The sequence below is a fragment of the Ambystoma mexicanum genome, chromosome 10, assembly GCF_040938575.1.
Source record: "Ambystoma mexicanum isolate Mex_15411 chromosome 10, UKY_AmexF1_1, whole genome shotgun sequence".
Classification (NCBI taxonomy): Eukaryota; Metazoa; Chordata; class Amphibia; order Caudata; family Ambystomatidae; genus Ambystoma; species Ambystoma mexicanum.
In genome coordinates this window covers 1,322,641,637-1,322,785,815 of record NC_090932.1, presented here as the reverse complement: position 1 = coordinate 1,322,785,815, position 144,179 = coordinate 1,322,641,637, and the positions used below count along the sequence as shown (strand labels likewise).

Genomic DNA, 144,179 nt, shown 5'->3' with positions numbered 1-144,179 from the left:
AACAAGAGATAATGTGATCACTTTTTCTTTTGACAATTCACCCCCCCCCCCTTTATGCAATATAAGGAAATGGAAGGAGAGCACACAGTCTTCAAGAATACCAACAAAAATGCAATACAAAGTTCCAATTCCCCCCCAGCAAGCTGAGAGCACCAGGGAGGATGTTTAAACACAGGCCCAAAATACTTTAATGTGGTGGCAATGAAGTGAAAAATATGCTAAAAATGCTTTTAATTCCCTCTAGAGGTTCAGGGTGAGTGAGAGATACTTTAAATCAGTTCAGGCCAGCCCTATCAATGATTCAGGGATGGTTATCAGGTTGAAAACGGAATTCCATAATGGAAGCAAAAGACAAATATTTTTACACGTGGCTTCTATCACTAACGGTTCAAGAGATACGGACGATTTTGTGAAGGTATATTCTCAAAATAAAAGTCAAGCTCAGAATGACAGATGACAGTTTTGCAGCTTTGAAATGACAGAATGAACACACGATTCCTATGATGCAGTTCTCAAAAGGTTAAAATAGTTTGAATTAGATTATTTTAAATTAGGAGATTGGTTCTGCACAGTTCTGGTGAGATACTCACACTATAAATTTAAACGGAATGGCCGCGTCACGGATCTGGTCAATAGGTTTAGCTGCGGTTCTCTCTGCTCGGCGGGTCAATCAGGCACCGGTTCTGCTCACAGCGGTCGGGGTCTGGTCTGCGGTTCTGGATACAGCGGTCTGGTCTGGCACTCGGCACTGCACGGATCTCTGGTTCTGCTGGTCTGGATGAAATGGATTCTGGATATAGCACTGCTTTCTGGGTCTGGCACAGGGTTCTAGATACACAGGACTCTTAGCAGCAAACCGCACAGCCAGGCGGTTGCGGTTGAATAGTTTGCAAAAGATTTTGAGGCCTGCTGAAGAGTTCAGCTCTTTGGAGTTTTTGTTCTGGAGTTAGCCTGTATCTCTGGAGTTCTGGATTCTGGAGTTCTCCGTCAGAGTGCTGCGCAGGAATTCAGTTGAAGGTTGGAAAATGAATGTCCCTGTCTGGCTTCCAGTGGCTCTTTTTATGTCTTTAGAAAATGGGTGTGTGTGGGCATAGCTAAGCCTGCCCCTCGAAACTTATCATTGGCCAAGTTTTCCTCTCTCCCTTGATTGGGGGAAGGAAATGGAGTGTAATCGTGATGAGGTAGTTTATGGGTCAGAGGATCCACCCCTGGTCAATTTGCACACAAATCTATTCTTGATCCAAATACATATTTATCTACTTACAATTTTTCTAATATTATATGTCCAGTTAACATATTTTCTGTAGCACCAAACCATCCGATCCCTGTCTTTGTAAGATGTCGTGTCCACTTATGACAGAATTCTGCCCTTTTCATCAAGAACACAACCTCTAAACATTTCCAGAATTTACACAAACATGCACAAGGAATATGGGCATCAGATGATAAAGTGTCAGATTTTTAACATACAGACATTTGGAGTAATACCTTATTTTCCACTACTACCCCCAAGAACATACCACAGATTCCTAACACCTCTTAAAATGTGCACAGAAAAATCACAAGAATAATGATATTAATTATATAATTTTGACAAGTCCGTACCATGAATTATGCATCTTTTTAAAATTATGCTCTGGCCCAGAGGGGTGTGGTTCCCCAAAGCACATGGTGGAATTTCTGGTTTGTCCACTTCCTCCTACTCAAGTTGCTCACAGAGGCACTGCCCCTCCCCGTTTCTCTCAAGAGGAATCCATTTACGACCCCCCTAATTTAACATTTGCCTGAGCCAAGGAAGGCTCATTGTTCTGTGTCCCTCCAGTCCTAGGTGCTCCTCCCCTGATTCAATCAGGGAGGTGTCATCTCCTTTTTGGTGGGGGCAGCAGAATGCAGCCAGGCCTGGGAAGAGTGGCTGAGCAAGTTTCAACTCCTGTCGGGGGTAGTTGCCGGGCAGAATTCAATCTCTTTAAGCCAGGCTTCAGCTAAATGTCACTTTTGTTCCCAGTTTTTCTTCATCCAAATAAACTTACAATTTTTACACATGCAGCTAGAATGCTGATTCTAAGTTCAAAACTAGGACATTTAACAGTTGCAAACTATGTGACACTCAACAGTAGGTCACTCATTTATTTTAAACATTTAGATGTTAGTGTCTTTCAGTCCAATTTAACTTAGGCTGCTGACATCCACAGCTCAGCCAGTTTCATTATGAACATTATTTTAGGCTCTTTCTTTTCCCAGATTTTGTATGCACACAAGACTACATTCTTCAAATGTCTGCTGGTGTTCAGTGAGATTTTTGAATATCTTGCAATGTTTAAAATAGGCATTTTGAGCTTGCATTCAGAGAAACAAAGGTGATTTCAAAGCGCTTTTTGAGCCAACCGGCACTGCTGTTTTTCCTTTGGCACACATTTCACCCATGGCACTCCTGGCCCATCACGCTCGCACTGGTGGGTGGCAGGTCAAGGGAACATTTTGGTGTGTGCCAAAACTGCGCGGTTTTCCTGGATTCTGGCGCAGTGTGGGCTTTTTCGGCCATCTTGGATTTCCGAAGCCCACAGCACCAAATGTTGCAGCATAATAGTCCAAACGTGGGTCAGGACACCCAACAAGCGTTGAGCCTGTCCTGACTGGGGTGGCGTTGCGTCAACTTGGCATCCGGGATAACGTGCAGGGTTCTCGTGAGGATGCTGCACGTTATTTCAGATGCCTCGTTGACCGCATCGACTGGCTAGGAGGGATCACCGGTGCTGGGTTCCTCCGTATGCTGGGCCTTATGCCGACCCCCTCCTCAACTGAACCCCCTATGCGCCAGTCATCCTCTGTGCCATCTTCCAGCCCAAGTATCACCTGGGCACCCTGTGCAGCTGCCTCTGACCCAGCGGCCAGGCTGGTGGAGGACACATCCCTGCCACAGTCAGGAGTGGGAGGTCCAGCAGGGGTGGCCACCCCAACAACTGGACCCCAGCATGAGGAGGATGTGCAGACATCAACAGGCAGGGCACATGCACGGCAACAGCAGGCTCAAGGTGGGAGCGATGATGGCTCGGGACATCAACATCAGAGGGGCAGGCATCGGCCGGAGGGCAGGAGGACCCTGGATTGGGAGTATCTTCCATGTGGCAGCGGTTGGGCCAGCAAATAGATGTGGAGAGGTGGCGGGTGGAAGAGGCACGGCTCACTATGGTCAGGGCGGAGACCTCCATGCGCAGGGCGCTGAGGCGGGCTGAGTGCCTCGAGGAAATTCGCAGGGAGTTGGAGGTGGACATGGCATTATCCCTGCGAGACCTCGGGGCCAGGGAACAGGTCCGCCTCCAGGACGTTGAACAGGAGTTTGATGATGCCCTGGCCCGGGAAATCAACAAGTGAGCCGTAGGACTTGCCTGCCGCCATTGTATATAGTTCATTAGTGTTAGGTTTCCTTTCTATTTTTCTTTCATTTGGGGCGCATGGTCTATGCCCCACCTTTTTGTATATAGTTATTTATTAGGTAGGGTTTTTTGTAGGTTTCCTTTGGATTGTTGGGCTCATGGACCCTGGATTTTTACATTGTATATAGTTCAGGACTGGATTTGACTTCATTTATGTTTTTTTTCCCATGGAGCAATGGTTTTCTTTTTTTTTTCTTTGGATTTGGTTTGATGGACGAACACTTTGGAGCCATTTTCATTTGGATTTATTTAGATTCAGCATTCATATATTTTTAATTCATTTTGGACATCCAGCCTTTTGTTTATTATTTTTTTTCTTGTGTGATTTTCTTTCATTCCGTTGATTTTGTATTTAATAAATTTTGATTTCATACTTCATTTGTGTGGTATTCTCTCATTGGTTTCGTGCATGTCACGATGTGGGTTTTCTCATTCACTTGCTCCCATTGTGTGTGTCTGACGGACATGTATTGATGTGCATACTTGTCATTTGGGATCTATCATGACATGGGAATTTCATGTGGAGTGGATGGAATACTTGGTCGGGTGTTTGGACTGGGGTGGCGTGGGGTGGTATTTGGGTGGCCATAAGGGCCATGAGTGTGGATCGTGATGACGTGTTGGGGGACATGAGTCAGGGCCTGCTGGCAGGTGCCCGTCACTGCTGGCTGGGTGAGTGGCGGGGGACATGAGTCGGGGCCTGCTGGCAGGTGTCCGTCACTGGGGGTGGGTGGGGATGCAGGGGGACATGAGTCGGGGCCTGCTGGCAGGAGCCGTCACTGCTGGGTGGGTGGGGGTGCAGGGTGACATGAGTCGGGGCCTGCTGGCAGGTACCCATCAGTGGTGGGTGGGTGAGTGGGTGGGGGGACATGAGTCGGGGCCTGCTGGCAGGTGCCCGTCACTGCTGGGTGGGTGGGGGTGCAGGGGGACATGAGTCGGGGCCTGCTGGCAGGTGCCCATCACTGCTGGGTGGGTAGGGGTGCAGGGGGAAATGAGTCGGGGCCTGCTGGCAGGTGCCCGTCACTGCTGGGTGGGTGGGGGTGCAGGGGGACATGAGTCGGGGCCTGCTGGCAGGTGCCCCTCACTGCTGGGTGGGTGGGGGTGCAGGGGGATATGAGTCGGGGCCTGCTGGCAGGTGCCCGTCACTGCTGGGTGGGTGGGGGTGCAGGGGAACATGAGTCGGGGCCTGCTGGCAGGTGCCCGTCACTGGGGGTGGGTGGGGGTGACGGGGGACATGAGTCGGGGCCTGCTGCCAGGTGCCCGTCAACGGTGGGTGGGTGAGTGGGTGGGGGGACAAGTGTGCTCACAAGTGCATGGTGCCAAGTGGGTTGCCATCAGGGCATGGTGAGGGTTGTAGTGTAGTCCCCTGTGGTGTGGGCTGCCTGCAGGGCATGGGTAGGGGGAAACCGCACACCCGAGAGGGCCCACAATGCCAAATCGAGTGTGAAACTCCCTGTGTGCCCCCAAATACACGTACCCCACTCGCACAGGGCCTAACCCGTGTGAAACTCCCCGCGTACCCCCCAAATACATGTACTCCGCTTGCAAAGGGCCTATCGCATGTAAAACTCCCTGCATACCCCCCAAATACATGTACCCCGCTGGCACAGGGCCTATCGCATGTGAAACTCCCCGTGTACCCCCCAAATACACGTACCCCTCTTGCACAGGGCCTATCGCGTGTGAAACTCCCTGTGTACCCCCCAAATACACGTATCCTGCTCGCTCGCACAGGGCCTATTGCGTGTGAAACTCCCAGCGTACCCCCCAAATACACGTACCCCGCTCGCACAGGGCCTATTGCGTGTGAAACTACCTGCGTACCCGCCCAAAAACACACATCCCACTCGCACAGGGCCTATCGCGTGTGAAACTCCCTGCGCACCCCCGAAATTCACGCAGGGTGCCCATCCACCTCCACATGCCCCACAGGCAGCCCATCCACCCTGGCCATGCCCCACAGGCAGCCCACACCACAGGGGGGACATTTCTACGCAATTTACCTGGCGCGAGCGGGGTACGTGTATTCTGAGGGGTGTGCGTTGAGTTTCACACGCGTTTTTGGTAGCACGAGAGGGGGTATTCTTAGGGGTGTGTGGGGAGTTTTACATGCATTTTCGCTAGCGTGAGAGGGGTACGTGTATTCTGAGGGGTGCGTGGGCTGTTTTACATGCGTTTTTTCACTAGCGTGAGAGGGGTACGTGTATTCTGAGGGGTGCGCTTGCTGTTTTACACGTGACCTGTATTCTGGGGCATGCACGGGGCGTTTTACATGCGTTTTTTCTGGCGCGAGCGGGGTACGTGTATTCCGAGGGGTTCTCAGGGAGTTTTACACACGTTTTCGCTGGAGGAGCGGGGTACGTGTATTCTGGGGCATGCGCGGGGAGTTTTACACAAGTTTTCATGGTTGGGGGGCTGTATGCTGGTCCACTGGCCTTTGCGCCAGGTACTGGATTTGTGTGATTTCTTTGGCACACAGGGCAGGGTTGGGGGCGTAACTGGCGCTGCTGCAGGGTCGCTGCGCCACTCTGCGCCACGGCTGGTTATGGATGTTAAAATCCATGAATACGCTGTGCACTGAAATGGGTTTTGGCGCACGCGGCTGGTGCAGACTGCCGCATGCGCACACACACACACACACTGAATTACCCCCATTGTATTTGGGGACAGGGAGTGAGCAGGCATTAACCAGGCAGGCATGAAGAGATGGGGGTGAAAGAACAGCATCACGATTATTCAGTAGTGACCTGCATCTGGGGGGCCGGCAATTTTCGGTGGAGGACTGGGTCAAAATGGGGGCACTGACGTCTCTGGCTGAGGCAGACAAGGTTGACCAGAGTGTAAATTTAGGGCAGACATGTAGAATATCCTTAGACCTGAGAGAGCTCTTAAAGGAGATTTCAAGAGCCAAAGGTATTTAGGAGCCCTCATTCTTCAGAGCTGCTTCAGCTGGAGTGGGAAGATTAGGAACATCATGCAAGTCTGAAGTAACAGAATTGAGGTAAATGACAACTAAAGTGGTATCAAGCAAGCTTAATGACAAGGGAGGAGTATTTGTCCCTGAGTTACTGCCCGTAGACATGTTAGCATAATCAAGCTCCCTGGGTGCTATTGAGAGAGCCATATGTGGGGAAGAGGCAACAGCCCTCAGGGGCAGATATTTGGTGATAGTTTTGGCATTCCTTGAGTGCAGTGTCATATGCTAAAAAAAAGGTTGAATCCCTACATTATTACGCAGCTGCATCAACAAAGAATGAATGTCCGTCATGAAAATAAAGAAGAGTAAACAATACGAAAAGACCTATATGGTAGTAACTAGGTCACAAGGGGTGAATAAACACTATCAAGTAGACAGGAAGTAAAATAGCACCTCACAGCATGAACCACCACAAACCAACTACAACGCACCAGCGCTGACTTGCCTGGGGTATCTTTAAGGGCACAGAAGGGGCTGCTGGGAGATGCAGTCCAAGGTGCAATACAAAATTTAAGGCGGTTGCAAACATTATTTAAAAGCCTTCACTGCAACATATCAAGTAAAACACTTTGTATTAGGTACATACAAATCAAATAAGACAATTTCAGTAATGCCACTCTAAAGATTTCTAATAAATTCTAAGTGTTCAAATCAACAAGCACGCTATGCTGGTATGCCTAGAATCAAATAAAATGCAGAGTTATTTTATAACAGTTATTTTTCTATCAGCACGCACACAGCCAGCAACAAACCTTGTCAATGAACGGGCAGTGGGCCGTATGTAGAGCGGTAGTCCTGGTGCCAGCACAGATGCGCAGGCTGGGAGATTCTGTACTATATGCGTTTGTATCTCGCACCATCCTTTTGCTTCAATGCCGACTATTTTGTCCACGTCTGCCTGTAACTCTACGGGAAGGCCTCTGTATAACAAATGATAAAATATTGGTATACTCTTATCCCAAGCTTCTGCTGTCTCTTCTTGCCACATCTCCTGAATTAAATGAATGTACAATGCAAGGTCTTCATCTTGTCTCATTGTGTGGGCCATGACTGATCCTATGTCAGGTTTATCTGGGTATGCTCTTCTCAAGGTATCCTAGACACAAGCTCAGCGATTATTAAATGGAGTCCCATCATGTGCGTCACTCTCCAATCGAACCACTGGGTATCCTGCTTTCTCCCTAATTGTATTTGTTCACTCTCCAAATATAGCAGCGAGAAAGCTCTTCATGTCTCCTATGGCTAACGTGACTTCTGCTGTCTGTTTTTCTAATGCATAAATCCACTTTCCTGCTCCTGTTGTGAGTGTAGGCAATGTCTTCATTAGATTATGTGTATCCATGTGCGGCTAAGGCATATAATGTAACCTCCCTACTGCTTTCTTTATTGAGGGAAATTACGTCCTGTTCTTTCCTTTATTAACTGCTTTCACTCTGTTCTTCCTCTTCACTACTGCCATTTGTCCTGGGTGAGGGCTAGGCCTCCCCCCCCATAGTATTCTGTCCCTCAGCTCTTCCTCCATCTCCCAGTCTTCCTAGTCCTCCTCCTGTTCCTCTTCACCCTCCAAAGCTTCTGAATCATAATCAAAGATTTGCTGATTTTGTTCTCTGCATAAGATACCCTCTCCATTCCTTCTTCCTGCTTGATCCCCTTCTTCTGTCTCTATTTCTACATTCATAATCACTGCGCTATCCATTGTTAACAGAGTTTCCCCCACTGTCAATGTTATTTTCTACAGTGCCCCATGATGCCTTAGGTTCGGAATCTTCTTTGGGCTTATACCGGGGATTTGTATAACCTGCGGCAGGCTATACGGGACATGTCTAGATTGTGGGTGGGGCTGTCGGCGCCTAGGCATTGAAGCCTGTGCCGCACTGGTACTTTCTCTTGGAAAGGGCGGGGATGTGGCCAAAACAGTTGCCTTATTCCCTTTTTCATTTCTGCACTCTGATTCCCCCTCTATTTCATCATAAAATGTCCATAGCTCTAGTATACTCTGGGCCTCATTACAAGTGAGGCGTCAAGGGGTTAACGCACTGGTAAAGATGACGGCTCCGTTAACCCCATACCGCCTCAATACGAGGTCCCCTCGCAGGAGGGAACCAGCATGCTAACAACAGGCCCATCATTAACGGGCCCGTTGTTAGCATGCTCCCCATTCCCATTGAGCCCTATGGGGGCTCAATGGGAATGGGGATGTCCGGGTCCGGGTTCCCTGAATGGGGAAATACTGGGCCCTCCAAGGTCGGAATGGCCTGGTATTTCCCCATTCAGAGACCACGGCCCCGGACACGAGTTTGGAGGCAGCCAAACTCGTAATGAGGCCCTCTGTCTCTTCTTCAATGTGTTATCTTTATATGTTGACAACAAATGCGTAAACATATGCTTAATGATCCCCCTATTATGTGTACCTTCTGCAGGAAATGCAGTAAACATCTTCCCATCTGTCCCCGTCACCCATTCATTGTGATATTTAAGAATGTTGTCCTTATACGTCGGGAGCTCCTTACACATATACTCAACCGGCGTACACATTTTGAACAAGAAAAATTCACAAGGACGTAATGGGCAACAACAAATCATAACAACAAAACAAAAACTGTTGCCAACAAAACCCTCCAGAGGCTGCCCCCTATAGCGGACCCCCTATTCACCACAAACAACACAGAGGAAACAAAAAAATACCACTCTGCATCTCCACACAACTCCCAATAAGTCCCCCTCTGTAGGGGAGGCATGGTGACACAAGAGTTACAAGTTTCAAAACCTTTATTAAATTCTTGGGATTTGGAAAAACTCCTACTTTGCCCTATAGCTGTGATGGGAGTAGTCTCTACCATCATATAATAAAGAAAATACAGTCATAGTCAGTCTTTGTCAAATCAAATTGGCCTATACTAAGAAAACCTAATGCCTGCCCTAGCTCTTATACAAAGAGTGTCTAAAGGGAAATGTGTATGCAAAGGAAAGTCAGTGTTATAACATAAAGGATCAAGGTGGCTGAGTCAGCTCTCCTCCCCACGTTGGACAGCACAGAGTAAGGCATCCCCCGTAAACAAGATGACACACTCTGGCTCAGGTTATCAAAAAAAGGCAGTTCAAACCATGGGTCGAGGCCCGCTTGACCTTCCACATTAAAGTCACTTATTCCAGTTTTCTAAATGTTTCACAGTTCATATAGGTTCACGTAGGTCTCCCTCTGTTGGGCTTGGACCTTTCAAAGCATCAACAGACCTTTCAACAAAAAGTACCTGATTAATTCACAGCACTTTCAGGGGTTCCCTTCCCCAAGCTTCATTCACATTAATTAGGGGTTTCCTTCCCCTAGCTTAGTTCATGTTCCGGTCTGCCTCTGGACCTTTCAATGATGTTGAAGACTTTCGAATGTGCAAGGCTTTTACCATAGACCTCCGCAGGACTAGTTTCACTTTCACTTTGGCTCTCCATTATGTTATTTGCCCCAGTGTCTCTTGGTCTTGGTAGTTCCATACAACAATCAGAAACGTTCAAAGAAATCTTCCTCTTAAAGCAATCACATTTTAACTGTCCCTTTCGTCAGGGTTAGTCTTAACCAATGCGCATTTCAGAGTGTGTTCACTTTGCCGCTTTATAACAAGACATCAAACATTTTGCAGAGACTTTCAAGTGGGTTATTTCTTTTCTCCGACCACTCCGCTACTCTGTATCACTGGCTTCACAGTTATCGGTAACTTAAAAGTTCATGTCAACATGCGCGCAACCTTCAATTGTGAGATTCATTGTTGCGACTTCAATCTTTTCCAGACACAAACCAGCCTTTCATGTCTTTTGCTAACTCACTGGTTGTGTGCATTCCTTTCTTGTCTCTGCTGCTTTGATTCACGAGTCAAGGTTGATACCACAGGGTTGGCCTCATTTCCCCAACTCTGTCGTTAACCCGGAAAGTCGCTGTTGTCCGTGAAACACAATGCAGGTTTCTTCTTGTGTGGGATTTGGCTCTCTCCACGTATCCTGCACGGATTCCCAGAAGCAACAACCTCAGGGTTTCCCAACCCTTTGCTCTGGTCCCTCGATCGGTCATCCAGCTCAGGTGGGTTTGCCTTCACCCCGCAAGATCGGCTCCTTGTCGTGTCTCACCTTGCTCAGAGTGTGTCTCTATGTTCTGTCTTTTATCTGTGCTAATGGGTATCAGATATATGTGATTGAGGTAAATTTCCTGACTTTACCTGACCTGATTAACGGGACATGTCCAATGAGATATCTAAGTGTTAGCCTCTTTACTCTCAGTCGTCCTCTTCCTCAGCCCAGTGTTTATGTGGAAAGGGAAGGAGTTGGAACGTTGGAGAATCCTACAAAATAGGATGGGGTATGGGCATGGGAAAGAGGGGGATACCGCGTCTCACCATCAGTTGCCTCGCCCTTACTCCCCAAAGATCCCTCACCCAGATGGTCCTCCCGCACTAGTCCACCCCAAGGGTCTGGATCCAAAGGCGATGGCCGTGCCCTGGCCACCTGAGAGAGAGATCCCCGGGGACCAGCAAGTGAGACACCCTTTTCTCACACCTCCCACAATGCATTCTTCTCCTCAAATTCTCCTTCCACTCTTCACATGCCAAGCTAGTCTTGCTTTAAATCTACAAATCCAAAATATCCACTTTGTGTACATTGGTTTATTTTTCATCCTCTCGCCCCCTTACTTCAGGACAGAGGGATACAGTCCTCTCCACTTTGGGACTTCCCACTTCTTTTTGTAAGCAGTGCTGCTCTCCCTCCTCTCTCAAGGGATGCTTCACTTCAATACCTCTTTTTTCACTACTACTTCTATTACTACTACTACTACTACTGTGATATCACCGCCCCCTTCTGCGGGAGATATCTTCTCGGTTTCTACTCAGAATTAAAAGAAAAAAGAATATGCACCACCTGGTTCACTAACACATACTCCTCACTCATTCCAATACTCACTTTCCCATTTGTTGTTCTTGCATCAGGTGCACTCTTGTTGTGTACATTCTTCCGAGGACCACCAATGCCATCTCTCCCCTTCAAAACACCTGCACACCTGGGGGCAGCACCACGCCACTAGCGATCAGGCAAGCCTTCAGATAACCACAGCACTTGCAGGCCTTCTCGTGGTTTCTGCTTTCTGCATGCAGTCGCTGCGTGTCCAGGAAAATGCAGCAGAGGAGCTCCTAGCCTCTCAGATTGCCCTGGAATCACATTGCGGGTCACCAAAATATACAGTAGGCCCAAAAACACTATCAGCCAAAAAGCAATCCATTCAGCCAATAAAAGTGCATGGGTAAAAACAAGAAAACGTGTGTTACATGCAGCCTCAGCAAGGAACTATTCAAAAATCATTCATCAATTCATCATTAAATGGCAGCTTTTATAGGAATGAGTGGCATCATGTTCTGTGACTATGTTTCAAGATACATGCAAATTCACATTCAATAATTGGACAGTGGCTGCTGTCCCATATAGAAGTATATACAATATCTAGCCCTATTGGCCTATCCTATTCATCGTGACCATTCTAATTACCTCCTCTTGACACTGACCTACTAATCGGGTTATCCAGCTTCTCCATTCCTAGTTGGGTTTATTCCCCCTTCACTGACCAATCATTTTGTGAGGTGGAAACAGTGTGGCAACAAAAAAGAATACTTCATCACTTTCTCATGAGACCCAAATGTTGGCACCATGTGACCATTCTATGCCTTGTGACTGTACAAATGACAGTAAATTGTGCGACTTCTCTTCGGAAACATGTTTCCCCTTTTAGTACATTTCCTTCCTTTCCCATGATGTGACTGTATGACTTCATGAGTCTTATTTCTTGGCCCTTTGCTCTCAGACCATGTCCAAATCTGGAATGGGCATTATGTGTGGGTGAGTGTGGGTTGGTTTTGATTCTAGTGAATAAATTTCTTTTAGATAGGTATCAAAACATTTAATACCCACCATTCCCATGCCTCCTACCATATTTTCTACCTTCATCAAGCATCAACTTGATTCTGTAGTCATGAATCCTTGCTTCTAATATTCTTAATCAAAGTACCTGTGCTTGGTGCTACAATCTTAAGTGGGCATTTTCCGCCAGGGGGCAGTGTGTGTCTCCTGCCTGATCAACTTCAACTGGTGCACATCTCAGCACCCTACCACATTATCACCAAACTGTGGCCTTCATCTTGCTAGTTTTAAGTAATGTGTAAGAACATCACTCGTTACATGTTTTACTCATTTAAGGCTAAGGAACCTGCTGCACTCTCTGCCTCTAGCCAATCCCTGTGCACCTTTTTGCATCTTCCCTCAAGCGGTCTGATCTTGTCTCTTGCAGCATTTGAGATAAGCAGGAATTAAGCATATCTTAACACTGGAGATGTGAATGTTTCTCTGCAGCCTAGTTTTCTATCTACTGTAAAAGACTGCTTATAAAAATGCATTTAATTTTAGAATGGCTCAAACTCTGGTTGCTCCATGTTAGCTTGCCAATATGAATCTCTATAAGTTCCCCATTATTTTTCTGACTGTTGTCTATTATACTTCTATGAACAACCTTTCAACTATAGGAAGTGCCATGTGTCTCCTTCCTTTACTTATTAGTCTATCCTATTTATACTGCACTACTTCATACTAGTCACATTCTACATTACCCTAGGCACTTTGCAGTCTCAATATGTTAAATGCTTTTGTATTTCTTCATTGGCTGCCCTCAGAACTATCTATCCCTTTGTCAGCTTCACATAAGGCCTATATGTCCTGCATAATAGCAAGGTGGCTGGACTTCTGTATGGACCATGCCCCATGCTATAGAGATTTCCTTAACATGTACATTCTCTCACTTTTGAGGCATTGGATCTGCATCCCAACAAGAGGATGATGGGCAACATATACAAACTTATTTGGCTGTCACTACTAATAGAGAAGGTTTCAAATGACACTGTGGATTCCCTGGCCCTGACAAACAGTGAACAGGTAGACTTGCATACTATGGCTCGATAGAACTACATGGCCTTAGATACCATAGTAGCATCCCATGCAGTAACTTGTCCCTTAATTGATTTTGAGTATTGCACATACATTCCTGATCATTCTAAGAACATATTGAACATCATCGCTCACATCCATAACTCAGCTGCTGCCCTCCACAGAGAAAAGACAGACACAGTTTGGTCCTTATGGGATTGTTTAACCTAGTCATTAGGGTCATTGGGAACCAAACAATATCCCAAAAATATGATGGATGGAAAGTTTTGAGTTAATCTTAACCACTGACAGTGCTCTTGACATCCTTCCATACCACTGTTATTGACTTGTCTGTGCCATTGCAGAAGTGGTCAAGCTGTATGCAAATCAGTCTGGTTATACCACCAACAGAAGCAGTGCAACACACATTGCCGGAACACATCCTTTCTGCACAGAAATACAAGCAACACTGAGACATGTTATAATCCTATTGAGCCTTGTTAATGGCATGCAGCTTAATTCCCTAAGGCGCAGCGAGCCGGGGGCCCATGTCTAGGCATACTCTCTCTAACAGAGGGAGACAAACTATAACCTAAAACAGAGCTATGGAAAGAACAAATGACAGAAGGACCAGCAACAATAGGTGCCTATATTTAAGAGGAGCAGAGCCGTTGTCATCAGTGCCTGCAGGCGGTATACATGAGCACCAATAAAGAGGATGAACATTTTAAAATGGCAAATCTATCTTTGGATTTATTCTTTCATCTTCAGTTGGTGGAATGCAGAGTGTCTGATCGGGATGCTGATAAGATGCCTAATGAGAATCCCAAAACAGTACAAACCAAGGATGGAAGATATTAACGAGCTGCAAGAAACAAATGAGACTGCCATTTAACAGCAACAACATAATCATTAATCAAATTCAAGGTGAGAGTAAGAAGTACATGATGAATACACAATATTAAGTCTCCAGAACGCTTATACTGTCTGTAGCCCAACAATATATTGCAAGGCAAATTAAATAATAAATGAAGGTTTGCTAGATAGCATAGTAAATGCCAACCTGCGTGGGAAAGAAGTAGATTCCGCAACCATATTTGACCAATCATGACTTGAATGTTGTGAAACAACAGAGATTCAAAATAGCCAATGAGCAACACACTTTAGCTTCACAAAACCAACAATGAATCAAAAACGTAGACAATGTCTAAAGAGGACACAAATATGGCCACTCCCCAAGAAAATGTTCCAGATGAAAATGTGCGTCTAACAAGTAAATTGAATCAAGACAGTGAATGGCCTTGGACAGGCACACCAACAAAAAGGGCATCTGGACCAACAAGTCTCAAACTATCAACAAGAAACATAAAGAAGACCTAGATATAGAGCAGGTTTGCGAGCAAGAGAATTAATCCCTTCAAGGGGAATTGCAAAATAAAACTGATGTACTGGTTTTTAACAGTTGAATGCTGTCATCTAAGCAGGTCAGTTTATATGACTAGAGAGAACAGCCAATCCACTGTAAACAATCGATGATTGCTGAAATGGATAAGAATGACAAACTGTAAGAAGAGTTGAGGGGTATCCAAGTGCCCGCACAACCACAGAGTCCTCAACCATCAGATACAGGTGACTTTGAAAGAGGGAACTAACTTTTGCTATCTTAAATCTCCTCCAATGTGCCCAGATAATCCCTGATCCATGCTACTGCACTCCATCTTAAATGCCTGGCTTCCTACAACGCCAAGAGGGTGCAAAGTATATAGCTTCCTCTCCCTTCACATATTCGAATTGAGGGGTAGAGGTTCAGTTTCTGTGAGATGTAGAGGAATACCATGGCCTACCAGTGAACGTGGCCCAAGCAACATGTCAGGAGTGGGAAAACCTTCCAAAATTACAGGGTGTGAATGAGAGATATCAAGATGAGATGATGGATCTAGAACTCCAGAAAATCAAGCATCAAATAGATCATTTAGCTCACGTGGCAGTGCCGCAAAGCCAGGGGACACAGCCTAGGAAGGTCATTCTTAAAGTTGTGTGCAGGAAAAACCTTCCAGCTTACCAGGAAGGCAGAATAATGAAAATGTTCAAGAGTATGAAGGTGAACACTCATACTATCCAACCCCTCCACCCCCACCCCAAAAAGGGAATCCTCTAAAACAATTGGTAAGAGCCCTGTAGGAAAGAAGAAATATAGGAACATTTTCCTGTCCAAATAGAAGGCCTTCCCAAAGCCAACACAAATGGGGGAACTACGGTGATGGTAGGGAAGTGATTTGAAGTAGTTTTTCTGACTCTGAAAGAGTCCAAAGACAAAACAAGGGCAGATCTCAGCAAAAATGCATACTAGATCTCTTTAAACAAATAAAACCTATCAAAGGTATTATGACTCCATATCATAAACATGCCAAATATACGGTGTAGCATCAACTAGAACAGTATGACCAGATGATTGCCTCGTTCTGAATAGGGAGCAATCAAAATAACACGTAATATGTGAAATGGATTTTCTGTCCGAATTTTCCAGCTTCTTTGCGGGGCTGGAGGTCCCTGATATTGCAATATCATCACAGGTGGCCCACATATAGAGCAGTCATTTTAAAATATCTTTCAAATTACAGAAATTCACAGAGGCCCACAAGGCTGCATACAATAGGATTTGTGCAGAGGGTCAGTCTCCTAGAGACTATGCCCAGGAGCATTTGCTCAGATGTTATGCAGATCAATACCAACAGGCAATATTTAAACACCACATTTCTCTATTTCCTCCCAAAATATACAGTGACTCTGACCGCGATTTTGATCTTGACTCAGGCTACAAGGATCTATGGGGTACATACCAGAACAGCTCCCAAAAACGAAGACAAGAACCTCAAACAGACACCAGCACCAGCCAACATTAGGAGGTGAATGGCACTTCTTCCTTGGATCTGGAGACATGGGGGCAAAGATGTCTCCCCCACCTGCTAAAGAGAATGGCAGAAAGAAAACCTCTACTCAGAACCTACCCAGACCCAACAGAGCAGTCTTCGAAACTGGCCTTAAAAATAACAACCAACTCAGACTGGAGCATATGTTATCCCTCGATACCTAGGTCCAAGGCCTATTGTGGGTTAAGGGTACACCCATTCCCCCCAACTCAGGGAGATAAACAAAATCAAGAAGCCTGTTCCCAAAGGAATTCTAACGTTTTTCACATGGGAAAGAAAGCCAACACCTCTTCTTGATTAAAATTACCAGAAGAATTTCCTAGATCCCAGTACCAGGGTGGGAGGAAACCCATGAATGAATTCTACACACATAATGTTTGGAATTACCCAATACCCTTTCCTATAGTGGATAGCCACCATCTAGGTAGGAACAACTGACTGAGAGTATTGGACAAATGATGAGGACCCAAAAGGCACCTCATAATTCTAGTGTTCCACACAACATCATCGGGTGGACCAACCACTCCCACCGGGCTATGAGAGGAGGGACTAGGTTCCAACTAAATTGACATGGGGAAGTGGAAAGTGGGGATAGGGAGAAAAGGATGTGCAGGCCCTAGAGGAATCTATCCCTGCGTTATATTTTAAAAGAACAGGAGAAACCAATAGCAACAACTCATTGACTCTTGAAACAACACAAAATGACAACATAAAATTGTGATTTTCAAAGAGAAAAATATTGTGATAGTCATTGGTGTGAGAGGAGAGCTCATTCAAGACAACACTAGGGGTTTTCACTTTCAAAGATGAATTGGATAAAAGACAACATATGAGTTCCCGACAAGACTGAAACAGAGTTTCAAAAGACACAAGATGGGACAGGACAAAACTAAAATGAAAGCTAGTATGATTTCAGGAAGAACAGATGTGCCTTCCTTTTCCGAAGACTCTAAGAACTACTCTCCAAAAGGAGAAAGTAGGAAGGAATTGAGGGAGATGGAGTATACACCTACTCCATATTTAATTACAAAGTGGGTTTTTAAACCAAAATGTTCCCTTACCAACCCACATGAACTTGATCTTGGGGATGAAAATGCCTACCTGTTGGCAAGTCAAGGCCATGCCCATGAAATCTCTGACATTAAAAGAATACATTCCAAAGTATCTTGTAATTCACACTTTCTGTGGCAGCTCAAAGTTAAGGGAGACCGATTTTAGGGACACAAGCAACCTTGATATCAAGAGACATTGTTGACAATGAAACCAAAGAAAGGATGAGAATCATAACATTCCTCACCAACCTCTGCTTGGAGAATGTCATAATTGTAATGGAAAGGAAATGGCATTAGATGGCATCATGGCTTCAGAGGGCATGGCATGTCTACTGAGGAACAATTTCCTCCAGAAGTTACATGCTATGATTGATTGTGTGAACCAAGTCATTTGGATTGAAATAAACCACCCATTCAAGTAAAATGAAAGAGACACTTATGTTAGCTTAGCTGTGTCGGAGGCGGCCTCTATGGGAAGTGCTATTGCTAGAGGTGCGGCTTGACATGTCGAACGTTGGAGGCTTGACGCTCTGCTGGGTCCTTTCTTCGAATCTGGCTTCCGTCCCCCGCCGTGGCTCAGCTTGCTGTTCCCCGCCATGTCCGACCGTTTGGCGCACTAGCGGAGAGGCAGCAGCTGTAAACGCTGTAAGCGCTGAGCGGAGCAGGGATATTTACATCATAGTCGGAAAGCGGGGGAGAAGAAGAAAGAAGAAAGAACGGCCCTGGCCGTTTGAAGCGGCGCAGACAGAACATCAGGTGAGAGCCGCGCAGGGAAAGTTTGGAAAGCCTGGAGGCTGGGCCGGCTTACCGTGCGGCATCGAGTCCTAGAAGCCTGCGGGTACTCGAATACTGTACGGTACAGTGCGGCGGTGGCCCCCGGCGGCTCCCTGCAGTGCCAGGCTCTCACGGGCTACCTAGTTTTGGTATAAAACTAGGTGTAGCCCTGGATGACTAGCCCCTTTAATAAAGGAGTCTATTACAAAGGGGTAGCACCGTTAGTTCCCCTGCAAGAATAAGGAGGAAGTGCACGTATTTAGCCCCCTCCTAGAAGAATCTCCCCACTTTGATAGGTGGAGGGGGGTAGGGATTGGAAGAGGGGGTGAGTCCCCTAAAGGTGGTCCAGAGAAGAGGGGGATAAATTCACCCTCCCCGGGCTTGCTCACCTTTCGAAGCAAATTGGACGGGTGATAGAAGGAGAACTTGTAATCTGACCCGGAGACTGTGGGCTGCGGCCTTTCATCCGGGTCGCGGAGCCCCCTGGAGTACCAGCAGAGAAGATCAGAAGCAAGGTGGAAAAGCTATCTTGTCTACTTGCACGGAACAAGGGGAATTAACACCCGAAGCCAACATCAGTCATCCTTATTCTTTCAGCTGGGTGTGATTCATACTCGCTAGACTTAGAAAGGAAGCGAGATATAACGCAAGTATGTAGCGGGGCAGAAGAGCCTCTCATTCAATGTATAATCTATGTAAAAATAAGTGTTTACCTATTAAGGATCCGAGAGAGTGCCTAAAGCAAGGGGGCACAAATAAAAAGAACACTAAACAGGCTGGACCGGTGACGCAAGGGACCATAACAGAGTTTTTCCCGGTGAACCCACCCCCTACCATCAATTCCACGGTAATTGAGGAAACGGTGGCACAGGTACATGTGGGCGGCAGTTCTCTAAACACCTCTAACCTCGACGATATAGACAATAATTCTCTACTAGATCTATGTTTGTCTATACAGAGAGGGATGCGAGCTCAAAGCACATCGAGGCATATTAGTGGCATAATGTCCCTTGAAGAAAATAATATGAATAGTGCCACGGAGGAATTTAATGTCATGGGAAGGAGTGAACGAATGTCTGCCTCTCCTAATTTAATTTTGACGTCGATGGAGGACGATCCAGAAAAAGTGATAGAAGACAACAGCGAATTGCATCCCAGTTCAACTAAGATAATTGAGCTACAATCGTCAGTAGCAGCTCTGCAATTTGCCCTCAAGATACTCCTACAAATGACAGGACGTATCTTGGCCAACACTAATACCATCACTATGGCACTAGAACCTAAAGATCTACTGCGAGAAGAAGCAGAAACCAATCTATCAGCTGCATTAATTACAGCAGAAGAGATCAAAGAACAGGAAGCAGGGTTGGAAGAAAATGAGGAGATACAGGCACCCAATAGTAATAGCATCATTGCAATATCTCCCGAGGAGGTGGAAGAACAAGAGCGAGAGTGTAACATCTGGTCCCCCCTTACTCGTAAACAACGCAGAATGGCAAAGAAAGCCCTGAAGAATAAGCCAGCCGTGTCAGCCACCCAACCCCTGATATCTGAACCCAAACCAGCACCCGAGACACGGTCAAAAAAGGGGAGGAAAAGAATGGCGAGAGCAGCACAACGGGCGAAGATGGCAAAGGGTTCACTGTCAGACTGGCTGATTCCGGAAGAAAAGACAATGGAAACGGAGGAGAAGGAAGCACCTGAGCTACTTGATGAGACGGATCTGGAAACCAGTACCCAGATACAGCCGAACGACGGACCCGGGAGACAGGCGGTAGAGGAATTGGGAGAACCGCCCTCTCCGGACCTGGGGAAAGTAGTAACTAATACATCTTCGAATCGTATTTGTTTCATTAAGAACTTATATCCCAACAGAAAAAATCCATGGGTGGCACGCTCGGAGTTGTTTGCAAGATTATATCATGTTCCTCAGTTGCGTGTCTTGAAATCCGAGGACTTCTTTTTTGTAGAACCACTTGGATGTCCCAACCCTAATGTCTCAGCTGTACACTGTGTCTTTACGACTACGGCACAGTTACTCAGAAAATATAAAGAAGAATTGATAGCGGTTGACATTGATATTGACGTAGACCCATTGGAGAAGGGCACATTACCAGATCCAGAAGCTTGTGCTTCAAAGGTGGCGATAGATATTGCCCCTCAAATTAGGGAAGGAGAAAATTCCACTCTGGCTGAAATACAGCAAGCTCTAAAGTCACTTCTAGAGCATATTCCGCAATTGCTAAAGAACCATTGATGTATGTCACTACTTTCTTGGAACTGTAGAGGCTTTTCTCACTTTCTCAGAGCTGAGGGTTCTGCGGAGCTACTATCACAACACAGTTGCATTTTGTGATGCCGGAAATGCATCTGAGGGACAGGGCCTCTGAATCCTTGTCCTTTTTCTGTTTTTACCGTGTGTTCTGTCATGTTTTCTGCCCAGGAGTCCATGAGGGACTCCTGGCAGTGCAGCTCTCTTTTGGTTTGGTGAACAGACCCATGGGATACCCTTATGGCACCCATGGGTAGGGGTACAACCCTGTGCCCCTAGTGTATGTTTTTGGGCACCTGTGGGTGGCCCACAGAGCAGGGTATGGGCTGGTGGCAGCTCCATGCTGAATTTGACAGGTGCTCTGGGTGTCCTCCATTTTGGGATACCCAGGCCCTGCCATTGGAATCAGTTGATTCCTGATAGGAAACAAGATGGCCCCTGTGGCCTCTTGCTTTCTATTGCCTGTTATCTTGTTTTTCCCAAAGTCCTGGGAAGCCCTGACTCTGTCCCTTCCCCCTGACTGGCTGTTGGGTGGAAGTTCCATATATGGTGTTGTTGTGAAGGCCCAGCTAGACTGACTGGAGCCTTCCCAGTGACTGTATGTTATGGGTACCTCCTGTGGGTGGGACCTGGGTGAATGGAGTGTGTGACCAATATACACTCCTTGTTGTGGTTGTCTGGTTTCTGGCATGAGAGACAAAGACTGAGACAGCCCTGCCCGAAACTGGCCTGAATGCAGTGGGTAGTGTTGAATGGCTGGGTACTTGTCCCAATCCACATTCCTTGTTGTGAGTGTCTGAAAGGGAGGAGTGTGGCCTGAATGCACTGTGTGCCTGATTGGCTGACTGACTGCATGAATGCCCTTCTGTGTGATTGGCTGCTGTGTGTGTGCCAGCAGTGTGGATGAGAGACAGAATAGTATATCTGGGGACCTCTCACCACTGGAAATTGTTCAGAAGCATTCAGAAGCTGAGTCTCCACTCAAGAGTAACTGGATTTGCTGATCCTCGACGTCCAACTGGAAGAAGAAGACTTGCTGTGGCATTTGCTTCGACAGAAACTGAAGGTTGTCGACATCGTCGAGGACTGACCCGAGAGAGGACCTGGCTAGGCGCCCTCTTCCCGTGCTCCGAGGGACCATCGAGCACCGCTGAATCTTCGCCGAAGCGCCCTGGAAGTCAGACCCTCGAAAGGCTGCCGACCCGAGACGGGACCGCCGAGGAGATCGAAGTGAAGCACCCGGACCTCGACGCTGTCGAAGTCCATTGCCGTCGACCAGGGTTCGCAGGTCTGTGTAACCGCTGGAGGCCCGTCGAAGTTGTGTTGCCCAGCCGTGGGAACCACTTGACGCCGTGCCGCCGACGACCGGAGCCGTCCGCTCCTTGCCTAAGAACATTTGACTCGAAGGACTCCCTCGTCCGCACCGTCGACCGCTTTTGCCCTGCCGGAGAAAGTCGAGGACGACCAACGCGCCGAGGAGAATCCGCCGGTGGGTTTCCCGCCACCTCACGATCCCAAAGACTCGAGCGACTCGACGCCCTTGCTGGGCTCCCGTCTCTACAATCTTTGCGGTCCAGAACTATTGTCATCGAGGTGCCCCGCACACCTCCGCCTTGCAGGACGCCGACGCCCCGACGCCGACGAGCACCGCTCGGACGAAGCTGCCGCCTCTTCGACATCGTTCTACCTCGTTTGTCGACGGACGTTCGACGCCCCGTGTCTCCCGCTTGAAAGGGAAGGCATTCAAGAAGGGCCGTCGATTCCCCGTCGCCGAACCCCGAGGTCTTCGACGTTTCTCGACGCCTCTCGACGATCCGTGACTCCTGCTTAAAAGGGGGTCATTCAAGAAGGATCTGTCGACGCCTCTTCGAAGAACTCGACTCCACCAGGTACATTGGGGGGGTAAAAACATTGTAGGAGAGAATAAGACTGTTGAACAATATATGGACTGGGCTTGTGTCATATCCCTTTATTTTACAGGTTGCCCAGGTGGGGGGATCTCCACACAGAACTGTGTCCAGTAGCTAGGGCCAGTATTCTGCCTATTGTTTCAACCATCTTTTATCTCTCCTCTCTCTATTGCTGGTTTCCTTCTTATTGATCTGTGTGCCATTTTTACAGTATTGTGAATGCACTTTAATGAGGTCTAATATTAGTGGTACCACTTTAGAATTGTAGATATTTATCATTATTGGTTTTCCTGAGCACAAAGTGCGTTGTTGTGATAAGTGTACATAACCCTTGAATATTAATTATATAAAGACTGTGTTTTCAGTAATACAGTGTGTGGACATTCCTTTGTGGGGGGCTTGGGGATACACTGTACTTAAGAACCAGCCTGCATCACCTCCTGAGAAGCTAGGCCTTGATTGCTCGTCCATCGCTACCGTATTAGAGAATCTTGGCTGGGGTCCTCTGTGCCTCTCCTCTACCATATAGAGAGCGGAAGTACAGACCCCCCCACCGGTCTTCACAAGCTGGTGGCAGCGGTGGGATGCTTATGGTTTTAAGACTCAGTGTATAACCGTGCCACTTACAAAATATCCGCACTTTTGTTAGATTAAGGTTCGGGTGTGTTCCAAATAACTGCATTACAGGCAATGGAGCCCATTGCAAATGGTAAATTGACTCGGATGAGCTTAGAGGCTCTCCAGAGTGCTTGTGAAGCCAGGGAGTTGGACTTTGTGGATAAGTCTAGGGCTGAGCTGATAGCTGCCCTGGTGGACTACCAGACTGATGGTGAAACCCTTGATGAAGGGGGGGATGCAACCAGTGAGGACTCTGCCCCTGGGGTTGTCGCTGAATCTGTTTCTGGGAATGCCACCATTCCTGCTGCCTCTGTTCCAAACCCCAGCAATTCCATGGAACTTGAGTTATTAAGGATGAAATTGGCCTTTGAATATCGCAAGTTGGAAATAGAAGCTGAGCTTAAGAAAGAGGAGCTGGCACAGCAAGTGGAACTCAAGAATAGGGATCTTGCGCTCAAAGACAAGGACACTGAATGTCAGAGAATCCAGCTAGAGAGAGCTAGAGTGGAGACTTCAGCTAGACCAATTGAGAGTGGCAGGTCCCCAGCCACCAAGTTTATGAAAGATTTGGTTGGTGTGTTTGTGGAGGGTTCAGATATCCTCCAATGGATTGAAGCGTTTGAAATGGCTTGTGCAATTCATGATGTAGATAAAAGAGATTGGGCTAAGTGTTTGTTAAGCAGAGTGCCTCAAACTGGATATGACTGTATTCTGAAGCTGAGTGTGGAGGAAAGGGGTCAGTATGAGTGTATGAAGTCTGCTTTGATTGCCAAGTTTGGCAAGACACCTACCCAATACCTTAAAAGGTTCAGGGATTTTAAGAAAAGAGAGAATGTGTCTTGGGTTGACTGGGTGAGTACTGCGCACATGAACATGATGGGGTGGATTGACGGTTACAAGGTGAAAACCTTTGTTGAGTTGTCCCACCTCTTGTTTTTTGAGCATTTTTCTGAAGCCTGTTCACCAGAGCTGCGTCAGTATGTGGCTGACCAGAACATTTTGGACCCCTTTAAGCTGGCTAGGCTGGCTGACAAGTGGGTCTCCCACCGGGTGTCCCCTAAGGACTCCAGTGGGAAGGACAAGGACAAAGAAAAGGGGACCTCTCAGAAAGCTGAGGAGTCCCAAAAGCAATCACAGTCGAGTAAACCAAAACCTTCCTCTCCTAAGACCCAAAAATCTGGTGGGGATAAGTCCTCTGTGGGTGGGAATAAGAGTAGTGGTCCACCTGCTGCAAAGCAGGTTCCCAGTGGTTCCAGTACCGTACCCCGCACTCCTGGCACTTGTTGGGATTGTGGGGCTCTGGATCACAAAAGGGGTGACCCCAAGTGTAAAGGTAAGGCACTTGGAGTACAGGCTGTCAGCCTGACCTACCCTTACCCCGTGGCTGAGGTGGAGGCCACTGTCCTCCCCTCCTCTACAGGAATCACATTTGGTGCTTCGGTAGAGATTTCCTTAGTGTCCCTTGGGGCCTGGGACCAGTACGCAGAAGTACTGGCAACTATCCCGCAGAACACCCGTAGGTTTTTGAGAAGTGTCCTCTTGAATGGCCAGCCTTCTACTGGTTTGAGAGACACTGGGGCAAGCATGACAGTGGTGGACAGGACCCTGCTCAAGCCAGAGGACTATGTAGGTGCTCCTCTGAGAACCACCAGGTTAGCTGGTGGGCCTCCCAAATTATCGCCTGTAGCCCTAGTCACACTCATGATTGGAGACAAGACAGCAAAGCTTCCTGTCCTGGTTCAGGACAATGTCCCTGCTAACATTCTGTTAGGAAATGATCTAGTAGAGTTGGGGTTGATCTCGGATGGTCTTCCCATGACTGCTGCTGCAGTCACTAGGTCACAGGTGACACCGGGTCTGGCTGTGAGTCAGGTACCCGAGCCAAAGGCGAGGCCTAAGGCAAGAAGAAGGAAGACCAAGAAGGCCACCTCTGTGGAGGGAACACCTTCTCTTCCTGCTGTTCCGACAGCACCCATTGGGATCCATGCTCCGGACGGGCTGGGTCCAGCGGAAAACCCAAACTCAACTCCTGTGGGAGAAGAGACAGAAGACTCTCCTGTGGGAGAGGTTCTCAACCCGGAGGATCATCCCGACCTTCAATGCTTGTTAGCTGAAGGGGGACCCTCCCGGGCAGACTTCTGTAAGGGACAGAGAGAGTGCCACTCTCTCGAGGGCCTGAGGAAACAGGCCCTGTCCCAGGCACAAGGTGAAGTGCCTAGGACATTCAAGATTTATTGGGAGGGTGAGCTCCTTGTTAGTGAGCCCACTAAGCCCGAACCTGGTGCCCGCAAGAGGTTGGTGGTACCCCAGGTTTACAGGCCCTTCCTACTGCAGTTGGCGCATGAGGTGCCCTTGGCTGGTCATCTTGGGACCAAGAAGACTAAGCAGAGGCTCTCTGCCCATTTCTACTGGCCACGGATGGGAGTAGAGGTGGAGTCCCACTGCAGGACCTGCCCAACTTGTCAGTTGTCTGGCAAGACTGGAGGCAGGGTCATTGCCCCACTGCAGCCATTACCAGTGGTTGGCACACCATTTGAGAGGGTGGGCATCGACATCGTCGGTCCCCTTGACCCTCCCACTTCAGGTGGACATCGGTTCATCCTGGTCTTGGTAGATCATGCCACCAGGTACCCTGAGGCAATACCCCTTCGGACTGTTACTGCCAAGGTGGTTGCCAGGGCTCTCCTGGGCATTTTCACCCGTGTTGGATTCCCCAAGGAGGTTGTCTCTGACCGAGGATCCAACTTCATGTCTAGTTACATGAAAACCATGTGGAAAGAGTGCGGGGTAACCTACAAGTTCTCCACCTCTTACCACCCCCAGACCAATGGTCTGGTTGAGAGATTTAACAAAACTCTCAAGGGCATGCTAGGTGCTTTGGAAGAGCCCCTAAGGAGGAAATGGGATCTCCTCCTGCCATGCCTGCTGTTTGCTTACAGAGAGGTACCTCAAGAGGGTGTTGGTTTCAGCCCCTTTGAGTTACTCTTTGGACATCCCGTGAGGGGGCCCCTCGCCTTGATCCGAGAAGGCTTGGAAGCCACCCCTCCAGGTCCCGCCAAGCAAGTGGGGGACTATGTGTTAGGCCTCAGGCGGAGGATGACACAAATGATGGGTCAGGCAACAGCAAATCTCAAGGCCAGCCAGGAATTGAATAAGTACTGGCATGACCTGAAAGCTTCGCAAGTGGATTGGACTCCGGGACAGGAAATCCTTGTGATGGAGCCTACCAAGCCTAGAGCTTTGGCAGACAAGTGGACTGGACCCTTCAGGATCATCTCCAAGATGGGCGAAGTCAATTATCTGGTGGACATGGGAGCCTCTGGGGTAGCCCCCCAGGTATTCCATGTCAACAGGCTCAAGCCTTTCCACAGGCGAGCAGAGGTCTCATGTCTCTTGCTAGCTTCAGGGCAAGAAGAGGATGAGAGTGAGCCCCTTCCTGATTTGCTGCATAGCAACCCTCAGGATGGCTCAGTGGAGGGAGTACAACTCTCTCCCGATTTGACAACAGAGCAGCAGAGGGCCTGCCGGGCTTTGCTCCAGCAGTATGCCCCTCTGTTTTCACTGACACCGGGCCTTACACCGTGGTGTAAGCACGAAATTGACACTGGTGACAGTGTGCCTGTCAAAAGCAGGAGCTATCGTATGTCAGATACCGTCAAACACCACATCCAGGCTGAGGTCGCCAAGATGTTGGATCTGGGTGTTATTGAACCCTCCACCAGTCCCTGGTCCAGTCCAGTGGTCCTTGTCCCCAAGGCAAGTTCCCCGGCGGGTACCAAGGATTGGAGTTTCTGTGTGGACTACCGAGGAGTCAATGCCGTCACCAAAACTGACGCGCACCCATTGCCCAGGGCTGATGAGCTCGTGGACACTATAGGTGCTGCCAAATTTGTGAGCACCTTTGACCTTACCTCAGGCTATTGGCAAATAGCTCTGACGGACCATGCCAAGGAAAAGACGGCATTCTCCACACCTGAGGGACTCTACCAGTTTAGGGTCATGCCCTTTGGGTTGAAGAATGCCCCTGCCACCTTCCAGAGATTGGTCAACCATGCGCTCAGTGGGCTGGAAGCCTTTTGTGTGGCTTACTTAGACGACATTGCCGTCTACAGTTCCACCTGGGAAGAGCATTTGACACATCTGGATAAGGTGTTGCAGGCCTTGAAAAGGGCTAACCTCACTATCAAGGCCACCAAGTGCCAGATAGCTCAGGGGAAAGTTACCTATCTTGGTCATGAGGTAGGAGGGGGTCAAATCCAACCTCTCTCCAGTAAAGTACAGGACGTACAGAACTGGGAGACTCCCACTACTCAAACCCAGGTGAGAGCCTTTTTGGGCCTCACTGGGTACTATCGCAATTTCATGGCAGACTATGGAACCATAGCTGCACCCCTGGCAGCTCTAACTTCACCCAAACAGCCTAGGAAGGTTAATTGGACTGAAGACTGTCAGAGGGCCTTTGATGGCTTGAAAGAAAGTCTGTGTAGGGCACCTGTGTTGAGTGCGCCTGACTACAGCCGACCCTTTATCGTCCAGACGGATGCCTGCGACACCGGAATTGGAGCTGTCTTGTCCCAGTTAGATGACAAAGGGAGAGAACATCCTATCATATTCATCAGTAGACAACTCAAGGGTAGAGAACTTAGGTGGGCTACTGTTGAAAAGGAATGTTTTAGTATAGTTTGGAGCCTTAGGCGTTTTAGGCCCTACCTTACGGGGTCCACCTTCAAGGTCCAAACAGATCATAAGCCCCTGAAGTGGCTTATGCAGATGAAGGGTGAGAATCCGAAATTGCTCAGGTGGTCGATTAGCCTACAAGGGCTAGACTTCACCATAGAGCACAGACCAGGGAAGAGTCACGATAATGCAGATGGCCTTTCCAGAAGGTATGTTGACCGTCTGGATGAGGGTGTCTATCCCGTGGGAGATTAGGCACCCTCCACCTCAGTCTGGGGGGGGCGACTGTGATGCCGGAAATGCATCTGAGGGACAGGGCCTCTGAATCCTTGTCCTTTTTCTGTTTTTACCGTGTGTTCTGTCATGTTTTCTGCCCAGGAGTCCATGAGGGACTCCTGGCAGTGCAGCTCTCTTTTGGTTTGGTGAACAGACCCATGGGATACCCTTATGGCACCCATGGGTAGGGGTACAACCCTGTGCCCCTAGTGTATGTTTTTGGGCACCTGTGGGTGGCCCACAGAGCAGGGTATGGGCTGGTGGCAGCTCCATGCTGAATTTGACAGGTGCTCTGGGTGTCCTCCATTTTGGGATACCCAGGCCCTGCCATTGGAATCAGTTGATTCCTGATAGGAAACAAGATGGCCCCTGTGGCCTCTTGCTTTCTATTGCCTGTTATCTTGTTTTTCCCAAAGTCCTGGGAAGCCCTGACTCTGTCCCTTCCCCCTGACTGGCTGTTGGGTGGAAGTTCCATATATGGTGTTGTTGTGAAGGCCCAGCTAGACTGACTGGAGCCTTCCCAGTGACTGTATGTTATGGGTACCTCCTGTGGGTGGGACCTGGGTGAATGGAGTGTGTGACCAATATACACTCCTTGTTGTGGTTGTCTGGTTTCTGGCATGAGAGACAAAGACTGAGACAGCCCTGCCCGAAACTGGCCTGAATGCAGTGGGTAGTGTTGAATGGCTGGGTACTTGTCCCAATCCACATTCCTTGTTGTGAGTGTCTGAAAGGGAGGAGTGTGGCCTGAATGCACTGTGTGCCTGATTGGCTGACTGACTGCATGAATGCCCTTCTGTGTGATTGGCTGCTGTGTGTGTGCCAGCAGTGTGGATGAGAGACAGAATAGTATATCTGGGGACCTCTCACCACTGGAAATTGTTCAGAAGCATTCAGAAGCTGAGTCTCCACTCAAGAGTAACTGGATTTGCTGATCCTCGACGTCCAACTGGAAGAAGAAGACTTGCTGTGGCATTTGCTTCGACAGAAACTGAAGGTTGTCGACATCGTCGAGGACTGACCCGAGAGAGGACCTGGCTAGGCGCCCTCTTCCCGTGCTCCGAGGGACCATCGAGCACCGCTGAATCTTCGCCGAAGCGCCCTGGAAGTCAGACCCTCGAAAGGCTGCCGACCCGAGACGGGACCGCCGAGGAGATCGAAGTGAAGCACCCGGACCTCGACGCTGTCGAAGTCCATTGCCGTCGACCAGGGTTCGCAGGTCTGTGTAACCGCTGGAGGCCCGTCGAAGTTGTGTTGCCCAGCCGTGGGAACCACTTGACGCCGTGCCGCCGACGACCGGAGCCGTCCGCTCCTTGCCTAAGAACATTTGACTCGAAGGACTCCCTCGTCCGCACCGTCGACCGCTTTTGCCCTGCCGGAGAAAGTCGAGGACGACCAACGCGCCGAGGAGAATCCGCCGGTGGGTTTCCCGCCACCTCACGATCCCAAAGACTCGAGCGACTCGACGCCCTTGCTGGGCTCCCGTCTCTACAATCTTTGCGGTCCAGAACTATTGTCATCGAGGTGCCCCGCACACCTCCGCCTTGCAGGACGCCGACGCCCCGACGCCGACGAGCACCGCTCGGACGAAGCTGCCGCCTCTTCGACATCGTTCTACCTCGTTTGTCGACGGACGTTCGACGCCCCGTGTCTCCCGCTTGAAAGGGAAGGCATTCAAGAAGGGCCGTCGATTCCCCGTCGCCGAACCCCGAGGTCTTCGACGTTTCTCGACGCCTCTCGACGATCCGTGACTCCTGCTTAAAAGGGGGTCATTCAAGAAGGATCTGTCGACGCCTCTTCGAAGAACTCGACTCCACCAGGTACATTGGGGGGGTAAAAACATTGTAGGAGAGAATAAGACTGTTGAACAATATATGGACTGGGCTTGTGTCATATCCCTTTATTTTACAGGTTGCCCAGGTGGGGGGATCTCCACACAGAACTGTGTCCAGTAGCTAGGGCCAGTATTCTGCCTATTGTTTCAACCATCTTTTATCTCTCCTCTCTCTATTGCTGGTTTCCTTCTTATTGATCTGTGTGCCATTTTTACAGTATTGTGAATGCACTTTAATGAGGTCTAATATTAGTGGTACCACTTTAGAATTGTAGATATTTATCATTATTGGTTTTCCTGAGCACAAAGTGCGTTGTTGTGATAAGTGTACATAACCCTTGAATATTAATTATATAAAGACTGTGTTTTCAGTAATACAGTGTGTGGACATTCCTTTGTGGGGGGCTTGGGGATACACTGTACTTAAGAACCAGCCTGCATCACCTCCTGAGAAGCTAGGCCTTGATTGCTCGTCCATCGCTACCGTATTAGAGAATCTTGGCTGGGGTCCTCTGTGCCTCTCCTCTACCATATAGAGAGCGGAAGTACAGACCCCCCCACCGGTCTTCACACATTTGCCTCCAAGAGACATGGTCTATTGACCCACTACTATCGGACGGTTTTGTTATATACCAAGCAGCTGCTAAACGAGGCAGCAAAGGTCGCCCTTATGGTGGATTGTTAACTGGGGTAGTGAATTCGATTGTATCTTGTAAGGTACAGTCTAAAGCGGAGGAACAACTCCTGGCAGTAGAAGTTGATCTATATGATGAAAGAGGTCTGGGAAGGTTATTATTTATTAATCTTTATAGCCCCCCAGGAGACTTGGCCCGTGATTCATTACAGGAAGCTACACAGGACTTGTTGTCCTCCTGGTGGTTGAAACAGGAAATCTCACCGTGGCCGTGATGGGCGACTTTAATTGCCACATGACTGATGAAACTTGTATATCTGCCAATCCTGATTTGAGCTCAAGATGTGTTATGGACCATAAAAAGAGGGCTATTGATGGGCTGGGCTGGTTGCAATTGTTTGGTGCTTGGGATATGGCATTGATTAATGGTCGAGCTTTGGGAGACAGGCCGGGGAAGCACACGTGGTCTAACGGAGTATCTTTTAGTACCTTAGATTACATATTTATGTGCCCGGAGTTACAGACAAGAGTAGCTGATATGACCGTGAGGCAGAACGAATGGAGTGTTGGTATCTACTAATGTTGGTAATATCCAAACTAATCTTACAGGATCCAGAATTGTGTGGTCGGAGAGAAGTATAAACTTAGCTATTGAAGCACTTAAACCCACTACTGCCTTAGATTACCACGAGTTTGAACGCATGACAGTAAATGAGATCGAGGAGTGGATATATAGATTCTCCGATCAGCATGCTACGGCCAAAAAAGGCTCTATGTTGAAAATTGGGGGAAGCTCACTCCCTTTCAATAGGGAAATTAGAGATGCAAAGAGAGATTTAAGATGGGCCACCCGTGAGCTGAAACAGATGAATCTTACTGGAGACCTGTACTGCGAGAAAGTAAAAAAGATTAAAAAACAATATAGAGTAGTTATTAAAAACATTAAGAACACTGAGAAAAATGCTAGGTACCAGAAGTTAATACAGACAATATGTACTAGAAATTCTCGCAGTATATGGTCACTACTTAACGAGAATAGAGAGAAGACAAAAGGACACTTAATCAACCCAATAAGTAAAGAGGTGTGGGAAAAATTCCTGTTAGTTCGGAATGCAGGAGGTAAAGAAACCATGAATAGATTCCAGGGGCAGGTTCCTGCCCAGGCACCTTTTGACGTTTCAGTTGAGGCAGTATTGAAGAAAATCGCGGCGCTTAAGTCCTCCAGTGCCCCCGGTCCTAACGGGTTAGCCAATATAGTGATCAAGAGTTACCCTTTATTCTGGGCTGAGCTGTTTTCATTACTCTTTAGTAAAATCCTAGAGCAGGGATTTATTCCCCGCTCATGGCAAACTACTATCCTGATTCCTGTTTTCAAAAAAGGTAATCGTATGGATTCGAATAATTATAGGCTGCTATCCATGTTGGACATCTCGGGCAAATTGTTTGCCTCCCTGCTACTTAGTGAGCTACAGAAGTGGGTTGATAGTTCCAACATACTTAGCAGATTTCAATGTGGATTTAGGCGGGATTTCTCCACTGCACACAACCTCTTGGTTATGGATATTCTCCGTACTCGGGCACTTAGTAAGGGCCAACCTCCATTATATGCGCTCTGTATTGATTTTAAGGCCGCTTTTGACTCCATCCCTCGAGCAAGGCCATGGACTAAGTTACAGAAATTGGGATGCCCAATTGGACTGCTATATTATTTAAAATTACTCCACCATAATACCACGGCGTGTCTTAGACGAAATAAGGAAGGCGATCTAACGCAAAATGTGATTCAAAATGGTGGGGTAAAACAGGGATGCGTTACAGCACCCCTGATTTATAATTTATATGTATACGACATTCCAATAGTCCTAGCCGAGGTTGATAACGTCCTCCTAAAGTGGGGGGAGTCTCATGCACAGTATTAGCATATGCGGACGATCTGGTGATATTCGATAACATCATAGGCGGCCTAAAACGCTCCGCAACTTCCCTATGGGACTATGCCAGTAAAAATGGCTTGACCATCAATCTGGACAAAACCAAAGTACTAAGATTCATGAGAAGAAGAGTAGCGCGCCTGAATCTGATGGTACATGGCAGCTTAAACCCTTATGCTCCAACCTAGCGTTATCTGGGTGTAGACATTGAGCCCCTAGGCGATTATCTCCTTTGCAAACAAGGGCGAACTTTACAAGTTATCTCCCTTATAGTATCGTTCACAAATAAGCAGGGTGGTTTTACCTTGTGGGGGACGCGTCAGCTCTATATTCAAGTATTCGCACCTATAATAATAATAATAATAATAATAATAATAATTTGGCACTTATATAGCGCTACAAACGTTCAGGTATCTGAGCGCTGCTTATTATTACCCACGGTGTGTGGTGCTCATTTATCGACCTCGGAAGGATGAAAGGCTGAGTTTGGCCCCGCCGGGATTCGAACCAGCGTTAGCAAGCTCTGCACGGATGTCAAAGCGAGCGCTCTACTCGCTGTGCCACTTGACCTATGATCACCTACGGCCTTGAGTCCCTGCATACTATGGAATTGGGGTGGTTACAAATACTGGAGGGTAAGTTCTGGAGACGGATCTTGGGGTTACCGCCGGGGGTCCCAATGGCCCTGATAAGACTCGAACTGGGTCTCCTCTCTCTCAAAACTATGGTATTGAAGAAAAGGGTGGGCTTTTACCTCAAGATGACTGGCGACTCTGCCAATCCCCTGCTTGCTGTGATCCAACAGGAGGTGCTCAAAAAATCTTCGACCTCACCCTTCCACAAAGATATGGTCAAACTCCTAGCAGACATTGGATGGACACACAGAGAGAAGCATGTAACAAAGGAAACCTTATATGCGTTAGGTAAAAAAATAGAGCTATGGGATTGGCTCGAGAATTTTGCGCATATAAGCACTCTCAAGACATATCAGTTTGTTAAATATCGACTGTATAATTTTATGAAGCCTCAAGCTTATTTATCACTGTTCCCCTATAGAAGACTTAGACTTTTCATCATCTTGTTCAGATTAGAACAATTACCCACTCTACATAGGAGAGGGGCCTGGGAGAAAACCCCGAGGTATGAGCGCATATGCCGTCTTTGCAAATCCCCAGATTGTTTAGAGACAGCCAGACATCTTCTCATCGAATGCCAGGCATTGAGAGCTACAATTATACGCCATCTGGGGGATTTTGTACACGATCTGGAAACAATACGTGAAAAGTCTTTTTGGCTTCACTGTACCAACAGTAACAATATGCATCTCTTAATTGCACTTTACAACATCTGGCAACAAGTTGAACTTGATCTAAAGGATGGACTGGAAGCACCTCAAGATTGAGGAGCACAAGTAGCTCGAGTTATATGTGCAGAAGTTTTTAGCTAATAGCGAGTTATGATTTTATTTTTATATATGTGTATATTGTGTGAATTGATTATAATGTGTTTATGATTTGTAAAAGTTATATGTGTAAAGATTGAATTTATTTTCAATTTCTTCAAAATGTATTTTATTTTTTATTTTCATTCTATATCACATTAAAGAAATTAATTAAATTAAATTATGTTAGTGCAATTTGTCACCTCATTAAATGACTTTCCAAACAAGTTGAATTTCAGTTTCAAAACTACCAGGTCCCAGACATCATCATCATCTCAGTAGAGTAACAAAACAATGAGGAACACCAACTCATGCATTAAAAAACAACCTTCCACACAGCAACAAATGGTTCTATGTAATGCAAGGAAACACTCAGGTGTTTTATATTCAATGGACTACCTAAAGAGGGATGAGGAAGCCTACCTCTGCGTCCCCCTCCTATGAAAAACATGACACTGGAGAAGGCCAGGAAACACTGCAATCACCCATTCCATTTTGGACCAATTCCCAGTGGACCAATGATTGACAAGTATTTTGAGAGATAACCCCTCAGCCAGCCCTACAGACCAGGGGTGGTACAAATATACCCTACAGTGGGCGAGGAGCCCAAGGCTGCAACTAAAGACACCCCAATTGACATTCTTGAATAAAGCGCCAAGAAGCCATGTTGCTGACATCATTAGAGACACCATGATTTAGCAGCGTTAGACATGAAGCACACGTGCCATCCGCACTCTGGGACATAAACACACACTCAAATACATGAAGAACACGAGAGTACAGTTCTGTAGTTGGAGGACAAATATACATACTGTCATTGCTTTGTTTTTAACATTAGCCAGATGCAGCAAAGCTGAAACCACAAGAAGCAAGGGATCATGAGCAAAACTAGCAGATGCTTACATACGAATAACCCTATGGAACTGTGGGAGCACCTATGGGACCTGACAGAGCCAAGTGTGACTAACCTATGGAGAATGTAGTATAGCACGAACATGGTAGAAACTGCATTATAATGGTTTAGTAAAAGAACAGCAGGCCACAGGCCTCTCAGCAAGACCCGAGCTGAGCTGAATTCAGGCTGGACAATGAGCAAAATGTGTGAGACAGGACCTGCTGCCAAAGCTACAAGATACGGATGACATTCCATTCCCTGAATGACAAGACACCAGCTGCAGTAAATACGAATACTTCCTCATAATTCAGAGCTGCAAAGCTCAAAATCATGGTCTCAAAACATGTGACTCAGCCGATGCTGATAATGGACAGTGACCAGCGCTGGGAAAGGGAGCCGATCTCAGGCTACCAGACAGAAGACTGCAACAAAGATGCTATAATGGGAGACAAGTGTTGCACTGAGCAAAAACAGAACTCTCATAGACCATGGTGGTACACACAAGTTACAATGCAGGCACATATTCCTGTGTATTACCTTGAAAAGGTACACCGAGAGTTGAAAATCTTCGCAGATCCCAGGCCTGGGGACGTCAGCTCTAGCCAACCACAGTTCAATTACCTAGGGGTGGGTAGCAATGGGCCAGAACCAAAGATGCTATAATGGGAGACAAGTGTTGCACTGAGCAAAAACAGAACTCTCATAGACCATGGTGGTACACACAAGTTACAATGCAGGCACATATTCCTGTGTATTACCTTGAAAAGGTACACCGAGAGTTGAAAATCTTCGCAGATCCCAGGCCTGGGGACGTCAGCTCTAGCCAACCACAGTTCAATATCCTAGGGGTGGGTAGCAATGGGCCAGAACCAATGGTAAGACCCCCACGCTGCAACATGGTTATAGATAGCGACTTGGGAGGGACCAGGCCAGCCACCTGACATGTGAGAGCCATTAGAATAACTCATATATGTCACCATATAGGTTATTAGGCTCCTGACAGCCAATCCCACACGTTGATATGTTTTTGGAGAGTGGCCCAAGTAATGACGGAACAGTGACGTAATTTTGCATTAAAACTAGCCTGCGAGCCAGGAGGAGTTGAGTTGAGCATGGATTCTTCCTATTCCTGTGCTGATCCCTGTTAGTTTTGTTTCTCATAAACCGCAGTTTGAACTTGCCGCTGACTGAGTACTCCGTTTATCTTGTGGAAGGGGCCTTGAGAGAGTCCGCAAACTCAAAGTGGCCCTCTAGCATGCCTGGGAGATTGTCCCAACAAGTTGGTAGCAGAGGCATGGTTGGCCGCGCCAGCCCGGCACCAGGTCGTCTTCTTCACCGCTGAACCTGAGAGGCTGCAGGACCCTCGCATATTTCAAGAAGATGGGAAAATGCATGCCATGTACAGGTTGTCAAGAGCCCCTTTTGAATCATCCTGTCCGAAGTTAGTGCGTTGTCCAGGCAGACCAAGACGGGGAGGCAAGCGCCTTGATGGGGAACCAGCAGCCGTGCAGCGCTAGCAAACCACAGAGAGTAAGTATTGACCCAGTCTAACAGCATCTGTGGGTCTGAGGGAGGGTATTGAGTATTGTGGAGTATTGTTGAATATCATCGAGTATTGTCAAGTATTGTTTAGTAGTCTTATAGTGACTACAGGAGCGCAGGTAGACGTCCTTTTTCTATATGTAGGGCACATTCGGTCTTAAAGGTAAAATGTTCTGGTGAATAACCTAGACTATTGACTTGAGGGCTTGGATGACAAAAGATATGTAAATAGTGGTATTCCTGTGGGTTGGGCGTTTTAGGGTCATAGATCACGGTATCCCCGTGAGGGCTAGCATGGGAGCTGGCCTAGATTGCGGAAGGTGAGTCGACTGGTTAAGTCTCCTGGAGTGAGGTGTTTCACACGCTAAGCAACGCAGCAGGTGCAGTTCGATTACAAGAGAATATTGGTATACTCTGCCTGGAGTGCAGGAAGACAGCTGTTGGGTATGTGTGGTTTGGGAGTAACAGGCTATTACAGAGTGCGCGCAATATTTGATTTTCCTATGATATTCTGGTAGCTAGGTGACGTCACCCTTCGGTTTGCACATAGGACAATAGGACACGGAGACCATAAAATGGTGAGGATCAAGTATTGGAAACTTGGGATTGGCAGAAGAGGTGAACAAGCAGCGGTGCGTGAAAGACACATTTGCAAGATTGTGGGTGTGCCTGAGGAGGCAGTAGTTGTGAAGGAGGAGCGGTACGCGGAGCATGCCTGATAAGTTGTGGAGCCTGAGAGGCTTGTAGAAACTGGAAGGTATTATCATTGCATTGTGCTTTTCTCCCTAAACAGCGGACTATCGAAACCCTCGACTTGGGGACAGGTAAAGGTATTAAAATGTAACAAGGCAAATGCGGGGGGTGGGGGGATATTCCCCTTCAGCACTTGTGTAAAACACTTACACCCTATAGGGAAAGGATTTGTAAATATAGCATAGAATGGTCTAAAAGTAAAGTGGGAAAATTAACTAAATCATGACCACCTTGTAGAGGTTTCTCCAAAGACGTGCAGTAATCACTATTGACACACATATACAGTACCTACAAGGGGAAGACATTGACAAAACACATGGCCATATTTGAGTTGTGGCGCATTTTCCAGGAGGGCGAGCAGGATGCAACAAGTCATCAGTGGATGCTAAATCAGCAGGAGGTGAAGGACCAAGGGACCCATCCATTCGCGCCTTCCCCTGCCCCTCCGAGCATACCATCCGATAAACACGGAATGTATCCAATGAGGGAACTCAGGGCAGCAGAGGGATATTCAAATCTGACTTATAAGCCATATAGCATGTATGGAACCAACATATAGAAAGGATGAGAAGCTGAAAGGCACAGTGCAGCCAGCCAGTGATCCAGAGGTGAGCAGTGAGGTTCAGCAGGGCGTGAAGGAGGGGTCTGAGGTCATAACAACAAATGAATGGATAGTGGATGAGTGGATAGCAGCACAGGTGCTCCTGAAACTTCAAGGGAAGACAAATGGAGAGGCAGAAGGGGTGACTGAGGTGATAGAAAGCCTAAAGAGGAACAGCGACACGACAGATTGGTCAGAGATAATGGACGAGGAAGACAGGAGGGAGAAGGACAGGGAAGTGTGATTAGTGCGCAAAGACAGGGAGGGAAGGAGAGAAGAGAAGTTGGAAAGGGAGGATAGAGAACAACAAAGGGAGAAAGTGAAGGAACACCTGGAAAGGGAACTGGGAAAGGGAACTGGAAGAGAGGATTAAGAGGGATCTCAAGGAGCGGAAGAGGGCAGAAAGAGAGATGAGGGAGAAGAGAGAACGGGAGCTGGAAAAGGCAGAAAGACAGAGAGAGATAGCGGAGTAATAAAAACGCAAGTTAGCAGAAAGGGAACAGAGGGGGTTACAGTTGGACAGACTGGCAAGGGAACGAGTGTGCAGGCAGGAGGATGAGCGAGCAATAACAGTGGTGAAGACACAAATAGCCATGGATAGGGGAGGAATAGATTTGAGGAACCGAGATGGCAGAACCAGACAGCACAAACTCTCATGGCAGGGGTGCAACTGCGGGATGAGGAGCCGGCCTAGGGGGCTGGGCAGGAGGTAGCAAGTGTGACCTCAGCATGAAGCCCAACACAGACTTGACATAGAGGAGACTGAGTTTTGCAGATGATTTCTGTAACAACATGGACACAGGATTGGAAAACAAGGACAAATACAGTGGGGAAGAGAGGGGGAGCAGTATCAATCCCAGTCAGCAGGGACGGGGCAGGACAGACAAACGGGTGTCATGGGTGTTCAGGACGCATACACAGGGAGAGGGAGGAGGTGGCTCGGAGGAGCAGGTACAGCAGGTGGATGACTGTTGCAACACGCACAGCACCTATATTAAGGGATCTCCCAGGCCGAAGGAGAGAAGAGACAGCCATAGCTTATTCAAAGGGAGGATTGACTAGGGTTTATGATGACAGCAGGAGAGTGCCCAGATTGGAACCAGTAGGTGTATGCGCAGGCATTGAGAGCAAGAGGGGGGATCGACAAATTAGACTGACTAGAAGGACACAAGGAGGAGGCAGCCTTTACACAGATGCCCTTATTGGAGAGAAGAGGGGTGAGACCTCAGTATGTGTCATGGAAGCACACAGAGAAGGAGAATGTGAGGTGCAGACTACCATTGTTGAGTGCAGGAGTGGGAAGTGGATTTGTGAGATGGAGAAATGACAGCTGGCCATAGGCTAGCAGTAGCGGACATAAAGGAACTTCAAGTATCGATATTGGGAGACGCAGCCAATGACATATGGAAGAGGGCGGGGTTCCCGGGGGTGACGACACAGAACACAGCACACGACAGATCACCATTTGCAAATTGCAGGGCAGCAGTATGGAAAGCATTGAGAACACAATACCCAGACACATCAGACATAGGAGCGATTATGTCATGCAAAATGAGGGGAAATGAAGATCCTGTGCTGTACATTCAGGAGATTCAAGAGCTTTGGCGCCTCGAAACTCGAGAGCCTTGGGACAAAACAGTCACAATATTCTACCACATATTAGTGCATGGACAACCAGAGCAAGTTCAGAAGAGTTTGAGGAAATTGGTAGGGATGGAAGCGAAAGGATGGCCAGAGATACAGCTCACGATAGTGCATCATTGTAGACTATGGCAGGAGAAGGTTAAGCAAAAAGCAGAAGACAGCAAGGCAGTTGAAGCGAAACTAGTGAAGAGAAAGCTATCGAAGTATGCAATCGAAGTGGCGGTTTTAACCAGCCCCACCTCACAGGCGCAGCCACAGTATCAGCAGCCACAACAGTTTGCACTGCCCATGGGAGGATGGTTTATATGGCGGGGTGGACCCCAACAGGGGTGCCGACGAAGGGTGGACCTTTAGACTGACATTGCCATTGCATGGATTTCAGGCATCATAGGGAAAGTGTGGCAGATCCCAAACGAGTACCTGTTCAGGCCAGAAACCCCATTGGATGAGCCAGAAGGAACAATAGTGCCCATAGAAATCGAAGCAGTGGTGACATTAGAGGATTGGATTGTAGTGCACGGGATGGATGCCACAGGGCGTGCATGGAGAATAATTGCAGTTGCGGAGGGGTGCAGGCTGACCACAGTGACAGATGATGAACTATTCAATGAAGAGATACAGTAACTGAAGATGGTGTTCAAAATGAGTGTGACCTATTGGTTACAGAGAAGTGCCACAGAGAATGGCAATGGCGCTGTATGCGCCACCCTCATTCTGGAAGGAGGACATGGCCAAAGTACCCAGTAGTTTATGGACCACAAGTCCTTATGACATTGGGAGCATAAAGAGCATAGGGGGAGTGAAAATCACATTGAAGCCAGAAGTGATTTTGCGAAGAGTAAAACAGTACCCCCTAACAAAGGAAGCAGATGAAGGCATTTATGAGACAATCATAGCTCCGATTGAGAGAGGCATTCTGGTACAATCCCCATGGGGCAATCCCCATGTAACACAGCAGGGTACCCCTTGCACAAGGAAAATGGGGGTCATGGCATTTCATTCAGGATTTAAGACCTCTTGACCATATTGTCAAAGTATCCTCTAGTTGAAAACCCAGCAACAGTTTTGTGTAGTATTCCAGTGGAATGTGCCTGTTTCAAGGTCATTGATTTGTAGAATGCATTCTTCTCAGTGCCACTACACCCAGACTCACAAGACTTGACCAGCTTTATGTATAGAAATAAGAAGTGGAAGCACACTTGTTTACCACAGGGATACTGGGAGTCACCCTCTATCTTTAACAGAGTGGTACAGATGGGTCTAAGTAACATACAGACGGAAAGCGCAGTTATACAGTATGCAGACAACATTTTGATTGCAGTGAGACAGAAGATCAGTGCAGGAGGGACTCAGTGCAGATGCTGATGGTGTTAGCTGACAAAGGGTACAAGGTGTACAAGGCCAAGTTACAGTACTATCAGAAGGAGGTGCTATACATTGGACAGACCATATCCAAGGACAGCCGATATATTACCCCACAGAGAGCAGAAACATACACAAAATACCCCAGCCAAGCACAGTGAATGAGATGCAACAGTTCTTTGGGTTTATGCAATTATTGCAGAGCATAGGTCTTTGACTACACCAAATACACGATGCCACTATTGTGCACCCTGAAAGAGGTGCAGAGGGGAACAAAGACACTGACATGGACAACAGAGATGACTGAGGCCTTTGAGGAACTGAAGGAAGCAATAAGCACTGCCCCAGTGTTAGGGATCTGACTACAAAAAGGAATTGTTCCTATTCTCGCACACTGACGGTGTCGTGATGAAGGTAGTACTGACACAAAAGACAAGCATGGGGCCTAAGCCGATAGCTTACTACAGTGGACAACTTGACCCAGTGATGAGAGGACATTATCCATGCGAACAAGCTTTGGCCGATGCGGCCTTCGTAGTGGAGAAATCAGCAGCAGTGACAATAGGGTGCACCACCACTCTTTACCTGGAACACCCCATCTTTGCGATACTGCTGAAGCCAAAGAGCACACTGACCACAAAGTGAGCATCTGGGTACGAGGTGATACTATTGAATATAGGCTTGAAGACAGTAAGATGCAAAACTGTAAACCCAGCAACATTTTGGAAGATGTTCTTCAGGCATGAGACCATGTGCATGACTGCACAAAGAACATAGAGATATTCAGTGAGACACGCAAGGTAGAGGAGGATGAACTTGAGTGGGGAAACGTACTCTACATTGACGGTTCTTCGACATTTGATCACATCGATGAGTCAAAAATACAGAGACTTCAGTGGTAAGAATGAAGGAGGACGGGACAAGTGAGGTGGTTTCAAGTGCACGGCTACCATCCCATTACTCAGCACAAGCAGCAGAACTAGTGGCTCTCATATTAGCACTGGAGTGCAGCATAGAGAAGGAGGTGATGATCTTTTCTGACTCCGCCTACGTGACATTTTTTATTTATTTTGTATTTATTTATACCGCGCCAGAGCCCGCAGGCATCGGGGTGCCACACATACACGCAAAACTTTAGACACACCGGCTAAAGGACAACACACAATATCAGAATTTCAGGCAAGATTTACATTTGATTCATGGGGTTTATCTAAACAAGTAGGTCTTTAGTTTCTTTTGGAAAACGCTGTATGAGGATTCTAATCTTATTTGTGGTGGGAGATTATTCCATATGGTCGCAACCTTAGTGTGCAAGGCTTTGCCTAGATCATTGGTTTTCCTGGATCTGGTAGTTACGAGATTGCCCTGAGCTTCAGATCTGAGGGCTCGGGCCGGCACATAAGCAACCAATTTGATCTTGCGGTATGCTGGGGCTTTCTCATGGACGCACCTATGAGCTAGAGTCAGGGCCTTCAACTGAATTCTGTCCTCGATAGTTAGCCAGTGTAGATTTCTCCTGTCTTCCCTAATGTGTTCAAGTTTTCCTTTTTTCTTTGAAAATTCGCACAGCCCTGTTTTGTATTTTTTGGCATTTTGCAATGGGCCCTTTGTTTGCTCCTAGTAATAGTGCATTACCATAATACATCCTGGACATTATGGTGGCTCTTGTGACTGTGGCCCAGTTTTCCTCGCTTAAATAGGGACGAATTATATGCAAGAGTCTCAGGTAGTATGAGCAGTTCTTGTTCAGTTGCATGACCTGAGCCTCTGCGCTCAATGATGCTTCCATATGCATCCCCAGGGTTTTGACTTTATTTACAACCTTTATTTGGGACTCATTAATGTGGAAAAAGTCATATTGATGGTTCAGTTTAGCCCTAGCTGAGTTGGTCCTGAAGATCATTAATTAAGCCATCAACAGTACACTCAGGACAGGCACAGTGCCTCAGGAGAGGGTTCAGGAGAGCAGACAGGACCCCAGTGCAGCATGCGCTATTATTGGACAGATTGATTGACGTGATTGCTTATCCTCATGACCCAAAGTACTATGAAGGGAGGAAGGTTTGGTGCAACCCCGAAGGAGTGTGCTGTTTGTTACATGCACTGGTCGTTCGACGACCAAACAAACTATTATGGACACCTTGGAGGAATAACGAAGATATGACAGCCCAGCAAAACAGGACTGTCATATAAGGTTGTGGTCGACAGGTCGACAAGAGGGGGGACTGAAGAGGGTCGGGGAAGCCTACCACCTCCTCCCCTCCTATGAAATACATGACACGGAAGAAGGCCAGGAAACACTGCAATCACACATTCTATTTCGGACGTATTCCCAGTGGACCAATAATTGACAAGTATGTTCGAGAGATACCCCTTCAGCCAGCCCTAGAGACCAGGTGCCATACAAATTTACCCTAAAGTGGATGGGGAGCCACAGGCTGCAACTAAAGACACCTCAATTGCTGACGTCGTTAGAGACACCACGACTTAGCAGCGATAGACATGAAGCACAAGTGCCATCCACACTCCGGGACATAAACACACACTTGAATAAATGAAGAACACGAGCGTAACGTTCTATAGTTAGAGGACAGACACATATACATACTGTCATTGCTTTATTATTTATGCCATTACTCAGATGCAGCAATGCAGAAACCGCAAGAAGCAAGATCCTGAGCAAAGCTTACATACGAATAACCCTATGGAACAGTAGAAGCACCTATGGGACCTGACAGACCCAAGTGTGATTAGCCTATGGAGAATGTGGTATAGCATGAACATGGTAGAACCCGCATTATAATGGTTTAGGAAAAGTACAGCAGGCCACAGGCCTGTCAGCAAGAGCCGAGCTGAGCTGAATTCAGGCTGGACAAGGAGCAAAACGTGTGAGACAGGACCCACTGCCAAGGTCACAAGATATGGATGATATTCAAATTCCATGGACAAGACACCAGCTGCAGTAAATATAAATAATTCCTTATAATTCCGAGCTGCACAGCTCAAAATAATGGTCTTGGAACACGAGACCCAGCCAACGCAGACAATGGACAGAGACCATCGCTGGGAAAGGGAGCCAATCTCTGGCTACCAGACAGAAGACTCCAATAAAGATGCTTCAATGTGAGACAAGGGTTGCACCGAGCAAAAAGAGCACTCTCATAGACTAAGGTGGTACACACAAGTTACAATGCAGACACATAGTCCTTCTTATTACCTTGAAAAGGTACACCGAGAGCGGAGAATCTTTTCAGATCCCAGGCCTAGGGACGTCAGCTCTAGCCAAGCACAGTTCAGTATCCTAGGGGTCGGTAGCAATGGGCCAGAACCAATGGTAATACCCACACACTGCAACATTGTTATAGATAATGACTTGGGCATGGACCAGGCCAGCCCCCTGACATGTGAGAGCCAGTAGAATAACACATACATGTGACATATAGGTTATTAGGCTCCTGATGGCCAATCCCACAAGTTTATTGGTTTTTGGAGAGTGGCCCAAGTAGTGACGGAGCAGTGACATAATTTTGCATCAAAACTGGCCAGCGAGCCAGGAGGAGTAAAGTTGCGCATGGATTCTTTCTATTCCTGTGCTGATGCCTGTTGGTTTGGTTTGTAATAAACCTCAGTTTGAACTTGCCGTTGACTGAGTCCTCCGTTTATCCTGTGGCAGGTGTTGGGCCTTCCGAGAGTCCACAAACTCCTATTGGCCCTCTGGCATACCTGGGAGTTTGTCCCAACATACCAAGGAAAGCTAAGGGGTAATTCTGAAAACTCAATTAGTAGTCTAGCCACCCTCCAACAAAAAGGATAATACACATTATTCCCCATATAAATGAAGAGAAGGATAATATATTCATCTGGTTCTACCTAACAAATGAAAAGCAATGTGAGCAAAACTTTGTTACAATGACTGTAAAAAGAACAGACCATTCCTGTTTTAATTTGACAACTAAATGGGAAATTGGTCTAGAAATGTAAAACTCAAACATGTACTCCCTAATAGATATGTGTTACAAATGTAAATTGCCATAGGGAGGAATACATATTATGAATTAAATACTACAAAAAAGAATAAAATCAAGGCCGGGCCAGTGCATTGGCCATTTCATCCTGTTAGCGCCGGCCAGTTGCCATGACCAACGCAAGACTGCTCTCAAACTCCCCTTTCTCTCTTACAGTACCAATGTTTTGGGATTAGGTGGCGCTAGCGCACCACCAAATATGCCAAAACCAAAAAGATGGGTGATAAGGTCTAGCTCTATAATGTCCAGGGAAATCAATCCAAGGAGAAGAGGTTTTTGCCTTCTTGGAGAGGATCTTTTGAAAAAATATTGACATATCTCCTGTCACATACACAATTCAAATCCCAAATGGTCTGCCTAGTAATATTACAAGGTTGTGGGTTGGTTTGAGGGGTTAGTTGCGCACCAGGTGTCCATTAGTTAAAGTAGTTAAAGGCTGATCCTCACTGTCGCGTTGCGTATAGGCAAAGAGAGCTCCACCCGCCTATTATGTGCAATATAGCTACTTATGGCACAACACAATTTGCGCCATTTGAAACTGAGTTTATTTGTAAGTAATAAGCAGTGTCTGTTAGCGACACGTGCTTTGGCCCATGGCTTTCTTCACAGTCGGACATAAACTAAAAGGTAAATTATGATAGCCCTTTTCTAAAAGTTATTGTAGAATCCAATCAATGGGTGTAATCCCTGTACCTCGTTCTTGGAGTTTCATTCTCCTCGCGTTCCTCTCCGTTCATTCACTCTTGGAGAGTGAACGAATGGACATTACTTATTATTAACAAATAAACTCAGTCTCAACTAGCGCAAATTGTGTTGTGGCATAAGTATCTATAGTAATATTACAAGCCATCACTGTCACTGAGCAGCCTGCAGCAGTAGTATTGTAATGGAGTTTACTGAATAGTGATACAAAACAAGTATGTCAAAGGGGAATTTTTACATAAAATACACCATAGTCATTAATGTACAAAAGTCACCATTAACATCATATTTATTGTTATTTAATTGCTCAGTAAAACATATACAGATATATACAATGTGCATGAATACAGAAGACTGCACTTTACATATTTGAAAAAAAGAAAAAATAACACTCAATTTTATGAGTTCTTGTCACAGTCTTCCAACCAAGCATTTAAGAAAAAAATTAACAAGAATAAAAAAATTAAGAAAAAGATTAAAATGTTGCCCAACACACAGCAGACTGAGCTGTCCATATTTTACATGTGCAATAACAATTCTAGAAGACTTTGCTTTGCAGTATTGATTACCAGTGTTGTTGTTGTGTATTTTTTCAAAAGCACATATCAAGATTTCTTTTTTCTGCAACCTGTTTTAAATCTAAAAGGTGTTTGTTTATTTGCTGGGTTCTGCCTAACTGTGGCAGTCTCACTGTATATTTACCATAACAGAGAACATATGTAGTTTATCAAGGTGTAGGAATCCTATTTTCTTTTTTTTTAAAAGGCAAGGACTACTATAGGTTTAAATGATTCAGATGTGTGTGATAAATTAGTCAATAATTAGAAACTAGTAATATTTGGGGCATTTTAAAAATAAAAATTCACAATTGAGTGATGTGATAGGGCTTAAATGTATGTTTACAGACCTGTGTTGCCAAGGTACTAACAAACCTACTGGATATGCAACCACTTGATTTTACAAGACGGTGGCTTTGTGTATGAAGAGGCCTGGGAGATGCATATGTCAGAGTGAATGCAACAGCACTACAATAACAAAGATGCAAGCATCAGAACATTACACTTGTTTCTTGTTCTTTAAAAAAATAAATGAAAACTTCCCAAGATGCTTTGGAACTTTGTATTCGAAATATGAGCATGTTCAATATATCTCAATTGCAACTTAAGACATTGGACTAAAGATATCAAACAGGTTTCAAACAGAAAATGATTGTGAAAGATGGAGCCGCTTGGAATGACCCTTAACAGTGCAATAGAGATGCTGCTATGCTATTGGTGCTACTCTGGAAAATAGTTCACCCCAGGCAGTCACATCCATTCCTGGGTCTATGTTGTAGGCTAGCACTTGTGTGTGTGCTTTCTTTAAATTGCTGATGATATACAAAATACAATAAACAGCCATTTTCCTTTGTGCATTTTGCTTGGATGCATGTGTTCAGTTCATGCTGGATGGTCAGCATTGCCAAAGACTCAAAAGAAATATCAGGGGCCAGATTGCAGAAACTTTGCACCGGTGCAGGTGCAACGTTTGCACGGTATTAGCACTAGGGCAAAGTTTGCACTATTTTTAAAAACACTGGGACACATTAAAAAACAATTGCACCTCGACAAGTGCAGTTTGGCATATTGAAAGCACCAGGGATAAAATTGCCTTAGTTCTAAAAAGATGCGTTTTTGATGCATTTTTGCATCATGGCAAAGTTTGCCCTAGTGCTAATACAATTCCTTATTAGCACTAGGGCAAACTTTGCCCTGGTGCAAACATCATAGTGAAAATACCTCTTTTTTGCAGTAGGGCAATTTTTGCCCTGGTGCTTTTAATATGTCAAACTGCACTTGTCGAGGTGCAATGGTTTTTAATGTGTCCCAGTGTTTTTAAAAATAGGGCAAACTTTGCCCTAGTGCTAATACTGTGCAAACTTTGCACTTGCAACGGTGCAACATTTCTGTAATCTGGCCACTGCAGATGTTCTCAATTTTTACATTTCATTTTTAAAGAAGCATACCGTTCCTCTGTATAACTTAATGCTAACCCAATAGGTGAGAGGATACATTAAAATTCTACAGTTTCATCTTCCAAAATATAATGCAGGAATCACATTTCAAAGACATCTAAAATAAACAAAATCTAAAATTGCCACAGTCCAGAGGTTGAATCATTTCAAATTCCAGATACAATGTGCATGAGTGATTGTTATGCCATTACATTTGTAAATGAAATACTGCCATAAAAATGAGGAACTAAGTTGTATTTGGAAAAAGGAAGGCGGGGTATAGTATGGCATGACGGGGTATTCATTACTGGATATTGGAACTGCACAACGTTTAAATCCCAAAAATGCTTCCTGACTATTCCATTACGGGCCTAGAAAATAGAACTTTGGAAAAGCAACTGCTAAGTGTCAAGGATTTCATCAGTCCAGATGACAGATTACAAGGTATTTGCCCAGGCACAAACGCAGTTGCACGTGCATGTTTGCCTAGTGCCAGCACAAAATGACGTTGCACAGCATTTGCGCTGGCACGGGACATATTGCATTTGTACAAATGTTTCTCTCAGAAATGTTGTATTGTATAATTCCATAAACATTTCTAAATTTAAATACGGTCTTGATGTGGCTGGACTCGTCACTGTTATTGCAATTTTCACCCCGCCATCAATGTTCATGCATACAGAGACAACAATTACATTACAAAATGTATCTAAGTCAGTCTTGTAAGAAGAAGGCTGAACAGTAGTAACTTTGGCATGTTTTCTTTTTCAGTCTCAAAACACTTTATCAGTAATGTTAGGCTAGTTTTTACACCCTCATCAACTCAAGTCTGTAGAAAAAATATATGTGTATTATATAATGGGAACATGATTTAATATTGTATTGTCACAATTTCTTTGAGAACTATTTTTAGACGGCCTCTTTCCATTTTTTTTATATTGAGCAAAAATATAACATATGTGCTACAGCAACTATTCCAATTCTCCCCTTGCACTTTTTCCAACTGCTCTTCAAATTGGATGAACGACATGCTTTCTTAAAAAGAATGTTAGTATTGTTTGACCCCATGCAGCAATTTCAGGTGCCCTCATCTCAATCATGGAACAGTTTATTGCATAAAGATTAGCCAAAAATACAAAACCATGTGCCTGGTAGAACATTTTAAACCTTTGAATGTTACGGCTACATCTATCAGTACTAATTAAATTAAAAAGTACCACTATGAGCAATACCAAAGAACTGAACATATGGTTACCATCCCAGAAGAGCAGTATTTTTGATGATGTTTGTCGACTGATTTTTTAAATTTTCCAAAGGAGGCGCTAATGGCAATAGAAACTTAAGTTACAGCTGAGGTGCAGGCCAATATTTTGTAGCAACCTTAAGCAGAGTGACGCTTCTCATTGATGTGGTGGGGCAGATCGCATTCAGAAAGGTACGAGTCACATTGGGAAAAATCTCATCCGGGCAAAACCTGTTCACAGTGGTGTCGTCGACGTTGATGGAATGAAGGATTGAGATGCAATGATGCAAATCTAATCCTTCCTTTCCAAGTGTGATCCACCCCAGCACCCGTACCCCCATATTGCCCATTTACTAAAAATATATCTATGTTAACATGATTTCATGTGACCTTGCATTGACTTATATGATGAATAGAGTCGCCCATCCCTTTTATCAACTGAAATCTCTTATCGAACGTCGTCAGCATTTGTTGAATGGACAAATTATCGAACAGTCTGCTGTTTTCAGGCTTCAAGCCTTCAAAACTGACCAGTCTGCAGTTTATTCTGCAAAGCACAGTGCAGGCAAAGTAAGCTCTGTACTGTGGGTACCATCAATAATGATGGAAACATGCATCCTTCACTTGTGTTTGAACAGGCTGCATTATTTCAGGAAATGAAACGGATACAGTTGTTTCGACTCTTGGACGTACAATGTTAGAGCTTTTGGCTGCCTCACAGAAAAGATCTGGGGGCGGCAAGTATCCGTCTAAAGTAAAAAAAAAAAAAAGAATATTGTCAATGGAGGGAAAAGAAATGAAACCACAGACTGAACTCAGGAAACAGTGCTAATTGTTTGCACTGTGTACGGCTCTGTGGGGTTTGCTGCTGCTGCTGACAGTGTGGGGTAGGTTTCTAATATTGTGATGACAGTTAATCTCAACGCTGAATTATTCCTGGACTATTTTTCTTCCAGGTAGCCATGTTATCAAGCCACAAGCAAAAAAAAAGGCATGTTTTGTCTTATTATGACAAACGCTCCTTGGACAGAAATCATGATGGAGGAAAAAAGAAAGGCCTTAACCTTCCCCTTTGAAAATATGTATACCAGATTTGCAGGGTAATAGCAAAGTATTGTCTATCTGGAAAACAAAAATTGCAAAATTGTGTTCACTGTAAAAGATTTAACACTGGTAACATACTGTGGCAGAAGATTAAATGATGAGGTTTACCATAAATTAACCCTTTCCAGTCTATTTGCCAATTAGCAGTTACCAACCTACAAAAATAGTCCTCCTAGCAGTAGCGGCCCTTGAAAGTCTTTTGTTTTTTTTTAAGAAAAATACATGAAAATATGTGTTTTCTTCAAGTAAGGGCAGCCACAAAAGTTCCAAATCTGTTGGAGATGTCCGAATGCAGGGATCGCCACGTTGGCACTGGAGTCCGGCCCTTTGACTCGCCAATGTCATCTGTGCAGTGGACGGAGAGGCACTGCAAATGGCTGCCGGTCTGGGCTGCTGCTGAGGTTTTGTTCTGTGGCTCGTGAGCTAAGAAGAAGTTTAAAAAATGGTGTTACTTCAACGTATGTTATGCACGAAAACAACACAACCTGCCAAGTGAAAACTCTTAACTAAAAAAATGCATTGTTCAATATTAAGAACCTGGGAAACAAGAAAGATAACAGAACACGAGACTCAGCAAATAAGCTTTAGTGGGGCCGTTGATTGTAATTGCTCAGAGTGGTTTCAGACTGTTACGCAAGATGTTGAAGTACTGACTGACAAAAGAGGAAGCACATATAATCATTAACAATTTTTAGTATGCAAGAGACAACCTTTCTACTTCTCTTTTTATTTCAATTGCCTGCAAATTACCTTCAGAGAATGCACCGCAAAGATAAAACACATTAGTTGTGGTGGTGGGTCATTCCAGTGGCTGTTTCCTATGCAAACTCAATTTCTTAAATGCTTCTCCCTGGAAGGTGTGTTCCGGAAGCCTCTGTTCAGTGGACAGTGGGAGAGCAGCCTGTAAACCTCTAGAATCATGCAGAAAATAGTTGCAGAAAGCAAGCCATTCCAGCACCCAGCTGTGATAGTTCTTCCAAAGAGGATATCATAAACAAGGGAGACCTTAAATGTACCTGCAGGTCTGGGTGGATAGCTCAGACATTAAGCACTCGCCTCTGCCATGGGGCTAATCCCTTCATCCTACCGAGGTCAGTAAATCCAGTGCCAATAAATGGTGGCATTTGTCATTAATGTTAGTAATCATGAACTGTTCTTCTTGTTTGTACATCTCATGGGTTAATTGCCCATTTTATCCAGTCATATAACATTAGTAAAGAACACATTTTAGGGGTTGATGTGTACAAAAATTAAAATGGAACTATGCTCCCGCCCCCTCCTTTTGCCTTCTTCCGCCCCACTCCCCAACCTCATACCCCCCCATTCAAACTTCATTCCTTTTCTCCACTCCACACACACCACTGTGCTTAACAACAGTCCCACCAAGACTGACACAAACAATATGAAGGACAATGCCTTCAAACGATCACCATTAGTTTGCCATTGTCCACCCCAGTAGGCATTGTTATGCAGCCACCCTCCCTGCCAAACAACCACCATTCCCTCAGGACTATAGCCGCCCCTCTTTCTCCCCCATTACCTGTATGTACCCCGAGTCTGCAGCAATTCCTGCTTAATTGCAGAAGACACATACAGAGTGTGACGGCTCAACAACGCGAACCAAACGCGAACCAGTCTATACAAATAAACCAAAGTCATGTCGCACCCGCGAGATAGCGCAGTATGGTGTGACGCTAGATTGATACTAATGGGCCCTGGTGCCAAACCCCAGTAAAGGGAATGATGGCGGATTTCCCTGAATCTTAAGGAGCCGTCTCGTGCCCTGTAGTTCTCCCCCACTTCGACCTCTGCGCCTTTTGATCAATTACAGTACGCAGAATGATGTCTCCAGTTTTTGATTGAAAATATTGGAAACACAGCAGCGCTTCTTGTTCTCCCACACTGTGCTTTTGCCTAGAGGCATCTCTGGCCTGATTTACAACCTCGTGATCAGGCGCAGAAGCAGGCCTGACAAAGGACACAAGGCTGCCATCCTTCAAGGTTAAAGACAGGAGAGGCGCCATTGAGTAAATAACAGCTCTTAGCACTGTTTTAATTAGTACAGCGCATACAAGCAGGTATTTATCGCACAGCCAAAGGCTCATCTGGCGGGAAGGCTGGTCCATTTCGCAAGGCCCTTGACGGGATTTTTTGCATTTCCTAGTTAGCTGTGAAAAGTAATGGTACGTTGATGTGCAAAGGCATACAGAGCATCGCGAGACTACGTACGTGTATCACAAACCTGAATGACAATAACAAGCATCCCCTCGTCCCGCTCCCGCCAAGAGCAAACTGCAAGTGGCTTCGCACATTGCCACGTTAGCGTGGAGTTGCCAAACAATAGCTTACGGTAGTCAAGAAAGCCATGTGTTATTGGAGTCCGACATAAAATGAGGTTTAGGGTCTGTGTACAGTTTCCTATAAGCTCATAAAACACATCGCAGGTTATGTTACCAATTGTGATTCCATTTGGACAGGGTGGCAGGGCCCGTGGCAAGATTTTTATTTTAGTAAACTAGGGTGTCTTTTTTCAATGCATACATCAACACTATCTAGTAATAATAAAGACTCACAACTATTTCTCCACTCATGTCAGTTTCTTACAATTGGTTTGTCCCAATTTCCTGCTTTCTCATCTTCTCTTTGCCAGACTTTCTGTCATCTCTGTGTGATACCTCTCATTCTTAGTTTGGTGCTAATTCCTGCCAAATGGAATTACTGTTACCGCCGCAGGATTATAAGTGTCGGTAGACGGCGTATAGCCCCATTTTCAAGAGTATGGGGATTTCGGTGAAATTACCGCAGGCACTAATACCATCGATTTCGTTGATTTTTTCAGTGGAAAAGTGGAGGATTTACCTGCAGAATTTTGCTGAAGGTAAATTCTGCCACTTCATGGGCAAACTGATAGTTTGGCGGAGCGGGAAAAGTGGCGCTAACGGAACTAACACCCCTTTTTTACTGCTCTGCTCTGCCACACTCGGAATGAGGCCCCTTCTGTCTCCCTTTCCTGTTCCTCCCTGTCTCTCGCTCTGTCTCTTATCCCCTTTTCCTGTTATGACTGTTAATCTCATCCTATATGAGCTCCCCTCACCCCTTGTTTGCTCACCTCAATGCCTGCCCTGGATTATCGAGAGCAAAAAGCTCTTACACCTGAAGAAGCACATCACTGTGCAGCAGAACGCTATGTTGCCATAGCCAGGGGTAGAAGTCTCCCAAAAAAAACGTAGTGGAGCTGTGACTCTGTTGGGGGACGGGGTAGGCGGGAGAATGGCGCAACACATGTGTCAAGGGGTAGCAGCTGGGGCAGGTTGACAGCTAAGGGAGAGGGCTGTGCAAAAGGAGGTCCTGCTGTATTGTTTTTTTTTTAATTGGTTCTCCTAGTCAGTCATTGGGAACATCTATACATCTCCTTTGCATCTTTTCGCTAGTCTTAACTCCACAGGAACCCGCACCGTCCACCTACCTGCACAGATGTTACTTCAACAGGGTCCTGAAACTATAAAAACATGTCCTTTCACACATATAATTTGACAATTTATTCCACAGCCTGTTTCTGAAGACTCTAACCCACATCCAGAGCCGGCCTTAGGTGGGGGGGCGGGTGACCACCCGGGGCGCCACGACCCCCCAGGCTGCCATTAGCCCACTGCCACGCCAGCTCGGGGGAGACTTTCTGGACTGGTATGGATAAGGCCCTAAACTTGATTTTTCAGAAACCCCAGAGACATACAGATTTTTATAGTTTTCTGGATCCATTGGAGGGCAGACACTTAAAGTGTTATGGTAAGCCTTGTTTAGTTGTTTTGGGAATCAAAGTCTGGTCAGGTCTGCTTATGCAGAATTGATATTTCGTGCATTGACAGTCCTCAATGCAACTATGGAACAAAAGACTGATGTGATATCTTGGAGCAGCGAGTTATTGTTCAATTGCAATTGTAGGTGGAATATAGATTGATGTTAAATATATATTTTATTTGACTTAGTGTGCTTTAGCATTCAGCGTGGTTCTGATAACCAATCACGTTGCTCCAAACACAGGTTGGAACTACTGATACAAGCCAGGGTTCTTAGCAACATGAGGTCTGCCAACACCGCTCACTTTCTCTACTTTCACTTCCCATCTCTCCCACTACTATGCTGATTCGCCCACACTCCCTAGGAAACCTTCCCTCCCTCCATCTATTAGCTTTCTAGCCCACCATGGCACAGGCCATCGCACATTCATCTCCCATGCCAGTTACCATCACGCATGCCAAGGAAATGGAAGAGGGGCTGAACTCAAAACCCCATGTCCACATATCCAAGGCATCCTAGTTCAGAATGAGACATGCACTCCCCAATTTATTTTTCTCTTTTATAATTTTTACTCCATTAGCACTTGGAGGGTTGGTCCCAGGTTGCTAACAGCAATAATGTTCACAGTGGCAGGCTGAAACAGCCCGTAGCAACACCAGGGCCCAGTGCTAATATGGACGTCACAGGCCGCAGGCCATTACTGACCAATCCAGCCTGCCACCCAAAATGTTTAACTTTATAAATAATATGTCAATATAGGGTGAGTGTAAAGACTTTAAATTCAGTAAAAGCCTGATGAAAATCTTATTTGCTAATTCCGGTGATAACCGATGGAATGCACTGAGCCACATGCGAAAGTTAAATAACTCCATGGAATGTTTGCATTATTTTATCTTCACTATTACTTCTGTTTTCAGAAAGAAAGCATAAATTGTGTAGAAATTAAAAGCGTTCCCTGAAACAGCATACATGGGTGAAATACGTTTTGCCAGTTTTGCAAACATTCTAAAACCCAAGAAAGGCAGATATGTTAATTTACTTCTCGGTGTGTCGTTTAAATATCTTTATTGAAACAGGGAGTTAAGGGTGTACTGTGGTGCCATTTTGTCGGAGCACCCACAAGGCTTGTAGAACGCAACATTCTACTTCCTATTCAGAATCACAACAATGGGGAAAATCCACACAAATCAGCATACAGCATTGTTACATTAGGTGCAAGGTTTGAAAGGGATTTGGATGTCAGGATCTTTCTATCTAGTTTGGCATTACAGTAGGGGCCTTTCCAAGGCAGAGATCCAAAGTGGTGCATGGTTGCATTCCCGTGGAAATGAGAGAATCCTCACTCGGCCCATGATCAACTTCAGAACTTCTGCCAGGACAGTCTCCCGCCCTACAGGGTGTGCAGATCTTAGACTACCCAGTCTTCAATGTAGTGTCCCCCCACTTCAATTGTGTTCCATTGTCTTGTGGTAGGCAGGTTGAACTAATCTGCAGTCCTAACTCCAAATGGTGCAGTTTTAGTGAAGGCCCTAGGTCTGTGCCAAAGGTGGCCACAGTGCTTTCCGCTGCACAATCATGCCGCATGGTGAATTCTGTGTTGGCTATAGGTGTACCACTACATGACTGCACTCAGACATTGCATGGGACACTAAGGGTGCAGCAAGAGGCATCCCTCCACAATGGCTTGGGGCACTGTGGACTCACACTGAGACGAGCAGGTACACTTGGACTCAGAGGCACTGGTACTCAGTGAACATTTAAATGCAAGAGCTCTTTACCTATGTACATATCATCTTATGCAGCCAACCAGTGCAATAATATGTAATGCCACTCATATGTTTATTTATTTTATTTTCAGGGTTTAATTATGTATTCATTTTCAGGTTTATTTATTTTATTTTCCAGGCTAGCTTGTGACATCGAGGGCCAAATGATTCACATTCGGTACAACAAATGCCCGTGGTTAAGCATGTCTCCAAACTACGCCTAGTGAGAAATCCTGAGGTTTGGACTCAAAAGTGTCCTCAACTTGATGTCCCACCTTGCTCTCCCACTCTACCAGGCCCTTTTCCCTCAGTCCTTTTACCTACAACCAGGCCCATTCATACAGAAAATATTTATGTACATATGGGCCTTCCAATGTCCTTTTCTTCTTGTGTTGATGTCTGCTTCAACACCGCCGAGACTTCCTCTCTGGCCCATGTAGGTAGGCCTGGGACTTTACACAAAGATCAACATCACTCCAAAAATCAATTCAAGAGATGGTATTAAGAGGGAAGGCAGGGTTGTAAGATGCAGTCGAAAACCCCACAATATTGTTGACACCTTCATGTTTGAAGTGGAATAAAAACCTTAGTGGTACTTTAAGATGATTTTCTATCTAGCAATATCGATTAATCCCTAGTGCACTTTAGGTTAAGGTAACAATTAGTGACTATCTGGATTTGTATTGAGTCTTGGCCAATTTTCAAACATTACATTGGGTAGAACTGATTTTTTAGGATCACAGCAGATTGTTTTCTGTTCATCTACAGTGTGCTTCAACAACCCCAAAAAATGGAGCTGTAGTTTAATCTCATTAACGATTAAAGGAATGTGAATTGTGTGTTTTAATCCTCTCATCATATTTTCGGCCAGACTTTTTAGGCACAGGTGAATGACAGTAGTTGCCATTGTATTGAAGATCTATGACCACATTATTTCCTCAGGTTAAGATCACTGGATGCCATCCCCATGCCTATTAAAGGGAACTGATGTTAGGCTACAAAATAAATATTAATGTGAGCAACAGAACCTTTCTGTGCATAACGTTTTGTGTAGAAAGGTTTAATGCACATGTTCGACAGCAGATGCACGTGCAATACGCACCTGTAGTAAGCCGCTTATACTGTTGTGCACCCTCTCATTGCAGACATGTTTGTGTTTGACTAGCGCACAAGCATGCACTCTTTCTGTTGAGTCAACCACGCAACGTTCTGTCGTAATGCCCTGGGTGTGTTATGTTCTGCAGCAACCACAACTAGCATGCTAAACCTGCAACACTGGTTTCAACTTTGCAGTGGTCTGGCTCGGACTGGCCTATGGGGCCATTTATTTTTTATTTTATTTTTTGCATTTATAAAGCGTGCAAACAGCCCGAGGGCATCGTGGCGCTGCTACATGCGTGAACGGCTTAGTTACACAGAGTTTACATAATGTGTTGCATGTAGGGACATTGCATTGCATTGCATTGCGTGTTGTTATGATGCACATTACATCACATATTACCAGTGTGGGCTGTTCAGCTTGCAGGGTCAGACGAATAGCAGTGTCTTGATGGCTTTTTTTACGAAAATCGAGGTGGGATGGTTCAGCTCTAAGGTGGTGTGGCAGGGAGTTCCATTGCCCGAATAGGACAATGCCCGAACCAGACATGCAAAATGTTAGTGTGGCACAGTTTTTTGGGTCAAAGTGGGACACTTTTTTTGGCCAATGTGGGCCAGTTTGTGAGTTACTTCACTATGCGGCTAGTAGTTTTGACAATTGTTGTTGAATATTTATTTTTAAATTGCACAATATGCATTACATTTCATCAAAAATCTCCCCCTTGGGTACTATTCAAACAGTCAGTCCAACTAGAATAAAATTGCAATTTGTAACTGTGGGCCACTTTTTCATTAGTGCCCGAGGGACTTTGATGCCCCGGTCCGCCCCTGGCAGTGGTATAAAGGGATACTTTGAAATCGATAGTAACTTCCCAATGTAGAGGCATTATGGATTTCTTAAACAGTATGGCATTGCCGCAACACAATAGCCCAATATTCAGAATGCAAATGCACGCATGACATCCTCCTTCTCTTGCCTCACATCTCGCTCCTCCTTCTCTTGCCTCACATCTCGCTCCTCTTTCTTGCACCACTCAGCTGCTAGCCACCCTCTCTTTCCATTGGATAACCCACCGCCAGCATAAATGCCCCCTTAGCATGGAAAAAATGCAGCGAGAACTCTTGCTTTCATCATTACAAAACCCATCAAACCCCACTGGCCTGATTCTATTGGGTCATTGGGCCGCCCACAACCCTTTACAGTACAACGCATACCAACAATAATCTTTTCAGATAACGCCCTTCACTGTGAAAGGCATTTGACAGAGTGGCCAAGGTCTTTAGATCTGCAAGCTAAGAGAACAACCTCCATAAGACTGAGAGGGGGTGAATGTTGTGAGCTGGCACAATACATTTAGACCATGGCAAGGTTTTTCCCCGAGAGGCCACTCAATAAAAGCAAAGGAGTAAACATGGATTTTCAAAGCATTCCCAGCCTTTGTCTCCAACTGCGGTGCCTTCTAATGATCCTTAGATGCCTTTGGAACATGCAACATACTTGCTGGATGCACCTTTCAAATGCTTTGTCTATTAGGGATATAGGTCTGCTGTGACTAAATGATATGTTTAATGCAATCTGTCCTGCTTAATGAAAAGGGGGGCGTGTGTGTGCATGTGTGTGTGGTGTGCGTGCGTGTGCCACCGCAATACAGATAATTGGTATCCCAGCCACTTTTCTCCCTAAAACATATACAGAGTAGAAAATGCTCCCCAAATAAATGGCAGACAGACAGATAGGAGGCTGCTGCCTGATGGCACCCACAAAGCTCTCTGGATACGTTCGGACGAGTGGTAGCGGCATAGCAGTGTCACAGGATATAGCTTTAATATTATTACTCCCTGATCTGAAGAGGAACATTAAGGTAAAAAAGAATTGTTTAGTTTGCACACATTGCTAGGTGCAAACTAGTGTCAGTTACAAAAAGCTATCAATTTTCGAGAACAATACATTTGTACTTATCTAAATTAAATACCCCCCCACCCCCTGCCCCGGGAATAGGAATTGCTTTTTTACTCTCTACAAAATCATTGTACTCCCACCGTAAGGCACAGCCGGGTAGAAGCGCAGCTATGAATCAGGAGGAGGCTGCATTTCAGCTGTGTTGGAAGATCAGAATGACAAACAGGAGGTGAAGATCCCTGCATCGGCTCCTAGCCTCAGGGCCTGTCCCTTACACTTCTACAAAAGGCTCTGACAAAGCATCGGCTACTGCTCATGGGCTGCCCCAGTCCCATAAACGACGCACAGCGTGCGCCCAGTCTGTAGCAGCCCGCCCTCAATAACCACCCAAGCGTGCATCTCTCAGAGCGTGGCTCCTCTGGTTAAGAAATCATTGTTTGACTGAGATCAAAAATCTCATAATCCCTCAAAAGAAATAATTTCTAATCCCTTGCATTGGGAACATGTCTGTGATATTTCTATTAGGTACATTTGTGCGCAGACCAACTTTGTGAAGGTAAGAAAGAAGTGTGTTTCGCAAACCTTAATATAGTGCATACAAGAATCCCCTTAGGACAGGATGAGTTTTCAAGACATTTCACTTGACAGCATGGCATATTAATTTGGACAGATGGGTTTTGTTCCATCACACCACAAAATGCAATGTTTCGTGTTTTAGGGTACTTGGAATTAGCCTATGGCATTATTATCCATGCCTCCATATACTTTAGAAAGCAAATTCTCTCAGACATGATCATGAATGACTGGCTCTTCTACTGCAAAAGAACATGAAGCATCCTTAGTCCTGAATTGGTTTAACAAAGAAATGAATTCAATATTTTCCTTTTACAACACACTGCCCTGCTTCCAAGTGTTCAGTGTTAAAAGGTACAATTATGGGCAAAATGTGTGTTGCATAATCATGCAAACATTTCCGTTTTTAATTAATGTCATTGAAATAATATTAAAGAACGATAACTCCCTAATGAATGACCCTGGAACCTGGCAAGGAAATGTAATCATAGGCAATGATTATGACTCTATCCGTCCTCAGTGGCGCTGCCATGGGGAAAAACATCGGTCTTGGCAGCATTGTTTGATATGAAGGCACATCATTCTTTCATGCCACTTTCTGACAGGTTGCACAATGTTTGCGCGAGAATATTTGTTCAAGTACCATTTTCTCTATTTCTTATCCATTTCACAGGGGGGAAAAAGCAGGGGGAGACCCCCCAAAGTGCCCCACATTTCCCCACCCTAGTATATACCTAAGCTTAAGCTCCCATCTATTTTTCCGGCAAAATGTGTAAAAAAAAGAGAAGAGCAAACGGGCCTCGAACAAATGGCCCATTGCCTTCTGACCCTTGTAAAATAAGTAATTTGCACCAGAAAGCAATTCGTTGGGAACTCAGCTATCACAACACCTAGTTTCTTTGTCATAAATGATCATTATAATATCCACAAACCTTTGGGGATCCATATAAATGACAGCCCCCATCCGGATCCCAATTTACGGCAGGTTCAAGCAGCGCAGACGAACCTGAGAGGCATATGAACATCCCAGACGTAATGCAAGGCTGTGAGATGCCACGTGCTAACATCTCAATACTGGTATGCTATTTAATTGGGGGGTATACCATGCACCAGAGGCTGGCCATTCGCATGGTCTTCAGGTGTGCTGGGGAATCTGAAAGAGAGGTGTCTGGGGAGAGAGGGAGAATGCAAGATAGATATGCGGTTGGGTTGATGCCTTCAGTTCGGAAGTACCGTGGTACTGTATGGGTGTGTTTTTAGGTGCTGTGTGTCGATGGCATAGAGGCATGTGTGTTTCGATGGAATCCTTCTTTGCTAGATGTACTAGGAAACAGTGGTCACGGCGCTGGTATGTAAGTTGGTTGTAGAGGTGCAAAGTCCTGTTGTTTGCTGTCTGTAGGTAGGAATTTTAAATTGCTGTGTGCATAGTTTGTCTCCATATAGTGCGTTTGGATATGTGTCATAGAACATATTGGAACACGGTCGGTCTCCTATAAAGAAATGCACTTACAAATATGTTGCACGTGTCGTCGCAGAAGTTACAGGCATCCGGCAAACACTATGCATTTTAGGCAAATCGATGCAATATTCCAACACATACTGCGAGAAAAAGGCCCATGAGTTGTGGGCGGTATGTGTGCATGTACAAACAATATGTACACTATTTTTAAGTATATATCAACACGAATTACTCACACTTTGGATCCATCATTAATGAATGTTCATTCTATCGCAGCTGCAATATGTAAATCAACAATCATACATGTTGCAAATGCATCATGGAACATTGAACCACTCGCTCAAGACATGTCCACATTTTACATTTCTGAAATAGAAGGTGACCCTTTCCCCCCCACTGTGCATAGGTGTGGAAATATGGGGGTGGTTGAGGCATACATGACCAAATGCCCTTCCCCTAAGCTTAGAAGTGTTTGGCTACGACTAGGGCTTAATTTACGGCCTACCAGACAAGTGTTGGCCTGTCGCAAAATAATGTTGGCTGATCAAAATTAATGTTGATATTGTTCTAAAACAGTCCAAGTTGAGACACTAAAGCATTTGATAGCAGAATGTGCCAAATTGAGTGTACAGCGCATCATGTATTTTAGACCTCTGTTCTTACATACCAAAAATGTAGGTACAGACACTTTTTGGTCTCTGATATTTGCAACTGATAAAATTCATGTGAGAATCGCCGTAATTAATTTTTTGGAAACACTGAATTGGAAATATGAGGAATTGACAGTCCAAGCCAGTTTTTAACTGGCACAATTATTGGGAGCACCAACTGGAGGAGAAAAAGAAAAAACCTCTCCGGCAATTTTTGCTGTAATCCTGCGAGGCGGTATTTACAGCAAGTTCTTAAACAGCTTTTGCATTGGGAGTCAAAAAATTGACTGAGGGAAAAGAAAGGAAAAAAACAAATGGTGATTTTAATTTTCTGTTTGATTTCTTATATGTGTAGTTAAACCAATTCAACTAGTCTCGATTGAGATTTTTAGTTCAATCAATGAGTTGAGATTTTAGTGGATCGAAATAGTAATAATGTAAATAGGCGAATTATATTGAACACGTGAAATATCGGGCAACCGACAAGCAGTGTTTTTAAGTCCGACAATGTAATTTTGTGTTGGTTTTCTGCTTTTTCCTTTTTTGTTTTCTTGGGTTTTAAAACATGTGTAAAGAGAAATTTGTGTCATTCTGTAAAATTTTTATCACAAAGTATTGAAAAGTTGATAACATCAACAATATCAATAAAAGAAATGGGGGTGTTTTCTTGCATTTTAAAAAACTGCATCTCAGCGCCTTTTAAAGTCCAGACAAAATAGAAAGCATCCCCTTGTGCCAGGGCATGCACAATGTTAAGAAATGTTCACTGACCTGTGCATTTTTATAAACCAGGTCAATCAAGGAATGAAAAGCTGCTACCCAGGTTGCATGTTATGTCCCTCAAAAAGGGCTAGAGATGCTGTTTTTCACTTTACAATATTTCATGGTGACAAACCACCGTACGGTGTGGTGGTTAGCTCATGCCAATGTTGCCACCAAATTTAACTCACACCACATTCCAAAACAAGGTTAAGTGACTTTGTAGGGACTACTCAACTACTCTACTATAACCTGTAACCTCTCCTTCCACCGACCTCTGATAACCCCAAACTGCTTGTACAGAGCTCCCTCCATTATATGAACCCAAAAACAGACAATCATGGGCCAGTCACAATGACTTCGAATGAATCCTCTCATGTATATTACAGATGCAACACTGCTGTTTTCATTCTACCTTGAATGACTATATTTAAACAGAATGCAATGGCTATCAAGAAGGATGACATGGCAGCTTTCAGAAATATGTAGACGCCACATGTTATGTATTCGCCCTACAGCTTTTCATTCGGTTGCCTATAGTTAGAAAAACTAGAAAAACAAGACTTTCTTTTGGTTTATTTATGAAATTGACTTTGGCACAAAACATATTTAGAGATCATACAGTGTTCTAGCAAAACCACTAACATGATGTTGCAAGGTGAATCGCTCACATAAAGAAAGAAATGACTGAAAACCTTAAAAGGGTTTTATAGAGAATATCACGCAGTCATTGCTCAATTAATTTGAAAGTTGAACCATTCAAGACTACAGTGCGTACTGTCCCTGAACAATGAGCTTGGAAGTGGCATTCAGCTGAAGATGAGATTTTTTTCCCGAAGGATGTTTCCCAAACCTGTTTGATTTTGATTTGCAAGACGTCCATCAGTGATACTCAAAATAAGGAACCTCTGTTGTGAAAGAGGAGACACTGCTTCATAGCAAGACACAACCTGCCAACACATGTCATGTTGTTGCTCGGTTTTCTGACACATCTGAGAAGCATACAGACAGACCAAATGCAGATGGGCAAAGTCTGCTCTCTTGAAGAAGACAGCCAGTTTGTGCACGCAGATAAAAGCTGGGAATAACATACAGCCCAACACACCATTCAAACAAAATCGTTGCTGCGTCAATAGAGGCTACAGAGTGGTGTGGAAGAGCCACCTCCGTCAATCGCATATTCATTTCTGTGATTAGTTCAAAAACAAGCCTCCATTCTGAAACAAGCAGTCTGGGTATGTCGTCAACAGCCCCTGTTAATGCACCTCTGCGAGATGTTACCCACCATGGAAATCAATGAGATGAAGATCAATGCCAATTAGGAAAGAATCATTGAAGGTGGAATCCAAAACTGCCATTGAGTAATACAGAACTCAGCAGGTCACATACTGTATTCACACTTATTATTAAGTGTTTCCTTAATAATAATGTTTCGCCTTTACAGGTTTAGTAGAAATAGAAAATGTCAATAGTCAGTGCCATTGATATGAGGCCAGAGCTGCATGACTGCTTGCAAGCTCTATGAAGTGGGTGCTGGCTTTGGGAGGTGGGCCCTGGCATCAGTAAGCGGTCCTACGTGGGCCCTGGCATCAGTGAGTGCTAACAGTTGGGCATTGTCAATTATCAGCAGGACATAGTGGGGCATTATCATTTGTGGATGGGCCACTCAGGAGGCATTATGACTTGAAAGGGGCAGGGAACCCCTCCAGGAGGGATACAGACACGTGACCAAGAGTGAAGCGGCAAGCGCAATAGACACTGATCGTAGACAGGTGGGAGTATGCTCCTTGCAACAAGAGTCTGGATATTCCCAGGACTGTGTCAGCTGCTCAAGGACAAACAAGGTATTCAATAAGTGGCCCCTCGTCCATATCCCAGAAGAATGTAATAAGACACTGATTTCAAGACTGGGTTTTGTTGGTTCTTTTAGTTTTAGATAGGGCATACGACCGGATATTGTATTGTATTGGAAGCTTAGATTTTAGCTGTTTTAGTTTGAATTTTAAAATATGTCATGTTCTAAACTGCTTACTGTGCCATTCCACGAAATGCATGCCTACGCGATGTTGTCAGCGCCAAGTTCCCCCTTTTGTTCTTTTCGTGATGTCTTTTATATTGTATATTAGATCTCAATATTGATGAATTTGATCTGTTGTAATTGTTTTTGTACTTTTTAATGTTGTATATGCAAAGCCATTTGGCTGAATGTGTATTAATAAATAAATAAATATTGTTGGACTTATTTTCCCCGACAAAACAGTAGAGAAGAAGCTGCCGGATCACCCCTCAGTCATACCAATCCTATACTATGGCCCTCAATGCCATGCATCATCTTCTTCCAGGTCCTCAATAATCTGCTTCAAATAGTCTCTCAACTATTACAAGCTACTATAGCCAGATAGTTACCTGTATCCCTGATGCACACAGTGTTGCTTAGACAATAGCAACTCCCACATCATGATGCTAGCTAGATGTGTTTCCATCAGGGGCCTCAACCAATGCAACTTTCCACACCCACTCTATTCCATTCACTATTAAGAAAGGGCACTGTCACAGTAAAAGCGATCAGGAAGTCTTACATTCTCCATCAGAGAATAAAATAGGTGTATCGTCCCTTTCTAAAGGGATCTGAGACCAGCAGGTTGCCAGGCACAGTGACATATTTTAACAGCTAACAGCTCTCAGTGCAAATCCTGGCAGTACTTGTTTCTCTGCATGGTTATCGGGCAAAGAGCCTGAAATAAAAGTATGCAGCTTACAAGGCGGTGAGATAGTTCAGTGGGTTGAGCACTCGCTGCTGTAATCTGTGTGTATTCTGTAGGTTGCAGGTTCGAATCCCGGCAAAGCCAACTCAGCCTTTCAACCTTCCTAGGTTGATAAATGAGTACCAACTTCGCTTGAGTGATAATATATGTTCTAGGTAAAGCGATTTTGCGAAAGCGCTATATAAATAACACATCACTATCGGCACTCGAGGCCTTACTTCCGGTTGCGCATTGTAGTCTATATATGTCATATCTGACAGAAAGTTCCTTGAGTACACATAATAATAATATATAACAATTACGTCAGGTTTCTATATAGCGCTTCATGACGGATTTTTCCATTTTCAAAGTGCTGTAATAAATAGTTTTTTACCCAGTTCGATGGTACTCAATGTGTCAACCATGGAAAAAATGAGGGGACTAAGTCACCGTTGCTGGAACTCACGCTTTCAGAGTTCCTTCTTGCCTCATATAAGAGGCACGAGCTCTTTTATCGCTGAAATGCGCCCTCTTGTTGGTAGTTGGATGCCTCTGATGACGTCTACCTTTGAACCTCCTTAACATGAATTCAAAATACGCTGGTAAAAGTGACACCATAGCCATTTAAGTCTCTCCCATACTGTAGCATTGGCACACACCAACCTCCAGGGTTGCCGACCACTTGAATCATGGAACCCGCCACACAGGCCTGCAATGGTTCAAAGCGTTTCCTACATTGTACGGATTTTGTCTCCAGCCACAACACCAATCTCCTCCAGCTCATCAATGTCGCACTCTGCTGCTCTCTCGCTGCCCTTTATTTCCCACAGACTTGATGTGCATGGGATCATGGAGTCAGCCCGTACCGGTGCAAATAGGCCATCAGCCCCACAGACCCTTCCATTGAGACTATATACTGCACCCTATTTGCTGCTCGGAGGCATTTCAACTTGAGCACAGTGGGAAAGGCAGGGGAGGGGGGTGTTCATTGTTGGGTGTGAGATAACCCATTTTCTCTTTTATTTTCGATTCCTTGAAAATGGCATCATCAAAAACATATAATATTGTCATTCACTGTGTGTCCGTTGTCTGCAAGTTGGCAGGGTTAAACTCTCCAGCCTTATCTGAGCCAGGTCTTTCTTTTCTGAATAACCTTTTCAAAACATACTCAGCCCCCCACCCACCGGTCCCGCACCCCTCCCGCTGGTTGCATTTAAATTTCACGTTTTTACTGGTGGGTCTGTGCCAATGTTCCCAAAAATGAACACTGTGTTTCACCTGTAACAATTCAACGTTTGATTCTATGGTGTGCACTAACTTGAATCTACTTCTAACTTTTCTTTGGTGGCCAAGTGTCACGTAGACAAGCACAGTTTGGAAGTACGCCCTTTCAAACCCCGTTCCTGTGTGGAGTTGTGATTCTCATTGTTCTAAATCTTTCAACCCTTGCATGTCTCTACCATTTATTTTTTTAGACCTATGGAATGCCATTGTTTACTATCATGTGATTAATATTATTATTATGATTATTAGGGTATATATTGAGTGCAGACCTAGCTTCGAGAAGCAACGTAGTGCTTTACAATCATAGGGGGGACGACAGCGTGAGGGGAGCAGGGAAAAAGGGAGCAGAAGAGCTAACAACAGGGGATGGAGAAGGTGGGCAGTGAATCAGCAAAGGAACTACAAGCAGCCTGGGGAGGACACAGTGGGGATCAGATCACCCAGTCCCAAGTGCAGTGAGTGGGGAGTGCAGGGTGTGTGGAGCTACGCGATAGAGAGGAGCCATTCCAGGTACTGGTCACGTGTGGGTGGGAACATCAAGGGCTACAACTTAAGACATACAATCACCCGTGCATGGGCTAGTTGGATCTAACAGAAAATAGTGAAAGGAGCCAAGTACGTCCAAAAATATATTTCTAGAAGCTGTGATTCTAATGTTATGATATGGATGTTTTATTGTGGAGAAATGTGTGAAAAAGGTTGAGGTTTTAACTAGGGCTCAAGCCGAGGGTGCATACAGGTGGACGCAGTCCCCCCACTATTTTCCTTTAGTCCACCCACTTTTTTCAGACCGCACCTTGATATGCTAATTTCTGATGACACCACATTCAATTATGTGAAAAAGTGCCCCCACTTTTATTTTAGGACTTGACCCCTGGTTCTAACAAATGTTCCTATAATGAGACAGCATACAACTATTTTCTGAGCCACAGCAACCAAATGACCGGCCAGTTCAGCCGGCCTCTTGGAGTGTTGCTGCTGAACCCATGTTCATGTTATCCTTTATGCCCTATCTGCGAAATGCCTACAACTAAACTTTGTGCAATGGATGTTATATGCGCACACTTCACACTGAAGTGCATGTGGCCCAGTAGTTTACAATACACCCTGGTAAAAAAAAGTTTTTCCATGTAATACACATTTTTGAATTTACTATAAATCTTGCATCAGTGTGTTAGAGTAATCCAACGATAAAAAAATAACTAATCAACTCTACATTTTTTATTTGCTATCATGTTAGCAAGCTAAACTGGTAGCAGTCTTCAGTCTCAGGAGCATGCGGTCAAGCTATTTGGTCATGTAACAAATTGAGAAACAAGCAATTTTGAAACAAACCTTTCAAATGACTAACCGTTTAAATAGGAGAATTGAATAGAAGAAAATGCACAATCTTTGTGTCCTAGGACTTTCAATCAATTTAGTTATGGTATTTGAGAACATTTTGCAAAGCACATGCATTGAGTAACCAGGCTGCAACTGCAGCCAAATAAGTATTAAATCCAATGGTATCTTAAAGAAAATGTTAATTATATTTCACGAAGGCAGGACATTAAATGAACAGTAGTTAAGATGACAAATAGGCCTACCTATCGGTTGACATGAAAACACACGCATGCACTATTGGTGCATTGCAGACCAAATATCCCACACATCCATTATAAACAAATAATTACTCGGATCGCTGAGGCTGATGGGAGTTGTAGTCCAAAACACTCTGCAATCCAAAGATTGCAGAGTGTTGCACTCAGATCTAGTGCGGCTCTTGTCGGCTAGACGGAAATGTTAACTGTGCCACTCACTGCTCGGTATAAATGGATGGACACGGTGGCACATTCTGATGTCTTGCTATTCATATGTCACCATTCAAGTGCACTTCTATCTAGAGAGCCTGTACTTAAGAGTGCTTTAGTCTGCTTCCTTACATTGCAACCTTGACTCGCAACAGAGAAGGCAACCACTAAAAATGACAGATGGAAGTAATCTACATGTACTTGACTCAGTGCTTGAACCCAGTGGCCAGCAGTGCTTAAAGATTTTAAAGCAAGCAAATTAAAGGATTTTCTGAAATGCGAAAAGTTATTGAAAAGCCAACCTTGTTAATGAAACCCCATCAATGTTAATATGCACTCGTTTTATATTAATCGGCTTCATTTCCCGTTGGCAGTTGTTCACTGTGCCATGGTTAGTGTTCCTTAAGCTCCCTCGAATGAAAAACACATTCTAAAGTACTAATGCATGGATTCACGCAAGCAATTGTTTACTCTAACAACGCGCAGACATAACAAAACAACTCAAGGGCTTCGAATGTGTTTGCACACATTCATTAGTGGTTGTTAATCACACTGCGAAACCTTTGCATGTGTTTTGTGCTTTGGGACTGTGAATTCGGTTTTAGCCAATTAAAGGTGCAGTGGTTGATGCAGTGTATTTGTTCCAGTCGAAGCTTCATAAAATAAAAGGTGTACCGACCCTGTGCGCAGTTGAATTGGGGTGCAAAGCTATGATTTAACAAAAGGTGGAGACAGCATCCTATCCTGACCTGCAGCCCCTCATATATTATGGATGGTTAACAAAGTGTCCCTTTACGGGTAGGTTATGTCTTTCCGAATTCATGCTAATGACTGGCCAGAGCTTCCGACCACGAATGACATTCACATGGAAATTGGGTATACAGTTCGACTTTTTCAAAAAGAAATGTGTACGTTAAAACCCGATTCACAAAAATGTCACAATAACACCGAATGTGCATGGGCTGACATGTGTCAGCCGTACACCAATGTATAAGCTTATAGTCTAATGTCAAACAAGAAAAAATACACTTTTGTATGAAAAAGTTTAAAATAAGTTTCTGATCTTTATACACCAGTTTTACACTAAATACCCCTTCTTGCTCCAGTCCACGCATCCCACATATGTTATCAAATTTTCATTCACATTTCCACCTCACGTGAAGCACATGCACCTAGGATTGCCAGATGTAAATTCAGTGTGTTTGCATGACACAACATTGACCTTTGTGGGCATGTACAGCTTTATTGTCTCCTGTCGTCCTCCCTTGTGCACCAGAGAGGAGTCCTGCACACGGTTGCACGACTCATCAAGGGTATACGCAGATACGAACACATCACCCCGGCCCTCATTGACCTTCACTGGCTCCCATTGCAGGCACAAATCTCCTTCAAGTCTTGCTGCATCATCTATAAGGCAGTTACCCCCAAGTCACCCAGTTACCTTGTGCAGGAACGCAGTATCTCCGGCGGACAGCACACCACCAGAAGCCAGGACACGCGCAGACTCGAAATCCCACACTGCAAAAAGGAAAGGACCAGAAAACAAGCCTTCTCTGCCTATGACCCAAGACTATGGAACTTCTTCCCTGTCGGCATCAGACCCGCCCCCACCGCTCCTACAATTCAGAAAAGAACTCAAAACCCACCTCTTCAAGTGGTCCCCCCTCCTCAACACCTAGGACATCACATCACCCCTCGCACCACCTTACTCGCTAGACGCCTCCCACCGCTTTCCTCCCCATCACACGGTACAGCTGTACCCCTACTCTGTAACCTAACCCTGCTGTATATCTGTTCTGTTGTTACCACTGAAAAGCGCTCTGTTATGCTGTAATGTTGCACACCTCTGTAAAGCGCTCCGTTATCTATCTGTATTGTTGTATACCTCTGTAAAGCGCTCTGTTGCTTCTCGGAGCTAGGACCGCGCTCAATAAATACCATAATAATATTTTTTTTTTAAAAGAATGGTCAAACAACCCCATATCTGACACATAAACTATTCCCAGATACATCTTTTGAAATGTGCGACTGTGCTAGCTACTACTATCTACTACTACCAGGTGACTGGATAGGTTCTCAGCCATGTGCCTGCTCAGCTGTGACTCGGGCAATAGCTTGTTTTATCGCAGCACCCAATCTTTGTTCTTTTTGCTATACCCAATTCACCAATCCTGCATCACCTTACGCAGTGTCTAATTCTTGCACCAAACCTTTGCTACGTGAATTGGCTCTTAGGGGCCTGATTTTCAATGCACTTTTCAATGGGACTGCACCATTGTAAAATGCTTTTGTCAATGATGTCTTACTTCCAATCTAAGTACGATATGTGGCACTTTAAAAACTCAAACTCACGGCGCCGGATTCACAGAAGCATTTTATGATGGTTCAGTCCCATTGGGAAATGCTCTGTGAATCAGGCCCTTGCTCTCCTCTACACTGATCTCAGTGGCTCCTCCACTGTAAGACAAGGCAATTTTATGCGCACAGTCCTCTTTTTAACATCTGAGCTGCCACTGTGTTAGGGCCGTACACATAGATCAGTAAATGAAAGTTTTTATGTTGTCTTGGTGACTGGTTCATATGTCTTCTGTACAATTCCTGGAAAAGACTCACATCTTTACAATGGGTATAGTAGCAGAGTGGTTAGCAGTGCCGGCCTTAGTGGGCAGTGAAAGAAAAATGTGGTGACCCCCTCCCTCCCATGCCAGAGCAGGGAGTCAATCACTTGAATAGGGTGCCAATGCTAATGCATAAGTGTTTTATTCTAATGAAAACAGCCCCACTCCTGCGCCGGAGCAGGGAGGTAATCACCTCAATAGGGTGCTGATGCAAAAGCATCAGCACCCTATTATAATTAAATGCACCCTGCTCCCACGCTGGAAAGCCCGGCGCCAGCACAAGAGCGGGGCACATTTAATTTCAATAGGGCACCTGCCATGCCTTCTCCCACCACAGCAGCTTGTGGGAGCCCTTGAAAGTCTCCCCTGAGCTTATGTGGCAGGGGGCTAATGGCACAACAGGCGGTCGTCCGGGCGGCCCTGTCCCAAGGCCGGCCCTGCTGGTTAGTGCCCAATTGTCCCGACAAGCCTCCTTGCATCTCAATAGATCCTATGCTCTGCCTTCATTACTCACTATTTCTTCCTGCCTATCTTCAATCGCAAGCAGCTAAATGGGAGCTTGTCGCCCCATACCTGTCCATGGCACAATGCTGGTAGACATAAATTACAGTCATAAAGCAAGAATCTATTTATTGAAAACAATGTGCCTCAGGAAAATGTCAAAGAACAATTTCCTGAAGGCATGGGGAGAGCTGGGTAGAATAGTCAACATCTCTCACTAAAGATTGGCATGTAGTCACAGATCTCAAACTGACTTAAGATATCATTGAGCATGAATTATAAACCGAATGCACCTCCTGGATCCCCGCAACCATTAACAGCAAAAAACAAAAAATAATTGTTGATTGTGGAGGATCTACCTGCTGTCCTTTACCTTCTATTGTTAGTAAACATCAAACCTGTGGATCTTTCCAGTCCACAGCCTATAAAGCAGAAATTTGACACTTGAGTTTTAAGCCCCCTGCTCAGAGCTCAAGTACCTGGTAGTTCACAGCTGCTGCGGGCATGGCCAATCACCCCCTTGTGCCACACACTCCCTTGTCAAGCTCTGAAGCACAATGACCTTGGCAGTCTTCGCTAGGTGGAAGTGATGCGTGTCACGTCTTTTTTCAGAACTAACAGACACACACTCAGAGTTGGTTACTAATGGGAGACAAACGCCCAGAAAAATCCGCTGCACTAAAACGGTCTAATTCTTCAGGTTGGCTCCTAATCCACTTTGAGCTTGCAATTTAATTCAGAACTACCCCTCTCTAAAAAATAATAAGAACCAAGAACGTATGCAGCCCTCATAGGAAAAAGGCGTTTCCATGCCTCTAACACACAAACGAGCACACGTCAAAATATATAAACTGCGCCAGATGTATGACTGTACCGAGGGAATGTTTTCTTAGCCGCAGAAAACAGAATGGCTGGGGTCGGCCTGCTTTTACGCCCGCAAGGGTGCATTAATAATGCTAATACGTCTAATCACACTGTGATTGTGTCACGTATCAGTATCCACAAATATAGGAAGCTCGGTATTTCGCATGTGGTGAAAATATCCCCAGAACGTAATTTATCATTGATATTGTGCAGCGTGTATGACAGGCCCTGGCAGGCGGAAGCGTAATGAAGAAGACCCAGCATGGCGCTGACAGTCTTCATCAACCAAAGCAAAACAGAAGAATTCAAGAGTGGCAGTCATATATTGTCTGCACCTTGACAAGCAAAATGTATGTTTCTCGACCTATTTTTAGAAAATGTGTTACTGGGGCTGAGGCACTCTTTTTCAACCTTGAACTTAACATCTGAAAGTATCAATTGGGTGTACCTTGCAAGGCGACCATGTGAGCATAAACCAGCCATGACAGTAACACTTTGTATTAGTCTGCTGTGGATTTCGATCAAATATCAAATGCTTCGGTCGATTGGTAGCAGAAGGAAAGGGGTACCGCTTATCTGCTCCCTGATAGGAGAATGGATTACCAAAAGCTGGATGCGGAATTCCAACAAGCCATGCATGGCATATCCAAACCCCAGAGAATTGTGAATGCAAAGAAAAATCAGGTCCTAATGGAAGCAAGTAATATAAAGCGAAGAAGAATGACCTCATGGAAAAAAACAATAAGAAGAATAAAGTCACAAGCTACTGCAGGGATCAAAATCAAGATGGGCTAAGTAGGAGCTAAAAGCAGCTCCTGCGTAATCAGCATTGACCTGTGAACAGGAGCTACCTTTGGGGAACTAGGAGCTGGTGCATCGAGTTCTGCAAATCTAACTCCCACATCCGGACAATACCATTTTCTTTGCTTTTTTTTTTCTTCTACATGAGATAGATTCATGCAGAGCTGACCTCCTGTTGGATGAAAAAAAAAACGAGTGCACCCCGGTAAATCCCAGGATGCAAATAGCTTTCACGCCCTTGCTGGGGGCATATATGGGCTTTAACAGGCCTACCAAAGCTTGGGTTGCCGGGCCGTTGAAGCCCATACACGCCCCCCAGCCGGGGCATGAAAGCTATATTATACCTGTGCCACAAGGAGGTTGCATATACAAATACCAGGGGTTTTCTTCTGATGTTAACAAACTAAGTACCATCCACACCACTGGACTACTCATATTTGGTTGTGACCTGTCACAGAAAAAGAATGGGTCATGTAACCCGCAGCAAACCTTCATGAAACCGTCATAGGGTCACAGACACTGAAATACAACAGGAAATACGATAGGCTTGTGTTATTTTTTGGGTATGTGCCATGTTGACATTGTGGTGGCAGGCCAACGGCCGGGTGGTCAATTATGGGTCATTAAAACACCTCGAGAAAGTAATGTGGTAGGATTTTCTACTGAGTAAGACTGAAAGAAGTGGATCATATTGGCCCACAATAGTGTGAGTGTGTGGTTCATGCTCATCTAGCCCTCTCCATTCTCTGACAGCTTTGATTGCGGAGTTAGTGTCACGGATCCAGCGGTGTAGGAAGCACATCCACCATATTTCAGTGGGCATGTTTTGCCAGTGCGCCCACGGGACCTGCTCAGGTCAGAATCATCGAGGGGTCTCAGAGAACTGCCTAACCTCACCAAAAGGAAACCACAGAGGCAAACTTCCCCAGTTGGAACACCTCATGGGCCCTATCCTTCTAGCAGGTGCCATTTCAGCTGGCTGCCTTTTGAACTGCCAGATGGAAATGGTCAAGTAGGCAGAAAAACATAGCTAGCAGTTTTTACTCCTGGCAGTTTGGGATAACTTTTAGAATCCCACTACATCTGGGTTTTTTCACCTACAGTGGTCTTTCCATAGCCCATAGTAAGGGCATCCAGGCGTGAATGGACTAAAGTTTGGATCAGCCTGAAACAATATTACTGAGGAAGAACAAGGTCAAATATCATAACACATGCAGCTGGGCAGATGTGAATTCACAAGTGTGTTGAACAGATGTTCATCAGACAAGGAATGCATTGCCTGTTTTGTAAACAGAGCCTTCAGTCTTAAAGAATCCCTGTGTCCTATGAGGAATTAGAATATTCAGCTTACATTTCATTCTGACTGGTACTAACTGGTGATAAATGCCCCACAGCAGTCGCCCAATGCAGAGATTTCAGAAGGAGGGTGCCTGATATTTCCCATATGGGGTGCTGCTACAGGTGGTAAGATGTGAGCAAGGTTCCCGATATTCAGTTCTGCCCAGGGGTAGATCTGTGCTCGGGGTGGTCTCTTCCTTTCTTCATCCAACTGGAATCTCATTGAAGCAAGACCCCCCACCCCATGGCACTTCATCCCACCAAAATGTTTGTACAGGGTGATGCACCCTGTGGCCCGGGGGTAGTTGCTAGTGGGAAGGATCTAACAGGCAGAAGGTTGAAGGGAGGAATTAGTGAGTTTGATCCCAGTGAAGTTCACCGACTCCCATTCCAACTTCTTTTGCCCTACAGCTCTGAGCATCGTTGGCTGGATTTAGTGAACACTGCTTTAGACAATAGCAGGTCATATTTCACTCTTCCCAATCTTTAGAAGACTTTATATTTGGCTTGGAATGTGTACATTGAGGAACAGTCAATTCGCCCAATATTATCCACAGTAGCCTTTAAAATGTCATTGTACGAAAGCCAGATGGACTGAAATCCATGACAATTGTCCAATAGGGAAAGCCTATTATAAGCCATGGAGACCCCTGCAGCTCCTTCTGGGCCCCCACCCTTAATTATTATCCTTACCCACCCCCCACATATATTTGCACCCACATTCCACCAAATAAATTCAATGTATTTGGCTTCGACCAAATCTCCTGTGATGAAGCCTCCCTATCCCACTGAGAAGCAACAGAGCATTGTACACAGGGGATACGGGTGCCCATTCAAAAAAGAATGTCGCACGATCAACCCTTTCAAGGGTGTTCGCGTCATATGAGGGCAGACATTCACTAGTTGATAAAGTGCTGCCTGGGTTACAAGGCCATAGCTCCATCTCATTGCCTCAGATCAGGGCATGTTCTAATAGGTTAGTGTTATCAGTGACTTTCACTTTAAATAAAGTGTAGAGCAGCTGCCCTTTTTCTGGGGAAAGGCTCTGTACACAAAGCACTGAAATTAACTACAGATAGGGACAATCTAGCCTGCCCTGCCTGTCCATCCCCTGCTTGTTGTTTAGCCACGGCCATGCAATGTGACCTGCAATACCCATTCTAAGCTAGTACTATTGTCACCATGTATTTGGGCATTCATCAGTGTATTTACTTTGCTAGTCTCTACCTACATAACATTTGTAACTACATGTAATGTGATGTGCACATCATTATACCGCATCAGTCACCCCTGTAGTGGTCTCAACGCTCGTTCAACATGCACCACATTGCACCAATGAAGCACTGCTTTAGACCTTGAGAAAGGAAAAGCAATAGGTTTAACTATTTTCCAATTTCTTTTTCCGCTAGGTGAATGGAACCATTGTTTTTTTCCCCGCAGCAAGCTCTGCCAAGCTGCTGGCTTGGATTTGGCTGGCAACCGGTATCAAACATGCAAGTGTGTATTTTCCTCAGGTATCACCAAGACAATGACCCAGAGAAGACGTTTGATCCCCGTGCAAAGGAGGCTGGGCCGTTTTTTGTTGTGCTCGTGGTTTCAGATTGCAGGAGCCAAGCTCTTGGAGCATTTAAGTCGAGCCAAAAGCTGAAACTGAAGCTGCCTGCCTTGACAACAGCCCACAAAGAGCAGCAGCGACCTGCAGTGCTTATCAGTGCCACAGAACAAGAACACTGTTGTGGGTATCGCATGCTCGTCCTCTACTCACTTTGCATTCATGGGCATTTGAATTTTTATTCACCCCCTATTTGACGTGCTAATCTTAACTCGTGACGTCTGGTTTACTTTTCACAGGTTATTTAACTAGGTGTTGTTAAAGTGTGGGTTATGCCATTTGCATGCCCTCTTGTTGGCTTAGGTCTTGCAAGTATAGTATAGGTACCTGTACCTAAGAGACCACCTTGGTCACCTGTAGACACTTAATCAAAATTTCCTACAAATTTCATGTAACAGCGCCTCGATGCCTCTGGGCTGTAAGTGCGCTATACAAATGCAAATAAATAAATAATAACCGTTTGGTTATGCGGGGGTTAGTGGGAGCAGAGCAGTGGTTGCTTGTAGCCTCGCTGTGGAAGGCAGATCAGGAGTTACCATCACAGGTGTTGGGGGCCTGGATCACCAGGCCCTCACCTATGCAGAGGGGAGGACCAGAGGGGGGCACCCTCTAGTATCCGGATCACCGGATGAGCCATTCTGCTCCTGGCGGACCGCAGGGAGCAACCTGCGGCCTCCTGGGCTCTGGGGCACCGGCGCCACAGGTCCATCAGCCCCGGTCCTGGGGGCACCCAGGCCGGGGCAACCCAATCGCCATGCTCACACGACGATACCCCTCAAGGTAGACGGTGTTGCCCAGCAGGGGCACCGTCTTCAGGCCGGGCCATGTGGTGGGCCCACGGCACGCTGCAGAGCACCAGCATGGTGCATGGAGACACAGGAGTCAGGATTGCATCGAATGATGAGCCGGAAACGGCCCGTCTCTTTTATTAGGTTGGTTGGTTTATTAGGTTGGTCACGTGGCTACTGCCACGTGACCCATTACAACATCCTGGGAGCTACCATGCTCCCAGGAGGGGTGCCATGTAACACTAGGTATGCGGGTGTGATGTCTATGTTTGGGTTTTGATGGGTGTAGTTCGGATAGATTCAAGTTAGCTGGTGGCGGCACAGTACAGTACAGTGCACCATGAAGTCAAATGTGTGTTGAAAGTGCACTTGACAAAAAAACATTAGGGCACAATGGTGAACAATCGAATAGCTGTTGCTTACTGGCTGACCCCGAATATTACCACGCAGGTCAACATCTCTGCTTCTGTGCTTGACAAAAAAAGGTTGTGATTTTGCGCAGTTCACTTTCCATCAAATTTTAAATAGCTTAAGTCTGTAAAAAAAAACACTCCACAGAGTAGCACCACCCGCCTTATCCAAACCTGGTCTTAATTAAAGGAGCTGCTGCCCCCTGCACAATGTAAGAAGGGGCATCAGAAATGTCTACCACACAATGACATACACACGCGTTTGGCTAACGAGGGCGCCACTGAAAAGACGAGAGCCTGCTGTGCTGCAGGACTTGCAGGGGTCTCCATTAAGCCCTCTGAAGCAGCCCCTCACATATCATATTCATACCACTTTTTTTAGAGGGTGGACTCAGTCCCCCCGCCCCAGCTAAAATGAGAAACATTGAATGTCCTCTTTGAATGTATGAATTAATGCCGACTGAACCGCACTCGCTCTATATAACCTGAGGAAAAATAACAAATGAAATGTCCCATTTCGGTACTGCACGTTCCAGGGAAAACATTTGAAGTGATTCTTGGAGTTTAAAACATGCACACCTTTTAACGTTTTCAAAAACACTATTAGAAGAAAATATCCTCTCTTGGTTTTGTATGTGTGTTGATTTTATAAAAGGCAAATGCCACTTGTCCTGTGCAATGTGGGTGGTTATGCAAAGCTAATATAATGAAATCGGCATATTTCACCTTCATATGCTCATTTCTGGTGACGTCATATACCATAAGTTTGTTGATGAGACCCCCCCCCTTCCCCACAGTTTAATTTTTAGGACTTGGCCCCTGACCATACTGTCCTATTTGAGGCTCCTGCTATATACAATAAAACATTCTCCCTCAAAAGCGACCTGCTGCTGCCTGAAATGGCAGATATGTTTAAAATACCTACAAAAAAATACCATGGATAACGATGTTATAGAATCTCGGAGACCCGTATCTTTATCTCTTTGTATTTTGAAGTAAAAGGTTAGATAATTTGCAAACGTTCACGTTTAATAAGACATAGGAAATCCTACACAGGCCATTAAACGTGCATAGCTCTTCAGAAATTCCAAGCAGGCACGAAGAGGGATGCCGCCGTTTGGTTTTTACTGCATTTTATTTTACAACATTTGAATATTAATAACTGCACCCGAGAAGGGATAATGTTCGCTGGCAAAGAAACGGCTGCTCTCCCGCACAATCAACGCGCCAAGGCAGAGAGAACAAAAACGGCCTTTAACTCCGTGCTTCCCGGGAAGGGCTGGAGCGCTGCAGCGCGAGGCGGCTGCCGGCTCCGGTTTCCCACAGAAGGAAAGCAGCTGGAGTGGAAATAGTTAACCTTCTCCGGGGCACGTTTCAAATTTCTCACGAAGTCGCAGCCACCCCTGACTGCTACCATGCCTGCCTGCAGCCTGACCCCTGACCTTTCCACTCTGCTTCTCTCTGCCATACAGAAACTTACACAAACAAACAGGTTGCTCAGACAGAGGGGCCACAGAGAAGGGGGGTTTGTCTTTTTTTTCTTCCAGTTTGCTTCTTATGCTGTAGATTGCCAACAAAAAGCTCAACTATAGTACCAGTAACTGAGCTGACAACCCAGAGTTATTGGCTAAACCCGGCAAAGAGCAACCAACAGCCAGAAAATGTGTTTAATTAATTCCACAAGCCCCCTTCCTTCCCACTAGCCCCTCTTTCCTAGAGGTCTCCTGGACTAGACACAAGGTTAAAGGTACAGCGGGGTCGGCGTGTGTTTACCATGAAAGCACATTTAACTCTTGGAGTGCCGAATACTATGCAGTCATTACCGTGAGGGGCTGGGCAGAACGGTACTATTCAAGAGAAGGAGCAGCCAAAATTGTTACTATCTAAAAAAAAAGAAGTGCCGAAGAACAAACTAAATGATTTAAAAAAAGACAAAGACTGTTTCTTTACTTCTTTTGATGATGAAAATATAGATTCTCTCTCTCTGCCACTGTTATGCCTTCTAAAAAATCAAAATGTCTGCCGTACTGCAGGAAAAAACACTGCAGAGTCTGAGCCTCTTGAACCACGTGAAAACTTGACACCAAAGACTTTGCTATGCACGAATGGGGCGCAATAATGTCACTATGGCCCACACAAACGCTTGTCCTAAATGTTGCTTGCTCCCGAACTTTCCTGCCCCCTTATGTGCCCCTGTAAGGCGCTCTATGCATCTGTGCGCAGGTTGTGCAGCGCGCAAAAACACCCCAGGGGGAACACTTGTGCGTCCCCACCCCCTGTCTCCCTTCACCCTCTGAGGTCGATAAGTTGAGTACCACGAGTGGGTAATAATAGCGACAGGTTGAAAGGTATAGAGACTGCCATTGTGGAACATGTCCCTATTACATACACATGAGCACCTAGCCTGCATGGACTTGGAGGCCCACTCTTATTTTGGGAAGAATGAAACTGCAAGTCCCAGAATGCAGATTGCTGTTCACTTAAAAATCAGGGCAGACTGAAAGCACTACACACAATATTCGGGCACGCTGTCCATTGCCCCCATCACATATCACCCAGATCCAATGCCTGGAAAGGACCTTACCCACAATGGTGTTGTTTGCCAAACTACGGTGATCGTTGGACATTCGATCCAATGATAACCTTCCAGGATGTTGCCACATGCCAAACAGAAGTCATTCAGCAAGAGCACTGCATCGCTTGATGCTGTCGAATTCCAACCAGAAGTACTTGGTAAACCGCAGTGTGCTACATTTCTTTGGGCAGGTACACTTCTGCACTTATGTCAGCACTATTATCGCCATGCTGAAAGGTGGGCAGAAGAATTGAAGCATTAAGTTTACTAGATAACAATCAAAGTATTGATTGTCATTCTGCCTACTCTGTTCTGATTGGTTATACTATCATACTGTTAAACAATGATGCTGCATATACAGTCTCTGTGAAGTACTGCACTCAAGGTGATCAGAGAAAGCAGACCAGCCAGCACATTGGTTCTTGAAAGCGTGAAACATAAACACCAATAAAATGTACTCAGTGTATATATATATATATATATATATATATATATATATATAGTCTTTCTTTTCTTTCTCTGATATCGATATTTTCTGCTAAAAGGAACCCGATGGATCAAATATCTCTTACAAATGCCCTGTTATTGAAATATGTTAAACTATGTATAGCAACAGACTTATTTCAGTCTCCCAAAAAATCTGAAGACAACCTTTCACTGGTTCATGAACGCTTTACGCGTCAAAATATATACCATATTCTGTAATACAACTGAGGTCATGAACTACAACAAACGTCCCTGTAAGTGTTTAGTAACATTCCAATATTTCAAATTGTGTTTCCGTGATACTAGATATTGTCTTAAGCCAGGATTGCCAAGCTGTCGATTCTTCACTCAAGTCATATCTTTCATCAACCGTGGAATAATCTGCAAGATATTGCTTTTCTCACTACCCAATGGTCATGCATCATGAACCACTAAATGACACAGAACTGTTTACACATGCTACCTTGCAAGCGGGATACAGTGGTCTTAGCCAGTTGGCAAACCCTTTTAACTTATTGGTAAATACATTCAGTTGTGGTCTGATGGAGCTTTATCTCAAAAAGTCCTGCTGTCTCAATTAACAAGAAAGACCTTCATAAAACATAACCAATGTCTTGGGATCCAGATACCATCCATATTCTGGTACTAAATAACCATTTCCGGGGTTGGGTAAGATATAACCAATATCAAGGTGTGCTGGCTGCCTGTGACACACCTCAAACTGGATGGACAGACATTGCTACCAATTGAACAAGGTGAAGAACATGTTGGTATGCATTTGTGCAAGCAAAGAATGAACACAGACTAGCTTGTCATGTGTGGTAGCTCATTTGCATTGATAGAAAGTAACCGTCTCTGATTTTTTTGTTTTGTCCCAGCATCAGCAAGAGATACTTTAAGTCTGCCTGAGCAGGGAGCACCAAACTCAACTGAATGTGGACTCATTTTAGGAATGTTTTAAGTCTTTGCTCAATGCTTTCAAGGCTATTCACTGCTTACTTTATATCAAATTAACCTGTCTGCAAACTAATCCACACCTCAAATTATTACTAATAGGAAACCCTGGGGCAAAGGTCTTAGACTTCCCATAAAATTAAAGCTAAGGTGTATAAGGGGGAACGGAAGGACAAGGGGTGGGTGGGAGTGGATGTGGCAGAGTTTTAGTGGGGGGCCCCATTATATAAAAATGAAACATAAAAACGGAAGCAATTGCATCACAGTGAATTACCACAAAGTAATTCACTACGATGTAACAATGTAGAGCCACGCCTTTCCATGTCTTGCAGTGGTCAAGAAAGTGTGAAATCTAGTATTTCTGCCCGAACACATCATGAGATGTGTGCGCCTTCAATTATGTCAGTTGTTTCCACAGCTAATTTTCACCCGCACGGATGCAACATTTTGTTTCACCACTGAACAAATAAAACCACACATATCCTAGCCAGTGATATCCGTGGTTCTCAATTCTCCTATACCGCATTTTAGAGAATGCAAATAAGCAACGGGGAGCAAGTGAAAAAAGAAAACTATGAAAACCATTTGTGATTTAATGCAAAATCTTGGCCTCTGTCTTGCTCTTCATATATATATGTGCATATATATAAACATTCCATAATACATTTAAAAAAAAGAATATGTTTCCTTAACGATCCACTCAAAGGTAATATCACCTTTATGCAAAAACAAAAGCCTTTTAAGCGTACCAGGAAAAAGTAATTTTATTGTCAAACTATGCATATGCATTAGTTGCTCTCTGTGGGCAGATGCCTACTTAGAAGCCGTTGTAGCAGGCATTCATTCCTCTTTAGATCTTATGCAAAGCTCGGCTTATGGCTCAGGTAGATTTAGTTTTAATTCACAAATGTCAATTTTGATGAGCACTGGGGAAGGCACTTTTAAGCTGTAGGTTAAACCCCTGATCACAAAACAGGTCAAATATAGAGTTTGTTTAAACTTCCCTTCCAGGCAGTCACTGTGGATTCTTAAAATGAAATAAACCTATGATTGAAATATTAGATGGGACCTTCACCTATGCTTTTTTTGTACATTTCCTTTAAAGAGTACATCGTTTCTACCTTCCATTCGCAACACCTCCAATATGAAAGATCGTGCAAGGCACACTTTCACGACAGAGTCCAGCCTGCCCGATTCTACTTGAGCTCTGCATGCTGCATAGCATAAGCCATAGACTTACTCGCCATAAGCATGTTGCACATGCATGGTACCGCATAGGTGCAGCAATCAGTAGAACATGGCTCCCATTGCATTGTACCAGACTTTTAATGGGTGTGATCGCAAGACAGACAGCGAGGTTTGCATCACACCTGTGCATACTGTACTTAATAATACTAACTGGTGTGTTTATATTACACCACAGTCCAGAATGCAGAAATACACCGGTACTAGTGCAATCGTGCATGGTATTAGCACTGGGGCAAATATTGCCCTGTTGCAAATAAATATGCCTTCAACAGTGAGAATATCATGCAAAAAAGCATTTCGCACCAAGACAACACATCTGTATTGAAGTCCCAGGAGGAATAAACTTGACACAACTTGAAAAATGTTGCATCCTATAATTCTGAATTGGTACCAATATGCATAATAGCACACACTGAGCAGGAGATAAAACTTGTATTCGTTGGGAAATGAACAATGCAAGGATATTTTAACATTTCTCACCAAAGAGCCACACACTAGTGAGTAAAGATGAACATTTGTCAGATTGTTAAAATGCTTTCCACATCCACGTTCATGGTCTTTTGCACTATTTCTTTCTCTCTGCCCCCTTCTCTCTCTACATATGTGTACATATGTATACAAGTCCCTTACCTACTCCTCTCTCTCTATCTCTTTCTCTCAATTTCTCTTTCTCATGCAATATATCGTTTTCTCATCTATCTCTTCCTTACTTTTCTTCTCTCCCGCCACGTCTGCAACTTCAATTCCGTATTAGCCAATAGTCAATTACTTTTAATCCAATGCAAACCCTGGACCAATTACCTAATTAATTCAAATAATATGAATTAAATCATATGCAGCTCTACTCTCTCACCACAGGTGGCCAATAAGGACAACAACACAAATGTCAGTGAATTGGACACATTTATATAACTAAAAAGATCAATAGAAATATTTCTGATTTGATTCCACCTACGCTGTTCGATTTCATTGTGCAGCTGAGATTGTTAACATGTCTTTGTTGTGCTTGGATGATTGATCGGTAATACATTAATGTTCATAGCGATGATGACATGAATTGCATGTCAGTGACACCTCTAAGATAATTCTGAAGATTGCAAACCAAGGCGTGAGTGGACTGAATGCATCACATTTAATGATAAGGTGTATGTATGGCTTAATAACTGCAGTGTAGGACAGCACAGTAAACGTGAATATTTGTAAATCAAGTATTCTCTAAAAAGCGACATAGGATCACAATGATTCACCAAACAAGCAAATCAACATTACACATTACTGCTTCTTGTGAAATTTTGTATGGCATTCCAATTACAGTGTCAACTCTAAAGCTCCAAAAACATCCCATAAATATGCGAAACATTGCAACATCGCTCCACAAATATCAGCCAAAAAGTGCCTTAAAATAACAGCATCTGCATTTAATGCAGATATCTATGGACCCACAGAGCAATAATATAATGTGTTAGCATCCTTTGGAGGACATTGGTGTGCTCCAGCCAATCACGTTACAGGAATTCCAGGCAATGTTCTCTGATAGTCCAAAGAGCTCCTGCCTCCTTCCGGCCAGCCACACCCAATGTTCGGTGCTTCTCCCCTACCACCGCTCAGCGCTTCCCCTCCTGCCACTCTTCCCGTTCCTCCTCAGGCTCCACAAAAGCCTCTGCACTTTCAGCCGCCCTCTTCTGTCACTTGTTCCCATCACCATCAGCACTCTACACTGCCACTCAGCTCTTCCCCTTTGTGCAGGAGCACTGGCTCAGTCCCTTTCATGGCCTCTACGCACACTGACCTTGCACAGCGGTGGACTGGCCTACAGGGAACTTTGGAGATTTCCCGGTGGGACTCTGCCCCATGGGCCACTTTTGTGTGGGTAACCTGGTTTTCTGCTTCTCTTAATCTGTCTCCCATGCACACTACCATTGTTGTGCCATATCTCTGCTACTTCCCCTTTGGCGTTTTCTTGTGAGAGAATCCGGAGCCCTAGTCTGAGGGCTTGGGCATGCTCACACAGTGTAATAGGGCCAAAGTATTTCTGCATGAGTGGTGATCCGACAGACCAGTGTTTACCACCAGCAGATGTGTATTGTCTTTTATAAATCACTGGCATTCAGATTTTCTTCCCTGAAAAGAAGAAAGGAAGAGCGCGGTTTGGAGCAGGGCTCCTCTCTCCATTCGATCACTGTCCTTTTCCTTGAACTGTGGGGCATGTTATGGCCGGTGACACTTTTTCTTTCAAATTAGCACATTTTAACGAGAAGGAAAGTCAGATGGGGCCTTTCCTCCCTTCATCGATCCAAGACGTGTTTGTTAGAAATGTATGAAAGTGGGGGACCGAGTTGGAACGCGCCTCAACCCATTCCTCGTGACTCACCCCGAGCAGACTGGCGCAGCTCTACTTTCAAGGAGAGGGAAAGGAAGCACACATTGCATTTCTTTCAAGTTATTTTATCTAAGCAATAAACGCTGAGTTGTGGGGCATTCAGTAATGCTCCGAGGCCCACGTGAAGCCATTACCATGCAGCAACTTCCTACTGCTCAGGAAGCTCAGAAGTAGACTGATACCATGAGGTAAGGTCCGCATTGCAAGCTCCCTAACCTGTGTGCTAACGAAGGGTGAACACCTTTCCTTACCTTTAAGAACAGAAAATATAACATAAAATCTCGTCAAATACACCAGCAGCAAGCCACATTGCCAGGGAATGGCAGTCGGCCTGGAATGGCCGCCTTACAGAAAGCGAAAATCTTGCCACATGTTCAGTTTATCTACAAAGAATATGCATCAGAAAACTTCACGTTATGCAGATGAGTGGATATTTATTAGCGTATTTGTGGGTCTTTCCACAGCCCAATCTTTATCTTAGTATTTTGTAGCCCTCGAAGTGTAGCTCTAATCCAGAACGTAAATAGCGCCTCTCACAAAATGGCAGAAAGACTATACACACAAGTCAATATTGTGAAATGAGTGAGGCGGGTCTAACAAGAATCCTTCAAATTACAACTTGCTCTAACGGTAAGCCACGCCCCACAATATACACAACATGGACAATACGTTGCTTATTAGGCTGCATGCCTTTACATGTATTGTATGTACTTGCTCTTCACCAATGTAGTGATAAATAGCATTGAGCAACAAGGTGAAAGTTTATGCTTAATTTTAAATGCACAGCTGCAGAATCAGAGATTAAAAATACCTGCGAACATGGCTAAATATTTTGGCTAGAACAATGTTAATTTGTAAATTATCTTAATTTTAAAACCATCCCCGGAAATTCATAATTGTTGTAATGAAGCCCATTTCATTGGGACCTTTTTTACTCTCATTGTAACTTGGAAATAAAACGGTAGAAACAGGAATGAATGATGCCTCTGTCATGGCAAATATTATTGCATAATGTCATCCTTGTTCACATAAAGTCCCTGTGGTAGAACCGCCATCTTGAAGGAGGTGGTTTCGCTACAATGGTCTAAAGGATGTGTGCATATAAAATACAGCATCATCATGTAATCTCAGGTAACAGTAACAATGTGTATATGGAAGTCGAGTCACCACTCCCTTAAAAAAAATAACAACTTCTGGTGTTTGCAAACCAGTTCAAATGGAAACAATAGCACCCCTCCTCTTCCACAAAAAGCCTTCTGTCCCATAGCATTATCAAGAGGAGTTGATGACAGTAGCCTTTTCAGGGTGTACTGTGGTATATTTGCTCTTAGAAGACAGCCAGTTAAAACGTAGCTCTGCGAACGGAAATATCTCCCAGTCATTGGCAGTCCATCAGTAAAGATTGTGACATCTTATCAGCTGTATCGCAAACAGAAAGACCTGTTACGATCAGGGGTGGACTGGGAACCAAAAGTGGCCCTGGAAATAATAGTGGCCCCAAATTATAAAGCCCAACCCTTTTCCTATGGGAACATTTGGAAGTACCACACATAAGAGGCCCCGGGTGCAGAGGCCACCGGGTAATCCTGGAGTTCCCTATAGGCCAGTCCAGCCCTGGTTACGATGCCCATCACTGTGTCAATAAAATAAAATCAATGCAGTGCATTGAATTGATCAAATCAGAATTGCGTGTTTTTTGCTGCTCTGCTTGTAAGGTCATTTCACCATAAACTAGTGCACTTGATATAAAAACAACAAGGAATGATGGCAGAGAACGTTAGGGAACAACAATAGAAACTGACAACAAACCCACACAAAGGGGAAAGATCATAGTTTGTTAATGAAAAGCTATTGGTCTACAGACTCAAAAAGTTTCCAACTGGTTCCTATTTCTCCGCAAGCATAAAGACAAGTCGTTAAACGCTTCAGATGGAGAAGTGTGGCACGGGTCACCCCCCTTTTGGCTGCATCGCTATTATTGGCCTTCTCACACAATGCACCAGTGCACAAGATTACAATTAGACGTATGATCGCAAAAAACTGTAGGAGAATTGACAGGTGTTGTTCCAAAACGGAGCACACTCAGATCTGGCAATTGGGGCAGACAGTAGCTGTTTTACAAAATAGACATTAAAGGGAAATGCATGTTTCCACAAGCTAAAACTCAACGATGGAAAAATGCAATCCCATTGGGTGCATTTTCCATAGTACTTCGGTTTCACAAAGACCATCGCTACAAAACTTTATTTAGTTCGGTATGTTTCAGTAAGGTGCAGTTTGGTAGATACTAGTCTTCTATCAAACGTTCAACAAAGTTTATTTTTTGCTGAGAGAGAGAGAGAGAGAGAGAGAGAGAAAGAGAGAGAGAGCGCGAGAGAGAGAAAGAGAGATTATGTCATTATTTTTCTTTTCAGTGGAAATCAGGTGGAAATGTGTGCTTTAAAAGATTAAACGTGCTGCAGAAATGTGACCCAAGTTCATTCTTGAATTTGAGACTACATTGCTTATGGAGATTTATTTGTTCAATTTTGATGCAGCTATTTTTTTCAAACTTAAAATGTGAATTTAGCACCAATGGAACCAACAGCAGTTCTGCTCAACATGTTCACATGCTCGCAAGACCAAGATCATGTTTCTTTTCAGAATTTCTAACATCCAAATCCACGAATGTGAACGGAAGATAATGGGGCCACTGCACAATTGTGCACATGTATGCCATACCGCGACACGTTGCGTGGTCTTTGTAATTATCCTTAACTTGTGAGCTAGGCCATTCCCCCACGCAGAAAGAAGTGCCGCCACTTTGCTGTAACTAGTACAATACGTTAACACCATGGCTCTGGAAAATGGCGGCTACGGCGAGAGATTGAAGACATCTAAGGTGCCCCATTTTGAAGACGGATAAAACAGGAATAGTTTGTATGTCACAGCTTTTTTTAATCCGAATACAACAAAACATATCTACTATGGATTCTACTTATCATTCTGAGAAACCTCGATGCCTGCCAATTGGCGATACCATATTTCATTGTCATTTGGAGGAAATCACACGGTTCACAATGACACAATTGGAAATTACTTATCTGGCGACCTGGGTGTAGAACTATATGCAGGCAAAGATAGGTCACTGGTGCATCTTGCAGAGAAGAATAGCAAACCGTGGACCTCACTCATTTACAACGCGTATTTGAATGAGTGCCTCCCATTGAAAAACACTTTGGGTCTGATTTACAGAGCCTTTTTCAGTGGGGTTGCACCATTGTAAATCAGGCCATTTGGCAACCAGGTCCTGTACTTGCAAAGGAAACGTGATGGGGACTGGCCTCAATCTCCAAGCTATGTGACCGTGATAAAACAAGAAATAGTCAGGCTTACTTTTATTTTTTATTTATTTTTTTATGGCAAATCTTAGTTGCTCTTCTCTCACGGCTCTTCCTTAACCTCAGACTTCAGGTGTCCATTGCTCCTCGAGCTTTAAAGCTCAACGTGTAATATGAACTGTTTGGCTAAACAAAGACTCTGCAGGGTAAGATGATCCTCGAAGCATTCCTTTCAGTCACTATTACAAACCAGTTCTCGAGCTAAAAACGCTAGCGAGAAAACTCTAGGTCAAAGTCTACGGTGCCCTAAAGTCAAGTATTTCATGCCCCGCAGACAGCAGGAAATGAAATGAAAAAAATATACCTGGCTAACATCCTGACAGTATTTACGGGCCCAGACTGATTGCCGTAGAGTAACTATCGAGTTGCACCCTGCCTCTTGGAGATCACCGGGATGAGTGTGCCAGAATGACAGCTCTGCTGTAAACCTGTACGGTATACCCAAATCTGCCCGACGATGACTACCATCAGAATATGTTAAGACTGCTGAATGTACCTGAAAATTGTGTAATGTTGCCTGGATGTGTGTCAAGTGATGGACTGGCAGCAAATGCACTGGAAGGGTGGGGCGGAAAGCCGTGAATAGGTGTCACTGTACTGTTTGCATACCACCCTGCATGAACGTTTGAAGACGCCTGTAGGAGCCAGTCACAGGCTGTGGCTACAACAATACAAGAGAGCCTTAGGCCCAGAGGTCGAAGGGTACAAAAGAAACTAGTGGAATAATGTTCCTCTGCCCCGCCCCTGTTTATGCCCCACCCCTTTTTCTGCTCCCTTCAATCCCCCCATACTCAGTCATTTCCCGATCCCCCCCCAGCCTCCCAATTAATACTCGATTCAAACCCCCTACCTGGCTCCTTCCTTTCCTTCTCTCCACCACAAAAAGATGTGATTTACAAAAGTCCTCGAAATATACATTTAAATGACCACCATTAGTGTGTCATTGCCACCTCAGAATGCAGCTTTATGTAGGCCCCCCCTTCCCTTCACCTGCCACTCGCACTTCTGAAGGGATATGCCCATGACTATAGCCACTGATAGGCCCCTCCCATTGCCTGCAAACACCTCTGTGCCTACACTGCTCCTACAGCAAGTCCCAGCTTGCTGGTGACTGCCTGGGAATAGGCTTCATTTGCAAGCAGTCCAATGGAATATGCAAAATTCAGCCAGCACTTGTGAGATAGCACAATGTGGTTTGACACAGGATTGTTAACCCAGTTCAAATCCCAAGCAGGGGAACTTTTCTTTTTTTTGTTTTCTAAAGCGGCCTATCCTAACGTCCTGGAAAGGTACTGCAGGTCACATGAAGTAAGGGAACTATGATGATTTCCCTGAGAAGGGAACGCTGTACCCTTTAGTTCCCTCCCACTTTGACCTCTGCTTAGGCCTTAACACCCTGGGCAATCATTCATTTACCTGTGTACACACAGGCCTCACCAGCAGGCATATCACCCAGGGTGTGCGTTAACATCTGCCAAAGTGCTGTATTGTAAGACAAAAATCTGTGTGCCTTATTTCTTCTTCCACCTGCAAAAAGTACAAGTACTCAAAATATACATTTGATAATTTTAAGAAGAGAAAACTGTGTGTCGTATACGCTAGTATTTGAAGTGCCATAGCAAAAGCATATCGGAAATAGACATTAATATGGGGCAATATTAGTGCACACATTGGGCCAAATTCGCAAAGAAGTTACATGGAGGAACTCCGACTTACACCGGACGTGCACCTGGAGAGGGCTATGCCACTCACAAAAGAAGTTACACGAGAGAGAAAAGCAGGTTAACATCTGGGTAACTGTGCTGTGAATTTGGCACACAGTGTGCACACGACAATAATATTGAAGACAGCATTATCGGTGGAGTACACAGTAGATAAGACAGCTATGTGGCAAGATGTGTGTTTTGGGGTCCATGATTTTAGGGTTGCGGCCTCTCTATAAACACACATTTTTGATTAATCATAGACACAATTCAGGTGAATGGTATGTACTGCACCTTTCCAATCAAGCATGCAGAATGCACATTTGCTACAATTCCCAAAGCATTTTGAGGAAATCCTAACAATTGGTTAATGTGCAATCAGGTGGCAGAAAGTGGGAGTGTTCATCAAAAACTCTTTGAGCTGCTTTCTCTGCTGTTAGGGTAACAGGGGTAAGTTTCTCTTTTTAGCAATGGAATCCACTGTAAATCCAAGATTTACTTCACAATGAGTTGTACGCAATCCAAGAGATCCATCGCACAAATCAAAAAGTGTGCTTGTTATCACCAAGACAAATTGCATTTGCTTAATGCAGCACTACATACACAAGGACTAAAAAACCCTGGTTGTCCACTTTAGAAAAAAAAGAAGTATGTGGCTGTGATTTACCTTGAAAGGTTGAAAGGTCTTCTATAAAACAGATACACTGTATCTGTCCCGGGAGGATAGCTAAGCGGCAATGTGCTCGCCTTGGAAGAAAATTAGAAACCTCCGGGTATTAAGCGCGTTATAAATGACCTATCATACAGAATTCGCATTATGCATATAAACGTAGGAATCTGTCAGAAGGACTAGGACAGTCTTCCATAGACCATCAATTGAAATATTTTGAATATCATAGTATATGGGTTATTCTAAAAGAAGTATCTCTTTGCCTGCAAGTTCAGTAACTAAAGGAAGAGTTTGTAGCAACGTGGATACCAGCGAGCAGGCCCTTGGAGAGGCCTTCCATATAGGTCCTGTTCCAATGACGTGTACATTCAAGTGGCGTACACAGAGGGGGCTTCCCATGCTGTGTTGAATTGTGGTGCGTTTGTTGGGTCATGGCTGTTTTGAACCTCCGAGGGGCGACAAAGATGGAGGTGGGCGTATAAGAGGACTGTGAGATCAGAACCAAGAGAAGGGCATTGCCTGATGGTATGTTGATGGACTGTGTAGCACATTATTTCACCTTAGGACTTTCTCCAGAAACTGAAAGGGAGGTCAAGCGTGGGAAAGGGGAATGGCAGGGGTAGCAGAAATAACGAGAAATTAAAAGAGAAAAGAGAAGATGTGTTTGGATCCTGTGTCCTTAAGATGTGTGTATCGGTTGTATGGTGTCCGTATGTCAGACACAATAGACCTCAATTTGCATGCAGAATGTCTTACCTTTAAATTTGCAGAACATGTATGGTGCGTGGAAGATGTGCACGGCGACATAAGAGCATTCCATCTGCTGACTTATTTCCAACTGGACTCCAACCATTAGAACAACCTATTTCTACTTAAATATCAGCATGCATAGCTCCGCTCGTTTTTCTTTTTGATTCAATGAAGAACATCCATGTCAGCTCAGATGTGGCGTGGAGGCCAAGCCAATGTTCAGCAGTTTGAAATGGTCCTATTCAGAATGACTTAAACATAGCAAAGGAGCATCCTTCCTCAATTTGGGTGAACAACAAAGTTTATTGGCAAAAGCCGTAGAAAGAATACAAGTTCCCATTTTTATATACAGTCTATGACTTATGTTAACTGCCTACATCTCCAAATTGGCCAAATTGTGTTCTTGAAAAGCAGAAAGATTAAAGTGTCCCATTCTGTGAGACTGCATGACATTGGGCCTCCTTGTAAGTTTGCCAGTCTGGTAACAACGGTACCGGTAAGCTACCGGTACTGTTGTTACCGGACCAGCAAACTACGAGTTCTGCTTGCGAGTGCCTTTTCACCCGCCAGGTCGCACCTGGCGGGCGTACTGGCACCCTGGAGCAGAGCATGTCGGATGCACCGGCACTATTCAGAATGGTGCCGGTGCATCCGACCTCCCCATTCCCATTGAGCCCTATAGGCAAGGCCATAATGACCCGGTAATTGCCCATTTGCGGGCGCCGGGAAAAAAATGATACCGGCAGCAGCCGTACCTGTTTTACCGGCAATGGTTACCGCCAGTATCGTAATGAGGCCCATGGTTATGATTCTAGTGCTTCTCCATGAACAGGCAGTTTGTATTTTTCGCTACAAGTCCACATTATTGCTAAACTCATAGTATGGTGGTGTGGTAAAAGTGGTGGTAATCCTATTATTGACCGATTTTTGTTGCACTGCCAAACTCACAATGAGCCCCTCTGAGCTGTGCTGTACGGTGGACAAATTCCCATTAGCCCATTTATGTGCCACCTATACTAATCCTTTCGCCACTGTTTTCAGCAGCACTGGTTGAAGCTTTGCTATATCTTTGTGGATCACAGTTCACCAAACTGTGCTAGTTTGGTCACCTTGACTTTCTTCTCCATGCACATTCCCAGACACACCGAATCTTTGCTGACTCAAATGGAACGAAAGCACGCAATGTGCTTCCAGGGTCATGTAGAGCATGTGAATCTTGAAGATTTCAAACAAGCAAAGAACAAGATAACCTCTTTAAGGTGCTTAAACATGCCACCAAAATATTCAGTTCATTAGGTACATTTACCAGTCTGTCTTTCAAAGTGTATTATACAAGTGGCACAAAGTACCGTGATTATTTTGCGCCCAAAGTCTGCTAATGCTAGGTTTTCCAACTCACACTTGCATTCACAATCTATAAGCAAACACAATAACAATGGTCTACAATTTCAAATGAACTGAAAGAAAGACTGATGACAGATGTTGCTCCTTTGCATTATGTAGCTTCCATATCAGATTTCAGACAAGTAGTGCGAGATAGCTGATACTTGGAGAACACGTAGGTATTTCTTTAAGTGTTTCTCTTTCTGCTATTCCTAGTTTTCTCTATTGCACATTGCACCCCAGTCCACTTTGTGGGACGTGCATGCACCTATAACAGTTTAGCAATTTGTGTAATTGCGGAGAAGAAAAGTGACTGTAAAACCTGGGACATTTTAACATTGTTTGCAGCTCGCAAAAGGTAAGTTGGGTGGTTGACAACATGAACATTTTTTTTAATGCCTCTTTACCGAAATGCTAAGCAGAAACATATTCTTTTCTCCACATCAGCAGCTGAACATTTGGGGGAAAAAGCATTCCCAAACAAGCTGTCAATTCTGACTCCAATTAAGTTTTTTAAAAAAAATAATGTATATATTTGTGTTATCATGGTACAAAAGCAACCCTTCCAACGTGTAACAAAGTCAAATTGACATGACACATACACACTTTTCAAGCATATCCACGCAAAAAATATGGCAAATATGTTGCACTCGGGAGGGCACAACACAACAGTTTGTTGCGCGAAAGAACACGCTACTATCCACGGGAAAAAGAAGAAAGAAGTCCCCCACAATTAGCAAAAAAGTCCACGTGTTGATGTTAACCGCAATATATATCACCCTCCTCCTTAAATAAACACATAACAATACACTAATGTTTACCAAGAATATGTCCAGGTTTAAAAAACATTCTTTCGTGTTGTACCATACACAATCGTGCCAAAAGCCAAGAACTGTATTTACATGATATATACGAATAGATGTTATCCAAATGATTAAGTATACAATGTTTTTTTAGTGACAGGAGTTGTAGCACAATGATGACCGACAAAAATGTATTTTCTGATTCAAAACAGATCCATATCTGCATGCGTGTGTGTAGGCTTTTTGCTAGTTGTGCTTTTCTTGGACACAACTTAGTTCTTACTTTGGTGCCAAGTGAGTCCATAATAATCAAAGATAATAACTTTTTGTACATGAATCTTTTGAATTGTTTCTCAATATCCCTCTGGGCAACTGCGACCAGGCCCAGCTTCAAAACTGAAAGAAGAATGGACATTTCTATGGGCCGATTTACAGCTTGTTTTCCAATGGGATTGCATCATTATGAGACACTTCTTTGAATCAGGCCCAATGTCCTCTAGTTCCTTATGGTAACCCTTGCTGATGTCATTTGTTCTAATGCATGGGTGTCCATTTTATCTCAATTTTCATCTTACAGTTTTCGCCCCAATTCTGCACCTCTCTTTTTTAGGACTGGCCCTTTTCAGTATGTATTCATTGCAATCTTCTTTTGAACCTGGTATTTATCTGGTAAGAGCCCTTTATGTTGTCTTGGATCTGCTTTTAATAATTCTCCCCGTTCTCTACGTATATGTTCTTTTTGCCATGTTCTATTTTCAGTTGCCTCCCTCTTTCCACATCTAGCCTCCATGTTTAGTTGTGGCTCATTGAGATGTTACACTAGTAACATCTACTTAGGCAATTTATTTGCATGACAGAGAGAGAGAGAGAGGGGGGGGATTTGGGAAGACACGCAATCAGTTGCCTCCCTCTTTCCACATCTAGCCTCCATGTTTAGTTGTGGCTCATTGAGATGTTACACTAGTAACATCTACTTAGGCAATTTATTTGCATGACAGAGAGAGAGAGAGAGGGGGGGGGTGGGGATTTGGGAAGACACGCAACTTGTAGGATGCAAAGGCCTATGTGTATTTCCTCCCATTCCATTCCTGTCACCGAATAAAGGTTTTCACTAAGATTTAACAACTCTTGCATGAAAGACATCTTTTTGCTTTCATTTAAATGTGAGTCATCCTAAGTGGCACAGATACACCCACCAGTCATGGGTCTTGAGCGTGCGGTGTTTAGCATGACAAACTACATCTCCCTGATGACAACAATGACGCAGGAATATTTATTTATTTATTTATTTACATTTATAGAGCGCACTGCAGCCCATAGACATCGAGGCGCTATTACATGAAGGCGTAAGCAGCAAGATTGTGTAAACATAGGAAACAAAGGTACTTAGTTACAGAGAGAGGAGCGGAACATAGTTACAAATGATGTTCGTGAGCCTGTAGATATAAAGGCAAAATGTCTTTGCAAAAAAAGATTTATCAAACCAATTGAGACCTGTCAGCGTTTTCCTATTTTGGGATACAACTAAGCCTGATTTATATATGTTTCTACCAAATGTGATGGCACAGACACGCTAAAACATGATGGAATGGATGCTACAGAGGATTTGCCAGTCCTCCTTATAGAAAATGTGTTTCATCTCCTTATCCTTTTCAATTGGTTGATTGACCTTTTAGTTGATTCGAATGCAAGTTTTAATAGCACAATGGCTTTGAATGTGCATTGATAAAACAAACCTTGTCTACTTAGTCTTGTGATGTTTTTTGCATACCTGCTGAAGTTGTATCGATTATAGGTATAATCAAATATAATGAAAAACGCACCCCTAACAGTGTACGCTTCTAATGAATCGCACCCAAATCCTCATTTCGTTCATGCAATTGAAATAGGTGTTATTCTGCACCTGCAATGAACTTGGCATTGTACATAAGGGTATCTATAAATGTACACAAAAACAGTGGACTTCCCCCAACAAATGTTCTGTGACAGGAACATGGCCCTAGGAAGATGCATGAAATACCTAATATATAAAAGGTGCCTGTGCTGATTTTTGGAATGAACAGTGTTTATTCATTTTTGTAACCTGTGCATTTGTGTGTTGTATACCTGCTGCTGGTGATGCCACAGGGCTCGACTATGGTTGCAATTCATCTCCCAGAAAATGCATACTGCAACATGCTACTCATCAGGTGTTTAAATGCATTTTTGCTGCACATTCAGAAAGGAGGCACTAACATTGTGGAAAGTTAAAACAGAACCGTGGCACCCTCCTTAGTGTGGATTTAGTAATGTGTTGCATGCAGAGGTGTATACACACAAAGGAATTGGCAACTTTTAGGTTGCCTCAAGAACAAGAAAGAAAGCAGTGTTTTTTTAAACTTGATTTACCTATTAAATAAATTGCTAAAATATTTTGGACGCTTCTTTTTCTAGCAATTAAAAAGGGATTAGGAGTATTTTTGCAGAGATGACCCGCAATCTTAGTTCCCTATGTTTTAGCTAAAATATCTACAATCTGTTGAAAGCACAATTGGAATAAATAAAAACAAGGGTATTTCTTAACAGGAACCACATTTCTTTACCTCATTTTTAAAAACAAATCTCCAGTTAGAATTGAGGGGTTTTAACTGACATAATTCACCACATTACCGTTACCAGAGGTGGGTTTTAGAAAAGTATATTAAGTGCACAATGCCATTTCTTGAAAGTAAGTCACAATCGAGTGTGGACAATTTTCCAGGTCCAACTGGATTTACTGTGTCCCTGATCAAGCAGGATATATTCCCTCCCCCCCCCGCTAAAGTCTATGAAAAAAGAACAAGAACTGTTCTGCTCTTATTTACAATAGTGCTGCAGAGGAATTTCTTGATAAATTAAATCGTAAGTGTGGGGAAAACGATACTTGATGCTGTTGTGCCTGCAGGCTTTTAATAAAGGTCTTGCGTGTCACATTAATTTAGGCAAATAAATATTGTGCTCCCAATGCCCACAACGTTGTAGCTTCCTGATCTCATTCACGGGTGTCGGGTAATGTGTGTATAATGGCAGCCCCCGAGGCTGCGCTGCACTGAAGATCCAGATAATCTTTTAATACCCTCTTAACTATTTCCATGTGATTTCTATCATCTCTCGCATCCCCTTACTTAATAAGAAAGGCTGATATCGCTTTTAATTTAGGATCTGCTTTGCAGAGCACATTCTACAACTGGATGATCTGTTGTAATGATAAGAATCTCTGGACAAATACCAAAAGCCTGTGTATTGATTCAATGAGAGACAACCCGCCACACCTGAGACTGGTTGCAGTAACTTGGATTCTTCTTTTTGATTGAGGATTAAAATTATAATCTTACAGATCACATGATCATATGTTCCCGTTCCCCCCCCTGCACGATTGAAATATAATGCAAGAGAGCTAGAGTACAACAAGTATGATTAAAACGTTCACTTTCAGGGTTGTGCTGTCTTGCTTGATTCAGTTTTGTTCCTTTGCAGTCTATTTAAAGATTTTTTATTAAGAAATACCCGACACCGTGCATGTTAGCTTTAGAAAAGTGATAGGTGTAGTTCAGATTTGAAATTATAATTATATAAATATTAATCATTGCCAGTTTTACTTTCAGATACGATATCTAAGATTAAAGTGAGTGATCAAGTGATGAATAGCAATGTCACTGGATTGCCCGACATGTAAGGTATTGTAATATATGGAAATGATATTCAAATCATAAATGATGGAATTTCAGTCTCCACTAAAATACTCTTTGCATCAGAATTGCTCAATTTAACATCATGACATACATATAAATTGAAGATAATGAGCAAGTGTGCTCAATTTTGTGATATTTACCTAGCAACAAACAATGGTGTACAGCTACACGGTTCTTGCGAATGTGGAATACATGTACATTTGTTTAACAATTTCAAACAACACTGTATGTATCTCTCTTTTGTTTCATTGTATGCAAGCGAGTAAGAGGGAGGCTGAAATGTGTGCACTCTCCCAAGCACATCTTCAACAATTAGCGTTTACCTGATCAGGGCTGCTCACACTGGTAAAAACCTTCACAAAAGATACAAAAGTAGCATTGTGCGGAAATTAGCATGAATAAAGGGGTAAAGGGCCAGATGTAGAGAAGGATGCTCTTAGCCCTCATTGAGGTGCCCACAAGTTACCAAATGTTAGAATATAGAGCAGATCGGGTAGCAGTCAGAGGGTAGTTTACACCTAGACAGAGATGCAATGAAGAATACAAATGAGAAATGCCCAGATGAAGGAAGACGTAGAAAGGGATTTGCATCAGCTGGTCATAAATCAAATTGATTAAACAGGGCTGAAGCCATCTGAACTCCATCAAGAGATGATGACCTTGCTATCAACAGATCGGGAATGCAACGGTGTTAATTCACAACTTCTGCGTTTTTAGTGCCAAATACTGCAATTCTAAAGGTCCCTACAACCCTCACCTGTGGATTGATTGCCAGTATTATCCGAAAGTAATGTCTAATCTGTATCACAGATGCAGCTTATCACCGTGACCTTCACTGACAAGATGTCTCTATGGGACAATACACTTGGACAATGCTTAGACGCTCATTTTGTCTATGGGTGTCTGTGATACTGAGCAGGCAAGTGCTTTGCTGATGTGGGTTTGGCCATTACACTTGAGGTGGTTTAGTGAAGACAGGACACAGTCACAGAACTAAGACGGTGAGCCACTGTGAGAGCGTTTCACACACAAACAGAAGGCCAAGAAAGGCTTTGAGCATCCATTCCATTTTTGGATGGGAGTTAATAAATGGCATTTTAGCACCAGAGGAATATCTCATAATATGTTTTTAATTGATAAAAGACAATAAAGCATGGATCTTTCTTCCAACATAGAGAATCTGTACGTTTTTCAACATTGGGCAACCACAGGTCAAAGGTCAAACAGAACGCTGAGAGTTGAGGGGAGAAGAACCATGGACAGGAAGGACTTATTTGCGTGTGTGTTATGCTAAGCAGTAGATACGTTTACAACACAACATAATGGTTGCAAGATAATGCAATGGTTCATCTTGACACTTGTCAAGTGAGCTATATCACAATGGGTGAAGCTGAACAGTTGATTATTTTAAATTCAATTCTTATTTACTTGATAACGTCACTTAAACTCAAGCCTTTAGTTTTTGCATCATGGGAGATTTTCCTCTCAAGTTCACAGTTCGAGTGATTTAAAAAAGGGGTCTGCAAAAAGGTACATGGTTTCATGCAACTGGAAAAACTGCCACCAACAAATTAAAACGTGCTCTTGTGCAAAGACATGGACAGACATCCTAAATAAAGCAAGTATGTTTTAGTTGAGGGCTAAGTCTTTCTTTTCTCTTGATATGGCTTGACAAACTGGTTTATTGATAACAAATAGCATAATTATAATGTGCTTAACACTCAGAGGTTTCTAAGCGGACCGGGGATCGAACCTGTGTTGCTCAGCGTCGTCTTGTTTCCAAGGCCAGCGCAGTTGCCCCTGAGATATAATAGCCTTTATGTGGCTTGAAGCTGTATATAGGATGGAGTATGCACAATGGACCTCATTACAAGGATAGCTGGGTTGCGGAAAAGTGTCATTAATAGCTTCACTGACATTTTTATTGAAGCATCACTAAACTATGGAGGAAAGAAAAAGTTTGTGTTGGGTATCTGAATGGGGACTGGCGCATTTGACAATAAAATAAATCTCAAGTGAGTTGCCTTGCTCTCAAGGCAAAATTTAGGGAGAAGATACAATAATGTGAGAGCAGATACTGCATTCTACATACAGATTTTATATGTCATTTTGTATGGTGCAGTCACTAACAACCAGCAAATCACACCACAAGCGAGCAATTTCCCACTGCCACGCTATTATTGGAATCAGGACGTTTACGCTTAAGTTGTTTGGTCATAGCTGCTAAACCCTTGCCCTAGAACTGCTCTTTTTTAAAACATTGCCTGATTAGATTTAAAGGCCTGCCGTCAGATATGGTCACTAAAGCGCTCCCTGGGCCTTACTACTCAACCAAAATAACTGGAAAGGAAAAGGATATGTGTTTAATACCTTTCCGAAAACATACTTTAGCCTCGTTTTCTGAGTGGTATAAATAACGTAATCAAGAGAGTCGGTAGATCAAATGTTTTTCGTTTTAACTGTTTGCTCATAAGTGTATGCATAAATGCTAATAATCAATCAATGAAATGTTCCACCGTGAACATTAAGTTTTTAAAAAATCCTTCCATGAAATTACATCAAGTACAAACATATGTTGGTAGAAATACATGTGCCCTAATTTAAAGAAGTTATCAGACACATGTTTCTGTATAATGAAACGTGAAATATATATGTGCATTGGATGGTCATGTAATATCATGCTATATAATTGACCCTTGGTGAGGAAAAAAAAAGTATGCTATGTGTTTGTGGAGAATTGAGGGGGTTCAGTGGCTTTTTATGCCTGGCTAATAGCTTGCAATTTGAATTGTTTCCCTCCGATATGCACATACATCTATATATGAATAATGATGGGTGACGTCGTGCCCATAAATAATTGTCCATCAGTAACAAGAATTACATAATTCAAGTGAATTATGGATTTTAATCAATGTGAAGCCAAAAATATCAACCTAAGAAATTCAATACTCTCCAACTATGATAATCACTTTGATTGATCAAAACGTGGCCTGTGATGAGTTCCCCATACTGCACACTGCGAGTAGAGTATTCATTGGAAAGGCTGTGCACTCATTTAATCAACCTCCTTTTTTGATCAGCAGCCTACCTACAAGGGAAATGTAAAAAAATGTCCCATTATTACACCCTGCAGACAATTACTATACTACTTCTGCAGAACAAAATCCTTTTAAAATCTCAACTGGTTTACATCTCCAATAAAACCGGGCCTACGTAGTGACATAACTTAAGGTTATTGCATATGGTTTCTGTTTGCTTTCTATGGTTTGGATACTTGACTGCACCAATTTACAGCTTCTGGCTTTCAATAACTATTTTTAAGTTTGAGAAAAAGGATGTTTCATGTCATTGCAAACAAAACTAAAACATGCACTATAAAATTCAATGCCAAGATTTAGTCACTGGAAACAATAAAAAATGGCATTGCAAATATTATATCACTTGTTGGTGTAGTTTTCCTTCCAAACAATTAAACAATTCCCTCCCTAAACCTTCTGGCTATACTTACACACCTAACTATCTTGTCCAAACATCCCCCCCACCTCCACTCTTTCGACTTCACAACCATCCCATTTCATGTTGACTTCCACAACATCAAGATGTTGGTATCTCCCTACTGAGCACAGCATGTCAAGAAAGGCATCATTATTTATGTTTACTTTTGAATTCTTAATATTATTATTATTATTATTATTATTAATTAATTATTAATATTATTATAAGAGTAATTTGATGCTATAAAACCCTCCTGCTGCGTAGTTGCTAAAACATAAGAAAGCGTGAGGTGGTGAGGGGGATGGAAAGAGGAAGAGAGAGTTTGAGATGAGTGAGGGAGAGATGTGTGTGGGAGTGTGCGTGTGTATACATATACATTCATCACATAGTGTTGGCAAAACTGTATTGCCTTGGTTAAAATGTGAATTTCTGAACAGAATGAACACGTAAATGTTGACAATATACCCCCAGCTGGCCAATGCAACACTGATTCGGATCAATCCAAAAAGCAGTTAGCCTCCCTACTGATGAGTGGAATACTATAGGCTAACCTGATATTAAAGATATATTTGTGCATCTTTACTATTGGGTGAGAATGCGTTGCTGGGGGGGGGGGGCATAGGGGGTTATAGCCTCGGGTCTTTTGGTTGTAGTCCCGGATAGAAGCTAAGGGGCTACCTAGCAACACCCCTGGGTGAGATTTATGATGTCAGGTGTGCGTTTACTATATTCACCCCAGCTACTGCTGACAGCAGTTCGACCAGACAAAAAACACATATCTTTAAGGAAGTAGCATTGTGCTGTGCATTTTTATTGTTACACATAGAATGAGAGCAGCAGCGACCGTGGCATCCCTGAGTTGAAGACCGGCCTGGCATCACAGGTGTCATGCAGGACATCTTCCCATCAGACTTTGTCAATATATGGAAGGAGAAGGGTACGCCGGATGTGCTCTTCGAGAGGTGCAGGGGTTTTGACAGGCCTGGTAAGAGACCAGGAGACCAGGCTTTGGGGTCTAGAACTACATTTGTTAGGTTATACTCTTGTAAATGATTAGTGTTTGTGCATGCTGTAAGAAAAATTCATCTTCAGCAGCGCAACCAATAACTCAGTAGCCAGCATGCACATGTGTACATTGTGTTAGTGCTCAAAACATATCACTGCTTTTAATGTGTTCGTGACCATTTCCAATAAGGAGGAACATTTTGAGAGACAGACACTTTATAAACCGGCTTTTTCTAAAGTTTCAAATGTTCATGTCCAGTGATCAATTTCAGTATACAATATAGTCATAACAGGAATGTTCCACGTGTCTTAATAAGCAAAGACCATTATCAAGACCTAACATAACTGTATGCGTTTTTTTTCTGATCAAAAGTCTATCATTCCAAGATGGACGCGTAACGTACTCTTTTTAAATGCCCATAATCAAAAGGGGAAATGATACAATTAAGGTTCCTGGCTGCTTTGCATAAAATCATAAGAATGAGCACAGATCATTGTATTGGACAAATATCTCTGATGGAAGGATTATATGCGTGAACCACTTGGGGCCAGATTCATGGAATATTTGCCCGGTTCAAAGTGAATTTGCACTGACTGCTGAAAAGTGACTTTGCACTGCCGCCACAAACCCTGATTCATGGAACCTTGCAAAGTGTATTTTTGCTGTGCAAAGTCTGGGCAACATCAGCGCATAGTCATTTTTGCATTACAAAATGACTTTGCCAAGACTTTGCATGGCAAAAATACACTTTGCACGATTCCATGAATCAGGTTTTGTGTCAGCAGTGCAAAGTCACTTTTCAGCAGTGCAAAGTCAGGCAAATATTCCATGAATCAGGCCTTAATGTGCGCAGAACTTGGTGCTCATTTCAACTTGTGCAATACTCACCATAACACTCAAGTGTTTGCAACCATGAACCATGTGTATTCATTCATTCAGAATTTGGATGGGAGGATACAATGGTATGACTTCTGTCACTCCCCGGGGGTACAAGGCCAGCCCTCGGTCTTGTTTCAGAAGATGTTGCCTCTCCCCAAAACTGAGATGTGAAAGGGTCCCTGTCCTTATAAGGAGGGTCTAGCTGAGTTTGTGGGCCTAGCAAAATCTTAGAAAAAAGGGACTTAGTGGGGACCCTGGGCCTCAGGTTAAGGATGTCTGTTCATAAGGGGATGTGTGCATACCCAGTCCCCAATGTACAGACATCCCTAGGGTATTATGTAGAGGATCATCCTTAGCTATGTTTATTGCACAAACAGCAGTGGTTTCTAAACCTATATTTTACAAGTATGATGTCATTCCCATTAAATGTTTCCATAATTCACAGGGATCACATAATTCCTTTGGAATACAGAGTTTACCCAATATGATGACTAGAACATCAACTATGTTCGTTTTACCCTTTGCTTATCAAGAATTGCAATTGCTTAAAGTAATCAAAACACAGCAGGTAATTTGCCTCCATGAAAATCTGTCCACTGACACGCAATGTGAACTTGACTATGCAGGGAGCTGCTGTGTACCAGGTTAATCATTGTCCTTTGTTTAATCAGCAGCTGTTAACCAATGTAATCAATTCCTTTTGTTTATTCAGCAGCTACAGTCTCAAAAAAGGTAACAGAAAAATTACTATTATGCTTGCTCGACTATTGGCTGCACAGTGCAGGCACTTTATACACCCAGTGCATTTGTGGACCAGATTCTCTTAAAAACTGCAGTTTGGACCTGGAAAATGCTTTCGGTAAAAACACATCTACTGAATTACATAAATATAGCATTGTTAAGGGGGCAAAATATCAAGTTGCAAGCTACTAGCCAGACATTCAAAGCCACTTGCCACTTCAATTCTACACATTCACACAGTACGCCGTTTCTTACTCACCAAGAGTAAATTATCAACAGCCCATCGCTCGTGGGGAGTGAAAACGTTGAGCCGTGGCATATGTCATGCAATCATATTTTAAATACAGTGTACCAATTTCACTTCAACATTCATCAACAGCCAGCTTCCAATTGTTTGAGGTTTCAAAAAATGGGCGTCATACTAGTCCAAACTAAACAATGTCCCATGAAAATAATGGTCAAGCTCTCGTAAATGACAATTGTGGACAACACGACATAAGTTCCACAATATATACTTATACTGCACATTTTCTGCAGCTCAGTTGACTGGATTTTGGATTTCAGCCCTTAGGAAGCCCACACATTTCTTAACATGTAGTACAACTAATGGTATCATTTATAAAAAAACACTCTGTCTTGAGCCGCATGGTTTAGTATGTCTCTCCAACCCTTCGACTGCATCGTAGGAACATAACACATGGATGCTCCAAATGTATACAAGGATATAGGAATAATTAACCCTTTGCATACTAAATAGGGGATCCATGAATAGTTTCTTCTCTGCCACTATAGAAGATTGGGAAGGAGGAAATGGACGCCCACCAGAAAATATAAACATTGTGCCTTTTCTATGTCAGTTGTTTTATACACAGCCAGAAAAACCCTGCAGTGGGGAATGTGTTGCCGACGCGGCGTAATTCCCCATGGGATGTGCGCTAGGATATGGAAAATTGATCTATTTTGCAGCCTTGATTGGAAGGCCTGTCATCATCCTGGCCCTCTATGCCTAAAGGAGAGCAGGTGTGTGCGTGCGCACGTGCGTGTGTATGCATGTGAGTGAGTGTACGTGTATGTGGGTGGGTGTGCATAAATATTCACCCAGACAGAATATTTGCGATGTAGTGTGATATGTTCTACTAAGATAATGGTCATTATGTACTGAATCTTCCTGCATCAAGCAATAGTTTTCAATGAAAACCGACGGAAAAAAACAGCATTTATAAAGGAGTTCTGTTGTCGTTTTCGTTCATTGCAATCCTTGATTTTAGTTGAAGTTGAAAGGGCAATACGAATGTGTGACTGGGCATTAGATAGTAATCAGACTATCTTTTAGCTGTATTATTGTTTATGTATTTAATTTTTTTAAAGTGACGAGAAAAGAATCAAGCCCTGTCCGTGTCAATTGTAAGGAAGATTCTAATGGTCCTATCCGTGTGGGTCCGATTAGTAGCTAATCGGAGAAGCAGGGGCATTCGTGTGCATATTTTTCCTCACTACACAGTGGTTAAAGACAGTCTTCGCGTACGAGCAATCCAATATCATCTCCCATTTGCACACTTACCACACACCCCCATTTGAAATAAGTAACAAAAAAAAAGAATTGGAAAAGCCAACAGTTTGGGCTGTTGTGTAGCCTTGGCAAAGGCCTTTGCCAGGCACTGGCACAATGGAACAACCTTACCACAAGATGGTAACAGCTGGCAAATGGTGTGCATACCTGGACATGCAATGGCAGTGCCTGATAACTGTTCATCTAATATCTTTACAGGAGCCAAACTGTTGGCAATGCCAGTGCTTGTTTTTAACAGGCATTCTGTTCAAACACAGACATGAGGACACACATAGTTTTTTATAAATTAAGTGGATGGAAGGCACTCTTGGTTAAAACGTGTATTAATAGAGCCATTGCCTTTCAGAAGACTGCTTGCAGATAATAATGGTAGCCTAATAAAAGCCCAAAATCTGATGTTACTGCATGAGCGAGCTAGCACAAACACATATGGCCTGATTTACAGTGTATTTTTTTTCAATGGGAGAGCACCGTTGTAAAATGCTTTTGTAAATCAGGCCTTATATAGTAGGTTAGTAGTTAATTGGTGGGAATTGCCTTAGGGATTAGCATTGCCATAACAGCCAAATAGGTGGGTAAAAGACAAACAACATCCACCTTCCATGTGCACCCTTCACATTCCACTACCCACTACCCCCCACCCCACTCCCCACTATCTATATTCCTATGAACGGAGTGTTGGCCTTTAGGTGTTCTAGCATGACCGAATAGCCACAACTAAAAAATAGGAAGATATGTTGGGAATGTTACAATGGGTATGGGTGCATCGTAAAGCACAATCCAGTTCACCTGTATTATATGTCAGTAAATGATGGCTGTTTAATAATCATTCATGATCAAATCAAACATTTTTGATGTTCTTTTTTAACAAGCTGAATTTTCTTGGAAACTATGCAAAATGCACTGAAATTAGTGGTTAAAATAAAGAGAGCACATTTTACACATGTGTAAGAGGGTTATTTGTAGGAGTCTTAGTATGTCGAAAGAGTTACATAAAACAATATGCTGTACACGTTTTTGATGCACGGAGACACCAACTCCGCAGAAATAGCTATTTGAGCTCGGCCTTGGCATGCAGAGGCTTGGAAAGAAGAAAGAGATGTTTTTAATTATAGAACAAAGATGGGAGGATATCGGCTAGCAACAGATTATTGGAAATTGATTTAGGATCAAAATGGATCATAAGGGAAGCAGAAAACGGTAACTGTATCAGTAGAGCATGTTTATTGGGGGTAGAAATAAAGCAGATTTGCTATGGGATTTCATTTTAGAGCATTTTTAAAACAATATTGCATTCTTATATAGTGCTTCATGCGGAATTCCCCCAACTTCTAAGTGCTGTAATACCAGGTGTTGTTATTACTCAATTTAAATGGTGCTCAAAGAGGGGCTGTGCTGTCCCTGCTGGGATTCAAACGTGCTAACTGCAGGCTGCCCTGTGTCTGAAGCAAGTCCCTAGCTTAGTGACATATAGACCCACCTAGAGAAAATACCGATAGTGTATTAATAACAGAACAGTGTGTATTTGTGTGAGTGCACAATTGATATTGGTGTCACACTGGAGTTTCAGTGTCAATATGCAGATCTTACTTGCATGCTTCAATCCACCAGGACGCCCACGTATGCACAATCCAGCCTGACAGTGACAACTCGTCTCAGTGCAATTTCTCGACGCTACTGGTCTCTTACAGTAATGACAGTGGAGCGTAAGTGATGCGGTCCTAGGAAGAGCCTGACCATCAAGCATTTTAAGGTCCTACCCAGTGAGGTGCTCGGTGTCAGCCAAGGGGTGTCCCATGAACCGGTCACATGTCAAAAAAGAAGACCATGCCATTCACTTCTGGATCCGCATTGTGTGGTGGTGTGTATGTGAAGGCCCGCGAGCATGGTGCTGCCAGAGTAGATTAGCAGCGTAGGGCTTTAAAAGGGCCAAGTCAGAGCGCAGACAATAATCTGTTAGAGCACGCGTCTCCAGCAGACGATGCCGTGCAGTGTTCATGGCAAAGGGGCAACAAAGCACATCGGTTCACGTCATTTCTCTTGAACGAGAACTAAAATGCTAGTTTTTGTTTGATTGGCGTGTCAGCGGTGAGAACCGCACCCAAGGTTGTGGGCGCTGTACAGCAATTACAAGATGCGTAATCGAGCTTGCATTACAGGAAGAAAAACAAGAAAATCCCCATCACAAATGGCAGCAAAGGAGTGTAATCCTCGGGTTTTTAACTTTTAATGTTGGACTTCTAAAATGGCCGGCAGTTCACTATGGAAAAACTACTTTACGTAAAGTGGTAATACTACTGCTGCATAGGAATCACGTTGTTTTGCAAACTCAAATCACTATGGGCCTGGTTTACTAAAATGTTTTCAATGGGGCTTTCCCAGGTTAAACCATTTTTGTAAATCGGCCCCTACGTTTCCTAAAAAGACCTTCCTTAACAGTGGTATTCAGTCACACATCTGCAACAACAACAAAAACATCATTACATATATGGCAAAATGTACTGTCTTTGAATCTATCCTCCATTTTTTAACACACTGATGATGTAAAGAGGCCACACACGAATTGCAATAAACCTCCGATTGCGCCCACCTTTAGTCGTGTTTTCATGTATGTTCTGTGTTTACAATCAAGATCTGGAACGCATCCTTTCCTTTCCTGCACTAATTGTGTGTGTGTCCAGTCACTCTTGAATTTAGTGATGATGCAAGATGGGCACACGTCAACTGTGTGTCCCAACACATATAGGGCGTCGATCACAGAGCGTTTTCCAATGGGATCGCACCATTATAAAATGCTTCGGTCAATCAGGCCCGTGGTTCTCTCCAATCGAGAAAATAAGCAATTGAGAGCAAACCAATTTGCAACAAATTGAGAGAATGTTTTGTAAATATTTCCCCACACACAAATTACGAGTCTGTGTTTCTTTAAGCCTGCCGCAAATGCCAATGACATCATAAAAAGCACTACGGCTCTGAGCGGTATATTACGCCACAGGAACCCACTGGTGGCTTTATAGGGCCATGACAATAACAAAGAGTGCATATATGTATATATACCTCGTATATGCAATCGAATGCTACATGAGAGACTGGGGTCAACACTTTTGTGTATTAAGTTGAAACCTAACTATGCTTAAAACAAAAGACGCAAACGGTCCCTCACATCAACCTTTAAAAAAAAATCTATTACACTTGCACAGATTTTGGTTCATGGAGATGAATTGAGATTATTAATGTAATTAAAGGTTTCACAAATGAAACAGATAGTAGAGAATGATATATAGCTTCCCCCCGGGTTGATATATAGCTTCCCGCTGGGTTACCACCCCCCCCCCCTCCCGCCCGGGTTTTGATTTTGATCTGAATGCTGATTTTGGTTTTGATCGTGGTTTTGTTGTTTCGCTGTTCTGTTTTGATGATTTGAATAGGTTCTCAATAAAAAGAATTGGTGAACTAAAAAAAAGTAAACGTGTGTTTGACATGACGCCACAGGCAGTTGTGTTAACCACATGGACAGCCTCCTATGCAATAAAGTGTAACAAAATGCAACGAATCGGTGGGAAAGCCACCATACTTTACCTGTTGCTGAAGGAGATTTTCTGAATGAATATTTAAAAATTGTGTAAACATGTGTAGCTGTATGTTGGAAACTATTGTGCTTGACTAGGACAGAATGCAATGGCTTGGGCACAATGTTTACAATTCATGGTGACTGTGCAGTCCATCCATGTGTTCATGACAGCTCCGGGGCTTTGTTTACTTGGTTAACAATCCTACACAATTAGAAAATAATTCAGCCGGGAAGGTTTATCACATATTAGCAATTCAGAAATAGCTAACAAGACGAGTGCAGTGAGGAATTGCTTGACAACTCTAGGAAAAGAATTGCAAATAGCTGAATTATTGTTGCAAAAAGCTGTCACGAAATGGATGTTAACATGAAAGACCTAGGCAAACGTGCCACAAGGTGCAGCTATACTCCCAAATTGTACCGGTTTGGAAGCACATACAGCCTACTAATATAGGCATCTCAAATAAACTATCCAATACTGTATTAAAATGTCATTTAGAAACGTTCCCCCATGAGGAATACATGATTTATACATATCAGTTCGTTTACTTTAGAAACACAATGGGCCCGATTTACAACGTGTTTTCAATGGGATTTACCCATTGAAAAACGCTTTGTAAATCGGACCCAGTGTGGTGTCATGGAACACTACTTGCATGATTATCTCACAAGCAAGCCTACACACCGGCACAATAGGCACATGACTCCACACTCTTGGTGTTTGCACAGTGGTGATTGTTGAGCTTTGCATCAAGACTTACAGGCAATCAGAGAAGCAGAACCTCAAATTGCATTCACGGGTCTGAACAAAACACCGCAGAAGGGTTTACATGTATCCATGTATCGAAGCAGCTTAAGCATATTAAATCGGTTTCATTTTCAACTGACTAGCCCAAGTGACACATTTCCGACTGCTTTGCTCCTGCAGAGGGTCCATGTTGTGAAACCAGAAGCAAAGAGTTCATATTTAGTAATATATGGTGTGAAGCTGGGCTGATGATTAAAGGGTAGACCTCTGATCGATCCGTTGCTAGGCTGATTGATGGGGTTATTGGCATTGTGATAAACTGAAACTGGTCATAAACAACCATGATCTTTTTTCATGACTCATAAGATTTTAGGAGAATGTATTCAGCAGGAAATAGACGTCCATTATAACACTGCTAGCGGCTGGGCATCTATTCCTTCAGCTTTAAGCACACCCAGATAGCTGGGTACATTGTTACAAAAATCCTCTCATTTTCCAGCTGAGACCATTAAAAAAAACTCCTTGGGAGTGCCAGCGGCATAAGGTTGCAGGTAAAGATCCAGAAGATATTAAAAAGTACACAAGTTAAAGCAACATCAGATGAGTTAAATTAGAAAAATCCATCGACACCACAAAGTGTATTCTCCTGGTGCCATCTTATTCACCATTGGACAACAGGGTGGGGCGTGCCTGCCCCTTGCATTGCTTGCAACTCAGGGTAGATCGACGGACATTAAAAAAATTAGATCATGAAAATTAAATATCAAGGTAAGCGCAAATTGCATAGAGTTAAGGAAAAAAGGCAGGAACAAAAAGAATGAGTGCATGGTGTCAACTCTACTGCAGATTTTTTGAAAAGTCAACAAGCAGCCACACATCCTGACCTGCAGAAAACGCAGCTTGTTCAAATCTCCATTTTATTTGTTGTTATAGAGCCATGCCTTTAACCAGATCCCTCCATCCGGACATTTGTGTGTGTGTGTGTGTGTGGAGGGGTGTGTGTTTGTGTGTGGGTGTGCGTGTGCGCATGCATACTGTTCCCCTTTTTGCTGATTGGTTTGTCTTATTAATTAAATATTAAAGAAGCGGCAAAGACTAGCAGTGAAACAGACCGGTCATGTCAATGAAACGAGGCAGACGAACATAATACACGTCCCCGGTAACAGGACCCACTTACATTTTTCCTGATTAACACCTGCGTGGTTTTAGGTTGCAAGTTTCTGCAGAGCAAATGTCAAGTGAAGGCATTTTTTACAGACCTTAGGAATTTTGATGTGAACACAAAAAAAAAATCCCTTTAACCCTTGCACTCCCCTCCTCCTTCGAATCGGAAGGCCTGGAAGACACTTTGCATGTGGTTAGTTGAAAGACCTTTTTCACGCTATGTGCTGGAATAAGACACGCCAGGGTTAATGGAGTTTGCTCGGCCTGGTCATTCATGAATAAATATTATGCACTTACAGGGAGAAGGGGGCTGAAAGATAACACGCTGTGCGTTATGGTTTGTTTAATAACACCTATGGCTTTGTTTTCTGCGAATTGCTGTGGATAATTCTGAGTGCACTGCAAGGGCGTCCATACTTTGTGACTCGGTAGTGGTGTCAGGGATTTATTTGTGTGCTACCATGAACGGATCATGTCATTAGAATAGTGAGCAGTAGTGGCAGTCCCAGTTCGATGAGAGAACTAAAGGCACGTGCACATTCGATATGAATGTTCCAGTGTGATGTGTGGGCCAATCAATGTATTGCGTATCTGCATCCCACAATTAAGAATAAAAAGGCACAATAACTGTATAATGGAAGCTGAAATGCACCCAAAGGAAGCCGTCGACCTTGTGGCTGCCGAGGGGGCATTCATTAGAACCCCAGCGGCTTCTATTGAAATGGCCAGGGCAGTTGTGTGGTTGTGCAGGCTTTTAACAGGTTGGCGAATGCGAGGTCACAGATACAGGACCGCGAGCATCTCGCTAGTTGGCTTACTAAATGCGAGACATCAGTGAGCCCCTCGCAGGGAGATGTGAAAGCATGCTTCTGAGGATCAGCGGGTGGGTCCCTCCAAACTGAGATGCTCAGCCATTGTTAAACATAAGACCCCTGCACAGTTTCATCATTTGTCCACTGTGTTGTGTATTTTAAAGGCAGCGTTTGTGGGGGAATTGTTTTTTGTGCACTCATATACCGCCATCATGCCCAGAAAATTCACCCCGTAACAGAGCATGTTGCCCAACATTTCACCCAAAAACCCAAGACCTGGTTGCGCTTCACTCACAGACCGACAGGCTGTGCCACCGCCGTGCCTGCTTTGCAGGTCGCTCCTCTTGCTCTGGCACACGGTGTGAGTTCCCAGCACGTGTGGCATGACATACATGGGCGACCTGCATACACACACATGACCACTACTGCAAGCTTGCCATAGACAAGGTGCACATCAGCTCCCTGAGCTGTGCATTCCCATTAATAACATTTAGTAGAACAGTGTTGCTATTGATAAAGGCAGAGGAAATCAATACATTGCTCTATAATTTAATAGAGTGCTCGAGGAAAAAGACACACGTGGTGTTTTCAGAACATTGATAAACGCCTGGTTCCTAAAGTGAAGAGACTGTTATGACTTTATGGGCCTGATTTACTAAAACACGTTTGAATGGGAAAACCCCCTTGAAAAGGTCTTTGTAAACCAGGCCCTGTGTGTAGATGTGTAGGTGTGTGTGCCATGGCTGTGCCCGCGGGGCAGGATCTTGCGTTGCGGGGTATACGTGTGGCGTTTGGGGGGGGGGGGGTGTTTCAGCATACACATCCCGCTTTTCATGTTTCTTTCAATAAATTCGCTTTCCAAGCAAAGTGCGTTGGCACCCACGGTTAAAATAATAATACTCGCGGTGTGTGTATATAAAAACAGAGATAATGACGTGCACTGTTTAAAGAAATCTTTACTGCTGAAAAACGAGCGTCATGCGCCCCGGGCTCCATGCAACAAGAGCACTCATTGGAATCTGGGCATTTCAGCCAACACGTCCAATCTTTGGGCCTGTTCTACTGGTGGAATGTTCGGTGGTTCGCTGTCTGAGGCAGTCCACAGCAGACATTTGCATACAATTCCGGGGTCGGGGAAGCTTCTTGGGTTATTATGGGGGACCCTGAAATAATATAAAAGCTCAAAATCAAAAATAGTAGCTCGAGTTCCTGGCTGAGTGGAGTAGGAGCTGCATCTGCTGAAAACGTGCATTATGGGACAATAGCTGCACGGCGGACCCTGTGCCTTCGGAGCGACCCTCACATGGTAATCATTCCCTTGTAAGCCTTGAGAACGCGGGCGGATATATAATCGATCGGCGCGTCTATGGAAGGCACACGACTGCCAAGTACATGCCCAAAGGCAACGCGAATCCTAAAGCAGCCCCCGCACAACCAGTCAAGGAACAACGGGAGCCATTTGCACCCTAAATAATTAAAAGAAAAGCCCGCGTTTGTATTTCATGCTGTTCTGGCTGCAAAGCCCGGCTGACAGGCCCTGTGATTTGCACTAACTGGCTATTGATCCAGTCGCATCTAGATGTGTGCAAGGAACAATAAAAAAAAGAAGGCCCAAGAAAGGATGTTGTGAGCAACTCCATTTAAAGATGGAAAAAGACGGGTCCCAAACAAACCAATTTATGTCCTTGCCTGCGCGCGGCGCGGGGAATGCTGATGGGCTCTGGGCGGCCGCTCTGCATGCTAAGCAGGCCGGGCCTTCGGCGCAGGGCCCTCCTGAGCCGAGCGCCGGCCGGGAACAAAGGGGCGAGCAGCAGAGCCAGCCGACAGGCCCGCCTCAATAGCCAGCGCCGGGACTGTGACCGGCGCATTAGGCGCTTTGCAACAACCCGGACCTTTTCATTTCTTCCCGTGAAACCATCTTAAAAAAAAAAATACCATCTTCCTCGATCCAGCGTCCAATAACACAGGGCCTTTCTAAATAAAAATACATGAGCAACACATGCCAGGCGCTTACATGCCCCACGCTGAAATGCGACGATAGAAGATATGAAGGCGTTGCATAAAAAAGGCGACAGAAATAAAATCCAACAGTTTTGCATTTTACGACACCGCGCTCACCATAGAGAGTTTATTCAGAACGCCTTAAAGTGCATTTTCCCTCGACTTGTGGAGCGCGTGTGCCCTTGCATTCTGGAGCTCTATAAATAACGCTGAAACCCGCTGCCATGCAAGGCACCGGCCTGCAAAGGATCCATTCACGTGTTCACATGTGACATGTGTGCTGTAGGCATGCTTGCACTCAGTAAAAAACAATCACAAAGTACACCAGAGGCGGGAGAGTTAGGGAAACAGTATATTCAGTTTAGAAAACATACAGAACACGATTTGTTGTCATTGCAAAAAAAAAAAATTACATTGAGGTCGGAAGGACACGTCTGCGCATTGGGAGGAACTCTTACAATAATGTATATATAAAAAAATAGTCTATTCAATATGAATAAATATAGCCCGCATTCCGCGGAGACGCAGCGACGCCAACCTTCTTTCTACTGTACACGGTTTGTACATGTCAGAGACAGGCCACCAGATTTACACCCAGCAGACAGGGTGACCGCCCCTCACCCCGCACTCCCTCCCCCATCGGAACAGTCGCGACAGCCAGGAGCATCTTAACAGTCCAATGTCCAAATGTATGACATCCGGGTTCGTTTTGTTGGATAAGAGATGTGTACAATGGGAGCCTGGCCGTACTGGTTTTGCAAAATGAAATATATATGTATAAATATATATACTTTATTAAGACATAGATTTTAAAATAAACAATCAAGACATTTGAAATATGGGGCCAGTATACAATTGGCTGTTCTGCCTACTGCTTGAAGGAGAGGAGGCAACTTGGTGCATGTTTAATGCACCATTCGCCCTCCAAGGGTGGACTAGCCGTGCTCTGCTCCTGGCTCCCTTGATAACACATTCTCTGAAGCTGGGCCAGCAATACGTTCTCCTTTGGTGGTGTGTAAACAGATGCCAACATTAGAAATCCCGAGTCAGAATAAAGTGCATAGTCCGGCTGCTTATTTTTTTTGATTTTTGATTTTATTGGGGCGTTTAGCCCTGCAAAACCCCCAGAGCAGCAAACAAGCTATGGCAGGTATGCGCTGGCCAGGGGTAACCCTATCCGAGCGGCCATTTATCAAACCTTATTAGGTAATAGGGCCGCAGCCCTGGGGCAGTGCACAGAGTAACTGTGCACACCACTCGACGTTTTCTTTCTTTGCACAGCGGGGTGCTGGCTGCGTTGAACTGCAGCACGAACATTTGGAAGGTGTGTTAAAATATGTTACGGTCTCCATCCAGGTGGGGCCCTGTGTGCTACTGTGTTTTTGCGCACCCTACCCGGGAGGTGCAAATTCGGGAAATACATAACTCGGCTGTGTATGGCTATAGACCTGGGGGGTCACCAAATGCACCGGTCGTTATTTTGCCACCACATGGTACCTGGGGATCAATGTAGGTTTAAGGGGGACCATGGTAATAATTATGAACACACACCTTGGACCACCAGAGTTCAACAAGCCACAGTGTTCTCTTCGCCCAACGATACATGGAAGTGAGTCTTACTGTTCTTTACAGAATGATAGCAGCAGGTATTTTGGGAAATAACAAGTCCCTGGTTAAAAAAAATAAAAATTCATTCCAACAAAAAAAAAACTATAATAATGTGTAAAATTAAAAATCTATACCTTCTTTGTTGGGAATTTGAGTCTTTGATTTCTCCCATGATGCCATAGACTTTTCGTCCTCATGTCCTTCCATCAGGGACTTGTCAGAGGGCATGTACCAGGTGGAGTTGTGCTCTGCCATCAGAGAGTCAAGGTCTATAGTACTCATGGCGCTTTTGACGCTGTCCGAGCAACAACTGCTTAAGTCATTGTCCCCGTTCTGGCCAGTACATTCAGGCTTTTTACTTTTCATCCCCAGGGGCTGGTCCTCGGAGATGCTGAACTGCTGCCGCTGCAGCTGGATCTGTGCTTGGAGGATCTCCAAGGGGTGGATCTCGTCCTGCGGCGATGTGCTAGTCGGGGTGCGGACCTGCTCCATCCCCGGGGTGCCGGGGTGCCCGGTGCTGCTCAGTCCATAGCTGTCTGGGGTAGAGGTAGTGTTGCTAAGCAAAGCCGGAGCCAAGGGCTTTTGTCCATTCAGAAGCCCGTGGTCGCCCCGAGGGATTTTTGGGGAACCAGTCATTGGTGGGCTGCGGTTGGGTTTGGATATTGTATTGTCTGAACTAGAGGACACTTCATCTTCATTCACATAATTGGTGCTGACGTCATCAGGGAAGTCAACGTGAGGCGAGCTACTGTCCGACTTCGACATACTCTGAATTCCGCTGTCCAGAGAGGACATGAGGTCGGATTGGTCACTGAGGAGGAGATCACCTTTGCCCCAGGAAGGGGAAGTCATGGGCTTGTCGTGAGGAGTCCCTCCACGCTCCCCAAGGTTGGCCGGTTGACCCTGTTGCCCTGGGCTGACTACTGCCCCATCTGCAGTGTACTTGTCGAAAAAATGTCCTGGGCTCACATGCCCGCTGTCCCTTTTTCTCCTGCCCCGTCCCCGCCCGCCTCCAGTCACTGGTTTGCCATCATTGCCCGGAGTGGCCTCAATACTGTAGTTCGGGGACAGGGTGGATTCCCCCTGGGAGGCCTGGTTCGGCCCACATTGGCCTGCAGATTTGCCATTACTCACAACCCCAGCACCCTGATTGTTTTGAGACGCCCCATTTGGGAAGTATTCCGGACCAGTGCCAGCATTGCCCACATTGCCACTGACCTCAGACTCTGTCTGGCTCATCTTTCGTTTGCCTTCTGCTTGGCTCTTCTTGTTGAAGGTGACATTGAGGTTTGGGGCACCTAAACTTGCAATCATGTTCTGGCATGCGGTGGAGAGTGCTGCCAGGCAGCTCTGCCCAAACATATTGTCTTTTGCGTTGGGTTTGCTGAATGAACCCAAGGAAAGGGCGCCCAGTTTGCTTGCAGCAGACCTTTGGCTGGCTTGAAAATCTGATTGTGGGGCGTAAGGGCTCGGGGAGGAATTGACTCCTGAAGGATTGCTGTGTTGGGTTGCTTGTCTACTTGAGGTCCCAAATGGAAAACCAGGCTGCCCACCCAAGGTTGGTGCTGAAAAATCCCCAGGGGCCCTTCTGTCCGATGGAGTATTAGGCATGCCCACACCTCCCCCAGGAGACTGCATTTGGGAAAGATTACCCATGTTACCCCCAAACTGAGAATGCATTCCCGGAGAGTGCAAGGCCTGCACGTGTCCTTCACCGGGCATTCTCATTGGCTCCTGCATGCCCATCCCGTTAACCCCTGACCTAAACATTAAATTTGATCCATTCTGTTGCAAGCTCATGTCATGGGGGGTGGATTCTGTTTGTAGGTTTGACCCGCCCATTCTCCGCTGCATCATCTCTCCAGGAGGGTGGGGGCCCGGAAACCAGTTGCTCTCCTGAGCCATGTGTGGGTTTTGTGGGTCAAAGCCCGCCAGCCGCCCGCCATTCTCTCGCTCAAAGCTTGGCTGGGGCATGGTCCCCACTTGGGCTCCATGGCCAATGCTGCCTTGATTGACATCCCCGTGGTGGCCCAGCTGCTGGAGGTTAGGCTGTCTCATTCTTTGCTGCTGGTTCCTGGAGGCCATCTGTTTGATCATCATGGCTGCATTCTGCCGCTGCTGGAGGGACTGGTGCTCTGGCACTGGGTGCTGGAGGGGCGGCCCGGGAGGGAAGGCTTCTGGCACCGGCGGGGTGAATTCGCCGGGAAGGCCGGGGTACGTGGAGGGCGAGAGATGGTTCTCCATGCCTGCATTGTGGATGCTGTTATTACTCCACGTTGCACAGCTATCCACATTGTGGTTAGTGGGAAAGTCAAACCTGGGCCGCTTCGCCACATTAATATAAGGGGCATCGAAATGCTGTAGTCTTTGATTTGGGGCTTGCTGGGGGGTTGCCTGCTGCATGTTGAACACAGGATCCGTGTAGGGGTGCATGCCCCTGTTCTCCAGTCTATGAATGGGGTACTCAAACTGGGCATGCTGGTTCTGCATGATCGCTCCATTGTCCTGAAGGTTTGGGTTAGGGGTGGGGGTTTCTGTCTGTTGTTGCCTGGGGATCCCTGGCGGGCAGGAGTTCTGCCTGGCAAGGATGCCCGTCTGCTGCTGCTGCTGCTGTTGCATCAACGGATGCCTGGCGTTGACTCCTGGGTCCATGCCCACGGGCATTTTCCTTGATCCCCCAAACCTTTCGAAGAAAACGCCATGCTGCTGTTGAGGGTGGCCTTTTGGCATCCCCACGATGCCTTGGGCTCTGGGCATGACGGGTGTGCCAGGGAAGCTGCCCCCACCAGGGACCTGCCTGCCAGCCGCAAAGTGGGGGAGCTGCCCGTCTGACTCAGACGGCGAGAAAACGGGCATGTCAAAGTGCCCCGACGGGCCCTCGCCGGAGTAGGTGTATTCCATGGAGTCCACGGCCCCCTGGGACTGGATCCTCCTCTGCTCCAGGCTGTGGGAGTCGCTGGTGCCCGAGGACGAGAGCCCGTGGAAGGAGGCCGCTCGATTCGGGGACTGGTCCAGGGGCAGGCAGGGGGCGGGCACGGCGTGGTTGGAGCCCGTGGGGGCCGGGTGCTGGAAGTCCGGCAGATTCCCCGACCTTTGCTGGCCGAAGCCCTCCCCGCTCTGATTCTCGGCCATGTGCTCGTAACCCTCCCCGAAGGCTTGCGGGGCGCCCGTGTAGCCCATCAGGCGGCCCCCGTGCAGGCAGGAGTTGCCGGGGTCTGGCCCCCCGTAGCTGCTCGGGTAGTGCGGGTGATGCTGGTGCGGCGGGTGGTGACTGCCGCCCGGGTGCCCGTGGTGCGGGGATTGGTTGTTGTAGAAGCCGTGCACCGGCTGGGGCTGCAGCCCCGCTGGGTGGATCTCCGGGTGCCCGCGGGCATGGAAGGGGTAGGGGTCGCCACTCAGGTTCATGTTCATACCGAGCATCGGGGGCTCGCTCAGGCCGCCGATGGAGGGGTCCACGGGCCCCGCGGGCCCTCCGGAGTGGAAGGCGGGGCTCTTGAAGTGCGAGCTCATGGCAAGTCCTGACAGGGCGAAGCCCCTCTCTGCTTGGCCGGCGGTCCTCGAACTGATCTGCGGCTCAAATTGTTCCAGCCCAAACATGCTTCCAAGGGGATCAGTGAGACATGGCAGCTGCTCCAGGTGCTGCGGGCTTCAGGGCAGGGATGCGCGAGTGGGGGGGCCCAGGCGGGTCGGTGCAGGGTACCTGCAAAAGAAAAAGGCAGCGATCAGGAGCCGAGGGTCCGTGCCTGGGAACGCCCCGCATCACCACTCATATTGGACGCCTTAATGCGGCCTCCGCGGTGTCCTCGAATGCAACCATGCTCCTTTGGTGGTTTAATGAGGGTGCTTGAGAAGTTCTTCCGAAGTATAAGCCAAGATGGGACTGGCAAAAAGTTTGAACGCCTGGCAGACAGTTTCTGTGGAATGCAAAGTTTACGTTGTGCGGTGACACACGTCCGGGCTGCCCCGGTTGCCTTGCCCTGGGGGCGTCTGTGTGGGGCCGGGGGTTAGGAAACGTTCTTTATTGGCCGCGGGATGTCCGTGTCAAAACAATCAGAATGTTTGTAACCTGCGCAACACCTCTGTTTCCAGGTCAGCCCAGAGATGGCCGAATGCGGAGTGGAGCAACCACCGTGCACGTCCCACGGGCGCTATCAAGGTGTGACGGTGTGTGTCCCCGCAGCCCCGGACACCCCCACTGAAGGCTCCTCGAGACTGTCGGCCCAACTCGGTGAACTTCGCCTCCCCGGCGCAGTCTCTTCACGGGCAGCAGCAATGCGATGATTTCTCCCCCGAAGAATGTGAAGAACAAAAAAAAACCCACCAGCAAATTAAATGACAACTGGCTTCCTCTGGGTGTTGAGGGCGCAGGTGAGCTTAAGTTAGCGGGGGTCTCGCGAGGACACCGCGCAGCACAGGCCAAGCATTGTTGGCATTTTCTTCGGAGTGCTTAGCACAGGCTTCCTCCGCGTCTAGGCGCTACAGGCGTGTGGTGTGCTGCAAAGCTACGGGCGCCCGTTGTCCGTCTGTGATGCGGGTGCTGCTCGGAGTTTTGCTGCCTTGCTTCAACGCCTGCAGACCAATTCAGGGTGCTGTTGCGATCCTGCTGCGGGCTGGAAGGGTGTGCTGGGGGGGGTGTGCTCCGTTGCCACCACCTCTTCGGCTCTCCACAATCCAGCAGGGTCTCTTTTAAGACACAAAGAGCGCGTGCGAATCGGTGCTTCTGCCTCTGGCTGTGCAGTGCTGCGTGCGGGGGCCGCAGTGCTGTGTTCAGGGGGGTGCCCCCTGCTCGCCTCTTTTTTTCCCTCGGGCAGGGGCAGTGCTCGGAAAGACGGCGCGCAACTCCTCCGGCTACCTCGCGCAGGAGCAGCGCTCTGCAGCCCACGTTCAGCTCCCTCTCAGCTCCTGAGCCAGCAACAAGTTTTGCATTTCAGCCTTCTATTCCGGACCGGAGTTCCCGTCCAATCAGAGAAGCGCCTGGCTCAGGGGCGGGGCCTCCAGTTAAGGTGGCCCGAAGAGATAGAGCGTGAAGCCCTGTGTTACAGCCCCAGTCCTGCACAGGCCCAGCCTGCCGCAGCCCGTGGCTGCCGGTGTCTCTTTGACGCCGCTCTGCTCTCGGCTCAGCCGTCTCTCGGCATTAGACACGGAACATGCGCGCACGGCGGAGGGGGGCTGCCTGCCTCTGGGGCCGGCCTGCGCGCTCTCCCCTTCCACTGGCTCTCGGGACTCTGGCAAACAAGCGGGACCCCCTATCCACTGACAGCCCCCCGCTGACACTGCACTCTTGCCTTTCGTCCATTTCTTTTATTTATTTAATATTATTTGACCACAGGCAAATACTTGTTTGCTGGTTTTCATAAAAAAATACCCATTCTCTTTGGTTTGGTGGGCGGGCGGGGGGACGAAATAAGTTTTGTGTGTCCCAACCCGTTGTACGGTGCAAACACACGGTAACATGCGTGTTCTCTGCTCGTCCTCGCGGGTAGAGCAGGACAGTGACATATTCCAATCCCCCCCCCCGTGTAGAGTGGGGAATGGGGTGTTGGGGGGTGGGGGGGTTCTCCTTGATAGAATACCAATGATTGGACGATAACCGCGGGTCCCGTGTCGTGCACCGTACCCCGCGGATGCATGCGTTAGAAGCTGCGCGAGGGATTACGTTCATTTGCAATGACGCGCTTGATTTATTGAATGTAATGATTCCGGCTAGGTGTCCTCGTTTTAAGCCATCCAGTATCGGTGTGTGATGCCCTTCTTGGGTCGACGGTGCACCGTGCACCATGTAACCCCTTGTGCTCTGCAGTGCCAGCCTCCACCGCTTTTATGGAATTCCCCTGCCCCCACTGTGGAGCCAGGCAATCTACTCGTCCCCAGCGGGCTCCCCCGCACTTGTTTCGATGGCTCTCTCGTGGCCCACGCAGACTTGCTCTTCTAGCAGCGCCTTCCCCGAATTTGCACTCAAGTTCTTGATGTTTTACTTATCTATTCTTGGCAGTGCCCCCAGACTTCAGAAGATGCGTGAAGACGGAGGGCGGGCCTGTGACGTCAATATCAGTCCTCGTGATGTCACCTCTTCCCCGGATAAAATATTGAGCCGAGTAATCTTAGTTAAAATGCTTGCCTCGTTGTGGGGGCCTCTTGATCATAAACCCATCCTCACCACGATAAATAACGGAATAGGGGACTGTTGACAAGACATTGCCAGGCCGATTTCCCAAATATAGAAAGCCCTTGGAAATAAATATATTTACACTACAACACAAAAAAAGCTGGTTTTGGAGAGAAAGCGCCTTTCTTACAAATGTTCAGGCAGTCCAAATCGCTGGTTGTTGCTTTTTTGTTAACAACTGAAGCCCAGGAAAGTGATTTATATAGCCCTGATAAAATATGTCTAATTACTGTCTGTGTTGAATTGCAGCAAGCAAATATCTAATTAAAATAGTACGAAACAAATTGAACTTGGTAATCTAGCCATGGGGAACTTACAGGAGAATGTAAGAATGTATATATTTAGTAACTGACATTTAAAATTGGTGCTATGAAATCTTAGGAAAATGTTCTGTTTAAATAGCTAGTACGATTGGCAATGTGTAAAGTGAGATATTGTGTGATATAGCCGACAATAAGTGTGTCTACTTTAAAAGTTACCATGCGAAAAGCAGAACATAAAAAGACTGCAAAGGCACCTCCACCCCGCACCTCCCAAAAGTGGATCTATAAATACGAAGGCAAGGAGAGGTATTTGTATATTGCAGTGGATTTTTAAAAGGATTTTTCTGCCGGATCAGGATGCCGGGCTGTGATTAAATATTGATTTTGTGTAATTAGTTTTCATGTGAACTATCCGCCCTGCTGATGGCTGGGAGATTTCAGATCTGGTGACGGAATGGGAGTGGACACGGGAATTAATACTTAGCAGAGGGTTACGAGGAAGTGAACGCCGAGAAACATTTGCTTGGTGGAGTAAACAGCAAACCCGGACAATGTTCGTGTAAACTGCCCAGGGAAGATACGACTGACGCATGCCTGCCGCCCGATACAAGATGGCGTCACGAATCTTCCAAGTGGAAAACACCACCGCCCCCAAGATATTTATGAACAAAATGGCTTTCAAATGGAAAAGGCAATGTAGTGTTCATTGCATTGTTTAGCTATGAACGCGAGGATACCCCTTCAATAAAAAAATAAACGCTTTCGAAATGCAGGCCCACACAATGCAATAATACGCCTGTATTCCCCCTATCCCCGTCACGCATAAGGCCCATGCCTCCTGCACGATCGCGTCCTATAACAAAATTCGAATTGTCATATGCAGAATGTTTCGCTCGTTGTTTAGGTCATTTTATCCGGAGTTACAAAAGAGGCGACTGCACGAGGAAGCGGAGCACTCTCGCCACCCACGTTTGGGGGAATTGTGGTTTTTATAACTCTCCGATCGAGGCAGTTTTGAGCCTAATTATCGGTAGCCGAAGTCCAAGGGGTTGTTTCTCATTATATGCAACGATGATTCCCCTCTTTAGTTCAAAGTCAGTTCAAGAGAAGGTTCTTTGTCGGCGTTCCCGGCTGCCATTACGCTCACAAGAAAGTGGATGTCTTCTGAATAGACACAGCGCCACCTAGCGCGCATAGTTATATAAGCAACCAAAAGTTTTGAACTGCTACGCCCGAAGATGCACTCACGCAGAAGAAGCTTTGCAGAAGGACCTCGTTGTTTTCGTGCTGATTATGTTTTATTCTGAACTTGCCATGCTTTTTTAAACTGCATACAATCCAGTATCACTCACTTTAGATCGCACAGCACCGCACGATTGAAAATACCTCCGTCAAACTGGTAGCCATGTCAATACTCATCAATCTACGTACCTAATCCCGTGGTAATTTGCACCTGGTTTTTCCAAACCTCGCCCAGGATATTTAAGCATCACTTCAGTGTGCTTGGATAAGGCAAGCAGGCAAAGCAGTGTACGCGTGAACTTGTGTGCATTATAAGGCAAGCAGGCAAGAGTAGTGTACGCATGGACTTCTGTGCATATTAAGGCAAGCAGGCAAGAGCAGTGCACGCGGGGCTTGTGTGCATTATAAGGCAAGCAGGCAAGAGCAGTGCACGCGTGAACTTGTGTGCATCATTCCCAGACGACGCACGGAGCTTGGAACTTCGAAAACTTCGCATACAGATGATGCTAATCTGACATGTGTTCGAGTGGAGTGCACGCATGCTGCAAGGCGTGCGCAACTCCCAGGCTGTCTTTCTGCCTGCTATTAACCCCCTGTGAGTACTGACACTGCCCACCCTCCCCCCAGCCCGCTTTTGCAGGTCGCATGGCAGGTCAGAGATCCTTACGTTGAGTCGGATCACTGGATGCCCAAATGCGTGACTAAGCTTCTAGGATACTAGGGGAAAAACGTCGAATTCGACGCGCACTCGTCCATTTATTTGCTGTCTTGAAACCGTGGACTGGGCACGCGCAAAGGACCACCTGCTCCCAGAATCGCCCGTTCTTAATTATCGGAGTCTGAGGCTTTAAAGCAAACTAAAATATAAAGGTAGTCGGATATGTTGCAAGATTCTTTTAAAACCTGTTTTTTGCTCATCTTATTTTTTTAACGCATTGCACATTTATGCAGAATCAAATACACGTTGTGGGAGAGGGGACTAGGCGCGTATTTCATTCTGCAATGCAGACTGTTGACATGTGCTCAAAATAAACCGGATTCGGGGGGTGGGCGGCGGGAGCGGAGTGTGGGCGAAGTTGGAGGTTTTCTTGTCGTGGATGCGTCATCGAAGCGAGCGTTTAATTTGAGGGCTGAACTATTGTTGTGCACCGGTGGGCCAGCCCTGGTTTTGGAAGTCAGACACCGGACATGCCAAATCGTGTCACGCCCCATCTGGTGGGCTACTTTCCCATTTGGGAAGAGAAAATCGGGAATTATTAACCTGAAGAAAAGTGTCTGGCGATAGATCCCAAAATCGGGTTCCTCTGAATCCATTTGCTGGAGTTCTGGTTTTGGGACATGCTTTGAAGGACTTTTCAGGTGAATGTTGACGCATTTGGCCGACTGGGTGCAGCAAGGTAGATATTCCATTACGCCTCACAATTGTAAAGAAATGCATTCCCACCCGCCCAACACGAGCCCTCTCTACCTTCAGACTTGCTCAGCAATTGCCTGAAGTCAAAATGGCGGCACCCAGTATAACCAGGTCAAACCTTTCTCTCTGCTACAGCGACCTCCCCTGCCACTATCAACGGGGAATATGTTAAACAAAGCATCGTTTTTTTTTAACAAAATGCTTTTAATTCAGAAGTCTCACCACACGTGGCTGTGGCCATTCGAGAACACACCATTTGGACCCATGTAGCTGGGTGCTGGTGGTCGTAGGGCCTATTGCCGCAATGGCTTCTGAACGTTATACAAGTGTTTACGTGCTTCCTGTGTGTGTTCCTAAAGGCAGACGAGACGTCGCGTGACAGCCTATTCCGAGGAGCCCTTGAACCACCGGAGGGGTTCACGCAGAGTTAACGAGCCCGCCCAGGGCCTGCTACTTAACACGCGCTTTCTCATAATTCTCCCGGCTCTGTTTATGAAAGTGGCCATTAATGTCCCGCAGATAAATCCACGCGTTTAAACCCCAGCGTCGCAGGATAATTGAAACCGGGAATAAAATCCGAAGTGTGCCTCTGAGTGTGTTCAATTATTAAAGACTCTTCGGAACAAGGTGCTAATGTACGGCCAAAGTCACCGTGTAATTAAAGGAGGAGGCGAAGGTCGCGAGGCATTAAACAGCCCGGCTCGTAATCTGCGGAGGAAAAGGTCGCCTTACCTTTGAGCTCGGTGTCTGAAAGCCGCTGGTTAAGTTTTCCAGCCTCAGAAACCCTAGAGGAGGGGAAAGGAAGGGGAAAAAAAGAAAAAAAGGTCACGGGTTGACCTCAGCCTTTCAAAGAGCTATTCTGTACTCTTATCAATGAGGTGGCTATCAAGTACGCGGGTTTTTTTCCCTTACGCCCTGCCGGGCTCTTCATATAACATGAACATCTCACCGGCCTCCCTAACCACAAAATAAAAGGAGACATGTCTCCTAGCGTGAGAATGCACTTCATACAGGAAAGAGGCGTTCTGCACCCACACCCCCTCTCTCGGCCTGTCACGGGATGCCACAGATCCTATTGCACCAAAAAAAGAAGAAAAGATGACTGCTCGGAATGCCTGGACATTTCCAATCGAGCCTCCCCGGAAACAGACAGTAGTAGTAGCCGCCAGGAAAGAGTTTTACAGACATGATGCCACTGCGCATGTGCTGCATATTTCACAATTCAAAAGTCAAGGCAGGTCAATGCTGGAGTGCGAATGCTGCGATTCATCTCGACAGGCAAACGCTGCCAGAGACCAGCCACACGTGGATGCTGGGTCCTTTGTTTGTGGGAATGTAAGATTCGGGGCGCCAGGCAGCTCCCGGCTATCTGTTTGCAAACACGGGGCCACGCAGACTCGTTTGATCGGAATTTCCTGCCCGTGGGTTCTGTGCTGAAGCGTAAATGCACTCCCCGCTTCACAGTACCGTAAAGGAGGAGGGGGTGTCCATTTGTTAAATCGGGTCGGAACAATGCTCTCGAAAAACACGTCCGTGTTTTAGTGAAGGTTGTGTGCCTGCCTGCACCCGTGCCTGCGTGACATACGGGTCGAATGCACCATTGCAAGCGTGAGCGTGCTGTGGCCTGAAGGGGCGGGGGTGGGAGTAGGAAAGAAGGAGAGACAGCGAGAGAAAGAGGTGGACGGCGTGAAGATGGGCGCGTGCTGATAAGCGCACACACACACACACTTTCATGTTGGGAAAGCTCTTGCTGACTCTTAGTGTGTGTGTTAGAGTGAAAAAGAGAGTACACGCACACCGGCAACGTTTTTCTAATTGGTGGCACCTGTGAATGTTCCTATGCGCTTGTGTGAGTGCACGTGGCGTCGGTGTGATGTGAAGGGTGTGTGTGAGTCTGTAAGAGAGACAAACAGCAGGGTTCGATACCTATTCAAATACATACACTTCAACGGTGTTGGGGGGTTGCGGGCATGTCCGTGTGGCTTGTGTGCATGGGCGTCTGTGTGTTGTTCTGTCTCTGGTCTCATCCCCGCTACTCATCTTCCTCCTGGCGTTGTACAGATAATAAAGTACTGGTTATCGATTCACTGCATGTCCATCAGCAGCCCCCCCCCCCCCGCCGCCTGGCATTGTACCCCAATCACTCCCCAATTATTCTCACTGGAGAAGTAACAGAAAGGCGTTTTTTCAGGTGAGGTGACAGTGATGTTGGCAGGTAGAGATCGGGGATTATGGCTCTAGGTGAATACGATGTGGGAAGCGAAGGGGCGAAGGGGATGCATGCATATTGTGCTTTCTGGATGAAATAATGGGAATTGCAACTCAAAAATAACCTGTGAGTGGTCAGCTTATCTAAGCCGACCCTCACTTACATTGAAACCGATGTACCGATCTTGGCTGCTTAATTTATTCTAATGCAAATGTTTAAGCGGGCACCAATAATTATTCTTCTTTATATTTTTTTTATAGTGCACTATAGTTGCATTACAAACCTTTTGCACATTAATTCACATCTGCTAATACGTTGTTATACATTGTATATGGTGTATACAAGGACCTGAAATGCACTATTCAGGAAATGAACATATATGAAAAACGGCTCTACTTTTGTAAGATTTCCCCTTTTCTTCAAGAGACTATCACAGAAGGCTTGAGTCTTCTTGTAAGTATAAATTGTCGAAGACTTGGGAATGTAAGAATAAGATGAAATGACCAGAACAATGTTGACGGAATCCACTCTGACGATGGACGCTGTGTCCGAAATGCGTTGACCATAGACTCTGCCCGTCAAGCAATGGTGAGGGAAAAACACAAAGAAAAGATGTTGTTTAAGAAACTGAAGAATCCAGGACATGTATTTACTTATTAGCATATGAAACTGTAGTAGTGTTTACTTCAAGGGTGTTACCAACATTGGTGGCGGTTTCACAATTTGTTCATATATGCTTAAAGGGGTATTTCAGTCAGATGTGTTATTGGCCCAATCGATCAGGCATGTATTTCCGAGTATACGTTGATCGTTCTTAAAAAAAAAAAACACCAAATCAACTTACCCGAGTTTTTCTCACTTTAACACATGCGAAAACGACAGGTCGGGTACCGCCATCTTGTGCTAATCTTATCTGTTGATCCATCGGCCTAAGTTCAAGTGCCCTCTTGACACAAATTCCGATCGCCCGCCCCTAACACTGACATCACTAGACACTCACGCCCCATTTCACAACGCCATTGCAAGTCTCATGTCAACGTCCTCTGTGCTCAATCTACCGGTGTGTCTCCAGCGAAATGCCAGGACGCCTCGTTCCTCGACAACTGTAATCAAACCCTATTTGATCACACAACATTGGAGTTTCCTTTTCCTTCGTGTCAGTGTGTTTTATTTCAAGCTTCCCTGACTTGTTTCTGCTCTGTTCAGGTATCTGCCAAGTGCAACCCGCTGAGAACCAGTACTTATACTGCCTAAAATGAATGAACTCAATAGTCGCTTTTCATTTCCTATGTTATGGACAAATGTCTTTACCAAAACATATTTAACATGTGTCCTTACAAACTTTAGAAGTTTGAGCATATTAATCTTGTCTTTTCACAATGTGTTTTTGTAACATGGTGGTTTCTTCGCTTGTCTTTCTTTATCATTCATTGTTAATGGGAAACCTCTTTCCTTTGCTGTATACAATTGACCTCACTGTTGATTTTGTGCTTCTTCACTATCCAGGAACTACGGCAACAATTCAGCCCTACCGGTATGAGCCCGAATATTCCGAAGAGGAAATCCTTGAAAGAGAAAAAAAGTCGAGACGATGTAGAATCAGAGGAAAGTCAAAAGGATCAATCACCGGAGCCGGAACCCAATCGCATCAAACACGTTTCCATCTGGTGGACCTGCCATCGGTGTGAGCTTATGCCTACCTGGGTGGAGAACTACTGTTCCAGAGAAAACTCGGGCTGCTTATCCTACATTGCTGAAGAAGACACACCACCACTTTGCATTACCGAGCTGCATGACTTCAGGGCCGCCTGCCTTACAGGATCCATGTTGTAAATGATGATGGTCCTTATGCACAAACTTCGAGCTACAGTTCACCCTTGTAATCCAATAAACAAGTAGGTTCACTGTTTATATGTTGTGTGTTTGACAACCGAGACAGCTAAAATTATATGTTGTTTCCCTGCATCAATATAACTTGGATGGATCACTGATGAAATAATTTGTAAATTGAATAAATTATTAATTCTAATCTGAAACCAAACTGTTCATGTTTAGATTTATCATCCAAACAATTCCATTTCTTTCACTTGTAAGTATCTCCCAAACTTTTTTTGCTGTAATGTGCACTCACATTTCCAATTGATCCCTACTTGAAATCACAAGTACTACTTTGCAAGAAAAAGGTAATTGTTAAAGCATAACAATGCATTACATTTTACAAGATAATGCATAAAAAATAATTATTGAATTCATTCAAGTAAACTATTTCTGAATCTCTTAATACATGCTTGTGGCATATCATGCTTTTACATGGTGGATTCATCGAAGACTGGGATTTCATGTTCGATGAGTAATACCTGCCTGTGTTTTTCGAGCCATTTGTGATGAATTCCCCAGTGACCACGGACAATACCGTGGATTTTTACAGACAATACCTCGACCGCAGCAGTATAATTTGTAGTGTCTTTGCCATCCAAATTGCCAAATTAAATAAAAATATTAAAAAATTAGTTAATCTGAACAGTTGTTAGACATTTTTTGTAAGTGCACAACACGTCCAAACATCTAAGAGTATCATAAAAGATTGTGGTGCATTAACAAGTTTACCGGCCTATCGCGCTGTCCTCATCCACATCCATTCCACCTCCACTATCAGTGACAGATCGCACCTATGGGCGTGCGCTCGCAAGGGTGCTGGGAGGATGGGAATGCTGAAGGTGCCAAATACCATGTACACCTCAAAGGGTTCTTTTGCATGGGGACCCTTATCCACATGGCTACCACAGACCTGGTGTCCCCAGTCGCCCCTTTGAAGACCCTGCCCCTGCAATCAATATATGTCTGTGTCCTTTGACTGTGTTCCAGCCCTATTTCGCTTGCTACATCCATCACCCTCTGCTATCAATGACAGTTCACTGCTGTGGGCTTGCGCTTGCAAGGGGGCTGGGAGGATGGGAATCCTCAAGGTGCCAAAATACCATGTACATCTCAAAGGGTTCTTTCACATGGGGACCCTTAACCGCAAGGCCATCCCAGACCTGGTGTCTTCAGACTCCTTTTTGAAGACCCTGTCCCTGCAAACAACATGTCTGTGTCCTTTGACTGTGTTGCGGGCCTATTGCGCTCGCCTCATCCACATCCATCCCCCTCCGCTCCCAATGACAGCTTGCACGTGTGGGTGTGCGCTTGCAAGAGGGCTGCACTGCCGGGATTGAGAGGTCAACCATTGTCATAGAGGCCTGGTGGGTGTGAACAAACATATCAGACATTTACATACACACCCATTTCTGTAATCCTGTAGAAACACTGTGGGAGTTTACAAGAAAACATCTGTGAAATCGACAATGGATATCACCAACTCTCCACTTTTTACCTTGCTCGCTGAATCAGCTCATCTGTTCTTCTAAGTAACAATTAGTCAACTTTCACTATTGTTTTCCTTAGTGTCAATGTTCTCTGCTAGGGCACTTTCTATTGCTTTATATTCAATGTACACCCTTTTCTCATTTTATTGCATTCTAAAAGTCTACGAGACACTATACTGGAGGAATCCCGGTAGACACCAGACCACTGCTAGGTGGAGGAAGTGTCTACTCTGTCTATACCTGCAAAGGTACATTAGCTAACAATATATATGTGAGACAGAGCTCAAAACACAGGTTGCACTACACAGAAGCTAAACAGTAAATGAAAACCTTCTCAAATCAATTAATACAATTTTAATCAGAAGTAGCAAAAGTTAAAATGTTATTAAATTGTCAAAATCTCAAAATTATACACAAAATTTAAACACATAATATATAAGGAATCATAAATTACAATCAATGGTAATTGTTCACAGAAAAATAGGTGGAGACACACAGAACAGTTCAAGCAGTGTCTCAGTTTCTTCTTAGTGTCAGATAAAACAAATTGTGTCTCTGTAAAACTCCAGAGAGTTATCTCAACATGTTCAGTTCATAGGGAATTACTCAAAGAACATTCATCAGGAGAAATGTAAAAATCACAAAGATCCCAATAAAAACAATCCTATCTGGTCATTACAGAAAAGGTGGATACGTGCAACCTGTGGGTGTAAAGAGAAAGAACAAATGATAAGCTCAAAGTAGCTAAATTGTTTTGTTGTAGTCACTAATAAGTGAACTAGAGAACCAATGAAAATGGGGAAGGGTACCTTTAATGGTGCTCGTGGAGGCTCACAACTTCAGTCGTTCAAATTGTAGTAGGCTGATAAATAGTTCCTACTCAGTATCTAATACAAGAAAAGCGCTCATTATAGCTTTTCAAATAAGCAAAAAACCAATACTCAACAAAAGCTCAAGTGGATCATAGTAAAGATAGAGCTTGAGAGGGTGCTAACCTCACACACTGCGCTCAAACATACATATGCCACATCAATGTGGTATTAGTTTCATAGGGTTTTGGGTTTGAGAAATACGTAGGTAAGTATGAGAGACACCTGGTAAGTGTTTAGAAAGTAAGGCTCCTGTATTTTAAATCCAACAAAAAGGAAGAAACTCGTTTTCACCAAAACGTGTTTCAACCTATCTAGGTCGTCATCAGGGCGTAAAGTTAATAATGATTGGTACAATAAACATATTCAGTCGGCAATCCTTGTTTGCAGAGAGAGTCTGGGGAGGGAACAGACACAGGCGGGGAGGGGCAGAGAAAATGCAGGAGAAAACCATGTAATAGAGGGAAACAAAAAAGAAAGGAGAGAAAGTAATTAGATATTAGTGACAGGATATGTAAACTTGACCATATAGGTTAACATTTTCAAAATTAACTATATTTTTTGCAGTTAGTATAGTTCTTAATATTCAACTGTGGAGCTTGTATATAACAAGGCACCGGCATATGGCAATTTCCCAATATGTTAATGTTTACTTTCCACATATTGAGGGAAAACAGGGGGAATGATTAGTTTGTATCAGTCAAAACAGCATACATACAAGTTGCCGTGACTAAAAGGAAAGATCTAAAATGCCATGCTTATCGTGAGCGAATCTCAGAGAAACGAAATGGTAATAAGTTACCTTTGGTGCAGTTATGCCTAACGTCTTTAGATCATATGCTTTCTTTTGGCGTCAGTATATAAGTCACATTTGGCAGTCCAGAATTAGTTTTTTACTGGAAATCAATTTCCTAAAAGGACAAGAAAGTTTGGTATGAGCCTAAAAGTTGCAGAGATCCTCACTCAATTGCGAAATGCGAAATATAAATGCTGCAGCGAGTTTAGCTCTTTAATAAATGTTTGCTTGAAGAGTTACCTGAAGGGTCAATGATTGTGTTGCAAGTAATTACAAATGTCCAACATGATTTCCCATTATATATTCATGCCGTATTCTGAAAAAGTAATAACAATAAGTGTGTGTAAGTCATGGGCATTAAGTTTGTTTTACCAGTTTGTGCGATTATGAATGAAAGAGTCCCTGACATGTTTTGATTCAGCGCTTACCGGCTGGAGTGAAATCCTCCGAGTGTTATCTTGCGCCGTCGGGCCATTACTGAAGCATCGGCAAAAACTTGCCATTGCTATAGTAGCATGATGAATTCTTCCGGTCACGTGATGGATCACGTGTCCCGGAAGTAAGTGAAAGTGGCAGTCAGATTGTAAAAAATATGTACAAATTTTGTTATCAGTAGGTCGGTTTCGAGAAAGTTGGGCAAATACGTGATTAAATTGATAATAGTACAGCCGATAACCACGCACTGGAGTATCCTCAATGTAAATGCTCGGGGATCTAAGAGGTAAACTGGTCATGTGATTGGTCACCTGTCATAGTTGCTAGGCAACTGTGGTTAAACAGGAAGGGTTCACCAGTATTCGAATTATCCTACACGGCCTTGTTGTATCTGTTTGACTCAGATACAAAGTGAATAGGACTGATAGATATTTGTTTGAGAAATAAAGCTTATGATGTCGCTCGGCCTATTTTTAGAAAACGAAGTGCATTAGCAAAAGTCAAAGTAAACTGCGGTATGTCAACCGTATATACCGAATTTGCATCAGTTCCATATATCTCTAAAACGCTTCACAGAAAAACATTTAGCTCGTGCTCTTTGTTGAGACGGAGTGACAGGCATCAGAGTTTGCAGATCATTTTTGCTTCCTGTTGGCGTAGTTTCAGCTCTCTGTCACCTCCTCTTGGATGTGGTTGAATCTGTTGGAGTCCGACAAATCAAATGTTTTTAGCATTATCCATTTGGTGATGTTCTTGCCAATGAGCTGCCAGAGGTAATCTGATATCTTGACTATTCAAGCTGTTGAAATGTTCCCGTATGCGGAAGCGTACTTCTCTTATGGTGCTACCAATATACATTTTTTGACAAACACATTGTATTCCATATATAACAAACTTTGATCGGCAGTTAATGACTCCTTAATCTTAATTTCCAAGCCACCATGGCATTTGAGTATTTTCATAGGTGATAGTGTATATTTTCAAAAATTGCACATTCCACATTTGTAAAATCCTGCTGGCTGAGTCCTTGACGTTAGCCAGTGCTCCTGTCCAATTGGCTCTGATTTGAGGAAAGAAGGGCACAGTAAATTTCTGAGAGTAGTTGCTTTCGTAAAGATGATAGTGGGGTATTCCGAAATATAATTTGTCAGATCTATGTCCAAAAGTAGTAAATGCCAGTGTTTCTTCAACATTTGGTAAATTAGTTTACTATCCCGTGAGTATTTGGTAATAAAGTTTACCAATGTGGGATATTCGGTTTGCTCTCCTTCTGGTTTTGTTTCTAATAACGTTTGTCTAGTCACTTTTTGAATCGAATTGGTAGTTTGTCTGATTAGGTGTTTAGAGTACCCTCTTGCCTGAAATCTTTCGCCAATGGACTTACATTCTTTTTGAAAACTGGTAAATTGGCTGCAGTTCTGCCTCGATCTGAGAAATTCTCCTCTTGGTATGTTTTCTACAACACTGCGCTTGTGACTACTAGATGCATGAAGAATAGTTGACTGCAGTGTCCTTCCTATGTATACAGGTATGTATTGCCTCACCATCAATTTTAATTTTCAGATCCAAAAACACAATCTCGTGTGTATCTATTTGGCCTGTGAAGTTAATCCCAAAGGTGTTATGGTTGAGGTAATACAAAAAGCCCTCAAATTCATTACTTGTGCCTTCCCATATGGCTAGAACATCATCGATGTATCTTTTCCAGGTAATGAGAATGTGTTGAAAGGGGTTATTATTGAAAATGTATTTCTCCTCAAAGTATTCCATGAATAAATTGGCTAGACTTGGGGTGTATTTTGCACCCATCGCTATACCCTGTGTTTGTGAAAAATATTCACCATTGAAAATGAACTGGTTATGAGTTAGGGTAAAGTCCAATAGGTTTTTGATCATTTGTACATGTGTATAGTGGAAAGCAGAAAAGGTCCTGAAGCTAAAATCTATTGTTTCTAAGGCCAGGGTATGTGGAATAGATGTGTAGAGTGCTGACACATCTAATGTTACTAAAGCATAAGTGGTTTGCCATTTGATATCCTTCAAAATTTGAAGAGTGTGCATAGTGTCTTCAAGATATGCTGGAATTATTAGTACCAGATTTTTGATGCTGCTGTCATTATAGTCAGCTTGCGCCTCTGTGGCCCCTCCCTGTCCACTTATTATTGGTCTTACTGTTGGTAAGTGCACAAAGGGTTTATGAATTTTCGGCAAAAAGTATATTGTAGGCATTAATGGTTTGATGACAGATAAGTATGCCTTTTCATCGTCAGTTAGAAGCCCTTGGTTATACCATTCTTGTAACGTCAGTTGTAGTTCTCTCACAGTCAAATTAGTAGGGTTACTAGTAAGTTTCCTACAACTGCCAGGGGTAGATAGGTGTTCCTCTGCCATTTTGATATAGTCTGTCCTGTTAAGGATGACTATATTTCCCCCTTTGTCTGCCTCTTTTACAATAATAGACTTATCATTGCATATTTCTTGTAGTGCTTCGCGTTCATGCTTTGTCAGATTAGACTTCTTGCTATTAATACTTGGTTTAATTCGGTCCATATGTGTGTGAATGTCCTTGGTGACTGATTTGTAGAATGTATCAATAACATTCTCACCTCCAAATGGTGGCATGAATTTTGATTTCTTTTTATGTTCTTTCATGTCCAAATTTCGAGGGTGTATACCTAGTTCTTTCTGTATATCACACATGGTTTTAGGATCTTCTTCAGTTAGGTTAGAAAGTAGCTGTATATTCTCTATTTCTTGAATACTTTTTTTGCTGATAGGTAACATTGTTTCTGGCTGTGTCCATGTTGTAGGTCTATTATGAAAGAATTTCTTTAATTTGAGCTTCCTAGTGAATTTATATAAGTCAATTTGAACTTCTGGCATGTCTGATTCAGTACTAGGTGCAAATGAGAGGCCATAGTTCAGCACTGCTAATTGTTGGTGAGAGAGGTGTTTATCAGATAGGTTGATAACTAGACTTTCAGTATGGGTTTTGGTCTGACATTCTTGAGACTTGATCTGGTGAATCTTTTTCCTGTATTTCTCCCTTCCTCACCTGTTTGCTCCTCTCCCTCTTCCTCCTCTGATGACGTTGGAGTATTTGGGTTTTTGGGTCCTAAAGGGACATTCTTTTGGAACCGTACTTGTTTGTTCCGAGTATTATTCAAGGTTTGGTTCCCTTTCTTATATCTTTTAATTTCTGCAAGGAAACCTCTCCTTTTGAATTGTGTAGGTTCAGCTGTTGTGGCTAGGTCTGGGTTTTCAGTACCCTCAGGGATTTCTGATTCGGAATCTGCATCAGAGGTAACTGGTGATACAGTTGGAGTTGCAGTTAGTGATGGGTCGCCATCAAATTTGGGTTGGTAAGTATACACTCTATCATTTAAGTAATCATTCTCATCTCTATAAAATCTTCTAAATTTGCGTAATTTGATTTCATCTTGGTATTCCACTAGTATCTGATTCATTATGGTAAAGTTTTTCTCTTTTGTACTGTCAGCATTTGTCATTGCTGCGATTTCTGTCATCATCTTTTTAATTTCCAAAGTCACTCTGGAATGTTCCCGCTCTGCATGTATGACCAATATTTTCATCATGTTTTCTGAACTGGTGGTAATATTGGCAGAAGACAGAAATCGCAGCAATGACAAATGCTGACAGTACAAAAGAGAACAACTTTACCATAATGAATCAGATACTGGTGGAATACCAAGATGAAATCAAATTACGCAAATTTAGAAAATTTTATAGAGATGAGAAAGATTACTTAAATGATAGAGTGTATACTTACCAACCCAAATTTGATGGAGACCCATCACTAACTGCAACTCCAACTGTATCACCAGTTACCTCTGATGCAGATTCCGAATCAGAAATCCCTGAGGGTACTGAAAACCCAGAACTAGCCACAACAACTGAACCTACACAATTCAAAAGGAGAGGTTTCCTTGCAGAAATTAAAAGAAATAAGAAAGGGAACCAAACCTTGAATAATACTCAGATCAAACAAGTACAGTTCCAAAAGAATGTCCCTTTAGGACCCAAAAACCCAACTACTCCAACGTCATCAGAGGAGGAAGAGGGAGAGGAGCAAACAGGTGAGGAAGGGAGAAATACAGGAACAAGATTCACCAGATCAAGTCTCAAGAATGTCAGACCAAAACGCATACTGAAAGTCTAGTTATCAATCTGATAAACACCTCTCTCACCAACAATTAGCAGTGCTGAACTATCACATGGACAAAGCCAGAAACAATGTTACCTATCAGCAAAAAAGTATTTAAGAAATAGAGAATATACAGCTACTTTCTAACCTAACTGAAGAAGATCCTAAAACCATGTGTGATATACAGAAAGAACTAGGTATACACCCTCGAAATTTGGACATGAAAGAACATAAAAAGAAATCAAAATTCATGCCACCTTTTGGAGGTGAGAATGTTATTGATACATTCTACAAATCAGTTACCAAGGACGTTCACAAACATATGGATTGAATTAAACCAAGTATTAATAGCAAAAAGTCTAATCTGACAAAGCATGAACGCGAAGCACTACAAGAAATATGCAATGAAAAGTTTATTAATGTAAAAGAGGCAGACAAAGGGGGAAATATAGTCATCCTTAACAGGACAGACTATATCAAAATGGCAGAGGAACACCTAACTACCCCTGGCTGTTATAATAAACTTACTAGTAACCCTACTAATTTGACTGTGAGAGAACTACAACTGATGTTACAAGAATGGTATAACCAAGGGCTTCTAACTGACGATGAAAAGGCATACTTATCTGTCACCAAAGCATTAATGCCTACAATATACTTTTTGACGAAAATTCATAAACCCTTTGTGCACTTACCAACAGTAAGACCAATAATGAGTGGACAGGGAGGGGCCACAGAGGCACTAGCTGACTTTATTGACAGCAGCATAAAAAATCTGGTACCAAAAATTCCAGCATATCTTAAAGACACTATGCACACTCTTCAAATTTTGAAGGATATCAAATGGCAAACCACTTATGCTTTAGTAACATTAGATGGGTCAGCACTCTACACATCTATTCCACATACCCTGGCCTTAGAAACAATAGATTTTAGCTTCAGGACCTTTTCTGCTTCCCACTATACACATGTACAAATGATCAAAAACCTATTGGACTTTACCCTAACTCATAACCAATTCATTTTCAATGGTGAATACTTTTCACAAACACAGGGTATAGCGATGGGCGCAAAATACGCCCAAGTCTAGCCAATTTATTCATGGAATACTTTGAGGAGAAATACATTTTCAATAATAACACCTTTCAACACAATATCATTACCTGGAAAAGATACATCAATGATGTTCTAGCCATATGGGAAGGCACAAGTAATGAATTTGAGGGCTTTTTGTATTACCTCAATCATAACACCTTTGGGATTAACTCCACAGGCCAAATAGATACACATGAGATTGTGTTTTTGGATCTAAAAATTTAAATTGATGGTGAGGCAATACATACCTGTACACATAGGAAGGACACTGCAGTCAACTCTATTCTTCATGCATCTAGTAGTCACAAGCGCAGTGTTGTAAAAAACATACCAAGAGGAGAATTTCTCAGATCGAGACTGAACTGCAGCTAACTTACCCATTTTAAAAAAGAATGTAAGTCCATTGGCGAAAGATTTCATGCAAGAGGGTACTCTAAACGCCTAATCAGACAAACTACCAATTCGATTCAAAAAGTGACTAGACAAACGTTATTAGAAACAAAACCAGAAGGAGAGCAAACCGAATATCCCACATTGGTAAACTTTATTACCAAATAATCACGAGATAGTAAACTAATTTACCAAATGTTGAAGAAACACTGGCATTTACTCCTTTTGGACACAGATCTGACAAATTATATTTCGGAATCCCCCACTATCATCTTTACGAAAGCAACTACTCTCAGAAATTTACTATGCCCTTCTTTCCTCAAATCAGAGGCAATTGGACAGGAGCACTGGCTAACGTCAAGGACTCAGCCAGCAGGAATTTACAAATGTGGAATGTGCAATTTTTGCAAATATACACTATCACCTATGAAAATACTCAAATGCCATGGTGGCTTGGAAATTAAGATTAAGGAGTTCATTAACTGCCAATCAAAGTTTGTTGTATATGGAATACAATGTGTTTGTCAAAAAATGTATATTGGTAGCACCATAAGAGAAGTACGCTTCCGCATACGGGAACATTTCAACAGCTTGAATAGTCAAGATATCAGATTACCTCTGGCAGCTCATTGGCAAGAACATCACCAAATGGATGATTCTAAAGTCATTCGATTTGTCGGACTCCAACAGATTCAACCACATCCAAGAGGAGGTGACAGAGAGCTGAAACTATGCCAACAGGAAGCAAAAATGATCTGCAAACTCCGATGCCTGTCACTCGGTCTCAACAAAGAGCACAAGCTAAATGTTTTTCTGTGAAGTGTTTTAGAGATATATGGAACTGATGCAAATTCGGTATATACGGTTGACATACCGCACTTTACTTTGACTTCTGCTAAAGCACTTTGTTTTCTAAAAATAGGCCGAGCGACATCATAAGCTTTATTTCTCAAACAAATATCTATCAGTCCTATTCACTTTGTATTTGAGTCAAACACATACAACAAGGCCGTGTAGGACAATTCGAATACTGGTGAACCCTTCCTGTTTAACCACAGTTGCCTAGCAACTATGGACAGGTGACCAATCACATGACCAGTTTACCTCTTAGATCCCTGAGCATTTACATTGAGGATACTCCAGTACGTGGTTATCGGCTGTACTATTATCAATTTAATCACGTATTTGCCCAACTTCCTCGAAACCGACCTACTGATAACAAAATTTGTATGTATTTTTTACAATCTGACTGCCATTTTCACTTACTTCCGGGACACGTGATGCATCACGTGACCGGAAGAATTCGGCATGCTACTATAGGAACGGCAAGTATTCGCTGATGCTTCAGTCACGGCCCGACGGCGCAAGATAACACTCAGAGGATTTCACTCCAGCCGGTAAGCGCCGAATAAAAACATGTCAGGGACTCTTTCATTCATAATTGCACGAAACTGGTAAAACAAACTTAATGCCCATGACTTACACACACTTATTGTTATTACTTTTTCAGAATACGGCATGAATATATAATGGAAAATCATGTTGGACATTTGTAATTACTTGCAACAAAATCATTGACCCTTCAGGTAACTCTTCAAGCAAACATTTATTAAAGAGCTAAACTCGCTGCAGCATTTATATTTCGCATTTCGCAATTGAGTGAGGATCTCTGCAACTTTTAGGCTCATACCAAACTTTCTTGTCCTTTTAGGAAATTGATTTCCAGTAAAAAACTAATTCTGGACTGCCAAATGTGACTTATATACTGACGCCAAAAGAAAGCATATGATCTAAAGACGTTAGGCATAACTGCACCAAAGGTAACTTATTACCATTTCTTTTCTCTGAGATTCGTTCACGATAAGCATGGTCTTTTAGATCTTTCATTTTAGTCACGGCAACTTGTATGTATGCTGTTTTGACTGATACAAACTAATCATTCCCCCTGTTTTCCCTCAATATGTGGAAAGTAAACATTAACATATTGGGAAATTGCCATATGCCGGTGCCTTGTTATATACAAGATCCACAGTTGAATATTAAGAACTATACCAACTGCAAAAAATATAGTTAATTTTGAAAATGTTAACCTATATGGTCAAGTTTACATATCCTGTCACTAATACCTAATTACTTTCTCTCCTTTCATTTTTGTTTCCCTCTATTACATGGTTTTCTCCTGCATTTTCTCCACCTCTCCCCGCCTGTGTCTGTTCCCTCCCCAGACTCTCTCTGCAAACAAGGATTGCCGACTGAATATGTTAATTGTATCAATCATTATTAACTTTACGCCCTGATGACGACCTAGATAGGTTGAAACACGTGTTGGCGAAAACAAGTTTCTTCTTTTTTGAATGCATATCTAGCACATGTGGTGAAAACAAGTTTCTTCTTCTTTTTTTTAATGCATATCTAGCACATGTGTAAAGTGTAACCAAGTTCCTCCTATGCATGATTTATTGATTACCAAAGCGTGGTTTTGCACTCTTTTTTTTGGCTAAAATTGAAATGTATGCAAATAAGACTTTTGCATTTTTGTTGGATTTGAAATACAGGAACCTTACTTTCTAAACACTTACCAGGTGTCTCTCATACTTACCTACGTATTTCTTAAACCAAAAACCCTATAAAACTAATACCACATTGATGTGGTATATGTATGTTTGAGCGCAGTCTGTTCGGTTAGCACCCTCTCAAGCTCTAGTTTTATACAGGTGATAGTGGAAAATCACCAGTCTAACCACACGGCTGCAGCCGTTCCTATCCCTTCAAAATCAATGGTAGCTCTTGTTATTTCAGTGGTGCGCACCCACAAACCCTTCCCTTGGGGCCACGTTTTCCACAAAATTCATTAATTGGATCATAGTAAAGCTTTCATCAAAAAACATAAAAAGAAATGTGGAAAAAGCCACTTCGCTCACCTCAATGCGACAATCACCACTCTAGCAAAATGGTGGAGTGCTGAAAAGCAGCTGAAGCTGGGCAGCTGCTCGGTAATATGGTCATCATAATCGCCAGGCATTAAGCATCTGGCATAGGTGACTTGAGAGAGGATGGATCACTCCGTCCCTGCAATGGTAAAGAGATAAACACAATCTCAATGGAGATTATATCTAGGAACAAGTGGGGCGAGATGGTAATGGACCCATAACTAGGTGGGGGGCAGTTACCAATGCAGAGTCTATACAGTGGCAAATTCACTAAAGACGGTGTGCAACTACACACCTTGCCATGCAAAACGCAAACCACAGTCTTTTTAGAATAAATGTGTACACTTGTATATCCGGGCGGAGCCAACATTGATAATACGTTGAGTAATTATAAATCTCATAGTGGACTAACATGCCCGGAAGAACAAAAAGTCCCCATGGTGGTTACAATCATTCAGAAAATCAAAGGAAAATAACAAGCTGCACGCTACCTGAGTCCGTAAGGTCATGCAGCACAAAGAATACGTATACATTCCTTCAAGGTGTGTCAAAGTGGACACGCTAGGTGTCTAATTTGGACAGGTGCAAAAATGAGTAGCGAAAAATCCAATGTAAATAGCCAGCAACGGACTATAGTCAATGCAAAAAATACAATTCAGATAAGAATCTCACAGGGTATGGCGACCCTGCTTACCAAAAATGCCCTCTCCAAGCGCGTGGATGCATCACCTGGAGGTGGATTAGCATGAGAAGGAGCTCATGTCGGTCGTGCGGGTGCTGCCGAACGTGAACTGCACTGACCTGTGTATCCATGTAGTCATAGTAACCGGGCTCACAATTCCTTTTATTATGTTTGTTTAAATCGGGGCATAAAACATGTCCTCCATCTTGGAAAAGAGTAACACTCCATTGGAACAGATACCCCCGACAGCTAGGAGGCATTAAATAAAGTCAAAATACCTCCCCGCCAATCAAACCCTATAAATTAGGGTGAAAGCCAACAACGTTGGAATAATGTAGGACCACTCTCACAACGATTGACATTAGACAATGTAGTGTCCTAGCTCGAACAGAACAAGGCTCTCAAAGTCTACACCATTATCAACTATCCTATGCATTTTTATCTCTGTAATTAGCACATAACATTACAGAGTATTGTTTCCAAATGTAATTTTTCGTAGTACTTGTTTTCAATGCATATTTGCTTTAGGTGCCATTTTTAATAAAGTTAATTTTTTATTATCAAAGGAATGTGATGTTTAATTTACTTACTGTGATACTTTTTAAATAGAAATATTTATTTATATTTCTTTGACAGCTCATAAGAACAATCGAAAAATACCTTCTTGTATCGTTTTTGGTTGCACTAATAACAGCCTTGCTAAAGGTTAGAGTACAGTCCTGCATCTTTTTTCAAACAATGAAAATTTAATAAGAGCATGGCTCTCGAGCTGCGGATTTCAAGGGTCCGAAATTGAAAGAAGAGTCAAGGATGTCTTGAATGACGTGAGGGGCAATCGATTCTGCATCTGCAGCATGCACTTTTCAGAAGATATGTACGAACAATCACAGTACACTAAAATCGATCACCTTAGACTCCTTCGCAAATTACTTCTCATTTCAATTCCAACTGAATTTCATCACACACTGACCCAGGTGAGTAGTGGATTTCACCATTTTCTAAATTTGCCTGTACAATAAGTCTTATAAATGACCACTCATTATATTGAAATAGTATGTGAACAGGTAACATAATGAACGGCTTTCTGTTTTCCAGGCACATTTCCATTGATATTTTATTACACAAGTTTCCTTCGTGAAATGATGTACTGTGGTTTATACATTACTTTAAATTACTTTGTGGATCCCTACTTAAGGGATACTCAAATAGTTCAGTGCAATGGGAGCCTTCCCCAACACACACTCTCCTTTCGTCCTTTAAAAATAGGTCAGTTTATGTCTGTCTTTCCATAGACCGCACTGACTGTTACCATGGAGGAAACCACAGATACGTCCATCATCCTAATGGTGAGGCCAAAGAAACTTGCGCACAAACTTTTTTTTATCGATTTTAGTGTGTTCTAAATTATAATACTAGTGTCCATTTTTTATTGAACAATGGTATGAATATATATATCGAATAAAGGACCGTGATATATATATCGAATAAAGGCTACATCAACCACTATTCCTGAGTCAACAGCAGCCTCACTCACTTTTCAAGTCATTTATTTAGAATATTCCTTCAGATGAGACTAAACAAAATATGTATTTGTTCAAGTTCAACTTAAAACATATTGATTATTGTTATGTATAATATTAGCTTTTGACACAAAGTGGCTCATAGGCTTCTTTGTCAATATCGCCCATCTTTTGCATGTAATTATATTTTGTTGATTTTACATCTTTATTATTACAATTACTCTTACATAGGCAGAGCCTGGAACTTCAACAACATACTATTCTTCTACTGCAACCAGTCTGGAGGATGAGGTATGAGAATTGATAATTTATTGATTTATACTAATAGTTATTGATCAACAATATGTTTTTTTTTACATTTAAGATAACCTATATTTTTTGTTAATTTGCAAAATGGTCAGCAAATTTCAAAGCATTAGATCAACAACCTTGATGTATTTATTGCTGCAACAATGAAAGTAAATCTTCAGAAAAATGTACGTTGTCACTAAATAACATAGACCCTTTCACTAGATGAATGGTGTATGTTTTTGTACATAAACCTTAGCTGCTTTGCGAAAAATGGAATCAGTGAAACAAAATAACATTACAATGCATTAAAGGGGCCACAACTTAATCAATATGTTTTGTAGGATGATCTCTCTCCAACTCCCTGCAACATTTCTGAAGGTTATCAGGTACAGTATTGAAATATGTCTTTTGTAAATGTTACATGTACACAGTGTACAACTTTAGGTTAATAATAATTGAAACATTTTAATCAGCCGATTAACCATATCTGTGGGACTTGAGTTCCTTTCAAAAACCCAATACTAAAGAAATCAGAAGGATTTCTCGTTCCCCACTATTAGCCAGGCATGGACACTCGAATAGATGTCAATGGACAATGTTCTCGCTGACAAAAGGCTCTGGGTTTCTGGTAATGGACAGTGCGACAGTCCCGGTTTTTCTGATAAATACTGCAATTACCACTTCCAAGACATGGAAACCATAAAAATAGTGAGTTCAGTCGTCGTGCAAATAGCTGAATGTACATTTTCTGTTGCCATGGAAAAATATTGTTTCATTAAATCTATGTAAAGACTTTTTTTCAACACCACACTGGGCATATACTGAGTAAAATCTCAATTTGCATATTCCAAGTTTAATAGGGTTATGGCCATCCCGTGTTTCAACCAAACAGTCTTCCTCTAGGCTACTGTGATTGGTACATTATCATAAACACATTATTTTACACAATGATTGTGGTTAAATTGACCAACAAATACAAATAGAGAATCCCACTGTCAAATTAAAACAGTGTAAGGACAAAATGAAACATATTTACCAGTCATCAGTCAATATCAAAAAGTTCACCAGAATCACCAAAGTTTTATCATTGGGAGAAAAATAAGGAAACAAGTAACAATTGCCACAAACATGAAAACACATAAATAGATGCAATCATAAATATCAATCACCGTTAAAGTCAACGTCACTGCCAACAGCTTGCCAGAGTAAAACACCCTCCCCCCATACAAAATCATACTAAGTCCTTGAACCGAAGAAACAATTTTCAAGGGCATTCTGCCCAGTTAACATGCACCAAGGAAGTGTGACCAGAGTCAAGTATTTAAAGAAAGCATGCTTATTCATGCATTATAGGGTCTGTGGGTATTTTTGTGAGGATTAAACATGTTATTGAGGATTATAACCAAAACTATTCAAAGGGTATCTGGTGCAGGTGCTGCATGACCAGTGCTCATGTCCACCTACCTGGGCTGACTTAGGTGCGGACCCTATTTAAAAAGGGAGAAACATGTCTTATGTAAAGGCAAATGATTTGCATGTCTTGCATCTGACTGATTCATGGAGGTTTAGCTAACATGTAACAAGCTCCAAGTGGAGACCTACCTGACTACAACATTTTTCAAACCCGGCTGAGGATCGTGTAACTGCATATGTGCAACTCTCGGATTTCAAAGCATGGATACATTCATGAGACGCGAATGGATAAAAATTGAAGGAAAGGGGGAACAAAAGAATGGTATATGAGACAGGGTCAATAATTGTCTCATGCTGCTAAGATCGGCTATGCGGTTTTAAAGTTAAGGTACAAAGGTACCTCACAGGTATGATATGAGAGTGAAAGGGTAACTCTGGATGGATGACAGTATTGTATTCTTAAAGGGAAAGGAAAAATCTTCTTTTTTAAAATGAAAGCAGTTTCACAGGCAACTCATTTTTGTTAGAAAAGGGATTTTTTCTACTGCAACTATATTTTCAAGGGCTAGATTGTTAAAGAAAGACATGCTACGTGAGGAGGTTATTTGCAAGGTCAACCTATCCACGCCACATTCAGCTCTGTATGGGAATTAATAAAATTATTCAAAATAGTACTAAGGACTTACACAAGGACTGAAATGATTTGGAAAGAATGGCGCTAACACATGGAAATTCACACAGAATTTCCTAAGGACAGGATACACAGAGGATTCTGACAATTTTAAAGATTTTGCTAGGGTATTTATAGGATTTCTATGGGATTGGACATAATACCAGGTAACAAAGCTAGGGATACAGTTTTTGGTTACTGCGGAAGGGAAATACTTACAACAAGCACTTGAATGGAATAGTTTGGACAGCCAGCCGGGCCTCGGGACATGGGACAAAGATCTGGTCACTTGGGCAACAGCG

At 44.2% G+C, this 144,179-nt stretch overlaps 1 protein-coding gene across 1 annotated transcript; it reads right to left on the bottom strand.

Moving 5' to 3' along the window:
- Positions 1-45,503: 45,503 nt before the first annotated feature.
- Positions 45,504-118,886, bottom strand: MN1 (MN1 proto-oncogene, transcriptional regulator). Its single transcript, XM_069619365.1, has 2 exons — positions 114,097-118,886; positions 45,504-49,995 (listed from the first exon to the last, which is right to left on the bottom strand). Exons 1-2 carry the CDS (start codon positions 117,557-117,559, stop codon positions 49,814-49,816), a joined length of 3,645 nt encoding a protein of 1,214 aa, XP_069475466.1. The 5' UTR covers positions 117,560-118,886; the 3' UTR covers positions 45,504-49,813.
- Positions 118,887-144,179: the final 25,293 nt, after the last annotated feature.

Excerpts from the sequence above, each read along its gene's own strand:
- MN1 (XM_069619365.1), bottom strand. The coding sequence starts at position 117,559 with ATGTTTGGGCTGGAACAATTTGAGCCGCAGATCAGTTCGAGGACCGCC. Across the intron at positions 49,996-114,096 it reads TCAAATTCCCAACAAAGAAG|CTCACGAGCCACAGAACAAA; the intron begins GTATAGATTTTT and ends ACTTCTTCTTAG.